The 144,179-nt window shown below is 34.6% G+C and overlaps 1 protein-coding gene across 1 annotated transcript; it reads left to right on the top strand.

The window, feature by feature from the left end:
• Positions 1–27,062: 27,062 nt before the first annotated feature.
• On the top strand, positions 27,063–116,011 carry LOC150096742 (uncharacterized). Its single transcript, XM_090408698.1, has 3 exons — positions 27,063–27,205; positions 112,174–112,303; positions 115,799–116,011. Exons 1-3 carry the CDS (start codon positions 27,063–27,065, stop codon positions 116,009–116,011), a joined length of 486 nt encoding a protein of 161 aa, XP_090264824.1.
• The last annotated feature ends 28,168 nt before the right edge of the window (positions 116,012–144,179 follow it).

Here is a 144,179-nt window from a genome sequence, read left to right on the forward strand (position 1 = left end):
TTGATTCTCTCCATCATTTTGAGCAGGCTTTGTGTCATGGACTTTGCCTGCAGCTCTTTAATTTGTCACCTTCAGGATGATAGCTAGACTGGGGCTACGCGTCAGTGGAAATTAACAGGAGAGTTCGTGGGGTCTTGACAGAGTGGAAGATTAAATGGAAGAAATTTATTTGGACGCTTATTTCTTGAGAAGAAAGAAGAACCACTGCACAATAGATGGGATTTTCCTTGTAGGAGATCGATCAGAAAACTATATGTTATGCAAATTAGTCGGAGTCGTCCAGTTACCGATTGAGTTTAATTATTATAGTCGGGACTGGATTCTCTACGAGATCATCTCAAAGAAATAAATGCTTATTTATAAATGGTATTTAAATGTTTGATTTCATAATAATAATAAAAACTCGGGGGTTTCGGAGATACTAATGTTTTCTATGTTAGAATCAAAAGGCTTAGTTACTTCTTCACTCTGCTGATGAAGAAGCAACGAGGTGTGCTAAGTGAGTATGCTAATCGAGAGAGTTTTATCCAACCAGTTTGTCTTTTTCTGTAAGATGAATATAATATTTTAGTTACTGAGAGAAAAAACTCTGATACTCTCCGTATGAGATCCACTAACTCACCTTCAGAAGCATTCGTATTAGTTTATCACGTCCTATACGGATCTAATTCAGATCTTTGCAATCAACTGCAAATGTTACGTTGCTTTCTTTTGATGGAACTACAGAGGCGTTGATATAATGACATGAAAATGCTATTTTTTCATTGTTCATTTATGGATATTTCCGTTACAATGAAGATCCTCTAATGCTATTTATTTTCATAGGAAATACTCAGATCTTCTTTAGCCCTGACCAACTTTTTGAAGACAGGGAGGCAGCCATTCTCCATCCTCTAAGCGCTTGTGCTGACAGTGAGCTCAAGCAATCAACGAATCAAGACATTTGAGAGAGGGGGGGAGAGCACAACTGCTGTCATGTCATAGTCCTAAATCTTAACACTTCATTTGTAATAGTGTAAGTTCTACGGTCGATTTTTGAGATGTGTGGCTATTACTAAGTTTCCAGGAAAACCCGTACTTGGTTTTTCTAAATATTGACTAATTCGGGAATCGGCTTAGAAAAAGTGCATCGTCTTTCTTCGATGGCAAAGCCTAAATGGATTATGGATTCAAATGGCATTTCCACACTACTACATAGGTACCGTACTCAACAAGGCAGTCTCAAATTTTTTATTTATCACAGAAATGTGATTATTCATACCTGCTATTTACATTATATGTATATACTATATACATATGTACATATCTGCATGCAATAACATAAAGTATGAGCTACATGCACCTACACTGTAATTTTGCGTATGTGAACAATAACATTTAAGGTAAAATTCATTTTACTAATTTAATAGAGATAGATAGATAGATTGATCGATAGATAGAGAAGGAGAAAATGTCTCCAAAATTTCAATGTTTTCTTGCTCAAAGACAACACACACACACACACACACACACACACACACACACACACACACACACACACACACACACACACACACACACACACACACACACACACACACACACACACACACACACACACACACAATTGTTACATTATTCAGAGATAATGAAGAGACATAACATACTGACATCTGAATCTGGATTAAGTTCGTTGTCCTGTACTAGTATTGTGCGATCATTGTAATCTGTAAGCGCTCTCTCTTTCTCTCTCTCTCTCTGCAACCATCCATCTAAGTTTCATAGTTCGGGATACTCTGGTTCAGCTGTCTGATAAGAAATGCATTGTACGGATTATTTCTTCCTCCAGTAGGGGTCAACGAGTCTGAGTAATTTGCTGTCATGACAGAGCATCTTGGAGATGTTGCTTTTCTTTAGCGTGGGCAGGTGTTGCCTCCCCAATGCGAACATCGGAGGAGGCTAATGGATCTGCCATTATCGGTGCTGACGTCTGAAACCAGCATTGATGCCAAATACAAACACCACCTCTGACATCCATCCACTACCAGTTATGTGTGTTCATTAATTTTTCGCAGACGACAGTAATTACGACAGCTCGCCAGAACACACTTGTTCCGTAGAGCAAGTCATTCAGCCTATTGTGATCAGTCATACCTTGCTGACACTCGAAGCTCGCTGTAACCTCCCATTTACAGAATTAATAGTGCTTCGATGCGACCACAGAGTTTGCCTGTTCACTGGAAATCCCACAGAGGGCCCTTGTACGATCAAAGCACACACACACACACAGAGAGAGAGAGAGAGAGAGAGAGAGAGAGAGAGAGAGAGAGAGAGAGAGATGGGGGGGAAGAGAGATGATCTCTCTCTGTATGTGTGTCACTCTCTCTCGTTCGATTTGTCATTTATTTTGTTTCTCTCGTTCATCTAAACCTTAGAACAAATTTTGTTAATAAAAAACTAAACACTGCAATTATTTGTATTCATACTTAGATTGTAATTTAAGTGCTGTATAATTAATTATTATTATCATTATAATTAACTGTAATTGATTATAACAATTGATCGTACTTCTCAAATTTCAATGCTCCTTGTTCAGGAAAAAACGAAACTATGCCCACTGTCATTATGTTGTTCTTAAAATTTATAATCTACTTGAGTAGTAGTTCTAAGAATATCTACAGTTTCTTTTCTACACTATTCGTCTTCTTTGGAGATTTCTGCTTGAATCGGAACTTTACTTGAAATCATAGAAGAAAGTGTGCTGATCTGTAAGAAGCAGAGGTTCTCCTAATAGTTTCTCTGCTCAGTATGTTTAAATGTTTCTTGAAACACATTGGATCCAAGAAGTAAGTGCAATTACAAATTTGAAGTCTTTACGATCAGCAAATAGAAGATCAGTTTTTTCCTGCAACTTCTAGAATATTTAAGATGCAGGAAAAAACGAATAAAAATCATTAAAAATTTTCAAGGTAACATGTTTAGTACTCAGTTTATATTTAGAGAAAAGAACCACGTTTCTGATTGTGGTTTGTGTTTTGAGTAATTCTTGCGAATTGATATTGTTACACATCCTGTTGCAAACATTGTTACTTGTAAAAGTCATTCAACTCCTGTGGATTGTTACACTTTATTATTATAAATATTTGTACTTGTTGCACTGTCTTGTTATAAATATTATTACTCCTTACACTGTTTTATTATAAATATTGTTACTTGTTACTTATATGTTGTTACAGATCTTATTACTTGCTACTCATCGATATTTTCGCTGCAAAAGAAATTTTCCGGTCCTTAAGTAGAACATTTCTTAAGGGTTTTATTTATCAAAAATGGAAGTATCATAATATTGAAGTATCATATAAAATTGAAGTATTTTTCAAGGAAACGATGCTAAATTAATGCTGAAATTTGTTTGGAACCATCACAAACTGTTGATTTAATCTTTTTTTTTTCTTTATTTTTTGCATGATTCTGATATCGCGTCATTATTTATTCTTTCAGTATATCTTTTCGCCTTCCTCTATTCCATTATTTTTCATGCTATATTGTACTGAAACATTAAGGTCAGTATTACAAACCAAACAAAGAAGCTCGTGCTTGCTATGTATACAAGTCACGGAACTTTACAAAAACTAGCAGTGTTTTGATAATCATACCTCCAAATATATACGAAGATATATAAATAAAACGGTGGAGTTTAAAATATCTCTGCTTGTGGATCGCCATAGGAGTACCCAATTATCTTTCAGAATATTGAATAGAAGCTAAAGAATCAAACGTAGTAGACTCTTTCTGTATTTTTCGTGGTTTTGTAGGCTACAATTCAAATATCCGTAAGCAATTTTATGCATCGAAAAAAAAATTTTTTTTTTTTTAATTTTAATATTCAGCTGCGGGTGGCTACATGAATAGGAAGGACCCGATTTTATAATAGCTCAACACCATTTCATAGTCTTTAAAAATTATAAAACAAATATTGAAATGGGTGCGCCACTACTGATAATACTCCTTTCTTTATGGTCATGTTTGTCCGACGCTTTTATTATAAGATATTTCTTTTACGTGGCTCCCATCTTCGAACGCTTTCTTGGAAACCCATATTACATGCGTACAATGAATGGACTAAGAGTTTCGTTTCTATTTTTTTTTTATGAAACATATAATTGTAATTTTCTACGTTATTTTTTACATAGTCCTCTCTGGAGACCACACATAGAACTTTATCAAGCCACTTCACGCCTCCAGTAAGCAGGGTGGTGGTCTCCCACCGGACAATGATATTCATCTCCCAAAGACAATCCCAAACATCCATATCCACAGCGGGATTCGAACCCGCCACCACTTAGTTGAAGAACTTCCTGTCGGAGTAAACCTTATCTCTCTTTATGCATAATTTTTTCCTATTTTCTGTTTATTCCTCTTTTCATTCTCTTATCTTAATTTGCTTATTTTAGCTTCTGTAATTTTCCTTCATAACCGCGTTTTTGTTTTTTCCCTATGTGTATATTTATTTATCTTTCTTTACGACTAACTTTGTTTTTCTTCCCTTATTTCTATTTTCACTGTGTTTTTTTCTCCATAATTAAAGAAAGTTTTGATAAGTACAAAATGTCTTTTGCTACTGTCTGCCTCCTGTTTGCAGACATAAAAATACACTCCAAATCTTTCTCTCTGTATGTCCGATTTCCTACTAGTTTGTGTACCTACGAAGAATTTTTTTTCCTCCACAACTTTCCTGAAATAACAAACGTATTTCACCATGCGCAGGAACAAATAAAGAAACCTGAAAGTTGCAGTCAAATATTTACAAAATAAAAAAAAAGTGTAAGAAATGTCTTCAATGTCGAGAATCCTTTTCCTTTGCCTGCATCGCTAAAAATAAGTAAAAGTTATTTGCTCCTGGTGTTCACTAGAGGATTGAATGTCTAATCTTCTGCAGAGATGGTCAAAATTTTCCGAGAGGCAAAACTACCGAAAGAGAAATCCTTACAAAGTCGAAGTAAAGAATGCTCTTAGGTAAAAAAAAAAAAAAAAATTTCGACTTATCTAGAAAAAACGTAATAAAAATGACAAAATGGCCTGTTTCCTATATACCAAGTTCTACTTATAAATAGAGATTATATAAAGACAACCACAAAATTGTCATCAAAAAAAAGATATCAAAGTTTGTACGTCGGTGAAATTACAGAAAAAAGTTGTGAAGTTGTTTAAATAAATTTTTGTTGACAATAAAAGTCTTTGTCAGTTGTTAAAAGCAGTAGAAGGAGAAGCTGTTGTTATTTCATAAAATATGCTATTTAAAAATACAACATTATAATTTCCTATAATGATTTACATAGAGATAAAATAATTGCATAGAAGATATATACACTAGGTTGAGGAATAGCTGCATAAATAGAAAAACTCGTCACTTTTTACTTTTGATATATTCACTAGTTAAGTCTAAAAACTAATATTGATCATTCGGTGTAATAAGCCAAGTTATACTTTTTACAGTAATTTATCTCAAATTATATCTTTTCTAGCAATTAATATATCAGTACTTTATTTTTCACGAATGTGTTTCATAAAAATCATTCTTAAGTGTTATTAAAAGTAAGCAATTTATTGCTAATAAACTCGTTCCAAAATCATGTTTATTTCTCAAATTGTCACAAATTCTCGTTTATTTCATGAATTCTCGTAACATCTCGTTTGTTTCGTGAATTCTCGTAACATCTCTTTTATTTCGTGAATTCTCGTAATATCTCGTTTATTTCGTGAATTCTCGTAACATCTCGTTTATTTCGTGAGTTCTCGTAACATCTCGTTTATTTCGTAACTTATAGTGAAAGTTTGCTCCGTTTATGATTTAGCATTGTTTTGCTAATGCTAAGAACGGATAAATATTAATTCTCATTATACTAAGCAGAAATGAGTTTTCTTTATTTTCTGTATCGCACTTTTATATGAAATACGTATAAAAGAAAACAATATTCCATTTTTTTTAAATAAACATCAAAGCTATATATTTTTTGTATCCTGAAAATGCATAAATGTCACTTATTTTTAAATCTAGTTATACTGATCATTTCAATGAATATTTTATATTACAATTTTTTTTTTAAACCTCAATAATTTCGGGGGAAAAAAGGTGAATAAAACCGGATATGTACATCAAAATACTTTAATATAGGAATTCTAAAATTCTTATTTAATTAAGGAATTATATATAAGAATATTTTCTATTATGTACCGTATATATAAGAACAAAAATATTCAAGTATTAACGAAAACAAGTGTGACAATAACCTTCTGAAAACAGAGAAGTCATTTAAACTCCCATGAAAAATCAGAATTTTCAAACGAGTATTGTGACGTCATCAAGCAGGAAATAACCAGCAAACATACACGTGCTAAAGCTATTATTTGCGTGCATCGTTTGCATTAACAGTCAAATGGCAGCTGAAAACGACTGATCTTTCACAGATTTCGTACAGTAAATAGTTCTTCTCTATCGCTGCCTTTCTACTGCCTACAGACCTTTCTCTTGAGCTGCCCAGGCAAATTACGTCTTGCAGATATTATTAGCGAGAAATTAATCTCATTTATAACACCTAATACCCTGTCCGGAGTGCCATTACCGCTGTCATTAGCGGGCACTGCTTAATGAATGGACCAGAACTTTATATGTCACTCACTTCACTACATACAGAAAAGGAGGGTGGGTGAAGGGGGGGGAAAGGGAGGGTTTCTGTCTAACTTCCTATTCCTTTCACTATTAATTGATGGCGTTTCTGCGTTCTCTGTATGTTCTTGTCAAACGAAATGCGTTCGTCTATAATTAAGTTCTTAATAAAAGCGAGTAACACGTCAGAGCAATATGGCAGAGTCTTGCGGATTTTTAATACGTAAGCAGTTGCATTATCGGAAGATCTTAGGAATTGTCTCCTTTTTTTTATTGCAAGGGAAGGTGGTTGCGAAGAAAAGATAATGAAACAGGAGAGGGAGAAGAGAGAGAGAGAATAAAAAAAAGTAGGAGGAAGAGGATGAGAGAATCAAAATAGGAGGAGAAGATAGAGACAGCAGAAATGAGAGGAGGAAGAGGAGAAAGAATCAAAATAATCATTGCTATAACAGTCTTACGTTATTAATAGATGGCCATTGTTGAAGACATGCAGCTGTAAGTCGGATACATTATTTTTACAAACTTCACTTATATTTTTGGAAAAAGCTTAATAATAATTTACAATCACTGCAAAATTTGTAGAAATAATTTATTCGTTTACTTTATAAGAGTGTTCTTGCGTAAGCATTTGCAATTCATAATCTCGTAGAAAATAAAAACAACTTAAATATTAAATTGATGAATTTCTAAATAAGAACTTATTTTAGGAACATATTCTTTTATTTTTCAGATAAATTAACAAGGGGAATGGACAAAACACCGGATTATTTTGTTCAGGAAGATTACAGAATCATACATAAAGGTTAGCCTATTTTACTATTTATTACTATTATTTAGTATTTATTAACCTACATTCTTTTCTAACACAAACTTTTATTTTACTTTTATTCATGAAACAAATCTCATAAGTTATAATTTCGCATTACTTGTATCTAATTATATGATAAATTTGATGTATTTAAATAAATACTTTATTATCAATTCGTTGTTTTCGACAATCGTCCTTTCACGCATCTAAGATTGTGGAAAAATCCCGTTAAAAATCAGTCTTCAGTAAATTAGAACCGGAAAAATTAAATGCATCATGTGATTATACATCGTGTGCAGGTTTAATTAGACTTTTCCCCAACAGATAGCATGCATCTATATGCAGATTTATAGAAATAAATATGTTTGGTTTATAAATGATGTTTTGACTTATTCTGTAAGAACATCAAAATACGGATGAAGGGCTAACCACTTGTTACAATATAATTACTAACGAAGCTCACGTCTTAATAAAGTATGTTTTGTTCCTAATGTGTTTAAGTTTCTAGTGTTTTTAGTGTTATTGACTTCGCCTCTAGCGAAGTCAATAACCTCGGAGTCCTTTGGTTTGAAGGACGTATTATTAAGTCTGTGAATTGCGTGTGTTCTAATGGTCGGTTTGCCTCCTACTTTGTGGGATGAACAACCCGAGTTTCTGGAGGAAAATCCTTGTCACCTCCTTATGAGACCGGTCCATAAAGGAACCATCAATTTCGAGCGATAGATACATAGTCATACGATGTTCACTATATTAATTATTGTAATGATAATTAAAAACAATGGTTGCAATGTTTATGTTGTTTCTGTTTCTGGAAAAAGAATGGTTAAAACTACGGCGAAAATGTCTGTTGGATAACAATAAAATTGGAGCCACACACACGCACAGAAGGAAAAAAAAAATTTTTTTTTTCTAATTAATAAATACTTACGTAGAAGTAACTTCTAATTCCCATTGTTGGTCATTCATGCAACGATAAATATTGTTAGTGGGTACGAGGCATGCTAAAATTTATGCGAATCAGATTTATATTTTGATATCAGCTGCTCTCTTCTTATTTTTACAGTGACGAACCTGTCTGTGTAAGTTTACGGAAGATGATCCTTTGGTCAGTTATCGTTGCACAGTGACCCTTCTTATTGAGTCAATAAAAGCGAAATCCGTTTTGTTTTAAAAGTGGAAAAACATCCAAACATAAGTTATTGAAAATATCGTATGAAGATGATACTATGAGATAAACACAAGTAAATGAGTAGTTCTAGCTATTTAAAATGTGCTGTGTAAGGGAATTGGGGAAATCAGTCGTAAATAATGATTCATCCTGAATGAACATCAAAAAATGTCAAAAATTATTTAAAGTGTCATTTATTTTGAAATAATCAAAATCACGTTACTTAGTGTAGGCTTGAGGTGATTGAAAAAAAACGTTCCACGTTTAATCATCAACTGACACGCAGTCAAAACCATAAGCTGGAATATATAAAATTATTTTCCATGCGAGTTTTATCCTTGTGTTTGAAAATGATACTCTTGAAGACCGTTTGATGTTTGCTGGGCTACAGTTCCAATACGACAAAGCACTCCAGTGACAAAGATATCCCGCTTGTATTGTTGTGAAGCGTAAGTGAACAATCCCTATCTCAGTTACGTAGTAAAGCAAAGAAAAAGAGCCTGTAGGGGTTTGCCCTTTAGAATGTTAGTATGCTTCACAAATGCCCAGAAACACGGACTATTCTTTTGAAGTAATCCTACCTCCTAGTTTTTGGTTCAAACTGCCTTCCCCCCACCTTCTTTACTTGACTAAAGTGAAGGTTATCGATTCAGGTTGCGAGTCTTAACTGGAGGCCAGTTGCTTGTCATCTGAAGTGGGTTTTATTGAATCTTTTGATCATTGCGGAGACTATGTGGTAGCTTTGTAAAAAAATTTCAACTATCACATGGCCCATTATGAACCAATCTCAAAACAGAGAATGTTGCTAGAACAAGATCTACACAACAGAGGAAAACAGCAGAAGAAACGGCTGTTAGTACCGAAGAGTTTGATGTTTGAATCATAAATAAAAGTTCATTACCAACCAGTCAGTATCACTAAAATAAAGGAGCAGTAACATACATAGTCTTAGTCTGAAGAGTGGAAAGCTCTGAGATTTAGTTTACAATTTTAATACTTACCAACATACTGTTCCATCATTTTAGTCACACGTTAGTCTTTTAGTGTTTTTCCTACTTTTTATTTGTTGTAATACGAATTAGAAGGTTGCAGTCAGGTATTGCGAATTAGAATCTGACTGCTTTTCTATATTATTAGTGTCATTATTATCTGTATTTCTGTAACTCTCATAAAACGCTTCATATATCCCTCCCTACTACGTATTAGGCCTACCGGTCTGTTACAGAGTTATTTTTTAGCCCTTCTAAGTCGTACCCGTCTCGAGGATAACGTGGTTAGCTCTATGGCTCCCGGTGTGTCCTATGTCTGTATGTGTTGCTGCGTGTGTTCACGGGGCTGGTTTTGCCTGTTTGCGGGAGGAAAACCCCCAGATAAACTGGGCAGAAAACTTTTGTTCAGACATGCCAATCGATTTTAATATCGGGGATGAAGGACACATGTGCGAAATCTTGAAAAATAAAATATTTTAATTTTTACTGTTTATTTTAAGATTGATTATTATTTTATTTTAAACACAAACTTGGACTTCATAACTTCTGATAAAATATTTTGAAAATGTGAAAAAGATTTGAATAAAAATCCAAATTCTGAAGGCATATTTAAGCAACGCGAAACCCAACTTATTTGTCTAATAACATTTCTAGTCAATTCAAATGTTTATTATTCAAACAGCTTTCCCTTTCACTTCGAAAATAGGATGATCATCACTTAAAATTTCTGATGAGGAGTTGGAGATAATTTCGGGGGTGAAATGACGAAAAAGTCATCAAAATCATAATGTTAGCACATCTGGGAATTTTGATGATCACTCAAAGATATTTCTTTTCTGTGATAAAAACACATTAACTTCTTGCTTGCCTCATACAAGTCCCACCCATGGAGTCATTTACTTACATGAAGCGCTATAAAAGTAGCGATTATCTGACTCCGTTTTGCTATGATTCCCTAAAATAATATTCTTCGATGACGTCAATACTGTTGGAGTGTGATGATATACTTTTAATGGCCCAAAGCAACGTCCTTTTTATGGAGCGTCAATCTAGCGAATGTTCCGTTTTTCGGATCCCATTGTCCCTACTCAGTTGTTATTTCTACCTCGACAGTTAACGATAATGCCGTTTTCTAAATCAATTGGATGACTCTTCAAACGAGCCTTCCTATGAGTTAGTATGAGTTCTTACATAATAAAGTAGGGTAGACAGATTGCTTCTTTTTCATTGGCCCATCAGGTGATTGTCCATTCTTTTCTTTTTAGTTGTTTCATCCATCACTTTGTTTGACACTTGTTTATTCTCCTTTTCATTTACAGTTTTTTTTTGGTTGCCAAAATGAAAGTTTTTCTTTGATTTTTTACAAGATCTGTTATATTTGTGCATTATTAAAAATTGGTATGAAATCTGTATATGAAAATGTTACTTGAACACACACATTGTAAAAGCATCTTTATATATAATGTAATGTTATGATTACACATATTGTGAAGAACTGTTCGGTCAGTTGTTACGAAAAGTTACAAAATGGTTTTCAATTGTTAAAAAAATCATTACAAATCATTGGTTTAGTAACATTATGGCGAACCATAAATTGTTACAAATACAGACATTACTGGAAATATTATCACTCAGTTCTTCAAGACGTTATTGTATATTTGAAACATTAAAATACTTACATTGACAATATATGTTTCAAGAAATATTTAGAAATTATTATAAGCGTTACTCATAGATTGTTATAAACTTTATGTTGCGCTGTTACAAACATTATTCCCAATATTATTACAAAGACAGTTACAAACTTCTGACCGATGTTACAAACATTATATTGTTACCAAACAATCTTAAATTGTTACAAAACAATGCAACATCGTTACAAAACAAAGTTACAGTGTTACAAACTTTATGTTACAAACATTGTTACTAATATTATTATGAATACTGTTATAAACTTCGAACTAACGTTACAAACATTATATTGTTATTATTACGCAATATTATAAACCTTGTTAAAATCCTCACAGTGTTACAAAACAATGTTACAAACATTGTTACAAATATTATTACGAATACCGTACAAACTTCGAACCGACGTTACAAACATTACATTGTTATTATTAAGCAATATTATAAACCTTGTTAAAATCTTTACAGTGTTACCAAACAATCGTAAATTGTTATAAAACTGCGACATTGTTATAAAATAAAGTTACAGTGTTGCAAACTTTATGTTACATTGTTACCAATATTATTACGAATACCGTTACAAGCATTATATTATTATCTAAGTAACATTAGAAACTTTGTTAAAATCCTTACTTGAATGATATATTTTATAAAGAATATCACAAATTATTATAAACATTATTCCAATGTTACATATATTATTCAAGTTATTGCAATTGCTGTTATAAAAACTTCACGAGATTGAGTATAAAACTATTGAATTCTTTCCGACTGTGTTGCACAGAATATTACGAAATCAAATCTAGAAATAAACTGCTATTGTCATGCGACCTTAGCTACAAACATTTCGGAGTTTAGAACGTTGCAAACAAGATAAACAAGTGGCTACAAGCAATGTAACAAATATTATCACAGACATTTTGGGAAACGTTATCATAACCACTAATACAAACATTACGACGAAAGTATTAAACCATGTGTAAAAAATTATAAGCGTTATGGAAACGTTATTAAAAACATTCTTTTTATTTGTTCCAAGCATTTAGTTTTAAGAACGTATATTGTACAAGACAGCTGTCACTTTTCGTTTAGGATTACTCATGGAAGTGACTTTTTAATGTTTCGATTAAATTCATCGTTTCAAAGGGTTCGGCGTGATTGCGATCAATTCGTACACGACTTTAACTCTTAGATTTGATTATACGAAATATTTTCAATTAAGTTAACCACGAAGATTTGCCCAAGTATCTCAAGCAATATTCTATTAACCAGGCCCAATTACGCACATGAGATAACAAGTAAGTGGATTATATCTGATCAAGCAGTTAATTACGATCTACTCTTAGTAATACGATTACTCAGATTGGATGTACGGTTGGAGTGAGATGGGAATCCTTCAATATCGCTCTAGTCGACAGAAGGATGGTTTGATAAATGAAAATCGCTTGTACCAGTTCCGTGTTTCTGAGAAATTCTTATCTTCATCAATTTTGTTGGCAGATTTTTATGATGGAGAGTCAGTAACGATTCTGCACAAATGGGAATTCATTTCCTTTATTTTTCCGTAATGACCCACGATATCATGAAGAAGAACGATGATCACAGCGAAGTAGTACCTAGTCCAGAACCGTAATATAAATTCATTAAATCACTGTTTCGTAACCCTGTAATAACAAATGGCTTCGGTCTTAAAATAAATCTGTCTTTTCGAATGTGTTAAAACATTTGTATTGGTATAGAATTCTTTAAACTTTCCTTGCGTATGTGACTCATCGAAACACCCAGAACACGTGCCAACTCACCTGATCAAGTATTTTGCATGTACGCTGCGTCAATGAGATTTACGTCCATCTCATTCATGGGCCGAGCCTTCGTAGCTCATCATTGTTATCTCAAATGACCGTAAGAAATATTAAACGATGGTCGCGAAAATTAACACATGGGCAAGAAATTAATAAAGGAAAGAAGTGCGTGGTGGATATTTGTTTAAAAATTCTTGTAAAATACGATAACGGGTCTGTAAAGGAATCAAAAATACCAATAAGGACGACATTTGGAAACAACAAACAATGGTGTCAGTAAGTTCTTCAACAAATTTAATAAACTTTTGGATTCCTACTCAAACTGTATGAACAAACCACTGCACGAGCATATTGCGCAGCTAATCAAACACCATTTACTCCGTGGATGCTGCCGATGAAAACGCCCTTGGGGGACACAACACACAAAAGTGCTCAAGCGCAGACTGCGAATTAAAAACAGAACGCACGGCGCAACACGGGCACCTTTATGACAGCAGAAAGAGATTTCTATAGGAAAAATAAGACCCTCCCACCTTTCCTTCGCTTTTGGCACGTGCGTTCTCTTATGATCGGCTGTTTTCTTGAAAGGAACATAAAAGTGAGTGTGTGTGAGAGAGAGAGAGAGAGATAGAAAAGACCGGAGCAGTGTTTAAAAGGGCTATACATAGAATGCGGCCTCAACAACTTCTCTTTATTACCAAAGGAAGTTGCCCAAGGCCAGCATTCTCCGGTCGGCGATGGGGGCGTGGCTAACATGCTTCAAGGTACCCTACAAAGGAGCTACCCACCCGCATTATTTCGTCATCTGCTCCAAGTACCGCTTGTCTTTCATAGCTCTCAATTTTCACTAACACCTGCCGGAGGGGATATTGCTTATTGATCTGTGTCCAACATTCTGATCCACACCTTCCATGACCTGCTCGCAGAGAACACAGGATGAGAAGTGGATCCTAAATAGATTCATCACTCGTGTGTGTGTATTTCTCCTTGGCAGAACACTTTTCTTGTTTATTTCAAATTTTTGTTTACCTCTTTTCTGTCTCCTGTCACTTTCAGATCCATTCCATCTGACCAGTCACGATTTTCATCAGTTTCGATCTATTTATCATCCCAACTTTCTCTTTCGCTATGTGGTGCTAATGTATAGCAGTATAAGAAAGGTCTATGATCGCTTCAATGAGCTGGTACTATTAGTACAAGCCTTATTAAAACTTCGTTTATACACGTAGATTGAATAATATATTTATAAACAATGTAAACATATATTGTTAGAAGATAGCAACAATTCATTGTTGAAACATGGACAAATAAGTTTTTACATATGTCATAACAATAATGCACATAACCCAAAATTACTAAGTGTTCTCCGCCAGGTTGGCAGGAAAACGATCCAGAGGAAGACCAACATATAGGTGAATTGATAGGGTACAAAGTGCCTTAGACGACAGAAATATAAGATCTGATAATGTTGGAGTCTGGACAAGTAACAGACTTATTTGGAGGAAAATTGTAGATAGGAAGTTAGTAATGACGAAAAATTTTCATATAGTAATTTTAGAAATAAGATGTCAAAATATAGGTAAACCAGTGGCGGCTCGTGACTTGATATCGTGGCGGGGGGGGGGGGTGCTGCAAATTTCGAAATATACATACACACTGAAAGTACGTAAGCAAATACGTGTTTGGATAAATTATTATTATCATTATTACATAGCACCTCCAGGTAGTCCAAGGACTCATCGAAGGAGGGTACCTACTCCACAACTCTCCGTCACCACCACTCAAATGCGTTCATCATCTAAACCAACGCCATCTACCGCAGACCACCACCACCACTAGTATTTTCCACAAACATTAAAATATAATTGTAATAACATGCTAAAATATGCCCACGGCAGAATGCGAACCCGCAGCCTTTTGACTGGAGATGGGATAAACTAACCACTCAGCCAGCCAGACCGGCAAAATATCAAATATCAAATAAGAAAATTATGGTAAAAATTAAAAAAAAATTAAACATGAAAAAATATTGTTTATTATCGATAAAATTATACAGTTTAGTATAATTCAAAACTCATTAAAAATAAAATTCATTATCATAACCCCAATACTATTCTAAAATAAAAACTATAACCAATGTTATGGCTTTAATTGTAATGTCCAAATATTTAAAGAGACAGAGTAAACACGATAAGCACTATGAACACTCTACTGGCGCAAACTGCATATAAACAACAACAATGGAACTGCACGATGGACAGTGCTGCATTACGCTAATAGCTCGCATCTCATTATGACATGCATATGCTTGCGCGCGTAGCAAATACTAGCAAAATGACACTGTAGTAAACACAGTGCTACTAGCGTCCTTCGCCCTCCTAAATGCTACAAGATGGATTTTTATTATTTTTTATACAAAATAAGAGAATTGTATAGGATTGTTGACGATAAAATTAAATATTACAAGCAAATATAATTAAATTAATAAATATATTTATGTATCGAGAAATATTGGGAGTGCTGCAGTTCCACAGTGCTTATGCACGAGACGCTCCTGGTTATAACATATTTACAAATATGTTATGTAATATGTCAAAATATGGCTAAAATATGTTTTTACAAATATGATGTGTTATGATGTTTTTATAAGCATCATAAATAATACATTATTACAAGCATTCTTACAAATTTATTGTTAACATACAGTAAACTATGATAAAGCTAGATTTTTACCAACATGTCCGTAACATAATATGAACATAAAATCTTTTGACGTTGGGAGGGGGAGGGTATTTTATGTCTGTAGAGTGTGTTCACAGGTCCGCTTTGCCTGTTCTGAGGATGAAAAACCCGAGTTTCCGTGAAAAAACCCTCCACCTCCTTACGAGACTGGCTAACTCACCTTTAGTCGAAAGAGACCAGATAAAGGTTCCTCACATCTATAGATGCCATTCAATAAGGAACGAAGCTATCGTGAATTAAACACAGCAAGTAATTCTTCAACGACTACTGCATCATAAAAGAAATCATTTCAGAAATGAACGCCCCCTAGCGTTGGAAGGATTTCGTCGATATTCTTCATTAATTAAATGTCAAGTCCAAAAAGTGATTTGTAAAATTCAGAGGTGAAATCGGAAATGACGCCATCTGTTACGTTGTGCTCTGACGTCATCAAACAAGTTTTGTGTTGGTTGATTTCTCTTTTACTCTGACTTATGAAGACATTTTGTTTTGTGATTTTTCTCGCAAGCAAAGTCAACTTCACGAACTCTACTGAAAGGACATTTTCGTAGAATTCTTGCGGAAAATACAACCGGTTCCCGATTTCCATTGAACTCTAGCGGATTCGTCCCACGGCCTTCGTTCCTTTCCTCACCGATAAATAAAAATGCGAATTTAATTCTCCAGATGCGTCCAATCGCCTGAATTTTTCACGAGAACATTACTCTTTCCCTCTGGGCTTCGGTGTAGATAGCCAATCGGCGTTCGCTGAGATGCAATTTACAAGGTAATAGAAAATCGACTCGACACGCAGTTAAAATTCTCCCGCTTGCGATGCTTGAAAGGTCGGAGTCGAGATTTAATTTCGAACAGGTGAGATGCTTATTAGCATTAAACACTTAAAGAAAGTCAATTTTCCAAAAATATTCTGATACCTAATTTTATTTCTTCATGCACCAGTAGATGGCGCTATTAACAGTATGGATTGCATTTCAAATGAGATAGCTTCTCTTTCACAACTCTGCGTTCTTTCACTCCCCCCCCCCTCTCTCTCCCCCCATTTTCTTTCTCTGTTTTTATCTTTTTATATATAAGATATAAGGATCACTTCAGGGATGAAGGATGTGGGTGGATGTGTCGAATTAGATGACTTATTATTTGTGTATTTTTATGGCAATGGCAAAAACATAGTTGATTATACCCCCCCCCCCGCTCATTTGACTGCTTACTGAAAGTTTTGAAACAGAGAAAGGTCCCAAAGAAGTGAATGAAAGAAACTAAAAATAAATTACGAGCGAGAAAGGGGTTGAAAAGTTCTGATAAACACCTAGAACAAAAATTATATCAAAGCAGCTGATATAATCACAAGAAAGAACATAACTTAAAACCCTTTAACCCCATGTTTGATTAAATTTTAATATGTTCTTTTTTATTTTAGGCTAAATAAGAAGACATGTTTGGAAGAAATTCAAAGACACAGAGGTGCGGACTGTCATCAAATACTTCATGCTGCAAGAAAGTTCCGCAACTGACATTCACCAAATTTTGTGTGAGACTTTAGGGGACTGTGCCCCAGCATATCTAATAGTTGTCAGATGGATGGCAAAGTTTGAAACTGGGCATCCTGAGACATCAATGCCTGGAGATCAAGAAGACTTTCCACCGCGATCACACCTGCAAACATCGATGTTGTGCATGCCATGATCTTTGATGATGGATGAATACCAACCAAATGCATTGCAAAGACTGGGGATATCCAGGTAACGAGTTGGAGTCATTATCCACCATCTGGACTTGCAGAAGATCCCAATGAAGTGAATCCATAAAAGTTTAAATGTCGATGAAAAGCGAGACTGTTTGGGTCATTTCGAGAAATCAGGTGCACATGTTTGGCTCGTATTGTCGATGTTGATGAAACATGGTTTCATCACCATCACTCAGAAACCAAAAAACAGTAAGTGAAGTGGAGATAGAAAGATTCTTCACGGCCAAACAAGTTCGGAACCCAAAAGTCAGCAGAGAAGGTTCTTCTCATTGTCTTTTGGGGTATGGATGGTGTAATCCTTGCTAAGTACCTCAAGAAAGGTGAGACTGTTACAGCAGCAGTTTATTCAACAGCTCTGAAGGAACTGAAGCAGGTACTAAAGAAAAAACCGCGGGAAACTGAGCAGAAGTATATTGATGAAGTGATGATGATGATGGTGATGATGCAGGACAACGCAGCAGCTCACACTGCTCATGAAACCTAACAGATAATACACAACTTGGGTTTTCAATGTCTGCTTCACCCATTTTATTCGCCTCATAATAATATTTCATTTGGATCGACAAGAAATATTCATTTTATATCTTGATGCAAAGTTCGTTCAAGAAGACTTAAACAGAAGTTCAGCTTGGCAGATTCGCTAGATTAATAAGATCCAATGATTGCATTTTGGGAGCTGGGTTTGGTTGACAGAGACTTGCAGATTACAAAGAAGGCCACTTTGCGCATTTTTGCAATGATAAGATTTGGTTACCTATTTGCATTGTGATAAGGAAACTTGGAGTGTATCCAGAGATGAATACAATTGCAGAAAATAGTCAAGATGTCTAAAAGAAGTATAAGAGAGATTGAATGGAGTGAAGAAATTTTGTAGGATTAAGCCTTTTAAGATTAAGATTAAGGATTATATAAACGAAGAAGAACAGAAGTGAAACAAGAGGGATCATCCCTGGAAGGTGCGTAAATGTGTAGTGAAGAAACGAAAGTGTGATGGAGTTTTCAGATCGAAAATAGTGGATGATTGGGATGCGTTTCTCAAAGGCATTGTGGATGTTAGAAGAGTTAATGAATTTAAGATGAAGTACTGGAAGACATCTCCTTTCATTGTTAACTTCATGGAGATTCGTTGTAAATAATAATAACAACCACGCCTGCCTTTTGAGATGCACATATCACAGTAGGAAGGTCCGGAAACGAAAACAACACAAGAAACCCAATAAACAGCAAGACTATCATCTACTCCCGCTTTTCTTTTGAATATTCTCTACTAGATTTTTTCATCATCATCATCATCATCATTTTGTTTTTCGTATTAGACCCAGTGAGCTGTTATGGCTAAGTAACTTGGTTACTAATGAAGCTGAAGTTGCTTATAATAAAACAAATACTACTATTTGCATTGCTTGTTATCAACTGGGGGGGGGGGCTTCTAGCAGGTTTACCTGGTATACAAGATGAAAACCTCTGTTTCCAGGAAGAAAACTTTTGCCACTGTATGAAACTAGCTAAAGCATCTTCAATTCAAAATCTCTAATAAAAGTCATTTGCGTTCTAGTCCTAGACAGGATTTCAACCTGTGTTTCCAAATAAGGGCATTGAGCTACGGAGGCTGTACTATACTATTCTTTACTTTAATTAATAATTTTTTAAAAAAATTAATCCAGTCATATTGCCGTTAAGATCTTCAGTCTTACAGCACTTCATTCACTGTTTCTAAGATTTATTAATAACCTTTAAATTAATTTGTCATTTTCATGATATTTATTTTCTATATCAGCAGTGCTTAACCTTTTGAATTCTGCGGAATCAGTACTTGAAGAAGCCGAGGATCTCTAATCATTTCTGGGATGTGGACATACACTGTCTGTTCAAAAATATACGGATACCTCTTCGTAGTAGGGGATATGACCATTTGTAATCTGCATAGAGAAAGAGTTAAATTGACCTTACTGAAGAACTCAGTGATTTTGACGTAGCATGTCATAGTATGCCATCTTTGCAACAACTCATTCGGAAAATGTCTGACCTACTGCAGCTTTCCTGATCAACTGTAAGTGATGTCATTGTGAAGTGGAAACGCCTAATAGAAACAATCGCGACGACCTAGTAGGCAACATAATACAGAGCGATCATCGAGTTCTGAAGTCATTACGCTCAATATTCTCCTGTGCTCTGTTGAAATATTGAGTTCCGAAATTCCTCTGCAAGTAATGCCAACATAATTGCTCTCCGGGAACTGAAGAACACGCGTTTCCATTGCCACTCAGGCCCACAGAAGCCTAACACCAGCAAGGGTAACGTCAAGCATTGGATGGAGTGATGTTTAGCTTTCCGGCAGGGGAATTTGGGAAAATAGAAACGCGCTGGAGTAATGAATCACGTTTCACCATTTGGAAAACGAATGGAGGAGTCTGGGTTTGTTGGATGCCAAATGAACGCTACCTGCCCGAGTATGTTGTACCAAAGTTAAAGCTTGGTGGGTAAAGCATCACAGTTGGGGGCTGTTTTTCATGGTTCCAGCTAGGGGTCCATAGTTTCAGTGAAGAGGATTCTTAATACTGCCGGTTATGGAGAATTTTCTGATACCAACGTTATGGTGACAGTTCGACGAACGCCTTTTGTATATCAACACGACAATCTTCCGTTCACAAGGCAAACTCTGTGCAGAAATGGTTTGAGATAGGCATTGAAGAACTTTATGGCCTGCACAGAGACCTGATCTCAGTCCTATGGAATACCGATGAGATGGAACGCTGATTGCGATCCAAGCCTAATCCCCAACATCAGTGTCCGAACTCACTAATGCTTTTCTGGAAGAATGGAGAGAATTCCCGTAGCAACTCAAACTTATCAAAATCTAGTGGGAAACATTCTCAGCAGGTCTGTTATGGCAGGAAAGAGTTGGAACTAACTCCATATTAACGCCTTTCATAGAGAGTTAGGATGAGCAGGCATCCAGATATTTTTGAAATTCGTTTAACAAATTTGGGATACAATTCAGCCATCCGACATTCTTATCACTATTCTTTATGACATTTAACCAGTGTATACTTCAGTCATCACATATGATTGTGAAACTTGATCGCTAACAAAAGCACTGGCAAATAAACTAACAACAACTCAAAGAAAAATGGAGAGGTTGATGCTAGGCATCACATTAAAAGATGAGAAGCGAAACACCTGGATAAGAAACCAGACTCACATCACTGATATCATTCTTCACCATAAGCGACTAAAATGGAAATGGGCCGGACATCTATCCAGGAGAGAAGATGCGCGATGGACCACCATAGTAACCAACTGGATTCCAAAAGAAGGGAAACGAGGTTGAGGACGTCTTAAAAGAAGGTGGAGTGATGAAGTGTCAAATTTTGTTGGGGAAAATTGGTCAACCATTGCCAAAAACAGAGAAAGGTGGAAAGAACTGGAGGGGGCCTTCGTCCAGCAGTGGGGAGAAAATGGCTGAAAAGAAGAAGTTTCTTAATGAACCATGCTGACATATTAACAGGAAAGTTCATATGTGATTGCTTCTTTTCATTGACTGCTCTATTAATGTTTTGTGTACATCAGTGGCGAATTCTCCACGCTTGCTGCGCAAGCTCATTAATTGAGAAAGAAGTAATATTAGCATTCCATTTAGACTTTTATTTTTGTAAAGAGAAGACGTCTTAAGCTTGCGCGGCAATAATTGAGCTTTGTGTTGTGTATCGAAGGCGGACGCTAGTCAAAGTAACTCTAGCCAGTGAGCTTCTGGAAGCCTTTACAAGTGTGCGTATTGCTTGGGAAAATTAAGTTACAACCAACTTTTTATGACGACGTTATTGACCAGTTCATAAAGAAGAACCGTAGGGTAGAATTTGTATTCAAGTAGCTAAATTGAAAAAGATAGAATATCATTTGTAAAATAAATGTTGTATTTGTATGATTAAATATACATGAATTTCTAAATATATAGTTTTAAATGGTTAGTAATTCATTATTCCGCTAATCAGACTTCAATCCCACTCTCACTCCCCGAATGATAACAAGAGCAAGCGTGAATTTCAAGACCAGCATTCGCCCCTGGTGTACATCATGGTTTTCTTCATTTCGCCCAAAGTCTTCACTACCGGCTTAAATGAAGGCCCAATTTGTCAACAATTTTCCCAAAAGAGACGCCTGCAACATGGCATCCTATCGCAACTCCTCTATCAAATTGCGTCTGTTCCCTTCTCACAGCCACTTCAGCTGGACACAGTTGACTTGGGAGCATCATATTCCTCCAATTCGTTACAATGTACGATGCACCTTGCCCATTGGGATGTCCATTGACTTCTTTCCAAGCAGTGTAGTATTAGTAATGTCTAGTTCATGTAAGCAGAAATCCAGGAGGTACTTGCCATTGCTATTATCTCTGTCCTTTTCTCCGGTTTTCCCCAAAACATTTCCATATGTCTATTATTTATTTTTTAACATTTTATATTAAATGCTTTGATATGCTGTTCGAACAATGTCTGCAAGTCTTCTGACATGAAGCGTGCCCTGCAAGAAGAGTTCCGATCAATCAGGCCACAATGTTACCATTATATTTGGACAATTATGGGAACAAACCCCCATACCAGGATATTGCCATCACTAGCCTGTTTCCAGAATGATTGCCTCTCTCTCTCTCTCTCTCTCTCTCTCTCTCTCTCTCTCTCACACACACACACACACACACACACACACACACACACACACACACACACACACACACACACACACACACACACACACACACACACACACACACACACACACACACACACACACACACACACAATCGGCTGTAATTCATAACGACTTTCGCTTTCAGTTGATCGGATAAAGTTTCTGTTTGCAAATAAGCATATCATGACGTCGACAATCTCGCAGATGTCAGTTTCCCTTCTGTACACAACTATCAAGGAGAAAAGCACTGAGCGCATTGTTTCATAGATATTTTTTCAGAACAAGTCTATAACTGAAAATCCCACCATCAGATATCTGACTTGACCAATGAGCAAGACTTCTGACACCTCCACTTACCCCAATCTACAACACAAAAATCAACGTGAATCAGAGAAGACAACACAGACAATATACACCCTCTGTCCAAAAAGAAACCGAACTTTTGGAAAATAGAAGAAACTAGTGGCGCCGCCTGTTGTATATTTTTGTTGTCGAAAGCGGCAACCTTCATTAGTGTTGTGTCAACTGCTTATGACATTTGTTTCATTAGAAGCCGAGTTATAGTGCCAAAAGTGCAGTGTATTTTGATGAAAACGGTCGGTCGTCACGATATTCATGAAGTACGCGGCAAATTCTCGCTATCAATCACTTCAAAACTTCGAGATAAAACTCAGCATTGACCGTTTGGCCAGCGCAACGAATTCATTGTGGATAATACCCTTGGAATCCTAGAAACAAATCAGCATTGTCTTTACTTTTGATTTCTCCAAGCGACTTTTTTTCGGATGCCCCTCTTCTGGTGGTCTCCGCTCAGCACTGGCGCTTTGTTTCGGGCTCGTACTTAAAACACACCACGTTTCGTCACCAGTAACGATCGTTTCAAGGAAGTTTGAGTCCTTACGAGAGGTTTTAATGAGGTCCTTGCAGTGTTCAATTCGATCCATTTTTTGGTCGTCGGTCAACATGCGGGAAACAAATCGCGAATTCAATTTACGAAAGGCCAAACGCTCGGTCGAAATGTTATGATCAGTTGATTTTGGAATCCCCAATTCATCTTCAATCAATCTCGCGGACGATTTCGGGTTTTCTTTGATGAAATCAGGCACTTTTTGGATGTTAACTTCTCTCAGTCCAGTTTTTGGACGGCCCGGCTTTTCGTCGTCCTCAAGCGTCTCACGTTCACTTTGAAATCGCTTAAACCACTCGTAAACTTGAGTACGGGATAAGCATTCATCATCGTATGCTTTTTGAAGCATTTGATGCGTTTCGGTAAAACCTTTACCAACTTTAACACAAAAGTCGATCGCAGCACTCTGTTTGAAACTCATTTTCCGACCGTTCGTCAAAACACACCGTCACTCTTGGCACTATAACTTATAACTTGGCACTATAACAACCACTAATGAAGGTTGCCGCTTTCGACAACAAAAAGATACAACAGGTGGCGCCACTAGTTTCTTCTATTTTCGAAAAGTTCGATTTCTTTTTGAACAGAGGGTGTATACTGTTTATCCTTCTTCAGTAAGGCCTAGATCATCATTTAAAAACATCCGAAATATCTACTTGACACAAAATACCAGCGATTATTCATTAAACCTTTCACGTCCAAAAATACGTTATAAGTTTGCATAGAATCCAACAAATTTACTTATTCCACTGTAATGTAAATACACTTATTTCTCTCTCTCTTTCGCTCGCTCGCGCACGCACACACACACACACACACACACACACACACACACACACACACACACACACACACACACACACACACACACACACACACACACACACACACACACACCTGTCTCATATTCTGCTCTTAGCGCATCTATTATATTGCAAATCTCCGTACTGAAAGCATGAATTTCATTTACATCTCAGAATTCATATTTCTATGATAATTTCCCTTTGACAATGCATTCACTGGTAATAGAGCTTCAACAAGTGAATAGCAAAAAATACGGTGTTCAGACTCCAATCAAACCGTTATTAGAAATTTCAACAATGAACGGTTACCATGGCAACCAAAGTGATTACGCATTTGCCGGTGAAATTGAAAATATCTAAACGAAATACTTTTACGAAATTAATTTTATTGCATGGAAGGGTTCGTATAAATCCAACCGACGCGGACACATTAGCGAACAGATTATCGTAAGTACGACATTTTCCCTACGATCGAGCGACCTTGAGACGTAACGGAATCGTCGAACATCATTTACGACCAAATAATTAACGTCACGCGGGTCAGCATGCAAGCCGCTAGATGTCTTGCGATGGAAGCACTATGTTCCTTTTTTAATATTTGTAGGTGGCGCTCGCTGCGTGTGTCACGTGTCGTTAATACACGAGGCTTCCTTGAGACCAGCCCATCACCATCACTTCATCGACCCAAAGAGTGAGAGAAAGAGAGAGAGAGAGAGAGTGGTAGCGCGGGAAGTACACCACTGGCCCGTTTTCTCCTTCGACCTTAACGTTATCGGACACTCGAGTGTACGAAACCGAACCCGACCGTCGTCATGTAAGAATTACCAACTTCTTTGCTCTACAGGTCGCTATGCCCTATCTGCATATCCGTACCCTGCGGGAAAGAATATGTCGCAGCACAAGGTGAGTAAGCAGTCTTTCTACTTGTATGACAAGGTCAAGGTCACTTCGGGAAGGATGCAGTGGAGTCTGCTTTTGCAGGGAGGGGAGGAAACGGCTGACGTTTGCATAACCGCAGCTCAAAATCAGAAAGTGAGTGTCGCTGTTTGGGATTAGATTAATGTATTTGGGGAGTTAGTTAACCCCCTCAATAAGAAGAAGTTGATTTTGGAAGTTCCTATTGTAAGGTTTCAACGCCAATTGGATCGTCTTCTTCAAGTAAATTAAAATAACCTATTTAGTATATTATTTATTTGTCGGTTAGTATCTTGCGAGTGTGTTTTCCACGAGATAGTTTTCAATTTCTTGTGTGATTGATTCTAAATAAACAGTTCGCAGTTGAAATCCCCACGAGATTTCTATTTAAAAAAAACAATATTTTATGTATTTTAGAATGATAAAACCTATGTTTAAAAATACTGAGCTACATGTTTTAGCGCATCCAAATTTATTCTTTAATAATGCTCGATTTCCAATCAACTTGAATAATCTGACAAGACTCTTTCGTTTTTATCTATTGGATGAAAGATCAATCAGTCCAAGACCAGTATTTTTATCACGTTTCACCAAAATGACTTTGGCGACAATGTTTAATCAAAGAGATTGTGATTCAGTATAATGGTAGATGAATGAGAGTTCTGAGCAGTCCGATGACTGCTCAGGAAGTTTGTTATATAGATAGCAAGATCATTTTGTGATATGGTGTATCTTACACAGAGTAGGTAGATCATTCATGCATTGATCAGCTCGATTATTTCTTGATCTGGTGTTTCTAATATAAATCCGCAAGCTCGTTTCGTGAGCTTATATTTCTTACGTTGTTCAGTAAGATCATTCCATGATTTGATATCTCTTACGTAGATCAGCAAGATCACTACATAAACTGGTGATTATTCCATGACAACATCATCAGATCATGGAATGATCTGATGATTATCCTATCACTGTGATTATTCTATCTTGTTGATAGCCTTACATAGCCCAGAAATATTATCCCATGAGCTGATCCTTGCATAAATCAACACGATCACTTACTGACTTGATGTTTCTTAACATAGATCAGCAAGATCATTTCATACATGATGCATACTATATATGATGGCATGCTTATACATCATGGTGACATAACATCATGGGATGATCTGTATTATTTTTCGGCATCATTTACGGCCTTATTCATTGTTATTAATTATGTTAGTCGTATTCTTTTGCGATGTGGAATGAATTCCACATATAGTACTATATAATATTGTACACTGCTTGGAAATAAGTCAGAAGACACTCCCGTAGCCAAGATGCATTGTGCCATGTAACGAATAACTTGTTTCTATTCGGTATAAATTGGAGGAATGTGATGCTCCCAAGTCAATGCAACTGTGTTCAGGAGAAATGGCTGCCAGAAGGGAACTGACCGAGTTTGAAAGAGGTACGTTGTGATAGGATGCCATGTTGCAGGCCTATCTGTTGGGCAAATGGGTGACAAATTGGACCATCCCAGGTCAACGATCAGTGACACCATACGGAAATGGAAGCGCAGGGAATCAACTGCAAGTGCTACCCCTCAGTGGACGACCTATCACATTCACTGAACGTGATCGTAGGGTGCTACGAAGGGATATATAAAACCACCATTCGTGGCACACACGTTGAATGCGGAGTTCCCGGAATCGACTTGAACAAGAATCTGCACAAACACGTTCTGAACTGAGGTTCACAACATGGGTATCCATGGTATGACCTCAATAATTATCCGAACCAACATGCAGTGTCGTCTTCAGTCGTGCAAAGAGCGTGTACAATGGAACGTGGAAGTTGGAAAGCTGGGTTATGGAGCGACGAATTACGCTACACCCTCTGCCAAGCAGATGGATAGGTATGGTATAGCGGATACTCCGTGAACGGCTCTTACTTAACCCCAATTATGAAATTCGGAGGTGGCGGTGTGATGGTATGGTCCTGCTTTTCCTGGTTGGGTCTCGGACCTCTGTGGTGCCACGAGCATTGAACCCTAAGAAGTATCCGAACATTTTGGACAAAGCAATGCTTCCTATTTTGTGGAGTTTCTACCGAACTGACCATCGTCTCTTTCAGCAAGACAATGCACGTAAGGCTGCTGTAACTGCGTGATTTGTGGACATGAACGTCACCGTAATTGACTGTCCCCCACAGATCCCTGATCTCAACTCTACTAGACATCTGTGGGATGAACGGGAATTTCGTGAGAGGTCAAGCGACGTCCGCTCCACAACAGTCCGGGACCTTAGAGCAGGGTTTTCGAAGTATGCACGGTATTAATGTGCTATAGATTCGCATACTTTCGTGGATTGGATTCACATATTAAATCTAACGTTATTCATCGCTCCTGTTGAGGGACTTGAAGGATGAAGCCCCCGTAAGGAAGAGAATCTCATGGGATGAGGCATTGCTGATGAGTTCCTCATAATGCCACATCACGTGCACATTCGCAATTAACGACTTCTCATCACCCTCTCCGTTTTACTTCAAATAAACTGCGAACATCTCTTCATAACGATGAACAAGCAACCAGTATGTGCTTCTAGTTATTGACTCTTCACTAACAACCACCTTTGCTTCTTAATGATGTCTGTTGACATTAATTTTCACTTTTCCTCCAGCTGTTGCATTCTTTACAAAATTATCTAATGATAAGCATACGAATTAAAGCCCAAAGTGGAGAACCACAATGACAGTTTTACGGTATATATTGTCTACATCTCTTTCTATCACCAATTTTGGGCTTTAATTCGGAAGATTATCATTAGATAATTTTGTAAAGAATGCAACAGTTGCAAGCCTGCAGCCTATAATTATTTTCTATTTATTTTAAACCCTGACTTTAAAACAAATGCATTTAGCCTTCCTTGGAACAATACTAATCCATACCTACACCCGAAAGAGCTAATCCTTCATCTTCTATATTCGATACGTTCGATAAGTGTTCTTGTTTATCTTTTCTGTCCATCAATTTCTTCCATTATCAGCCCTCGATAGCAGGTGCGCCTATCCCATACTACTGTGGAAAACACCTCATGTTAGTATACTAATATTTTTTTTTCTGTTTTCTTTGGACCATCACAAACTCCAGATGTCTAATTTCTTTCAGGAAGCTTTAACAAAACAGTAATCAGTGGCAAGAAATTAGAGAATATTTTTCTCTGCTGGAAGCAATTTTCGATGGTTACAAAACTACATAACACGTCGTTGTTCCCATTATACCTATTGGAATCTGTGTGGTACTTGAGTTTGCATTATGATTTTCAAATAAAGCTAATCCCTTTCAAAATTTTGAATTTCTTTACGTAATTAGATTTACTAACTTATCTGTGATATTATTTTCATTTGCATCGGTCAGATTTTTATTAGTATTTCCAGATGTCGTTGTGTGCTAGCTATCATAGAATACAACACATTTAGCTTGTCATGGTTAAAGAAACCTAGGAAAACATGCTGATCAACAGGCAAACTTTTCCCGGTAGGCAAGTCTAAATCTTTCCGGCAATGAATAGTACTAGTTTGGCTTGTCTCTTGATCACTGATAAGCCTCTTGGTTAACGTTCGGGTAAAAAGATAATGCCATTGGGAATCTCTCTTCTGTTTCTCTCTCTCTCTCTCTCTCTCTCTGTGTGTGTGTGTGTGTGTGTGTGTGTGTGTGTGTGTGTGTGTGTGTGTGTGTGTGTGTGTGTGTGTGTGTGTGTGAGAGAGAGAGAGAGAGAGAGAGAAAGATACGGGATTATTTCAGATCAAGCGGAAGATAATTCTTTGTAATGGTACTCGGTTTAACCCAAGCGGAAAACGCAAGAAATGTTTACGAACTCATCGAGTTGTGAGAACAATCTCATGAGATGTTCGTCCATTTTTACATCCGAAGAGTCCGTAATGAAGAAATGAGCTGCCTAAAGAAATTAATTATGTAAAGATTCTATCTGTATGTAACATGGACTGCACGCATCTTCGGAACTTTGTGTGTGTGTGTGTGTGTGTGAATGGTACAGGTGGATCTCGCCGGTCTCGGCTAATTTCTTATTAATCACTCGTGTGTAAAAATTGCGGAGGCTTTTAATAAAGCGCATTTAATCTTATCTCATAATGAAATTGCTACTGGCATTGTAACGATTTGCTATCCTCTCAAGGGGATTTTTTTTTTTAATTCCCAGAACATTTTTATTTGTATTTAGGAAAGTATTTATCCGCTTCTGTTTGTTCGGTTTTTATTTCACGTTATGTGTTGTATGTATTGTCTTTTTCAAGAAAATAAAATTGACCAAAACAGTATTCCCCGCTTCGGGACTGACTAACTCAGTACGTAGCACGAAAGAAACTCGAAATATCGTGTTGGAGTAAGACGTCAACAAATCTTCATCTGGGTCGGATGACCCATTATACACTTGACAAGAATGCCTAGTCTTGTTTCATCCATATTTTATTGTAGTGTATGAATTCCATCACTAACTACTTCTGTGAGAGAAGGCCACCTTGTCTATTATTCCCATTTAAAACGGGCATGAAAAACGTGCTACAAACAACTCATAGCCAGAATTTAACATGCATAAGGTTATTTTTCAGATTGCTGTATGAGAAATGGGATTTTTTTTCTATCAATTTAACTCCTACATCCGTGAAGCTAGCTTCCCGTGATGAGACTTCAGTAAAAAGACTAAAACGTTACCTTTATTATAATGTAGAGAAATATACACTTCCTAAGACGCATGCTCAGAATTATTGGATATGATATCGAATACAGCTTGTAGTAAATTTAACTGCGGTATTTGATGCATTGTTACTTGTGATTGATCGCAAATCTTACTGCAACTGTAGCGAAGTTAGCTGCTGTTATCGTGTACACAGTAATGTTGTAGTTGATCGTAAGCCTTATTGGTAGCATATGTAAATATGGAAGAAAACCTAAAAAATATAAATTTCATTTTCAGAATAATAGACCAATATGATATTAAAGTTCATTAATGTCAATCGTTAAGGAAATGCTTAGTCGATTTTGGTAAGGAAACAAATAATACTGTTAAGTCAGTAGTTTTGTTTGTTAGTTGTATGTATTCGCTGATTGGTTTCTCTACTTTCGGGGGTGAAACTAAGGAATTTCTAATAAAAATAGTAAGTACTCAACCTGATCAGGATACGGTTTCAAGAAATATCAAAGCGGGTGTGGAAATAAGGTGATGGGTCTACAAATGCACTCGTGTCCAGATATTTGATAAGAAGTTGTCCTCGCTCCACCAAGTACCATTAAGACAGGATTTTGGTTATAACAGCAAAACGTAATCGATGCACCACAGCAGATCAGCTTGCAAGTTGGTTCCATTCAAGCAGAGGTACGCGGATATGTCGACAAACTGTGGCATGATGTCTGCGACAAGTAGGCCTATATCCTCGTAGGTTTGTAGTCTGCGTCCGTTTATCCACGGTTCATTGTAGAGCACGTTTTCAGTGGTGCTGTATAGATAAAATTGGACGAAACACCAATGCGCTAATGTACTCTTTACAGATGAGAGTTGTTTTTGTGTTTCCTCAGATTATCGACGGCACTTGATCTGGCGTGAAAGTGGTACTGCTGCTTACCAACACGAGAATGCTCTTGAAAGAAATAGGTACGGAGGAGCTGGGGTCATGGTGCGGGGAGGCATTGTGCTTAATGGACGCACTGAACAACAAGTGCTGGAAAAAGGGGACTATGACTGTTGAACGATATTGCGACGAAGTTCTTCAACGTCATGTTCGATTGTTCCCTGGTTCTGTAGGCGAAGAATTCATTTTTATGACAATTCACACCACATCATATGTGAGCAATGGATACACGTCTAGAGACTGAGGATATTAATCGAATGGAGTGACCAGTAGGTTCCCCAAATGTCAAACCTATAGATCACATTTGGGACGCAATAGGGGGAGACGCATTGCTGCTCGAAATACCCCTGCAGAAAATAAACAAGGCCTAATGCTTGCTCTGAAGGAGAAGTGGGTATAGTTTTCTTTAGGCACTTGACATTAGTTCCTTAACTACTATGTCTTTAGGAAATTTGTAATTTTTGCCAAAACCGTAGGCAATTTTAGTATGCTGGCAATAAACTTATGTCCACAATTGACTGTAGTCATGAAACTTTTTTCATATACAGGTAAAAATGTAGTTCATCCTCAGCTTTTAGACACCAATGCATATAACACCTGAGAAAAAAAAATATGGTCCTTAATTCCCAACAATTTTAGATTACACACCTTTAGGTAAAGAGTGTTATAAATAGTGGTCTTAAATATGGCCTTGAAATTAGAATAAAATATCCCAAAAAGAGGAATGTGTTTGTATCACATTATTCAAGGCATTTCAATTCTTGTTATACGAAATGGACTAGAAAAGTTAACGCCATGATTGACATATTCACGAATTTCCGTAACGGGATAAAAAACAAGACAAAGGTGTGACATTTCTCTAGAATTATCAATATTAGTTTGTGCTTTTGGATATTTTAATTAAATCGAAAAAATCTCTGTGATTCTGGCGTTTGTAGAATGAAACAGAAGGCCTCTTAATAAACTTAGTTTAATCCTTTATTCAAGTGTAAGCAAACAAAGTTTGCGCTTGAAGTATCTTCAGGACTGAGGCAACTCGTACTAAAGGTGGACCAAGCACTCATCACTCCTTGTCTTAGTATTTCCCATAATGCAAAGCACATCTCCTTGCGGACATATATAATGCTATGCATTAAGGGAAGCATTTTGTGCTTTCATAATGTCCTTCACGTTTGTTTTCCTATAGACAAAAGACAACCATAACGAAGTCTGAAGCATAAGTTTAGGCAGCCCAGTAGTAATTTTTTTTCCAAAAAAGAAAGTTCATTAACCTTTATAAGAAGAATCGCTATCCTCACATTTAATTTTTGTATGTTTTATTACATCTTAATCGAAATTTGTGTTTAAGATCTCGCATAAACTATACGTATGGAGGCGCATCTATAGGAATCTACCGTAGTGTTATACCCTGGGTCAAAACCATTTCACATATCATTCCAGTTTGTTAAGTAGACGCACTAATAAACTTAGATGAATTACAGCCAATGCAATCGAGACTATGAGGTCAGTATATTCTGTCTGTGTATTATGAGAATAAATATATTGTCAGTGGATATAAACCGGCCTAGGAATGAACTGATAACAGTTCTTCCACAATGGATTGACTGGACCTGTGGTTCTTTATACCTTTCTCGGATGTGCAGAAAAATGTGAATTAAGGATGATTAGCTTGTCACGAGATATTTTTATCTTCTAGTTTATCACTGCAATTTATGCAGACCACAACGTAGCTTCTGACAGTGAATTTAAAACACTTACATGTTCAGTTTGGTTTTGGGACTTTGTGTTTTGCAGGACCATGCTCATCGTAGTTTATCTCGTGTGGATGGCAGCATTTGCAAAAACTTTTGCAGGTTTTTCGTGTTAGGAAAGTTTTGGTCACAGGAATATCGGCTTCTCGGTGAAGCTGTACGTTTTTACGAACCATGGTGGTTGAATATTATTCATAAACATTTGTTTTAGATTATTTGTAGTTTTTTTAATGTTTGAATCTACCGTGTGACTACAGTCGAGTGAGCTATACTTCAGAACTAGCCTGATTAGCATCTTGTATAGAAGTTTAAATATACCGTGCTAAGCGGGCTACGTAGGTTGAGTTATGGATATAATCCTATTGCCCTATTTGCGTTTGAAAAAACATGATCGACATGTATTTTGAAGCACAAAAGTAGTTGCCTCTAATTGCTGGCTGCCATGGAATGACAGTGACTAAGCATGAATCTCCTGCAAGCACTTCTAATAGTTCTTAAGGATACATTCCTAAAAAATGTGTTATAATGTAATTAATCTTAAATTTTGTTTCCGAAGTGTTCTATATTAAAATAAGTGATCTTTAAACTAATATAAAATTTACGTTATTGCTGATTTAAATAATCATGATAAACTAAAGTAACAATCCAAAAAAGATGAAATAAGCACTTAAAATGTTTTATGTGTGGTAATAAATCTCCACGGTACGTATGTACGTATGCATCCTCACAGAAAATCACAAATTAAGCATTGTTAACATTTCATAAATATCGGACGGCTTCACCTTTTATCTCCCATTCGAAACACAGACAGTATCAGTGATAATATAAAAATAATATAAAATATCTATATAAAATATCTTTAACTAATATAAAACTTGAAATAATTAAGGACTAAATAATATTTTGAGTTTAAAAATCAGTAAGAAAAAAGATTTACATTTACACCATTTTAGAAATAAGATGGTAGTTATATATAAATGACTCCCGATAATAAAAATTAAGATCCTAAAACAACTTACTGTATGAATAAATACGGTGAAATGAAGAGAAGAATTTAGGTCTTAACTACATTCGTTATTTTGAAATTACTTCATTTTATAATACCATCTCAGCTCTTTTCATTTCACCAGTTTCTGCTCAGCTGCAGAAAAGCAAAAACAAACAAACAAACAAAAACATATCGAGTTATTGCAAAGGTGGCATCTTACGATAATGCTAACAAAATCATTGAGCTCTTCAGTACGATCCATTTTATTGTTATAATTTTACAGTCCCTTTTACTGATTGTTTATGATGAATGCAAGAGGCCGTATGCTCTTTTATACCTCTATCTGGCAATCTGATAAAAATATATAAAATTGAAAGGAATGTTTTAATTCCTGAGTGAGTATTTAAAACTATAATAAAATCATTGCGTAAATGAAAATTTAAATCATAGGAACTCATCAAAATGTTTATCATCATCTCATCCACTTGATAATGGATTGAGTCCACTAAGAAGAATGGTTCTCCACTTATTGCGATCTTTAGCCATCTCACTCATGACTCTATAGCTGAGTAGATGAGAATGTTCTTTCAGCCACTTTATCCAAGTATTATTGGTCTGCCTCTAGGTCTTTTTCTTCCTATATATCCATTCAGAGCTAAATATGGCAGTCTATGAGGGGCCATTCTCTGAATATGACCAAACCATCTCAGTTGATGCTTAATGATTGTGTCTATTATATTATCTGGGAAGTCTAAATCTGTTCTGACTTGATCATTAGTCTTGTGTTCCATCCAGTGGGTGTTATTAATTTTTCTGAGGCATTTCATTTCAAATGCTTGAAGTTTCTTGATTGGTTGTTGAGTTAATCTCCAAGCTTCTGAAGCATAAGTAGCCGTTGGGATAATAATTGTTTTATATAATTTTAATTTTAGACTCGTTGGGATTTTTTTATTTTTACATATTTTGTTTAGTTTATTCATGTTGGTCCAACCTAGGTTTAGCCTGTGTTTTATTGTTTCCATATTGTTGAGGTTACTGGATATAAGCTTGCCAAGATAAACATATTTATTAACTTGTTCCAGCAGATGATTTTCTAGATTTATAGAAATATTTTCTTCTTCTCTACCTATCTTCATTATTTTTGTTTTATGGTGATTTATTTTCATACGATAAGTTTTACAAGAGTCATTTAAAATATTAATAGTTTTTTTCTATCTGTGGTTTAGAATCTGCTAAAATAATGATATTATCCGCGTATTTTGTGCGATTAATGTTGTTGCCATTGATTTTTACACCTGGCTCATCGGCTATATTTTTTACAGACTTCTTCTAGGAAGATGATAAAGAGTTGAGGTGAGAGAGAGGGCATCCCTGCATTACACCTTTCTCGACTCTGAAATCCTCGGTTTTAATGTTGTTCATTTTAACAAAAGCTTGGGTGTCTCCATAATCATTTGTAATAAATGTTAAAATATCTGAATCCATTGTTATGTTTTTTAGGATAGTGATCAATTTGTTTCTATTAACTGAATCAAAGGCTTGCTTAAAATCTATGAAACAACAGTATACGAGCAGGTTATATTCCCAATATTTTCCCGCTATATTATTAATGGTGAAGATATGGCTATGGTGAATCTATGTGGCCTGAATCCTGCTTGGTTTTCCTCTATGATTTTTTCTGTAAGCACCTGTTTTCTCTTTTGTATAATTCGAATGAATAGTTTATAACTGACTTAAGAGTGTTATGGGTTTATAATTTTCACATAATTTTGTCTCCTTTTTTGTGAATTGGTATAATAATTCCTGTTTTCCAGTCGGTTGGAATTACTCTAGTATAAAGAATTTGATTAAATAAATTCATTAAGAAATTAATAATAGCTTCCTTGCCACCATATTTCGAGTTCTATAGATATTTCATCTTTACCCATAGATTTTGAAAGTTTCATTTGGTTTAATTGCATTTATAATTTCTGCTGGAGTTATGGGTGGTTCCTTTTCATATATCATCTTTTCTGTTATACTTTTCTCCTCCTGTTCTTTTTGAAATAATGTTTGATAGTAGTCCTTCCAAATTATTTTAATATTTTGTATTGACCCAGTTTCTAGATTGTTTTTATCTTTCATTGTTAATGGTTTATCTTTATAGATCTTAGTTAATTCTTTGATAATTTTGTATACCGTTTTATTATCATTTCTTTTATTAGCTTCTCACAGTTTTGCTTTTTCCTCCAACCAGTTATTTTTGGCAGATGTGCACATTTTATCAATTTTGTTTTTAAGATTCTTATAATGTTGTTTATTTTCTTCTGTATTTTTTATATTTAATATATGCTTGGCTGTTCTTTTTTCTTCTAAAGTATTTAGAATTTCAGGGGTTATCCAGTCATGATTTGGTCTTGATGTTGTACCAAGTATGTTTCTTGCAGTACTTGTAACAATTTTTTTTTACCTTGATTCCATGTGTTTTCTATATTGTCATAGGAAAATTTTCTAAACTCATTTCCTATTAGTCTGATAATTATCTTGAATAGATTTCTCTTTCAGTTTTGACAGGTCCACTTTGTTGATAGGAGCTCGTGATTTGCGATACTTGAATTTTAGTTTAATTTTTGCTGCAAGCAGTTCATGGTCAGTGTCGAAGTCTGGAGTTTTTAAAGTTCTAACATTCTGCACTGATAATTTCCAATTGCGTTTGATTAGAATGTAATCAATACAGTTCTTTATTGTACCATCTGGTGAGGTCCATGTATATTTGTGGGAAGGTCTATGCAAAAAAAAGGGTATTACAGATAAATAGATTGTCTGCTTTACAAAATTCTAATATTCTTTCTCCTCTTTCATTTCTGTTATCAACTCCGATCCTGCCCATCACATCCTCCATGCCTGGAGTAAAGTTCCCAATTTTGGCATTAAAATCACCCATCACTATTAATATATCTTTCTTATTGGTCTTGTGTATTAGATCTTGCAACTTATCATAGAAAGTATCGATTTCTTCATCTTCATGTGACTGGTCAGGGGCGTAGATTTGAATTATTGTAAAGTGAACATTTTTTTATTTACCTTTTAATCTGATAGCGATCATTCTTGGGCCATGTGGTTCTATGGCCGTGACTGCATTTTGTAGCTTATTGGTCACTAAAATGGCGACTCCTTCTCTGTGTATATTGTTCTCTCTGCCCGAGTAGAATAGTTTTCCTGAATTTAGGTTTATAACTCCTTCTCCTGTCCAATGGGTTTCAGCCAAAACTGCAATGTTCCATTCAATCCTAGCAAGATCTTTTTCCATCAGATTTATTTTTCCAGGTTTGAACAGTGCCCTTATATTTAAGGTTAAGAGATGCGGAACTCTATTGGCTGACCACATACTAAACTTCACGGATGCTCCCCGTGATCTAGGATCAGTCGCGTCGGTTTCCTCGGACGCAGTAATATTCTCTTGACACAGTGGAGACTCCTGATTCATAGGGTTGAATGGCAGAATAATGCAGCCGGCTTGCCACTCCCCTGCTGCATCCTTTGGTCCACGACTCCTTATTCTTTATTCGGAGCAACCCGTTGGGGTTTCCCTCATCCGCCACCCGAGGGACGCGCCTGGTAGGAGTCAAGTCTCCCCCCAGGTGATGTTTATAAAAAACTAAAATTTTAAAGATTTTGCCCATCAAAATCAAACAAACCATTAAAATAAAATAATAAATATAATTGAAATATAAAACGAAGTGCAAAGCTTGGTTTATGGATATATGGATATATCTTTAAATATTTGGATAGATATATTATATTATTTGTAAACAATTTGAGAACAGGTGTCTTTCTCCACTGATCGCAGTAGAGTCTGTTTTTTTAATGGCTTTAAATCCATATCCATAGGTTTGAATTTATGTTTTAGTTGCCTACTTATTCTTTATTCCATGTGATACCTGGCATAGGAATGTATTAAAAAAATGCTTTGCGCATGACAGATAAAACCTTTCTAAGAGGTAATTCTTCGTCTGTTGTATTTAGCTTGGAAAGACATTAAACAAACATTCTCTCAACTTGTGAAAGTTGCCAAATTTCTTTTGTTTACGCTTGGTTGCTTTATTGCCGCTACTATAAAAGCGTTTGCCTGAACGATTTACTATTGGGGAAATCACTTTGTATACGCAAGAACAAACAATGGCTCACAATAAGAATTAAACGAGCCTCGAAAGAAAGAAAAATAAACTAAAATGAATGAATAAATCAAATTAAAATGCTGTAAATAATAACAGTGTTCGAGAGTTAATGTTTCGTTTTGAAACTAATGTGATTATAAAATCAGATTTTTTTTTTTAGCTTTGTTACTCAAGTCAAAACCGATATAATAATCAAGTTAAAAGCTCATCCGCTGTAACAACATAAAAATTTAATAGAAATTCTAAAAGTTGCTGTTAGATGGCGCAGTGGTTGTGTCTTTTAGAATGTGTATTTTCCAGGTAGATTTCCATTTCGCATATTACGCATTTTTTTATGTTTGTGAGATATAAATGAGTTTATTGATCGCTGCTTAGCTCATCAAATAGTCTGGCCAACGATCTACCAGTAAACGGCTAATGGTTCTTACATTCTACCATTAAAGTAGACACCTCCTTAACCGTGCAGGAGTAAAATTTTATGCTACGTTTTTATAATGAAATATGTAAATACCGATTTAAGAATTTTAATATCTATAAACATCGCAGAAAATTTTTTAAGAAACTTTGGACTAAGTATGTTTTTTTATTATTATTATTTTCTAAGTTTTATTTTTTAAAATTCAGAAACAAAATCTGGGTTTTAATAAACCCTCTCATCTTTCATTCAGTAATTCTTACAACTACATTAACTAGTACTGTTTTAACCTACACTGCCAAGACAGAAAATTAGCACCCCTTACTAAGGTCGTAAAATCTGCACATATCTTGAATACAGATTGAATTCTTATCCATATAATCATGCATATGCTTCACAGTTACTAGTATCTTCTTTAGTAGTGCTGCATTTAAGTCATGCAGTCATGAAAATACACATCCACGTTTATACGCTATATACGAAGGCAGCTTGTAGCTCTCGACGTTTGCAGTGTAAGAAATGGGGCCAAGAATGGCTAATTTTCCCTTCCTCTTCTTCCAATTCTCACAACAAAATCAGAAATAACAGCGGCTTTCTCTATAATTCCATGTTTTCATTAAGATCAAGTCACAGAGTTGTCGATTACGTCTATAAAACGATCTAATTACACTAATTATTTTACAGTTATTTTTCCATACCACAAAGGATGGATTAATATAAGAGTATTGTGGTATTACGAAACATCCAGGTTACGAGAATAGGTAAATTTTAGGTATGCAACAGTATCCTAATTAATACCCAATCCTCCAGAGAATCCATTAGTAGCTGCGTATCAACTTTCTGCCATTCTGAGACAATTGGAATGCATATTGGGATCATTAATATAAATCACAATCGATAAGGGACCCATTGCCAACTGGGGAGATGCCTTTTAAGTACGCTGCGTCGATCATAGAAATTACCCAAATGGGAGTGATGCTATTCATCATGTAGCATCTTCCGTAGACAACTTATCCGTTATCGGGTCTTGTCTAAAGTCTCCGACTTCTCTAGTCGTATTAATTGCCTTCAACACCTCTAGAAATCTAGATCTACGGTTGCCTTCTCATCAGTCAAACTATTACTTCCTCCAGTGTGACTGGCTAAATCGGTGTGTGGAAGAATTGATCGTAATGCTTAGCTTAACTGACTCTGCTATAGAATATTCCCATGGAGTTTGTTTGCTTACTGCAATAAACCATTCGACTGGAAACAGCGCTAAATATTGGCAATAGAAGACTTCTCTTGTTTGATGCGAAAGGTCATATACGAAACAAAGTCGTGAAGAGATTCTTTGCTTATATAAGTATTTGTACTTGTGCACAAGTAATATTACATTTATAATATGCATGTTTATTGTGATCGAAATCTATATTTGCAAACTATGGGGATGATTTCTATGCTATATGGTTAATCGTTTTGTAACGCTGAAGATTTCTTGCAATTTACTGTTCTTTAAGGTTTTAAAATGTTACTAATTTTTTAATTATCTCTTTTCTTTTTCACTTAAATGTAAGCTCATTTGCAAAATAAAAGAGAATGTTTTCAAAATATCAGTACTTTCGATCTTTTAAGTAAATTCTTGTTCCCTGTAGCGTCTTTGTTGATACACTATTTTTGCGATATTTTGTCTCATTATATGGATAATTCATGGATAAATGAAAGTGTCCATTTCCTCAAGATGTATAATAAAGATGCTAAAATCTAGGGCACAATTTTTTCAAAAACTTTTCCAAAACGTCTTATATCCATACATTGTATTGTCTTAGCATAAACTATGAATGTTTTATTTTGCGATTCTATAAAAATGATGCCATATTATCGTAATTAGCTAAATATTAACGCAGCTAAAAGAGTAGGAAAAAATTAACAAAAAAAAAACAGCAGGAGTAATAATTTAAATTTAAGGTAGGAAAAAACATCAGAATTTTTCCATAGTTATCGTAAATAAAATTTTTATGAGCATTTCATTGAGCAGGAAGAAAAGGTTTGGGGCTGTCAGTTCACATTCATATCAATCAATCAATCAATCAAAATCAGGAAGATGAAATAGCTTACGTTTTGTTATGACATGTCTTATCATGACAATTCAAAACATCTCGTTCGCACAAATGTTTAAGATATGTTATAAGGTGTTCTCAAAAAGGTGTTGTTATTAAAAATCTTTTTATAATTTATACATTTTTAAAAATTATACAAAATTTTATTTATATTTTATTATACTTATCAATTAATTTTGTATTCTATATGAAATATCTTATTTAATTCCATAAATAAAACTATAGTTCGGCTCTTATACCCTTTCTTGTAATCATCCCAAATTCTATCTTGGCGCCATCTTACGACAAGATTCGTAAAGACAGGTATAAATGTATTTTCAAATTGATTAACTGATTAAGTTTATTTATAATTTTGATATTTTAAATAATATCATACATAAACTATACGAGTATTTAACATATATTCTTTAATATTATATATGAGTTGTACTTTTAACTAAGAAATTTCGTATTCTGAAATGTTATTTTCTTTCTGGCGACAACAAATTCTAAATACGGGAGGAATTTTTATCTGGTCGATTTCAATCGAAGGTGAGTTAGCCGATTTCATACGGAGGTAGCAGGGTTTTTTCTCCCGGAAACTCGGGTTTTTCATCCCGCATACATACAAATCGGCCCTTCAGAACACACGCAATTTACAGACAAAAATTACTAGTTGTGGTGGTGTTGGAGGTGGGCGGTAGATGGCGTTGATGGAGATGATTCGTAGTAGAGGTTAAGTGTAGAGACAGTTGTAGGTGTCCTCCCGCGATGAGTCTTCGGACTCCTTGGAGGTATCAGGAATAATAATAATAATAATAATAATAATAATAATAATAATAATAATAATAATAATACTCTCCCTACAATTTGGTGATAGGAATTACATCACGTGACTTAAGAAATTATTACGAGAAATGACATTTTTAAAACATATAATATACATCAATATATAAAACGGTATTTTTTTTATAAAAATAATCCGATTTTCGTTAAAATTCATTAGTTACAAACAAAATCAGCGTTAGAAGAATAATAAAAACATTGAAACTTTACAAGAAAAAAAACGGGATAGTTCTGTGACGTCATTATGACATCACTGGGATTTCACAGCCTCACGAAAGTGGTTTGCACGGTAATCTACTTACCTAAGCGCGCACAGCTGTTACAAGGAAATAAATTAGGGCTAACAAGATCTAATACGATAGATCTGTAACAGTGAAATCTAAGTTCGGCGAACAGTAACTAAACCGTTACTAGAATAATGAGATGCTGCTAGAACACTAGATGGAATTAGGGGCGCCGGTGGTATGACGATGAATAATGAGGGAGTCTTTGTTCGATGTTCCTCATAATACCAACATCGTTAATCCCGCAGGAGTGAACTAATTCCTGCTTTAGCGTAATACCCTAAACAATGAGAATGAAAATAATCTTTGAAAAGTACGGAAAGCATCTTGAGACTTGGGAACAATCGCATGGTGAATGAATACGATGCTTGAAGTGGATCTCCACGTGTGATAAAGATTCGAATATGGATTACTGTATTTGGATTACGTTGTGTTATGTACTTTTAGTAAAGGATTGCAAATGGAATCAGTGATATATAAGATTGTCGTTAATTCAGAAGGTGTTAACGGAACTTCTGAAGTGTGTGCAAATAAATTTTTAAAAATTTTTAAAAATTGCCTACCCACAGTACTAATGTTAGCATAGCTCACAACCTTTCAATGGCTTGAATAAGATAAAAATTTAACACACAACCATACTTTTAATTCTTATTACAATAGAAACATTAGCTATTTGATTTAGGAAATGCATCTTCCTATAAATGTATTATTTTCCTCTTCATCAGGTATCTAAGCCTGTGTAATTTTACTCTGAAATCCAGCGTTTTCCATCTACAATTCACATAATCAAGACATTTCTCATTATTACCGTCTATCACTGCCTCTCACATTATGTGCTTTAGTAGAGGCGTAACGAAGTTTGAAACTAATCACCTTTGGATATACCTTTGGAGCTCTGTAGTTGTAATCAGGCAAAATAACGAGACTTAACCTGATCTCCAAATACAGAACAAATTAATCAAATAAATTAATTCTGTTTTTCGAGATTTACATACTTAGATTTACTGATAGCAACAATACTGTAGCTCGGCACGAAAATACAGCTGTTTTTTTTTTTTAATTAGCAGATACTATTTCTGATGCAAACATTAGAACATCTCTATTATTATTGTTACGTGACACCTCCAGGGAGTCCAAAGACTCATCGAGGGAGGGCAGCTACTCTACAGCTCTGTGTCCACCAATACCATCTACCGCCCCCCGCCACCACTAGTATTTCCACAGACGATCGCAAACATCCATGCCCAAGGCGGGATTCGAACCAGCAGCCTTTTGACTGGAGAGCGGATACACTAACCACTCGGCAAACCAGACTGGAAGATACTATTTCTGATGCAAACATTAGAACATCTCTACTTACATTATTTTTAATTTTTATTATACCAAGAAGTTCTTCGACAGGTCTGACATCAAATTTCATTAAAGAACTGGGTTCGAACTCGGACAAAGAACCGTTACAAAGATGCAGCTCTCTTCTACAATCCCCTTGCGAGCTGTTTGCAACTACTGATATTATGTTCTCAATCCATTTTTTTTTTTTTTTTTTTTTTTTTGTGGGTGAAAAGTCTGCTGAATCGGGGGTGGTAGAGTTCTACAAGGGGACCTCTACTACCTCTGATTGAGCCAACTAACTACCTTTCATTTGAAAGGGGGGGGGGGGCGTTTTATTTTATTTCACAAAATTATTCCTTACTCTAGATGCGAGAGTTGTTGTTCCAGCTGTGCATCTGAAGCGAACGTTGTTTAAAAAATTAACAAAAAAGATCCTGTAAACACAGTTAAATTGATGGTTATTGACTTTGATTCAGGATTTTCGCGTATGGATATTAAAAATGTAACTAAGTTTCTCAGCTCTAGTAAAAGAATATTACCTTTGGAACGAATGTAAGTTCATTCTCTCTCTCTCTCTCTCTCTCTCTCTCTCTCATTCTCCTCCATGCCTCTCTTTCCCGCAGTTCTACGAGATAAACTGCAGCAATATTTTACTAATATGCAATCCCAACACGACAGAGTTGTAACTAACCCCTCTATGGTGTAATTTAATAAAATTGAATTTTAGAGCACATGAGGACCGAGTCTAATATTACATCTTTTTTTATTGAAAATATCACTGTGTAAGAACGCAAGTGTGAAATGTTTTTTTTTTTTTTTTCGGAGGAAATTAAATACATACAGCATCACTAAGAAATGAATATTTGATGTGCTGTTTGGCATCCACCAATCTCTGACTCAGTCAAAGGCAGGCATTACTCTATAATTACTGAGATGCTGCTACTTGGTGCCAACAGAGAGCGCTTTTCAGAAGCCAGATAAAATTGGAGTCGTCTAGATGAATTCTAGATAGCTAATTACAAATATTTTATGAGACGAATTTAGAAAATGGAGTATGCTGATATATTGTTTGGTTTTAATATGCATGGACGATAGAGGGCGCTTACTATAATGATGGTTACACAAGAGAATTAGAATTATGATTAATTATAGCAAATAAGAATGTTTATGTAATTTAAACATAAGTTATTTAATAAGATACTAGAATACGAAGTTCAATGAAATATATTAAGATTGTAACCTAATTGAGGGAAAAAAAAATACAAAAGCAGTTGAAGACTGTTTTGCAAAACAATTTTCATGTTTTCCTACTATAAGATATGAAAGAGGATGTGAAGGTTGCTTTTAATATTCAGACATCCAATAGATGGCGCTTACAACCTTAACCATAAATGTTAAGTTATTTATTTATTATTATTATTTAAAAAAACCGATTTATTTCAAGTGAATCGTAGAGGATTGTCATGAAGAGAAGAAACAAGATTGAAGAATGTGTATCGACGTGTGACAGATTCGTTGAGGATCTATTGCATGCGTGTTCCCCAACATGGAATTGTTATCAACTACATTCGCCCAGATTTCTGTACTTCTTCCACGTGTCTCCACGATTCCTTTTCTTTTTTTTATATTTGTCTTAGATATGTCAATTCTTAAATCTCTTTTTCTATGACAACGCTCACAAAGACTATCTGAACTGGTAAGCCGATTATCGAAGCCCTGGCTGTAGTGTGATATCTGTAGCTACCACATAAATTCCTACAAGCCAGACACGACTCCATGCACCAAGAGAGATGGCTTTTTTTTATTTTCTGTCTTTCAGTTCATAGAATATGTTTCCGATCTATAGATACACTATTACGTGAATGCAAAATGCACTGAAAATAAACATCTCCTTCTGTTTTTTTCTATTTTATGCTATCATAATTGCTCCCCATCCGAGCAACACTGGATCTTCCTCAGGCATCAGGCATCATCTATTCCTTCATCTATACCGCTATAGGTGAAGGAATAGAGTAATGTCTCGATTATAATTCAAATATACATCTCCTTTCTACATAGATAACAGAATATTTAAAAATTCCATAGAGTATTGTATATGTTATCTGCCGTTTTTTTTAGTTTATTTCTCACAGTTGTTTATATTATTATTTTCTAGGATACTGCCTGATGCGCTCTGTAATGACGACAGCACTGCATCTCCCAATATGTTCAGAAGCTTTCGTGATAAAGGGGAAATTAGGGCCGTGCATATTATAATTCCTGATCAATCCACAGAGGCTATTGTATACGTGTCAGTAAGTAATTGAATCCTTATAAGTTAACTTTACGACGTCTTCCATACGAATAATAACTGAAATTCTAAATTGGTTTTGTGTTTTTGCTTCGGTCAAGTGGAGGCTCGTGGCTCGAAATCGTGGGGGTGCTGCAACTTTCCAAATACTGTAAGTACAGTACATATGTGTTTGGATAAAATAGCAAAATTATGGTAAAAATGAAAAGAAAAAAAGTAAACATGAAAAAATATTGTTTATTATTATTAATAAAATTATACAGTTTGGTATAATTCAAAATTACTTAAAAATAAAATCCATTATAATGTTCTAAAATAAAAACTATAACAAATTCTATGTCTTTAATTGTAATGTCCAAATATTTAAAGAGACGGGATAAACACGACGGGGTAAAGCACTACGAACACTCACTGGCGCAAACTACATACAAACAACAGTGGAACTGCGCGACGAACAGTGCCGCATTACGCTAATAGCTCGCATTTCACTATGACGTGTATATGCTTGCGCGCGTAGCAATATGACACTGTGGTAAACACAGTGCTGCTAGCGTCCTTCGCCCTCCTAAGTGCTACCAGATGGATTTTTATTATTTTTTTTACAAAATGAGAGAATTGTATAGGATTGTCGATGATAAAATTAAATATTACAAGCAAATATAAATAAATTAATAAATACATTTATATATCGAGAAAAATTGGGGGTGCTGCAGTTCCGCAGTGCCTATGCATGAGCCTCGCCTGCTTCGGTCACTGTTATATAATCAATAATTCATTTATTAAATTAACAGGCCAACAACATAGCCTCTAATTCATTTTCTATTAGTAGGATACAAATTGTTCTTCAACTGCATTTTAAAGCAAGACTCACAGTTCGCCATCAATCAGACCAAACAGATAACACAAAATCATGCAATTGATAATGCAATTCTATGATTACATAAAAGATGATGAAATTATTTAATGTCAGTGATTTCCCTATACAATCAATGTTAGAAAATATTGCTCGAAGGAAGAAAAAGTATTTATTTGAATAATCAAGTCTTGCGATATGTACAGAGTTAACAATAAAGATTCGAGTTAGCCAAATTCCCAGACGAATCATTTGTTATGTTCTTCTCATAATAATTACAACTTATGAATAATTAATTACCATAATTCAGTTCTTGAAGACATCGAATGAATGATGAAAATAATCTGTGTTAATATTCTTATGTGAAAATGTCAGTGGCGTGCGTTTTCTCCATGCGAAATCAATCTATTGTTCTTAAGTTTCCATCACTAGTGGATGTCATATAATCTGCTCCCGGACAGATGATTGATCATTTAATTAAGGGTCCGATGTACAGGAGAATTTCTTTAATTACAGAACAAATGAGTCATCTTTTGCTACCAGTAACCAACACATGACTTCGAACTACGTGCGAAATGAGATTTTGACAAGAATTCATTTAAAAACATATTTGATTAACTACTTTTAGGAGCTTCAAGCCCAACACAGAATCAAATTAATGCTTTTAGCTTTTTAAAGTGAATAAAATTGTTTAATATGTTATGGACTGCCAATACAGATGGGGCGTTTCGTAAAGCCTTGAACTTAGGAATGCGAAATCGATGAAACGAGGGTGCATAGTTTAGTTTGAAATGACAGTACGACCAGGCGTGATGTCCCCAGAAGTAGGAATTCCTTTTAGTACGTATTAAACTGTTTTAAGTCAAGATTTCAAGAAGACGTAGGTTTATGAAGTTTATTTAGAATTGACAGAAGAAACAAACATAAATTGACAATCTCATTTATTTCCGTGTGACGACTGAATGCGGTTTGTACCTTTTCATCGTCATTTTAAAGTTCAAAAAGAACTTTAAAATACACAAACATCTCGTAATGCCAGCGATTTAACATATCTGAAAGGTACGTTCGGCGGAATCAGAAAACCTCGAAAGTCTGGTATTACGAGAGTGGTCTGAAAAGTTCTCGACCTCCACCATAGATGACAACACTATCGGGACGCTTTTTTTTAAGTTGGAACATCTGTCATAAGTATCCATGTGAAATTACAAGTCATTCTATCAAGAAGTTTGTTTTATACAGCTGTCTGAAGCAAACGTGTTGTTTGTATCCCTTGAAATGGATAAAACTGAGTATCGTGCGGTTATAAAATCCCTTGTAAAAGAAGGTTTAACGCCAAACAAAATTCATAAAAGTTTATGGGCACACTTCTCCTTCGTTTTCGACAATTAAGAAATGGGCTGCCGAGTTTAAACGTGGCCGTACCGGCCTTGAAGATGATCCACGTGAAGGACGTCCAAAACGTTTAACAGCCCCAGAAATCATTGATCAAGTGCACAATATCGTATTGGATGACCGGCGAGTCAAAGTGCGTGAAATTGCTGAGACGATAGGCATTTCAAAAGAACGTGTAGGATATATTTCGCATGAAGAATTTCATATGAAAAAGCTTTGCGCAAGATGGGTGCCGCGCTTGCTCACAGCAGATCAAAAACGCATTCGCATGAAAATCTCTGAACAGTGATTGGAGCGTTTTAACAAGAATAAAACTGATTTTTTGCGTTGATTTATTACTATGGATGAGACTTCCATTCACCATTACACACCAGAATCCAAACAGCAGTCAAAACAGTGGACAGAAGCCAGTTGTTCAGCGCCAAAGAAGGCAAAGTCGGTTCCATCAGTAGGAAAGGTCATGGCATCGATGTTTTGGGATGCTAAAGGCATTTTATTAATTAATTATCTTGAAAAGGGTAAAACAAATAACCGGGAATATTATTCCGATGTTTTAAACAGACCAGACGAAAACATTCGTGAGAAAACACCCGGTTTGCAGAAGAAAAAATCATCCTTCACCAGGACAATGCCCCTGCCCACAAAGGTGTTTTGGCAATGGGAAAATTAAGGGATCTGCACTATGAATTGTTGGAACATCCACCCTATTCCCCAGATTTGGCTCCCTCTGACTTCTGTTTCTTCTCAAAACTAAAACTCTTCCTCGCTGATCAGCGTTTTTCTTCGAATCAAGAGATGATTGCAGCTGTACAGGGGTATTTTGCAGATCTTACTGAGAACCACTACAGGGACGGGATAATGGCGCTGGAGCATCGCTGGAATAAATGTATTAGTCGTAAAGGAGATTTAAAAAAAATAAAAAAAATCAGCTAACGCCTTAAGGGATATTATGTTGAAATATAAAAATAATTTTGAAATTATAAATTCGTTTTTTCATTGTTACGCCGAGAACAATGAAAAATTTAAAACTTCTCAGACCACACGCGTATGCAAGAGAAACTGAATATAATCTAAACGTCACGGGCATGGGATGATCATAAAAGTGGGCTCAAGTGTTTTCAACGTATGTTTGAACTATCTACGTGATGTTTTTATGTGGTTTGGGTAGAATGGCTGTGAAAGCAATCTAATCCGAATGGAAATATTTCCGATGTTTAACTAACCAAACTATCCAAACATTTTGGCTCAAAGAGAAGATTTGAAAGATAAGGCATTTTTAAACTATCAACTATCTGCGATACTAGAAAACCAGAATATGCGAAATGTCTGAAGTTTCCAATGAAGGTGTTTGTATTTCTTGGAATTGTTACAATACGAATACTTCAGACGAGAAATAACGAGTGCTGAATCTACCAAATATATTGAATCAGAACTTTCTACAATGGCAACAATGCACATGCAAATAAACGAGATTATTACAACCACAGTTTGAAATTAACCATAAAATGACTCAGCCAACAGCTTCAAAGTGAAAAATGTCTCTTGTCGGAGCTGAATTAAACACATGCACCCCCAAACAAGGTTTCAGTGTATGTAAAGAATTTTTTTTTGCAATAGAAAGGAAGGATTGTGTGTGGTGTCAGAGTATATCTGTAAAATAATCCGTCTATAATTATATAATCGTGTTATCATTTATTTTTAAATCTATAGATAGACTAAATGTCATTTTGTAATTATGTCAACCGATTTAATGACAAGCATGGACATAACACATTTGATTTCAGAAGGACTGATATTTTCTTCTTTTAGAAATGCACATGGAAGTGTTATGTTGATAATTAATAGTGTATGTATTGTGATTCAATTTGTTTCAAAGCAACAATTACGATTTGCTAATCGTACTTTTATATTCAATCAAAACCTGGGAATCGAACCCAGGTCTTTCCAACCAGTGGGCTTCGTCTATACCGACTGAGCTAAGGGATCTCAATTATGAATAAATACACGAGTTAGCTCACAATCGACAAGAAAAATGATCATACAGAAAACGAAAAATGGCTGTACAGTTTATTTTGTAACAAAACCCAGTTTGCCTCTACGTAATTAGGGATAAATAATAAATTTAGTTTAATCCTTTATCCAAGTGTAAGCAAACAAAGTTTGCGCCTGAATTATCTTCAGGACTAAGGCAACTTGTGGTAAAGGTGGACCAAGCTCTCATCACTCCTTGTCTTAGTATCTCACAATAATGCAAAGTACATCTCCTTGCGGACATGTATAATGCTATGCATTAAGGAAAGGGCCACTACCCAGACCGATTTCGACCTTTATTGAGATCTGATCAGTGGGAGCCAGACCCAGAGGTGGTGATACCAAGATAGAAGCAATGGAGAAGTCATATTTACCTATACGAGTTGCCAAAAGGTGTCTCACCTTATTATTAAATTACTCTGGATTTAGAGAAAGATGTTTGAAGATTTATTCCACTTGATTAGGCTATAATAAATTTAGTTTAATCCTTTATCCAACTGTAAGCAAATAAAGGTTGCGCCTGAAGTAACTCCCTGTGGAATTGTAAAACTTCAATCCAATATTGATAGAAACTAGCACCTGAACTTTAGTTAATGATAGAAGAGAATTTGATTAATAGCCAGGAGCTGTCTGTTTTTTTTATAGGGGGGATCGTTTGAGTAACTATATCAAACTTACGAAGTGGACCATCTCTTCAAATCCTATGCATCTTTTTTCGTATGAAAAATGAACATTTAACCCTGCTAAGATATGAACGAATAGAGGAGCATTAAGCTACCTACCTTTTACTGAAAAATAGACAAAATATACTCAAATCACTCTAATCTGTGACGTCCATGGCCAGCGTATATTTATAATAAGAAAATTCGTACAGGTCTTCGTTAACAATAAGATCAGATCTTTTAACTTGAAATGGAAAACATGGCTGCGAGGTATAAAGGGAAAACAGAACTACAAAAATACGAAACTCCTCTCTCTCTCTCTCTCTCTTTCATAAAAAGAACCATTCCACCGATTCCTAATATGGAAATCCTTTTTACATCTCCGTCCCACAACGAGAAGGAGGAGCAACCATCGATCTCGTGCCCAACGTGTCTTCTTTCAAACCTGAGTACAGATGTTATAGTTGAAGAGAGTACGAAACGCACTATGTAACGATAACTTTGAAAAATAAAGATTTATGCGATACCATCAAAAGAGAACTAAAAGTCTCTTTGGTCCTCTAGCGAGCAAGCCAAGCTCATTAAGTAAAGAGTAGGCGAAGGGTTTGAAGAGTTGCATGGCCATCAACAAAACAAAATATAAACAGCTGCGAAATCATGCCGAGCATGAAACAATTTTTCTCCTTGCGTTTTTCGCTTGCATCTTGGCGCAATTGATGAATGGCCGTATTATTAGGGTATGCCAAGAGATCAAAGGAAGTAAGAAAGAGGAGTTTTCTTTCCTCACATGAACACTCTGAAGAGATATATTGGCTACATTAAACACTGAATGCAACCGGTACAACGAAGCGAGCAGGCGAGCTCCGCACTTGTATTTATCTGCCAACAAAACATCCTGAAATTATGGTTACCTTTCTGCTTGTCAAAGAAAAGAATAGGCGTTTGGATGACAAAATACTTCGCGCTATTATGGGGCACGAGATGGACGGGGATGCTAACGCATCTCGCTTTTCAATTGGTAATAAGTAGACCCTTTGGTTTTTAATTAAAAAAAAATACTGATAAAGAACGCTTTTGGGGTTAATTTATTGAGCAGTTTACAATCGACCTTAACCCTTACTTTCCCTAAAAGTTTTTATGATATATTTTCGAGAAATTTAACAAATTTAAAGAAATGTTTGTCGACAATTTTTAGAAGTTTTAAAATATTAGGATTTTATAAATATATTTGTATACTTCTTAAATTTCAAGCTATTCTACAATTTTTCAGGGCTTTAAACTTTAAGATATTTAAAATATTTGTATTTATAATGCTCATTTTAAATCTTTGATATTTTAAACATTTTTAGGATTTAAAAGGCACTTTAAGATTTCTCAAAATTTTTACATTTTGACCTTTTATAATTTTGTCTTTGAAATTTTAAAATGCTTTTAAAATTTCATTTAAAATTTTTAAAACCCACATTTTTGGCATTCTAATTTCAAAGGTATTTTAAAACTTCCTTAAAAATTTAAATTTATTATTTCTGTTTTTATGCTTTCGTGACATTTTAAAATTCTGAGAGGTTTTTAAAATATTTGAGAAGTTTTTAAAGATGTGAAGCATGTTTAGATTTCTTAGAAATTTTAACATTTAAAATTTGTAAACAAATTTTTAAAATACTTTTAAAACTTAAATTGACATTTCTGTAAATTTAAGTTTTAAAGGCATTTTCAAATTTCGGATGTTTTCAGGTTTAAGATATTTTAAAATTTTGAGGTTTATGATTACCGTTTATAAGCATTGGTGTTATTTTGAGAAGTCTTAAAATATCTGAGAATATTTTAAAGATCTGGGATATTTCTAGATTTGTACGAAATTTAAAATTCAATAATTAATGTTTTTAGAGATTTTTTTTTTAAAACAAGCCATTTAAGGCATTTTTATAAATTTATAACTCCCTTTAGTTTACTCAATAGTACAATGTACTACAGGCTTACAACCTTGGTAAGAGATAAAAATTTCAATGGCATGTCCATTTTGCGTGCATATGCTGTCATACGTTTAAAATCAACTTCCCGAGAGATTTTGCGTGCATATGCTTGTCATACATTTAAAATCAACTTCCTGAGATAAATAGAAACAAGAGATCAACTATGGAAGAGCCTAACGTTTCATACTTGAAACTTGAATATATCGGAATATAAATATTAACTGGTGTGAAAGTAACTATCAAGAAAATACAAAATAAAACTTAACATATTTTAAATATGTTATTAATTTTAAAATTAAAATAAATTTACATTCTTATTTTATATAAATAGTTAAAAGTTTCTTTTACTGAATGTTCATATATATATTTTTTATTTCCTAGGTCGTTCTTGCGTTCTATGCTGCCATCATCTTGATCCTTGTAGGAACCAATCTTCATAGATTTCGTCAATGCAAAAATCGAAAGTACAACAGAAAACGAAGATATCACCGTAAGCGCCATCTGGTGGTTAGAGTTGACGGGCAACACCAACTCTATCCATCTAACGATAATTATGAAGACATATCAAAGGAATCAACAAATATAGTGGCTGTGTGATTTAAACATATAATTAACACATTTCGAAACAGTCCAAGAAGTGTAGTTGCTACTTAAAGATTAATGATGCCAAAATATGCATATACAGGCATCACACTGAAAACTGCTAAGCATCGAAGACTAAAGAATGTTACTCAAATTCATATCCTTGTAAATATATTAAAGAAATTGTAACGAACCCATTAATATATATTATATATAATATATTTTCCTAATGTTGTTATAAATCTACCCGTATTCATGTATTGTCAAAGTAATAAAAATATGGAAACTAAAAAATTAAAAGAAATATTGTTGTTAGTAATTGTGAAAGTATATACAGTATATAATATATATATTGCTCGTAAATTATAAATATTATCTGAAATAAATATTAATACTTTCAATATTTGTTCGCATATATTTATTTGAATCATTTACTTTTGCATATATAGTGTACATAAATTTCTACTCGTTCACGCTTTATCTGCTACTCCATTCCCATTTCTATACAGAACAATGAAAATATTCCAGTTGACTTGCAGTCTTTTGCGAATAAAATGCTGAATTTACAAAACTATCGTCACTTTGCTGATGTGGCATAGTGTGGTATTAAGGCTGCCAGAAAAACAAACTTCTGTTGGCTTTTGTGTGCACAGAAACGAGAATTTATTATACGTTTGGATAACCATAAAATTCGGATGAGTGAAGTAGTTCATTGAGTTTATGCCAGGAACACCGCACCCCTTTCTATACTGTTAGGTACACCAAACGGTTTTTTTTTTATTATTAATTTCACGCTTTGTAAGAATAAATATCCCATTGTTCACATATAATGACACTCCGAACATGTGTATCCCTTGGAAGAATCCAATAAAACTTTTTTTATCATCACTAGGAAGCACAAAGGATCTTATAAAATTGCTCAGTGATGCATATTTGAAGAAACTGTGTTGGTGTGTAACACGCTAGGCATGTTTATTTTGTTTATACTAACGTTCAGCCAGTAAACAGGCTACAATGTCACATATCAACATCTTCCGGTAGAAGGTTGAGCATATTTTAGCCAGTCTACGAGATACCAATGCATAATATTATTTATAGATAGTATATTTAACAAAGAATTTATTCCAGACATCTTCAGGTCATCTTCTATGACCCAAGCAACAGATACAAACAGCAAACTATCACATAATCAATATAAACTTGGTTAATAGACCAACTTATAGTTGAAAAACGAATAGAAAATTGTTTAGATTTCTATATTTATTTTATTTTTTAGAAATTTTATCACAGACAGAATTAACTTTGGAATCATAATTAAAACGAACGTTATCGCAATTTTCTATTATTGTTTTATCTTTTGATTACCTTTTTATTTAAAATTTTTATTCCTTTATTAATTTACATTATATTATTTTATAAGGGAGGACCGGAAATTAATCAATTATTTTTAATAGGTCATTTTTAGCCGATAGTTTTTTCTTAAATAACACATAAATTATTAAATTTGATTTTTTATTTAAATATTAGCATTACTTTTCTATTTTAAAAATCTGTTTTTTTTTTAATATTAGATTTTTTTTAATATGGCGGACTTTATAAAGTTGAAGAGCACCATTTACGTTATTGTATGCTGTTTTTGTTTCACCAAGGAAAGAATGCTACCGAGGCTACCAAAATCATTCGCCCAACTTATGGAGACGTATTGAAGGTTAACAAATGTCAGCGATGGTTTAGGAGATTTGCAGAAAAAAATTTTGATCTCTCTGATCGTCCTCGATCTGGAAGACCTCTCACTCTAGATGACGATGCTCTTAAGACTTCTCGTTGAATCAGATCCAAAACAAACCATACAAGAATTAGCAGAGAAACTTAATTCATCATGGTCAACTGTCCAAGAGCACTTACATAAGAGTGGCAAGGTTCTTAAACAGGGTGTATGGGTACCGCATGAACTGTCAGAAAACAATAAAGCACAGAGACGGGCGATTTGCAATTCATTGTTGACCAGACAACAAAATGACCCCTTTTTGGGGTCATTTTGTTGGGACCCCCTTTTTGGAACGAGTTGTAACTGGTGACGAAAAATGGATGTTGTATAAGAATAATAAACGCAAAAAACAGTGGCTTTCTCCAAATCAAACTCCAATTCCAATACCTAAAGATGGACTTCATCCACAAAAGGTTCTGTTGTGCGTTTGGTGGGATATTCATGGAATTATTCATTACGAGCTGATGGAACAAGGTAAGACTATCACAGCAGCCATCTACTGTGAACAATTAGAGCGACTACATCAAGCATTGTTAATCAAACGTTCTGCGCTTGTCAATCGAAAAGGGGTAATTTTGCAGCAAGATAATGCAAAACCACATTTTGCAAGAATGACTCAAGAAAAAATTAGGCAGTTAGGATGGGAACTTCTACCACATCCTCCATATTCGCTGGATATTGCCCCTAGTGACTATCACTTATTCAGGTCCTTAGAACACAGCATAAGAAATAAAACTTTCCGTTCACAAGATGATGTCCAAAGGAGTTTGATATCATTTTTTGCCTCCAAAGAAAAAACGTTTTTTTAAAAAAGGAATTCTAAACTTAGTAGATCGTTGGAATAAGGTTATAATTAACGATGGCGACTATATAATTGAATAATGTTAATTTGTTCTTTCATAAAATTTATATAAAAAATGTAGTTCAAAAAATTGATTACTTTCCAGTCCCCCTTATATTATTATATATCACTTAGATTTATTCATCATCAATTTTACTATTTTATTTTGCTTATAAGTAACAACGTAAAGTTTTGAAGCAAGTCATTGGTTAATTATTTTCATAAAGGTATCCTGGAAGCGAGAGTATTGTCGAATATGAAGCGAAAATAGTGAAATAAATATTTATTCTTGTGGCTGAAGGAGTTCTTTTATCACACTTTTATCATAAATGTGCATTTATTTTATTAATTAATTCTATATTTCTATAAAAAGTTTAATAATATTTCTATAAATCAAATATTATTTTAAAAAATATTTTTTAATTATTTGAGAAGATCATAAATTTCTTTAGAGCAAAAAAGACACCTTAAATTTAAAATGATATCTTCTTTTTAAGTATTCGTCTGCTCATTTTGCATTTGGTTTCCAGTGTTTTGCTAATTTAACTGTTCCTCTTAAACACGTCTATTCTGATGTTTTTTTTATCCATGTATATTTGTAGGATGAATTTTCAAAGGTGATTTATGAAAATTGTACAAATATTTCTCTATTATTGTGATTATTTTATCTAACTTCATTTATCAATGCAACATATAAATAGTCAACCGATATTACAAATTCCATTATACATCCATAAAAGTGAATTCTTGAAGGAAAGTTAAAACAGAACATAGTTTTATCTTCAGAAGAATTCCAAGAAGTTAGAATTCTTCTTTAGTTAAACAACGTCAAAGAAATCTATGAAATATGTAGTAAATACATCTCAGTTTCTTTAGGTTGTCATCAAGTACTTTCTGATTGCAAACAGATATTCAAATATGCCCACAGTAGAACACACTTCTATCAAAACATTAAGTAACCACAATAATCAAACAACTCAATACTTCTTGGAGTTTCTACAATACTATATCTTATCTAGTCTTTATTTCGGTGCACTGCCATACGTCCTTTTAATCCTTTATCAGATTCTTCGCTCAATCCTTTCCACCATTGATTTATTATTGGGATTTGTCTTCATCGGTAGTAATGGAATACATTCTATCTTGTTACCTTAAGTTCCTTTTCTTGTCTACTCTAATATAATAGAGAAATCCCATCCATAAATCTAATTTCTGTGCTTTACTAAGTCTATATGGAGAAGCATGGTTAAAATATACTCTTGAATGGTTTGACGTTTCGTTACTATTATATTTCCAAATCTAAAATGAAATTATATAAAAAAATAGAGGAACATATTAATATATTTGTATATAATCACCGTTACTCTTGTTAGTTTTGTTCTTATTTGTATTTAACTATGTAAAAGCGTTACTTTGGAACAAGTCCAAGTTTTGTATCCGAAGTTTGTTAAATATTGGTTGCAGAATATTTATGTGAGCTTATACGCGAACAATAGATGGCGCTTTCTTTAAAAGTAATTGGTTATAGGATACTAAAAGGAAACCAGAAGGTTGGGGGGGGATGCTTTTAATGTTTATAAATTTGCCTGCGTTGAAGCATCTGGAGCTTATTGATTAGTGTTTTGAGTACGGCTTCGTAACAAAAGAGAAAAAGGGGTTCGTTTTCGTCTGTATTGATATCTTTCTAACGAAATACTTCAGATGTATTTGACAATGAAGGAACTTGCATAGGAAAATAAACGTAAGGACTCTGCTGTATCTAATAGCATTACATCAATAGAACAGAATTTTGTATATGAATTAGCCAAGATATTAGGAATGTTTTACAAACATCTTTGTTTTTAGAAAAGTTTTCAGAAAATGATTTAAATTGTCGGTGAATTTTAATGTGAAAGTCCACTAAATAACCTTACCAAGTAATAACCTTCCCATACGTCTATTGCATGAACTTTATGTTTCTTTTAGGCACATTCTTCCGTCAATAAAGATGATCTGTTATTCATTGGGTTTTTATGGAAGGCTTAACCGATAAGAGAGAAGCTAATGCCTTTCTACAAGTCCTAATAATTTTTTGTGACTCTGAAAGACCAGGTCTTTTTTGTTTCGATGTTGTTTTGTCATCTAGATAGAATAAATTCAAACAAATCTCTTATCCGTTTTCTAACAAACACTAAACTAAGACAGAATTGTTTCTTAGTTTCAATGTAAAGCAATGCAGAACTATTTGTGAATCAATCTAAAATCTGAAGAAAAAAATGGTTATAATCGAACCTGACCTGCAGTCTGAAGACATTGCTTCTTATGATGAAACGTTAAAATGAAGTTCTGAGTGTTCTTTCGTCGTAACATGAGAGAATGAACTCCGTCCTGATTATTAAAACAGTGAATTCAAAGTATTTTTGTCATGTAGTATACTTCCTCCAGTGATGTATTATAGAATTCAAAATGTCACAATTCCTCTAAGGACAGGAAATAAATGAAATATATATTTTTTCTACACAAAGGTGCATCTTGACTGCAAAAGGTTGGTAGTATTAAATTCATTATTCTCAGGATATTGAATAGAATACAAATCATCTGCTAATTGTGTTGTATCTTTTTCTTCTTCTTGTGTGATGGAATATTTAGTGGTACGGGAGGTATGTAAATTGTCAGTAGGAACTGATCTAGTGAGATCATGCAAGTAATGTTTAGTGACATATGACGATGAGGCAACTTCGTATCCTAGTCTCAATGACTACACGACATGTTCTCTTCGAATACCCCCACTTTTATAAAGACCGTTCAACTAAATGTGAGTTAGTTTTGTAGAGGAACAGAGAGCTTTCCTCACAAAGAAGATTTCAATCCGATAAACTAGTCGACGATCAGCCATAATTCCAACCCAATAACAATAAAAACTACTATGGTTTAACAAAAAAGTCTGTCTGATATTTGTAACAAAATCTAGAACTTAGGTGAGTGTAGAGCGCTGAAATCTCGTATCAAATCAACCAACCAATTTATTCTTAGATTCACATTGTAGATTTTTTTTTCGAAAAAATCACATTGGCTTTTCAAATCACATGAGCTGATCTTAGGTTACACATGCGTAACCTAAACCAGATCCCGGAACAATTACTACGATTATTATAATTAATTCTACAATCTATTGGAGCTGTTAGCCAAACTAACTAGTTTGGCTAATTAATTTTAATGAACAATAATATTATTTATTAACGATATGCATAATATACTGAGCAACGTAATATATACAAGTAAAACCTCTTGTTGGCATGGAAACGGATTATCCTGCCACTTGTTATACTCATGCAGAACTTACTGTTACCCTGAAAATATAAAAGCATAACTCGCCTACAAATATCAGATAATAAAACCTTTGTGATGTAATCAGATTAACTCTGGTGGATATAGAAGCAATGGATGCTGGTTTTCACTATAAAATGGCATCAATCTTATCAGTTCTGATCCCATTCATTGATGAAGATCGTGTAATGAGTACTCATTTCATAGCAAATTTCTATTATTGAGATTTTTTGGAAGCAAAATGACTTTCATCTAATTCCTATTTGTAATAGGTCTTCTTCTTCAAGGTGATCTTTTTAATTTGGAAACTTTTTGCAACTGGGATTAAAGCGTATTAACAAATACGCTTATATTAACAAATCCTCGAATGCCATCGGGATATTTGTGTATCCAAAGACAAGCGAATAACAATGTACACAAACCAGAGTCATGCGTGTAATAGTTTGACATTCAGCGAACACTGGAAAGATAGAAACACACATGTATAGCCTAAAGGAATCTGTGTTTACATTGACAACTTGTTTATTCTGAACAAATATGTGAGGAGCAAGTCCCTCGAGCATACAGAATATATTAAACTGGCACAAACTGTTGTGAGTAGCACCACACACATAAGACCCGCTAAATACGTGAAAGTAATAACGTTTTATAATACATCTGCACACAATCAAGCGATGCAGGTGTCGGACCACGGAAATGAAGGCGGATATTTGCATCGATCTCTTTCTCTTTTTTTCCTCCGGCAGTTGTTAACAATCCAACCTCATTCTCCATGTAGCCTCGAACTCAAATCGAACAAATATAAACTTTATACTATTAAAGAAACCTTTTAAGAGGTTTGGGTGTTGGACATTATGTGTATCCTGTTCGAACTGTTCGTTGAATTGAAGTGCCGATTCTTCGCAGAAACGCGAGGAAAAAAAACGGAACGAACACGAAGTTTTCTCTCTCTCTCTTGTCTATTTGCATTTTAATGAAGCGAGGACCAAAGCTTTTCCATGTTACAACAAGCGACTTGCTTCTCCTCTCCAGTATCACAGCAGAAATATTTACATTCACTGGCAGTCGCACAAAGCTTCCCGAAGATAACATTACACTCCTACATTTATTTGCTATTGACAAACCACTTTGAAGCTTTAATGTTAGAGTGTCTTATCTCTACAACGACTAATGGGAGGTACGGTTGGGGGAGTTTTCATTTCTACTAACGTAGGAGTTTAACACCGCTTCTAGCGAAACGTATCTCATTAAGCATTAAACATCTTCAAAAGGATTTATGTTGCACTTGAGACTAGTTTTCTAGACGTTCATTAATTCATAGAAAGTCATGCAAAAGTAGCATTCAATGACTTCGTATATTAATAAGAAACCATAGCTCGTAGTAATCTTTCAACATTTGAGAATCAATAAAAAAAGAGACAGTGATAGAGTAAACATGATAATTATACGAGGAGACTTTTAATAAACCAACTACGTACGCAATTTCATCTATTGGGATAAAAGGAATAAAATATAAAATAATTAAATAAAAAGCTAGACTTTAGATAGACATTATATGCATAAACGTTGAATTATACAAACATTCTGTGAATAATGCACGTATGGTCAGTTTCAGCATAAGTAATACATTACTTCTTAATCTGGACTGGCGAGAGCTATGGGTGGAATGCTTAGAGTGTCACGGATATGACTTTTCAAACTTGTGCCTGCTCAGCATCTATTGACGAAGCCCTTTAAATGGAAAGATCTGCATTTGAATCCCATCTAGGACGCCCTTATAAATAAAGAACCTATATAAGAGATTTTGAAGTAAAGTTTTGTTGACTGGTCTCATATCTCGCACACTAACTTTTCAATCATAAACAATGTAAGGACAATATTTTTGTGACATTCCCACCAGGAAAGATTAAATTTTTTTTAGTGCAATGGATTAATTAAGGATAAATAATTCCGAAACTCTGCTCCTAAAAGCAAACAAGACATTTAAACCATGTCTAAAACAAAAGAAATATATTGGTGTCACATTGGGAGATAAAAATAATCTATCTTCTTACAAACCTAGACATTAACACTATGATACAATAATAGAAAGTGTCTAATGTCTTCTTTATCAAAAACTCTATTTTCCTCATTCTATCAAATCCTTTCGTGCTTTCTGTCATTCACTTAACTCCACCAACCATTCTGAAATTTTCTTTGTGTATCCTTTCTTTAAATGTTGGTTTTCTCCAATCCTACTTTCCTAATAGTTATCTTCTTTGGAGAGTTACACCTTCCAATCTTCAAATGGATTTTTCTTTATTCAACTGCACTGATCCGTGTAGCGATATCAAGACGTTTGCTATTACCAGCGATCTCACACAACTTATTCTCATGCTTAACAGAACATCAAATCCCAGCTCTCAGAACACGTCTTGATCCCTTCCTCGCCAATCATCTTTCCACGTTTACGGTGAATGTTGTTTGTCCTCAAGGGAATGCAGATCACGACCAAGTGTTGATTTCCTCTCCCGTGGAGCAGTACTCACACAGCCATTCTCGTTTGTGTGTCGTCTGGCATTAAAAATACCAAGTGGGTTGTTCTTCTCGATGTCTCTTTGGTCAGAGTAATGTTCGGAGTCTTCTGACTTAAAGTTTTGAATTGAAAGCATCGAAACAAATCTCGTAGTTATACAAGCATTCATTCCTCATTATAATTTCAGTTTTTCTCTCTTAAGTTTTATTTTACCCAATAATTTGCTAAGGTTGTACAAGAGCGAAATCGAGAATATTTGAACTTCCAGAAGTCCACAGAAAATAATTTTCATTTGAACTATTACGTTGGGAATTACAGTTTTATCTTTAGTATTAATTTATAGGATTTTTTTCATCATCATCTATCGATCTTCTTCATATCATGAACATTATACGATTCATTATCATCATCTATAGATAAGCGATAGCATCGATTGTTGTAAACTTACACGGAATACTTGAAAAAAGAAAATTCTAAAGTTATTTTAAAAACTATGCAAGGTGAGTAGCGTTATTACAATGTTTTTGAACTCGGAATATATATATATTTTTTTTGGAAAACAAAATTCTACGAGTGCATTAATTTATTCATCAGTGAATAAATCATGATCGTTACTTAACATAATAGTAAAAAAGGAAAGGAAACAAATTAGAATCAAATGTAGGTAGGAGTTCAACTCCTATTGCATTGCATTGACCAATTAAACCACCCTGCCTATCAGAAGCCTGAAGTGCTTCAAAAAATGTAACGTTCGATCTCTCTCTCTCTCTCGTACACTGCGGATTCTCTAATCCTTCGTTCACCGTGGATGAACGAAGAGAGAGAAATCTGCAACACCCTGTCCTTAGCTCATGGATGAACTAAGAACGTATTTATCATGTGCTTTGCTCACTGCTTTCGTGGTTGATATTAATATTAAAAATTGTTAAATTACGTACCGAGAGAGAGAGAGAGAGAGAGAGAGAGAGAGTAGAAAAACAGGTGTTTGATTCAATTTAGAAGTACCTTAGAATAGATCAGTGATTCTTAACCTTTTCGAAGTCACGGAACACTTTTGATTATAAGAAAAATTTGGGGAACACCAAAAGCATTAGGGTCATAAAACTAACAATAAAAATATGCACGGACTTCCTTTTATAAAAACGGAATTTATTTTAATGAGATACTTGAGCTTGTCGGCTTTTGCAAATTTCAGCAATATCAGGTCTAATATGTGATATATGGCTATCCTCATCTCTTTGTCAATATTGAGAAACGAGTTCACACAAATATAATGTTGAAAACTGTAACAAAATTTTCGGTGCCCTTGTGGAGAGAACTGAGTATTCAGCTTGGACAAAAATCCAAAATTCCTCAAGGGTTATTTCAGAGAATTTCGTTTTTAGAGTACTATCCGTTGACAAGGTAACGAATTGTTCTTCTTCTTGTGACGAAAATTCACAACTCGATGTATTAACTGCGCCAAATGGATTTCGTATCCAGTTATAATTGTGTGCATTTAAGGATGGAATCTTTTCTTCAAATATTGTTAAATGTTCTGTTATAACGGAAATAATCCCCTCCATATTTTATTATGGAGCGAAGGAAACATAATCTACTTATTTTTTCTGATATGCGATTTTTCCAAAGAGATATTTTTTTTTCTGAAAAGCTGACAATTTGTCAGTGGATGTCAAAATGTTTTCATTTTTCTCTTGGATACTTGTATTAATGCGATTTAAGTAATTAAAAATAGCGATCCATTTTAGCAACACCAGATATCATTTGGATGACATTTTACAAAAGCATCTGTACCTACATTTTGAAAACAGGCCAGTAATTCATTCTTAAATTCTAAAATTCGGAATAACACTTTCCCCTGAATAACCATCTTATTTCAGTGTGCAAAAGCAAAGATTGGTACTTGGCTTCCATAGATATGCAAAGGTTTTTAAAAAGGCGTGCTTTTAAAGGTATTGACTTGATGTAATTTTACCATATTTACAACTTGATCTAATACACGTTTTAATATTACCGGTGATGTTTTTGAAAGATGTCATGTGACATCTTTCATCCGCGGAACACTTGCAACCAGTTCGTGGAACACTGGTTAATAACCACTGGAATAGATAGAGAAATATTAGACGTGATCATATTGCAGAACTGAAAAATAACATCATTTGGGAAAAAAAAGAGGCAGTTATTAATAATGAAAATTCAATCATATAACACTATCACGTATACATAGTATCCTGTGTCCCTCTTCTTTCAGTGTACATATGAGGAATTTCATGACGATGATGTTTTATATTTTGTAAAATACATCCATGTAACTATACGACATATAGCCATAAATCTACGCATTCTTTTCCATTCATGGACTACTAATAAACAATCCTTGTACAATTTTAGACACAGTTATAACGATAAATGGTCGTTTGTAATTTCATTCTATATTTCAGATTCAACTTATTTCATTGACTTTTGTCTAGTGTTTTCCTTCGGATAAGTACCTGGTAGAGTTTCAGATGATCCACTAGGTTAATTTTTACAGTATAGATATATGTTTGGATATTTTATTTGTATAAGTCGTGTATGTTCAAGTTCAACATATTGTTAGATGCCGTCAGATGGTAAATGGGTTTACGACAGTTTCTGCCTAAACCAAAATAATAATCTGTTGCTCGTTTATGATTATGTTTAATAAGAGACGATACAAATGCATTTAATTATTTGTGCTCATAAATAAATAAATAAATAATAAATCCTTTGACGTCTTTTTCATAAGGGAGTAAGTTAGACTCTTTTATCTTTAACTATTTTTGGAAGATGGGTGCGTAGACGACATTCACAAGTCAAATAGCTAAGCCTAGTGTTGTCGATGATTTCATAGGTATCAAGGGAGAGAAACGCCTCCCATCATCTCATTGTCCTAAACCCTAACAGGTATATGATATTACCTGAAATAGTAAGAGTTCTAAGGTCGAACATCTGGATTTAAAACCCAAGTTTCCTGCAGAACAAAACCCTTACTTGCCTTTGCCAAAGATTGACGCTAACTCAGGAATTAGCTGGGGAAAAAAAAAACCTAGAAAACTGAAAGTCATACATTCCTATTAAAGAAAATTTTACTTCCCTTAACTTAAAATGATCACAAAAATTAAATATTTTATGTCTGGTACGAGAATTATTCTGAAGTGATTAAGATACTACAAGCAAGGTCCCAAAACTATTGAAGAAATTCGCCATAGGTGACTTTGTACTACATTCAAACAATCAACACAGAGGTTAATATGTTTCCACGACCAGCTACTCAATTTTAATTCCCTTTAGAATTATATACAGCGGTAACCTTCTACTTAACTAACATAAAACGTTTTTCACATATAGTCATTTATTTATCATCAAAAACTACTTAGGGAAATATTTTACCTTAAAAAGAGTTTGAAAAAAAAATTGTCCGTTCCTCTACAGCCAAATGGGAATTTTTTAAAATATCAGCAATTTATGAAGTATACAAATATCCATTTATATAGGTTGCTCTGGAAAAAAACATTACATTATTTTTTATTGTTGAGATTATTTATGTAGGTTTACTGAATTTTATTTATAAATATTTATGTCGAGTAGGATGGACTTCTAAATTGATTTTTTTCACGCAACCTAGCAGTACATTTGTTCAGTATGATGAACTAGCAAATACACGTATGAGGTAATAAAACAAATTGACTATCCTGGTGAAAAAAACGATCGTGATTTGTGATATTTAAAATACAAATTGACAAAATAATGTAAATACTGGAATGGTTTGTATTTATAGATCATATTATGTTAGTGAAATGCGAAGTAGTTTGAAAATAAATTATTTAAATAGTCTATGAATTTGAAATGGATGATTTAAATGTTCAAAGAAACAAATGAAAAAGGGACTGTTTGTTTATGATAATACTTTCGAGAGAATCACTACGTAAAGCTCTTCATGCTTGGAAAACTTTGGGAAGAGCATTTTTGAATTATAATATGGAATATATGGAATAATATGAATCTATATTTTCATAGGGTACAAGCGCTTTATTTCCGTATTAAAATGGTCATAATAATATCAATATCACTGAAGGAATAATCAAATTTTATGGTTATGCCGGCCTGGTTGGCCAAGTGGTTAGCGTATCTGCTCTTCAGCCAAAAGGCTGCGGGTTCGAGTCCCGCCGTGGACATGCATGATTGTGATTGTCTGTGAAAATAATGGTGGTGGGCGGTAGATGGCGCTGGTGTGAGATAGAGGGTTGTAGAGTAGATGATCTCCCTCAATGAGTCTCATTGGAGGTGTCACGTAATAATAATAATAGTTAATGACAGAACGTGAGAAATACCAGCTATACGGAAGTCATTGTAGGTTGTCGTCTACAAATCTATTTAAATTAGAAAAATGCAATAACCTTACGAATATTTGTATGTCTACTAAAAAAAATACACACTAACGTCCTATTTAATAATTAAGGGGGAAATATCTTCAAGATTTTATCAGAAAAGTTAAGCAGTTATATTTATATGCCAAGATGTTTTGCGATGAAAAGTTATTCAACAGCATCTACCACTGTGTTGTGAATATTAGTACCCCAAGGCATGCAATTTCAATAAGTTCCCACAGCGGGTGTCAGAGATTTTTTTTTATTGCACGCTATTTTAAATTAAAAGAGTAAATTCTCAAAAAAAATTCCCCTTGAGTTATTTCATTCATTTATAATATCTACTAGCCATAAGGCAATCCCTGATTTGCTCTTCACGTGTGTGGTATGCTTAGAAACATCTACACTTTGAAGAAAAAAACAAAAGACAAGAATCCAAACATCTTCAATACGTTGATTCAAATACCATTAAAACAATTATTTACTGATATTTACTGCTTTTCTTAAAACGGCCAGGACTGTTTTAAGAAACATCAGTTTCTTAAAACAATATATTTTGGTGAGTCGACTGTTTTTCAGTAGATGAGGAGACATAAAATTTGCCATACGGCAATGTATCACCTAACTAAAACAAACAAAAAATGTTTTAATAAAATCTACGAGTGATATCAATCCCTTTTCTGTTGTTTCATCAATAATATTCACTCTTTCTTGCTCCGTTTGCCATACGGCAAAGTATCTTTCACCATATCCTCCTTCATTGACTGATAATAAAGTTATTTATAATGTACTTATAACAGAGTGACAAATAATAATCGATTGTTTTGATTGCGTAGTTTCTAGCTATTTATGGAAGTCTAATAATGGTTCGTGAGTAGCCAGAAGGCCCAGCTGTTTTCATTATAAAACATTTTGTTGCGATACAAAGTTTTCAACATTAAAGATAAGCATCTTTTACTCCCTTCAAGGCGTATTTAGTCCATTACAGAGAAAGGGATGTAGCCACCTCTCTAGGATTCTCTAATGGCTCTTGGATTGTTCTCCAGGGACGAGCAGGGTCGAAGTTATCACATCGTTCTGACAGCCGCCTGCCTACATCAATGACCTGTGACTGGCAACAACAGCCCGATCATTATTAAGCTATCTACAGTAAAACCCGGGGTTACCTGCAAGGGATAAGGAAGCGACCTTTTCTCACGACAAAAAACAACTCATGAGGAGACAGATGGATCACAGTAAGGTGATAGCTTTTTATGGATTATCGATTACAAGCCTAATCAATAGTGTCACCGCACTGTTAGGAACATCTTTCTTATTCCTTACCTGAAATTCAAAACAAATTAATGATGAATCGTTTATTTTTATAAACAAATAATATATTAAAAACGATTTATATATTTCTAATTTGTTCATTAAAATTTTAAATTTAAATTTATATTTAATATTTTTATTAAATATAAAAGAAAGAAAATTTACTTAACGAATGTATTTTAAAATAAATAAACGAAATTAGTTAATAGAAAATCTAAAATAAATAATTTAAAAAATTAAAATTAGTTATTTGTGATTGAACTACTCCCTCCTCAGTCTCCAACAGTTAGACTAAAAGGATCTCACTTTCTCCATTTAGGGAATCAAAAGGCTTAGTGATTTTTTTTAAAAAAATTTATCCTTAGTTCTAATAATAATAAATTGTCCTCGCGGTTAGCCAAGTGGCGCTTCGCAACCATATGCCTGGGGAAGGAGTGTCCTAGGTTCAATTCCCGTCAGAGATGTGAGGAGCTTAATCTTCAGCCATAGCCAAGTTAGCGGGTCTTGGGCGTGGAGAGCAGCTTTTCCCTCAGTTTATCTAGGGTTTTTCATCTCGAAAAAAAAGGCAAACCGGTCTCAGTGAACACACACGGATACAGTCAGGAATACTTAAGACAATCCCTCCAGCGATAAGTCTGAATTGTCAGCTATACCGGTCCCAAGTCCGGCTAAAAATAGGGGAGAATTGAAGTGGTGCAGTACCTACTCGTAAAAGGGCCATTGAATCACCATACGAAATGAATGAATAATAAATTTAAATAATATTTAATAACTGAGTGCATTAATTATTTTGCTAATTACTGCATTACATTTTTAAAAATTAATTATTAAAAATATTCTAAATAACTTCATCTCCTGTTGATAATGAAGTTATTACATTTAGAGGGACCAATACATGTGGTAGGTTTTTTTTCACTCCAATAGAAGCGTATGTTATTGTAATTCCAAGAGCAGGTATTGTTATGGGGTTGTAATTACAATGGAGGCGACTAAGGTTTCTTCGGTTCTTTAGATGGCACTTAAGAGACATAAGCAAAAGAGATTACCCATGGAACAGTCACGACAAAATTCACACTGATTATCGTTAATTACGGATGTCTTTGGGATAATATTGAAATTCTAATCGGATGTAACTAAACAACACAGCGAGAATCAGGAGAGAAGGGAGACAATTGGATGATTGGATGTGGATCGATATTTATAGGCTATAATGCAATAAAAATTAATGAAGTCTGAGTGAAAATGATAACAGACCTCCTGTGCGATGTTGCAAGAGAACTGTCTATCTTTTGGAGATGCAATAGAAATGATAGATAGAACTTAGAGAGAAGTCAACGGAAGCCATAATGTGAGAACCAAATGGTCATGGTGTCCACCGTAATAAGATGTAGGGCCTCCTTTCACTGCGATGGTTGCAGCAATTCTACCGAGCATACATTTCACAAGCGTACCATAGCGATCAATGGGAACTTTGGACTTCGCCTTGTAGGCATGTAATGTAATGCGGTCTTAGACTTGTGAGGCGGACGTCCTTGGACCTCACCAGTTCATCTTACAGATACTTAATTGAGTTGACATCAGGGCTCTATGAAGGCCATTCAAGTATGGTGACATTCATATCCACCAACCTCGCAGTCACAACAGCCTTATGAGACGGTGTATTGTATTGCTAATGGAGACAGTGGTCAGTTCCTTAGAAATGCCATAAAGTAGGATGCATTGCATTGTTCAGAACACTTTTAGTCAGCTCAACCTGACTAAAATGAAGGGGAAGAGGGATCGCTTCATCCACCAGACACCTCTATGAGCTTCTTTAATCACATAATAATGACTGAGAATTGGCGAGTTAACGAGCTGAAAGGTAGTATTGTATGGGGATGGTCTGAAACGTTTTCGGCCTCAATCATAGAAGGAAAATTAGGCACGATGTCTTTTTCTAAGTTCGTACATCTGTCATAAGCAAACAACTGGCTTCTGTCCAAAAGAGTGGACAGAAGCCAGTTGTTCAGCGGCAAAGAAGACAAAGTCGGTTCCATCAGCAGGAAAGGTCATGACATCGGTGTTTTGGGATGCTAAAGGCATTTCATTTATTAATTATCTTGAAAAGGGTAAAACAAATAACCGGGAATATTCCGATGTTTTAACCAGACTAGACGAAAAAATTCGTGAGAAAAGACCCGGTTTGCAGAAGAAAAAATTGATCTTTCATCAGGACAATGCACCTGCCCACAAAGGTGTTTCGGCAAAGGGAAAATTAAGGGATCTGCACTATGAATGGTTGGAACATCCACCCTGTTCCCCAGATTCGGCTCTCTCTGACTTCTGTCTCTTTCCAAAACTAAAACTCTTCCTCGCTGGTCAGCGTTTTCCTTCGAATCAAGAGGTGATTGCAGCTGTAGACGGGTATTTTGCAGATCTTACTGAGAACTACTACAGGGACGGAATAATGTCGCTGGAGCATCTCTGGAATAAATGTATTACTCTTAAGGGAGATTATGTTGAAAAATAAAAATAATTTTGAAATCATAAATTCGTTTTTTCATTGGTAGACCGAGAACGTTTCAGACCATCCTCCTTTGTACTTCTCAAAAATGTTGGTTAACATCAATCAACAAACTCACCTACAAAAATATCAACGTTAGTTATTTGTGGCTAAACCAGAAAATGATTAGCAAACATTTTAAACAAATTATAAATTAGTTAAACAGAAAATGATTTCATAAGCTTTTTTGCATATCAGATATCAGAAGGAGGGGGGGGGGGAATAAATCTCCACTAAATGCAACACATTTTAGGAAGAAGCGACAGATCCAGTTATTCAATACCAAACATTTTGATGTCTGCATTATATTTTGATATAATTTGATGTATTTTGATTTTTTATATAATTAGATTTTGTATATGTTTGATTTGTATGTAACTCTCACCCACACAAGACTGTAGATCTATTGTACATTAGTACCACAGATTAGCTCAGGATTTTCCTCCCTGTTTGTTTATTCATTTATAATTATATGTATGTTTGTATTTTTGTTTTTACCTAATTCAGAAATTCTGCTCGTTTTCCAGCAAAATTTTCGTTCAATAAAAATTAATGAAACAGAACAAATTCTCAGCCATCTCCTGTTACTAATGAAGTATCAGGTCTATAACCTTTCGTGGGTGGGAGTGACATAAAAAATCAAAATGTATAAAAATCATATTAAAATCACAACATTTAAAAAATCATATTAAATCAAAAGATATCAAAAAATCATATTAAATCAAAAGATATCAAAAAATCATATTAAATCAAAAGATATCAAAAAATCATATCCAGAAATCAAAACATGTGAAAAATTATCAAAAAAAAATAAATAAATAAACAAGTGGTTTCAGTCTTCATGTGTTATTTTTAGATGTTTATTTATTATAATTTTTGATACTGTTCGATATGTTTAAATATTTATTTATTTATTTTAATCTTTTTTGATACGTTTTACTATTTGAATATTTTTATACTACTATGGTTATAAAATATATCATATCAGTCACTATAATTTGAGCTGTTTGAAGTATAAATAATATTATTATTTAGCAAGCGCTAAAGTGCAACCATCAATTTTAAACGAATACAAAACATAAACCAAACCCTTCAATAAACTAACTATCATTTACTTTCATTTTTCCTCTCGCCAAATCTCTCTTCTGGCTTTAAATAAATTTAATCTTGTGGAATAACTAGACACTCTCGGATGTATCATAAAACTGAGAGGACGGCAAACTTCTCAAGTACCTAATTAGAAATAAAGATTCTTCTTGTTATTATGTCGATAATTAATTATGAGAATTTGACGGTAAGTGGACTTTTTTAAAGCTTATTACATATGTTAATGGCTTCCAAACTAAGCAGTGGAGATGAGTCTCAAATATCCATATTCATGGACTTACGCAACCAAATAATGAGATCTGAAGAAAGGGTTCTCTTTCTTTCTTTTTTTCTTTTCCTTCTCTCTTTCTTTGATGTTTTTTAGAATAATATTTCACAGATACTGGATTCGGAGATTGTTACACAAGACTAACATCAAAGTCCCCCGCGTGATTTTCTTTTTACAATAATCTGATGAAACAGAATTGATAATAAAGAAATTAACATTCAACAGCAATTATAAATTAATAATATTCTATTTTCGAAGCTTAATCTAATCTGAATTAATGAGGTCTTGGACTTACGCAGTTACAGCAGCAGTCCTGTGACATCGTACGTTGTCTTGCTGAAAGGGGAAATGGTCATTTGCTAAGAAACACCATAAAGCAGGAAGCACTGCATTGTCCACAATGTTCAGATACCGCTCAGAGTTCAGTGTTCGTGGAACCACAAACAGAGGTCCTAGGTCGAAACAGGAACAACAGCACCATACCATCACACCGCCACCTCCGAATTTCATAGTTGGGGTTACTCACTCTGGTAAGAGGCGTTCACCGGTCATCCACCATCCATACCAGTCCATCTTCTCGGCAGAGGGTGTAGCGTGATTCATAGTAGCTCCATGACACAGCTTTCCAAGCTTCCACGTCCTACTATACACGTTCTTTTCACCGAAGACGACGCTACTTGTCGATTCTGGTGATGTGGGCCTACATATTTCTCACCACATGGGTTTCCATGGTAGAAAACCAATCCAGGTCGTGAGCCTCGGTTCAGAATGATTTAGAGAAAATTCGTGTTCCAGTTCCTGGAACTCCACATTCAATATGTCGGTCGACGAATGGGTGTTTTTACATATTATCCTTCGTAGCACCCTACGGTCACGTTCGAGGATTGTGGTGGGTCTTCTCCTCCAAGTAACACTTGAAGATGACTCCCCTCTGCTTCCATCTCATTATGACATCACTGATTATTGATCTGTGATGGCCCAATTTGTCAACAATTTGTCGAACAGGCATGCAACATGGCATCCCATCACAACGCCTCTTTCAAACTCCGCCAGTTCCCATCTAGCAGCCATTGTACCAGGACACAGTTGCACTGACTTGGGAGAGCATATTCCTCCAGTTTATATACCATCGCTACAAACATGTGACTCGTTACATGGTACGATGCACCTTGCCTATGGAGTGTCCGTTGACTTTTTCCAAGCAGTGCGTTTATCTCCCACTCATGAAAAGGAATTTGTAATAACGAAATGAACATTTTAATTTCTTCAGTTTTTTTCTCGATGATATTAAAAAAAATTAATGATTCATTCTAGTTATTGTCCCTCGTTAATTCAATAGCAATTATAAATTAATAATGTTCTACTTTCGAAGCTTAATTTAATGTGAATTATTAATTATCAGTGATAATCTTATTTTTATTATTCAGTTAATTCCTAAATACCATAAGCAAATAATTAATAATAATATGAATAATTAATAATATATTAATATGAATATATAATATTCATGTAATATAATATGAAGGATTGAAATATCGAAAACTTTATTTAATAAAGTTTTATTAAATAAAACTTTATTTAATTAAAGTTTTATTTATTTAAAAAATTTAGAAAATTTTTTTAATAAAATTAAAAAAAAAAGAATATTTATTTAATAGAATTTAATTTACATTCGTAAATAGTATAAAAGGGTCCTTATTGGCTGTTAGGTATGTCAAATAAGGCCACTAAATTATGTTTACTACCTAGGACATTATAAAGTCAGGATCTTTTGGCATAAACACACACCAAGAACATCCCTACGAATATAGGAAGTCACTGAGCATGTTATTCTTCTTGAAAGTTAGTCTCGCCATGCGACACATTTGTGTGAGTTTATCATATGATCTAACAGCGGAAGATTAATATCACGTGACTTATTATAAGCGAAAATTGTCAAAAAGGCAATTCTAATTTATTATTATCTTCTGAGTGCAATATTTATTGGCAAGAAACATACAATGAAATTATTTTATTAATGCGATGAATTACCAACACCCATTAATATATTTAATGAGATTAAAGCCGTTTTTCAGTTAGCTGCATTCAGATGGTGGCATTTTTTTTGTTGGATTTTTACTGTTAAAAATCAATAAAATCAAAAATGATTATTTCTATCTTTTATATATCCAGCAAACTATTACTTTTCAAAATTATTTCTAACAGTAAAAATCCAACAAATCTTAGTGCAAAGTAATGCCTGCTGACTTCACTGATTTACTCTTCAAACTGCAACTTCCGTAGTACAGTCGGTAACGACAATGCCCTTTGATCGAAAAGACCTTTCCTAATATGTCCAGGGATAGGAAGAATTTTCACACACACACACACACACACACACACACACACACACACACACACACACACACACACACACACACACACACACACACACACACACACACACACACACACACACACACACACACACACACACTGTTGGGGTTTGTTATTTCAGCTCCTATCGATTTCTGCAGTCTTTCAAGTAAAATATATATTACTCTTTCTCTCTCTCTCTCTCTCTCTCTCTCTCTACATATATTCATTTTGCTTTCTTTTTATTCCCTATCATCAATTTTGTAATTGCATCTAAGTGTATATGCAGAATAAACAAACAAAACAGAGGTTCTACACACTAGAGAGCTTATTGACCGCCATGAGTCTATCAGTAATATTAGTTCTATTAAACGATCAATCCTTTCGATATCTTGGATTACTGTGTCACAGGTTATTCGTATTCTAATTGAACAGTCGGTCATATAAAGAAATTATAGCTGAGGGACAAATATTGAGCACACATATCGAACATTATTCATAAACATCATCTTGAGTATACAAAAATAACGGATAATTTAATTAATAATTTTTCTTAATTTTAATTTTAATTTCAATTTTAATTCTTAATTTTAATTTTAATTCTTAATTTTAATTTTAATTTTAATTTTAATTTTAATTCTTAATTTTAATTTCAATTAATAATTTTATATATATATATATATATATATAACTTATTGAATTAATAAAAACAATTATTTGCATTTAACAAGATAATAAAGGTAATAAATTATAATTATATAAAAATAGAATGGATTTCTAGTTTTTCTTACAGCAGAATAAAAATTATATTTCAAAAATCCTGTTTTTATTTATTAAATTACCCCGATCGATATTTTTTTTTACCAAGAATAACATGGAATATTCATACGTTCTAACATTTTCGACAGCAGATGTCGCTCTTTTCCATTACACACTCACATGCAACTCACTTCTTACTGGCCACTTTGTAACCTGTGTATTTGGCAAGCGGGTAAAACCGCCACGGGGATTAGGCTAGCTATGTAGCATCCTCGAAATTTCAATGGAGTGTCAATCTATTTCATTCAAAATTAAGTTGGTTTGTTGGTAATTAACGCGTAGTCTTGTTGCAGAATTTTGTTGTTGTCAATGTAAACGATTGGGAAGCGTTTTAATCCTTTTTTTTTTGCCGAAGTGCAACTCCTCCAAGTATGCCGTATCTTTATATGGAAACAGCTCGAGAGCGCCTGTGTAGAGGAAACAGGTGAGATAGTCTAATATACCTGGAAATATAATAGCGTAGCTGTAATTGGTTAATGATTGTTGCGTGTATGATGGTTCGTATGTGTTGCTGGTAATCGTGAATGTCAGTTTCGTTTACGTGTTATAATAATGGTAAAATATCAAGTACTGTACGTTCCTAAACAAATCAACATTTCTGTTATATTAAGCTTGTTTTACGAAGGCTTATTTATCTATATTACTATAAAGGTAAACGAAAATATTCCTAGGATATTTCGATTCTAATATTTTATGGTTTATTAATGTTTCCTTTACATGTAAGCATTTTAACGAATAGATTCACGTATCTTTTTTACCAATATGAATGCACTATATAATATTGTAAATACTATTTAGATAATCAAGCATTGTAAAAAATTTACCAGTTTTTAGAGTCCCGATCTCAAAGCAGTAGCATACGTTTTGATCCAACTGTGCAATGCGTGATAATAATTCATACAACATGAAAGGAAATTCTTCCGTATTCCTACAAGCATCATCACATTTGCTGATATTAAAGCATTTCTAAATTGTCCTGTACTAAGAGCATCTTTCTCTCTATTTCTGTATGAATTTTCCCTTCTGTTCGTCGATATAATCTACACGTATTCCAATTACTACGGTATTCATCTTTACCAATGTTGCTTTTATAATGTTTTCTTTAATCTTGAATTTTTCCGTATCGTTATTACTTTATTCTTTTGTTTTGTAATTTATTCTTCTGTTTACCTTTTTTATGAGAGAGCCCCTGTAACTCAGTCGGCATAGACGAAGTCCATTGTTCAGAAAGATCTGGGTTCGATTTCCGTCTACGATGCGAGGTCCTTATCTGGTCTCTTTCGACGAAAGGTGAGTTAGCCGGTCTCATATGGAAATAATGGTTCGTTTTCCTCCTAGAAACTCTGGTTTTTCGTTCTCAGACAAACACACACGGATCTACAGTCACAAATACATACTTAGAAGTCTCTCATTGGAGGGCACAATCTCAACCAGTCCTAAGGGGGGACGGATGGGAGAAATGTGGGGAACCCCACACGACAAACGTACAAAACATATTTATGCTTTTAAATTTATTTGGCTCTTTTATTATTTTTATTTTTTATAGATTTATTTTTTAATTTTATATATGTCACTTTTTTTAAAAACAAATAAGCATTTTAAGAACGGTTTTCATAGCTCTCTCTCTCTCTCTCTCTCTCTTTCTTTCTCTCGTCATTTCCCTCCTTTCGTTCCTCCTAAGTAGTATGCCTACGTTTTGTTTCTTGCGCCCCGGTTTATATTTGCGAAGGAGTCTTACCTTGTTTTTATATCCTCCCCAGTAATAAATAAGAGAAAGGACTGAATTAATGATGAAGTGCGCCAGGCACTGATGTTCAGTTAACTAACTGTTGTTTCTCTAATTTAATCCTCTTTGTCAGATGCGTAATTCTTTTTTTTTTTCGTACATTTTATTGCACCACAAAAGATAAGGTAGTATTTATAGGCTATTTTTTTAGAAATAGTGCAAAAATACAAGTATTATAGTAAAGAATACTTGTATTTTGGCACTATTTCTTTTCACCTGACATTTATACATTTTTAGTGTGGCGATTCTGCAAGTTTCGCTAAAGGTCAAAGAGATAATGAAATAAAGAATTTCACACAACGTCAGAAACATCAGAAAACTTGAAATCCATAATTTATCTCATTAGTCAGATCTGGAAAAGAAGAATCTTTGGAACTTTTAAGGTATTGACTAGAGAATGTCACGTGGAAATATAAAATGCACAAAAAGAGTGAAAAAAAAACACGAGACCTGAAAGTGAAATAAAAATAGAAAGAGCGACTGTGATAATATATTTATATGGAGAGATTAATATAATTAAAAGAAATGGAAACAAGGGAGAGAGAGAGAAAGAGAGAGAGAGAGAATAAAAATGGTACTAATTAGAAGGATAGCAAGAGACATAAAGAGGAGAGAAGAAAATGAAAGAGTAAAAGGAGAAGATATAGAATAGAAAACAAAGATAGATCAGAAGACAAAAATAAAAACAGGAAGAAATATTTTAAGAACGAAAGATAGGAAGAAAAAGGGAAGAGTGGAATATAGAATAAGAGTTGAAGATAAAGAACAGGACACAGAAAAGTGAAAAAGTAAGGAGATAAAGATGAAAAGATAGAGGGAGGAAGAGAAAAAAGAAACAACAAAAGAAAGAAAGAAAGAAACAAAAGAGCAATGATAGAAAGAGAGAAAGAAACAAAAGAGCAATGATAGAAAGAGAGAAAGAAAGAAAGAAAGAGAAAAAAATGAAACCGAAAGATAAAATGAGATAAAGATAGCAATACCCAGGGAAAGCGAGAGAGAGAGAGAGAGAGAGAAAAAGAGAGAATTATTGGACTATACAGAAATGAGATTCTGTATAGTCCGATAATTGACAATAATATGGAATATTTTCGCCGTTAGAAAACGCTTTCATTTTAATAGCATGGAAAAAAACGTAGACAGAAAAACGCAATCTAAAAATAAGAATATTTAGTGCCGTGGGTGAATTCAATACTAGCCAAACGCAGATACGGGTTTGTTATGCGCCTTGTTTGTTTATTTCAAATCAACTTTTGTTGAAGCGAATATCGGTAATTGGCATCATCAATTGCATGTTTGAACAGGAGCAATCCGGGAAAAAAAATAGAATAAAAAAAATCCTTGTAGAGCAGACTCTTTATTGATTTCTCTTGCTGCTGCTCCTAATAGTTTGTTTCGGTTGTTTGAGAGAGTTTGTTTTTTTTTTCTGTAGAAGTTTTTATCGAGGCATTAAGAATGCTAATCACCACAACATGGCACCTGTTTTTTCAATCAATTTATGCTTTGGTATTAATGTTTTCTCACTGGAATGAATTTGCAGACAAAAAGGAAAAAAAAATCTGTAATGGAAATTCGAAGCGGTTCTTATTCAATATGTCGTATTACTAGGAAAAACCAAAACAAAAGGATTATGACGAGTGTTATTCACAAAGCGTAATTTCCGAGCAAGTACAGCATACGATGTATGAATACTTTCTTATATTTAGGTTACTTTTCATACAATTGTTTGATATTTTAATAAAACTAAACACTCTTTTCAGCAAGGTTTAGTTTTCTCTTTCCTAATCCTCATCTCTTCATCTTAAAGGATCATATGGTTTGTACTGCTCTTTTCGCTTTTTCTCTATTTTCAAGATCTTCTATCTTCTCCATAACTATCTATCTATCTCTCCTTCCCCACCATATTTTCTTTTCTTATTCTTTATATATTCTCTTTGCATTTTAGTATATTATTTTATGCTCTTAGGATTTTTTCACCGTCAAATCTTTTATTTATCCGGATGCGCTATTTCTTCAATTTCCTTTAGACTCCTCTCAGAATTTCATCCTCCACGAGCTTCCTCTCAGATCGTAACCCATCTTTAGCTTCCTTTCAAATCTTTATCCTCCAGTAACTTCTCTAAGATCTTCATTCTACACTAACTTCCTGCCACATTATTTTCATTTTTTTGTTTCTTTTCAGTTTATCTTTCCTTTAGTTATACGTCGGATTAATTTATACTTTCCTCTAAATTTTAATCTTCTATTCTTTTTCTTGCTAATCACATTTTCATTTCTCCTTACTTCCCTTTTTATTTTCCTTCTTATTTTGATCTTCTCTCTCTCTCTATCTCTCTCTCTCTCTCACTTTAATTTTTCCCGTTTCGTTTATTTTCTTTACTATTTTTCTCTGTTCATGGTTCTCATCCATTCTCTCTCTCCTCCTCTTCTTTCTTATTTCTTTTAAAATATCTGACATTGCAGACTTACATAATGTTGTGGGAGGATCTACTTCCTACTGTCATTTGTCTTCCATGAGAAAACATCTGACAGATGGTTTATCACTTCTTCTCCCATTAATGTGACATCCATTTTCGGAAAGTGAAGGTGAACTACATGTTTCTTATTACTATAATCTACAATACGGATCAGTCTCTCCGATATTCAATACTTCAATAATATTTGAGCATAACCAAAATTACAGGAATAAGCTTTTACGTTTTCAGGCTATAACATCTTTCTGATCGATTTATCGATTGATAAGTGAACAAAATCAATACTTCAACGATACTCTACTGAGTATGGTAGGAGTTTTTGTCAAACTCTCTTTAAGTAAGATACTTATCCGATCTTAAACTCAATAAGAATAACTTGAGGCACCTCTATCGCTTTTTCCCAGCATAACACGAGTGTTACACAGGAAAGAGGCATTTACAGGGGCAATTAGACTGAATAGTGTTACGGTACTACCATTCAGGGAGGGGGGGAAATGTTCCTAGTCATCTTTGACCTTCAAAGAAAACAGATTATTTATCAAATAACACGGAAGATTTGATATATTTCGATTTAGATGACATGACATGAATATTTAATGTTATCATTAATCTTAACTCCCTAAGTGGGAATCTAATTTAGATCCTGATGACATCATCTTTGTAATGTCTCGACCATTTGTTACCAAGAAATGGACATTCTGTCACGCGATATTTCCCGAAGAGCATTCCTTTATTCTTGGATGAGTAACCATGCAGAAAATCCCCTTCAAATATATGTTCTGTTCTATTACTGTAAACCAAGTAATTAATAATCGATCGGTTCTGACTCAAATTGCCTATAATATACACTAGTACGAAATTCTCTTCGGTATAAAGGTCAAAAGCCATTAGACGAGATAAAGCGAGAGAACTTAGCGCAAGAACTAGAAGTAATTGCAGCTAAATGTTGACCAGAAGGTGTGCGCGCGCGCACACACACACACACACTTACCACCCATTCATCCTATGAAAGAAAATATAATCTTTTTAACCAACACTCCTAACAGAAACCTTCTGAGTAATTGCACTCTGTGAATTAAACAGCAGTTTTCATCCATTTATTTGGTTGTGTCCTCTCTTCAATTGATCTGGCTTATCTTCACAGTAAGGAATAGATAGTTAAGGGATGGATGGATGTGTGGGTGTATTTCCGGTGTCATTGGTGACATGTCAGGCGAATTAGCAATACAGTAGAGTACTTTGAGGTCGTCAAGAGTACAAGGTTCTCCGGCTTTGGATACACCTACAAAAGCTTTGGTGTGACGAGTAATCAATGCTACCTATTCAGTTGTTAAGCAGTTTGGAATAAAAGACAAGGCAACTTAATTAGAATTATTCTGGATGCGAACGAAGTTTACAGATGGAGCCTAGTGCACAGTGAGAACACTTTAAATATTAACGATCACATTATCGACATTTTAAGTTGCATAGAGGAGTAAAGGATGAACAGTTTCGATCAGTGGAAATTTTTCGGAAATATTTTTCTTACATAATTCATCTTCACGCAGACAATATCTTTGTCTATTGTCAATAACCCTCATCTATTGTAGTTGAGATAATTACAATACACATTTCTAATAAAAACAATTATAGTGTTGATGATTTGTTTTCAACTGACATCACGTGTTACTGTAAACCTGTAAAATACTATAACATGACTTGGTTATTTGGATGAATACGCTAGTTACATTTTATTTCTCGAAAACAACTGATGTTTGGGTCTGAGATTATTCTGAAAATCAACCCTTCGTACTCGAGATTAGACTGAAATAACTTGTTGCGAAATTATTTGGCTTTCCTCAAATGTATTTTTTATTACCATAGCTTTCCTAATCTCTTGGTTAACCTTGACCACAGAAGGACAATATCAGATCTAATGTGTTCAAGATCCTGCCATCCATTAGGGTCATCTCAACTGATATGAACATCGAAACTCTCTTTAAAATGCGATTCAGAAGAGGATAATCCTAGTTGATTATTGATTTCCGTCTCACACATCCATTTCAATCTCTCTCCCTCTCTGGTTCGAGACGTTCACTTTACGCCTTATTCTTCATCTTCAGATGCTTTCATGCCTTCATGAACAATGATAGAACTGGCCACTATCATTCCTCTAAAACTATAAGAGCAAGAGCTACTGCTGCTGCTCCTAATCAATGCTTATTTAAAATCCAGCTCCAAACTCGCCAAACCAACTTCTTTGCCTCCTCTTCCATTCCATCTACCTCTGTTCTTCAAACAGATTCCCTCACTCTGCCTTTCACTAAAGAATATAACCTTCATCTTCAAAAATCTGAATAGATTCCTCCTTTAATCTTACCTTCTTGCCCACACACATACACACGCAACTGATCTGTTATAGGTCTTACGACCTTTCGTGTGTTACTTGGTTATACGTGCTTATATACATACTTGTATATATATTTTTAATAAAATAGAGATTATTGTTTTTAAAAATGCTAACAAAATTTTAACCATCTGTTCTCATAAATTTAGAAACTTTTCCAAATATTTGCATAAGTTTTCAAACTTTTTCCCTGTAATTATTAAAAACTAAGCTTAAACTATTTAATATGAAAACTTGTTTGATTAAATGTACATTTATTCACATTATATAAACATATTGATGGCTTCTATATGTAATGTTTCAACCACATAATTTTCAAATTAAATGGCATTCTGCTTATTAATGAGATGCAGTAGGTCGAAACAGCGCAGTCATTTTGACTATTGGATAGTGTTTTATTTCAGCATTACATTCAACCGGTTGTGACTTCATATTTCACTCTTCCATGATGTATGTGAACGCTTTTAGATGGTAGATGATTTTCCTTGCTCTGTATGAGATCTCCGTTCTCTATTTATTGGAGGCTTGAAGGGATTAAAAACATATTTGGCCGCCCTGATTGGCCGAGTGATTAGCGTATCCGCTCTCAAGCTAAAAGGCTGCGGGTTCGAATCCCGCCGTGGGCATGGATGTTTGCGATTATCTGTGAAAATACTAGTGGTGGTGGTCGACGGTAGATGGCGTTGGTGCAGATGATGAAGGTAGTTGCGGTTGGTGGAGACGGAGAGTTGTAGAGTAGGTGCCCTCCCTCGATGAGTCTTTGGACTCCCTGGAGGCGTTATATGATAATATTTGATCCGTAAAAAAGCGTTCCCCAGATAATTTAATCCTTAAGCATCTTATGATAAGTTTTATAATTTGTTTTACAATTTTTTATTGGTGAGCATGTCTTTATTAAAAGGTAAACTTTTAAATAAATAAATAGCCAAATACGAACTCTTAAGAGTTCGTGTCTTTTAAGTAGTTCGACGTTAAGCAAGTCATGCCAAAGGCTACTGATTTATATTGTTAGCTTTATTGCCTTATTTCCCCATTCTCTCTCTCTCTCTCTCTCTCTAGCACATTTGTGTTTGTATTTTTTCTTCTTCACGTTGCTTTCAGTGCACAACTCAACACTGTGCTCATTTTCTTTTTTCTTTTTTTTTTACCTTTGGTTCATTTAACCCATCATTTTTCGTCCTTCCTTCACCTTCTTTTGGCATAAACTAAGAGATATGTGCTTTTATTGGAATACATTCGAAACACGATTTGAAGAAATTTTGCCTTCGAAGCAATTTTAAAAAGAACTTTCAGTGTCAACAGCGATTTTGAAAGGCAGTGAAAAGATTCTCAAAAAAAAAAAACTTTTCTGAAAGATACGTGCACAGATTTAACTAAAGAAATACAAGCTTTGTATAAGTTTAGCGAAAACCGTTTCCCGTAGTAAAGTAAAAGCGAATAAGTATTATAAAAGAAAGAAAGAATAAGAGAAAAAAAGTCTGAGAATCAAGTTGAAAAGCAGTTCGCTTGTCACATTTTTTTTTCATAACCGAATCTACGATTTTTGTTTTAAATTCTGCAGACGATTGCTCACCCATCCTCTTCTCATCTGATAATATACGGATGACTTACTTTAATGGCTTTCATAACCTAAGATTGGTTACCATGACTACAATGTCTCGCTACATTAGGGAAATTGCCACAGACAGTTTGACACTTTAGCAGCTGCATATCAAAGTGTGGTCTACACGCAGACATTAATAAGAATGACAACTGAAATTTGTACGCACGCAAACTATGTTTTAATTCTTTATCATTTTTAAATATTTTTTTCCGAAGTGTTCACAGGTCTTTTCGCTTTCAGCAGTCTTTTTATCCAAAAAAAAATGATAATTACTTTCAGTTTTTTTTTCTCGAAGAGATTAACGAACTAATTAAGTCCATAATTTTCATCATCATATTTATTGCCGAATGTTCGCTGCTAAGATACTTTCCGATGGTTTTTAGTGGCAAATAAACTTCCATAAAACACAGAATAGGAGAGTGAGTCAAAAAATAATTCCGCAGTTAAAAATGTAATTGGCCAACAGAGAATCTAATTGAGAAATCTAAAGTGACAAATTGCATTCAGTGGTTGATGTAGCATGACTTGCAATCCTGAGCCCTCAGAGGTAGGAATCACGAGTAGTTGATTAAATGTTGAAGTATTGGCTTTTATGGTAAGCGATACAAACTTCTAGTTTTAATTTTTTTGTTTCCATTGATCTTCATCTTCCTTTTCTAATTCCATTGATCTTCATCTCCTTTTTTGTTTCCTTAATCTTAATCTTCCTTTTCTGTTTCCATTGATCTTCATCTCCCTTTTTTGTTTCCATTGATCCTCATCTTCATGTCCTGTTTCCATTGATCTCCATCTTCCTTTCTTGTTTATATTACTCTCATTTTTTCTCTTGTTCATCATTTCCCCTACTAGATTCTCTTAGATGAGTGAATTATTTATTTTTCTTTCTTTCTTATCAAGACTTTTTTATTTCATCCATATTATCAAATTCTGTTATTTATTCTATTTTATTAATATTACTTTTTCTTTCTTTTTTCTATTGTGTTCTTTACTGTTTTGTTTTTTAATTTATCAACGTTCTTTTATTTTGTTTATCACCTCATTTTTTTCTTTTGTTCACCAGCTTCTGTTTACTCTTTTGTGTCTTTTATTAATTTATGTTGTTCTTTAATTTCTTCTGTTTATTAATTTTTATTATTTTTATTATTTTGTTTATTAGCACAGTTTTCCTTTTGTCTCTTTGCTTTATTAGTTCGAGTTTTATTTTATATGTTTTATTTATTAGCTTCAGTTTTATTCTTTTCAGTTTTTTTATCAATCTCCTTTCGATATTTTTATAGAAACCACTTTCTGTGGCTTATTTGAGGATCGTTTTACACACACACACACACACACACACACACACACACACACACACACACACACACACACACACACACACACACACACACACACACACACACACACACACACACACACACACACACACACACACATGTGTTTGTGTGTGTGTGTGACAGAGCCAGCGCAACTAAAATTGGCGAGCAGTAATTAAGTTTCAAAAACATCAAGTTATTTTCGCGAAGGAGCATAATCATTATTAGTCAAATTGAAATTGTTTGGTTTAAAATTAATAATTTTGGTATATAAATCCCAAACCACATGAGTTATCGTGCTATTTTTTGAAAGAAATGAATCTCTTTTAAGTAACGTATCTAAATTTTATGTATTATTCTTTCAGCTTTCTATTATTTTTATTGATTTCAGTTTTCAATTCTTTTCCTTCTAATTTTATCCATCTTTTTTTTGCGTTATATTTTGTGTTCCCTTATCCAACTTAGAATCCTTTCAGAGAAAATTTCATTTAAGAACTAAAATGACATTTTAGTTCTTACATGAACTTTCAGACCACGAGGGTGGTCTGAAAAGTTCTCGGCACTGACCACAGATGGCAACACTATCGGTAAGATTTATTTTTCTAAGTTGCTACACCTGTCATAAGCATATTTGATTTATTGTTTGTTGCAGTTTGTGAAACTGCAAGTCATTCTATCAAGTATTCTTGTTGAGAGGCTTATACGCTGGTTAAACATGATAACTAATATTTAAGGAATTGACAGCGTATACTAGAAATATAGATTAAATAAACTTTAATATATACTTTCCGATATTTCGGCGAACCTCACGTTGCCATCTTCTTGGGAACTTACTACAAAGACACGTGCACACAAGAACTAATAACAGCAAATGAGACTGAATCTATGAAGCTAGCGTTTTCCTAAAGTCCTGATGGTGCCCCTGTCGGGCTATATTGGTAGTTCTTGGCCTTTGGGCTGAAGTTCTTCTGATAAAAGTTTCCCAAATTTGGGGTAGTCTCATGCATCCAAATTTGTTGAGGTTTGGCATGTTCCTAAGGGCTGAGGCTGATTCCATGAATAGTCTTTCATACTTGAACTTGCTGCGGTGTATTATTGTGGCTTTCTTCCATCTTATTCTATGGCGAGTATCCAGAGCGTGGTCTGCAAGCCCAGAGTGGCTGTACTGGTGAAATCGGATGTAATCCTTGTGTTCTGAGATTCTGATATTTTCTGTCCTGCCTGTTTGGCCAAAGTAGGACAGTTTACAGCTGCAAGGGACCTGGTATACACCAGGTAGGTCTAGGGGAAGTGGTTGGTCTTTGGTGGAGCGGATAAGGGATGCCAGTTTTCTATGTGGTCTGTAACAAGTGGTCAAGTCATGTTTTTTTAAGATTTTATTGATTTTTTCCGAGGTGCCTCGGATGTAGGGAATGGTGATGGATTTAGAGTAATCTTTTTTGTGAAGGGGAGGGGGTGGTGGGTTGTGGATAACTGGGTTAAGTATTTTTTGGATTTTTTGGAGGGGGTAGCCGTTAGCTGAGAAAGTGTCACGGATGTGATTTAGTTCAATGGTTAGGGCTTGATCATTAGAACAGATTATTTTTTCCCTGTTTAATAATGTCTTAATAACTCCATATTGTTGTGAGGGGGGGTGATGGGATTGTTGGTGAATGTATCTGCCTGTATGGGTGGGTTTTCTATAAACTGAGAAACCAAGGTTCCATCAGGTTGGCGGGTGACTAGTGTGTCTAGGAAGGGAAGGTTATTGTTTTCTTTTGGTTGTTTAAGTGTGTTAGGAAGGAGAGGAGTGAATCCGGGCCATGTGGCCAAATAGCGAAAACATCATCAACGTAGCGAAGCCATATGGTAGGTTTTTGTGGGGCTGAGTTTAAGGCTTTCTCTTCAAACGTCTCCATGAAGAAGTTGGCCAAGGGTGGGGAAAGTGATGAACCCATGGCTGTCCCCTCTATCTGTTTGTAGAATTTTTCCTGCCAAACGAAATAGCCTGAGTTCATTGTAAACTGAAATAGGGCTGAGATATCGGGAGGAAATTTAGCTTGGATTAGCTCTAAGGTTTCTTTGAGGGGGACATTCGTGAATAGGGAGGAGACATCAAAACTGACCATTATGTCATTATGTTGGAGTGTAAGGTTTTCTATACTGGCTTTGAAGTGGGCTGAGTTTTTTATGTGTGATGGTGTGTTGACAGTATAGTGTGAGAGCGCTTTGACTAAATGCTTGGCTAGTTTGTAAGTGTGGGAATCAATGCCATCCACTATGGGATGTAATAGCACATTTTCTTTATGTATTTTTGGGAGTCCATAAATACGGGGGGGGGGTATAGAGTTATAGGGTTTTAGTCTGTTGGTAATCTCCACAGGCCAAGAAGTGACCTTCTTAAGGAGCCTATGGAGTTTTCTAATTTGTGAGTTGGTGGGATTGTAATCAATGGGGAGGTAAGTGGAACGATCTAATAATAAAGCCTTGAGCTTACCTGTGTAGTCTTTAAGATTGAGTACAACAGTGGCGTTCCCCTTATCCGCTTTGGTGATCACTATTTTTTTGTTTCTCTTCAATTCTTGTAGTGCCTTGTATTCACTAATGGATATGTTGGATTTTGGAGGTTTTGCTTTATTGAGAACACAGGCTATATCCAATCTAATATCGTTGGCGATGTGGTTTGGAAGTTGGCGAATCCCGCGTTCAATTTGGATCATTAATTCCTCGGCCGGTAATTTCCTAGGAGCAATGGCGAAGTAGTGACCACGTGGCAGAGCGTGGAGTGCTTCAGGCTTTAAGGTAGCTGAAGAAAGGTTAACAACAGTGTTGGTTTGTAGTTTAGGTTTGGACGCCGAGTTCTTTATTAATTTATCAAACTTGTTGATATGTCGGCTCCGTACTCGTTCATATTCTTTTCTAGCTGCCGTACACGCGACGTCATGTAGGACTGACCAAAGCTCGTGATTCAGCGTAATTCAGCGAACTAAATCACATCCGTGACACTTTCTCAGCCAACGGCTACCCCCTCCAAAAAATCCAAAAAATACTTAACCCAGTTATCCACAACCCACCACCCCCTCCCCTTCACAAAAAAAATTACTCTAAATCCATCACCATTCCCTACATCCGAGGCACCTCGGAAAAAATCAATAAAATCTTAAAAAAATATGACTTGACCACTTGTTACAGACCACATAGAAAACTGGCATCCCTTATCCGCTCCACCAAAGACCAACCACTTCCCCTAGACCTACCTGGTGTATACCAGGTCCCTTGCAGCTGTAAACTGCCCTACTTTGGCCAAACAGGCAGGACAGCAAATATCAGAATCTCAGAACACAAGGATTACATCCGATTTCACCAGTACAGCCACTCTGGGCTTGCAGACCACGCTCTGGATACTCGCCACAGAATAAGATGGAAGAAAGCCACAGTAATACACCGCAGCAAGTTCAAGTATGAAAGACTATTCATGGAATCAGCCTCGGCCCTTAGGAACATGCCAAACCTCAACAAATTTGGATGCATGAGACTACCCCAAATTTGGGAAACTTTTATCAGAAGAACTTCAGCCCAAAGGCCAACAACTACCAATATAGCCCGCCAGGGGGCACCATCAGGACTTTAGGAAAACGCTAGCTTCCTAGATTCAGTCTCATTTGCTGTTATTAGTACTTGTGTGCACGTGTCTTTGTAGTAAGTTCCCAAGAAGATGGCAACGTGACGTTCGCCGAAATATCGGAAAGTATATATTAAAGTTTATTTAATTTATATTTCTAATATACGCTGTCAATTCCTTAAATATTAGTTATCATTCTATCAAGTAGTTTGTTTTATACAGCTCTCTGAAGCAAAACTGTTGTTTGTATCCCTTGAAATGGATAAAATTGAGTATCGTGCGGTTATAAAATCCCTTGTAAAAGAAGGGTTAACGCAAAACGAAATTCATTCGAAGTTCATAAAAGTTTATGGGCACTCTTCTTCTACATTTTCGACAATTAAGAAATGGGCTGCCGAGTTTAAACGTGGCCGTACCAGCTTTGAAGATGATCCACGTGAAGGACGTCCAAAAAGAGTAACAACACCAGAAATCATTGATCGAGTGCACGATATGGTATTAGATGACCGGCGAGTCAAAGTGCGTGAAATTTCTCAGACTATACACATTTCAAAAGAATGTGAAGGATATATTTTGCATGAAGAATTGCAAACGAAAAAGCTTTGCGCAAGATGGTTGCCGCGCAGATAAAAAACGCAAGCGCATGAAAATCTCTGAACAATGCTTGGAGCGTTTTAACAAGAATAAAGCTGATTTTGTGCGTTGATTTATTACTATGGAAGAGACTTGGATGCACCATTACACACCAGAATCCAAACAGCAGTCAAAACAGTGGACAGAAGCCGGTTGTTCAGCACCAAAGGACAAACTCGATTCCATCAGCAGGAAAGGTCAAGGCATCGGTGTTTTGGGATGCTAAATGTCTATTAATTATCTTGAAAAGGTAAAGCAATAACCGGGGAATATTATTCGGATCTTTAAACCTGTCTAGACAAAAACATTAGTGAGAAAAGACCCAGTTTGCAGAAGAATAAAAATCATCGTTCATCAGGACAATGCACCTGTCCACGAAGGTGTTTTGGCAACGGGAAAATTAAGGGATCTGCACTGAGCCTAATTAGAATCTGTTAGCATCTTTACCAATCGCACGTGATGCACTAGAATAGAATGGTTTTATTCACCTGACGGTTCCCATTAAGAAATAAATGGCAATAAACTCCCACCCTCTTATGATGATAAAATGCAATTTGGTCATCCCAGAAAACTAGGATTCCAAATCCAACACAAACAGATATCACTTAATAACGCCATTCAACAGTTCATTTCTGAAACCACGCGCGCACGCACGCGCAATAAAGGACTATTTTGTTAACTGTTCCTAACTGACCAGATTGGAGCGTACTAATCCCCTGCTTTTCTCGGGTTGCCTCTAGAGATTTTGCGTCTAATTGTTCCGTCCTGTTCTTTCACGTAATCCTCTTCGAACCTCTTCATCACCACATTTAGTTCTTCGTCTGCTCTTTCGGTAGGTTGATTGGTTGGTATAATACTACTGCCTAGAGACGTTTAATGTAGAATAGACGCTTTCTCTGAGCCAGTCTAGTAAACATTAGCATTGTAATGAAAAGAACTATTTTTGGACCCCGACCTGTGTGGCCGGAAACTGTTTATTCTTTAGCGTTTCTTTTTCATTACATTTCCTTATAAATATTACGACTCTGAAAACACGGTTGGATCTCACCATTTATTCTTTGTTGAAAAATGCATTTATTTATTTATTTTTTAAAAAGAATTATTTTAAATTAATTTTCCTGGCGTCCGTAGTGTTGAGTTCAGCAGGCCGGTTTGGCTGCTTTGCGGGATGAAAAACCGCAAGATAAACTCGGAAAAACCCTGCTGTCTACGCCCAAGACCGGCTAACTTGGCTATGGCAGATCCTTAAGCTCCTCACGCCGTCGACGGGAATCGAACCTAGGACACTCCTTCCCCAGGTATATGGAAGCGCACAGCCACTAGGCTAACGTGCGGACGTCAGGAAATTTTATTCTATATAATGCTAATATTAAATACGGGATGATCAAAATTAAAGTATCTCTGGTTAAGGCCCTGTGGAGCGCTATCCAGTGATATCCAAACGATGCGAAACTTTCCAAGAATACATACATTGTGCATCACGCGGAAGCGATATCTGAGAAAAAAAAAAGTAGTTCCAAAATTCACCTTAGGGAGTTGAGATCAAATGCATGGAATTTACATATCACGTAACTCGGCTAGTGCCAAGTTTAAAAAGATGGACACAGAATTTCTCCTTTATTCTGGTGCGGTTCATATTGATGGTAACCTTGCCCCAACGTGGTTTGCTCGTGAAGCTTTACTACCTAAACAATTGCAATGCTGTTGCTACACTCCGCGAATTTCGTCTCCTTAACAAATGTCGACGAGGTCGACTATCTCCATGTGCTCTTTGAAAGATGATTAGTCGTTTTGATGAAAGAGAGTCGTTGGGAGTTAGACCTGGCAGAAGTTGCAAACCAATCAGTTCACAACAAGTGAATGAAGTTGATACTGCCATTGTGGAGCAGGCCATGAATAACAGCATTGGTTTCTGCAGTGCGCATGCTGTATCAACGCATCGATGTGCTTCAAACAACTGTCTTGAAAACCCTACTGAAGATTATGCATTTCTACCCATTCGAGATAACCCTGACACAGAATTGTACCCTCAGGACTTTGAAAGTCGACTGACATTCGCTTTAACATTCCTTGCTCGAGTGTAGTTAGACGCTGCATGGCCGTGGATGATTTCGTGGGGAGATGAGGCTCACTTTAACCTGAACGGAGCTGTGAATATCCACAATTGCCGGCTAACGGGCTACGCAAATCCAGCATACAATCCAACAAATTCCTTTGCATTCACCGAAAGTTACTGTCTGGTGCGGATTTACAGCTTCGTTTATCATTGGACCATTCTTCTTTGAGGACATTCGCCAGTCGGGGAGGGGGGGGGGGGTCCTGTGAGCTGCTCAGTTAATGCCGAGAAGTATTGCGATATGATAAACAATCTTGTTGTACCACAGCTACAGCAGCGCATGGACACGAATTCACTCATTTCCATGAAGGATGGAGCCCCTTCGATAGCGCTCATCGATAGCGCTCCACAAGGCCTTAATCAGGGATCACCGATCACACTGTATATTAATATTTCATTTACTAGCGATTTAAGTTTTTTCATCTCTGTATATACAGTGTTGACATAAGTATTAGGATATTTGTTGTTTGTTCGAGACTCTTTCGAGATTCAGTGCTAACTCTACTAGTGTAAATCTGGAGCGATGAATCAGGCTATCACCGTTCGGATTGCTGTGGCAAGTTTGGATGTGGCAGATAGCTCTGGGAGGCATTGGGTGTATCATTCAAACTGGACAGTTTGATTGCAGAGATGAAAGAGTCTGGAACTGTTTCTCTTGGTATGGACTCAGATTGCTGATTATAGTGTTTGGAAGGCTGATTGGCGACATATGTACTTCTGAATAACGCTATGCTTCCTATATTGTGACAGCTTTTATAGAATATACTCATGTCTCGTTCAGTAATACCTTGTATTGCACCTTGTCATATAGCAGGTGCTAAATCACGATGTGAAGAAAATTACATGCGAAACTTGACTGACTGCAGAGAGTTTCAGTTTAAGTTCAACACAAGTTCTTATTATTATTATTCTGAAAAAAATAGTAACATGCCCTGAATTATATTGTCACAAACTTGTGGTTTATACACTTAGAAGGAATATATAATCAGGAGAATGAGTTCCACTTTATCTAGGAATGTGGACAGTTTACGTTTCTCAAAAATATATTCTTGCTCTAACATTTCAGGATGTTCTTAAATTCGTTTTTCTCTCAACGAACAATTGCGTCTCAGAATTATCTTCTTCCATTAACGTTTTATATTTTTACTAACTGATTTTCTGATTTATATGCTCAAACATTCGTTATAACATAACTAGTTTAGAACTATTGTTACGAATTACAAACTTTCGGAGATATCTTAGATTAAAAAAAAAACAGTTCTATAGAATTTACATTCCTCGCTTTTTAACACAACAACAAAACAACACGTGTTATCATAGGATGCTATTTTAAGTATCGATTAGTTCTTGTAAGTAAACAATTATAGCATCCGCGATCAGCTTTAGCTGATGTCGTTAAAAATAGAAACCTGATGGTAAAAATAAACCAAACAGATTACTCACATAAGCTACAAAAGCGGGGTTATGAGTTCCTTCTCTTTCACACCAAGAATTCTTTAACCATGAATTCAGGACGTCCATCTAGTTGTCTAGTTGTTTGTGTCAAATCACACACACACACACACACACATGCATATCCAAGTTTTATACACGGGCAGAAAGGTTCCTGTATACAACAATGCACACGTTCCACAGCACTTCATAATTTGCTATTGATTGAATAGTAAGTCAATGGAGAGCTTTGGAATTGAAATGATGAGAATTCCAATTCCAAACTGTGGGGGTGAATAGAAGTAAGACCCCCGGGAATTCACTGTCGTTTCTCTTTGTCGTCTAGAGATGGTTATCATCCAGTTCAAGATGAGGAAATATTATACGACATACTCATCAAACAACTCTCCAAACATTTTCATATTAACAAACATTTAGCGAGAATTGCCCTTTTGGCTGACCAATACAATGTTAAAAGTAGTTTAGCACTGAAGCCACTGTTTTGTGATGAATTTAGTTGCCATCCAGCGATATTTTATTTTATATTATAGAAATATACAGTTTTTATTACTATATTAATATATAGTATGCTATATTTTATAGTATAGTAGCGTAACACGGTATTTTAATCCATCAAGCGAGATGGGAGATGACTAAAGATAGAGGAATTTAAAGTATTAAAGATATATTTAAAAGTAATTTATTCCAAGTACGTATTAGTACTTCATATATATAAATCTTGTGTCCCAGTTTTGAAACTTTCAGTATGGTTTGTTCAACATCCAGATACTGAAGGAAAAATACTAAAATTAATTTTTTGGTTTGTTAATAAATAATTTAGACAGTTTAGTTGAAATGCTTTAATATTGTAGTTCTGAAAAGCATTGGCACTAGAACTAAGCGAGTACTTTGTTCTAAATTACTTTCCAGCACGTAAAGTACCTTGCATTTAAAAGTATTTTCCTGCTCTGTGGATTGGTTACTAATCGCACGGCGTGTTTGGCCTGAAGTATTTTATGTTTCCTTCCCATAATTATTGACCATTCTATTATGAAATCGAAATTCCATTAAATCTTAGTACTACCTGCCATGGAAATACAGTATTCTTCCAAATGATGCAGAATACAAACACAAAGATATTATTACTGAATTTTAATCAATGGAGAGAAGGAGCATGGAATGCATGAAGACATAGTTCCCAACTAGAAATTAAATTTAAAAAAATTTTCACTTCTAACTAAACCCTTCATAGTTACTTAAATAGCCAACCATAGTATGACAACATTATTTCAATTTCGGTAAGAACTGTAACATCTATCGGATTAAACTCCACGATAGAAGTCATCAGTTTGAACTTTCGAACCACACTAGATGACTCAGAACACTCTCTGAAATGGATGTTTGATTTTCTCAAGATATGATTCTAACAGAACAAATTATCAGTTTGAAGCCACGAAGAAAATCTCTTCTGAAGAACTAATGGGCAATTATCTAGTACAGAAGGCAATCTTAGAAACGAAATCTCCACTGAGGAACCACACTTAAAGACTGGTAGCAAATATTCTTAATTAACGCATTACTTTGTAATTTCTAAGTAACCGAAACGGGATGACCCCCCCACACACCCCACCCACGTTACTGGGCGTGATCGATCGCAAACGCACTTTCGTTGTGAGATCAATACATGACAAGCAACACCTAATTAGAGATCGCTCACCACACATGAACAGAAAAATTGAGGACAGATTAATCTCGAGAACACACACACACACACACACACACACACACACACACACACACACACACACACACACACACACACACACACACACACACACACACACACACACACACACACACACACACACACACACACACACACACACACACACACACACTTAATAATCTTTTAGGAAAAAACTTGCCCATAACATTTTGCATTACATACACAGTATCCTCGTCAGAAATATATGCACATGCATTTAATTTTAAGTAGGCACGTGACATATGCCTTTTCCGAGTGTGTAACCTTGAAGCAATGTTTAAAACGTGTGGATTTGTGATAGGCAGTAGAACGTAATTCCTAACACTGTCTTTTTTTCTCTGAAAATACGTGATGAGGTCTTCCCATAAAAGAGTTGAATCTACAGGTCAGTGTACGATTCAGTCAGTTAGTCACCAGCTGACTGATTGGAGCTGAATTTCTGCGGCATAAACTGTAGGCACTGTTAAAGAATTTCTTCCTCAAACATGATCGTAGACGTACTACCAGAATGATTGAAAACCTTCACATATACCAGGAACGTCATGTACAGTATTTGAACGATCGATTTCCCGACATACTATTGGTTCTTAGTAAGCAAGATTCCATATGTAGGATTATATGAAATTCATGAGCAGTATCAATGTGATGTTGACACAAGAGGTGAACTAAATAGCGAATTCTGAACGTCGAAAGTGCGTTTATGAAATTTTAGCTTTCCTGTAAAGATAAAATTTGGAAAAAACTCGCTCTGAATCAGGTAGATAAACCGAGGGACTTTAAGTGCATTTCAAAATTTAAGGGGAGTTAAAGGGTTTCGTATAGAAGTAAAAGATTTTCTTGTCTCTTTCTTCTCCACCAAAACGTACGGTTAGGTTAGGTTAGGTACGGTTTTTTCACAAATCAAACAGTCTTACTTAGAACACACATTTAATGCGATATCCTAACCTCATCAGTCAAACTTGCTTTTATCGTAATCAAATAAAACTTCTTAACTATCTTCTGGAAATTGAGCTCTCTTCGCACCCACAGAGAATACCGAACAACTTATAGTAGACGTTACCAACAGGGAAAAAGTGCAACAGATGAAAGCATACACACATGATCAAAATCAACAGCTCTTTGACTGGAAAGGACCCGAGTTTGAATCCCATTATTGACTCTAAAAGAACCTTAACTGAAGGTGAGTTAGCCACTTATTTGGAGAAGTAAAAGATATTTCTTCCAGAAACTCGGGTTTTCCTTCTCATAAAACTGAAACTCATTCAGAACAACAGACACAAATTACAGACATAACACACTGGCTCACATATCTTAGTTGGAACAGCGCGCGCAATTTAATCACTTCGACTATCATAAAGGTAATGCAATACTAGCCCACTTTACTGATGAGTTCGGCATCTTTTCCAATGACGACCCTTCAATATTGAAAACATCATGTTAAATTCAGTACATAACAAAAACAATACGACTGCTATTAAGCAGTGTACTGCAGGGTTTAATTTTTTCTCTTTCATGCTATTCCATTCTAGGAACCAGGTTTGTTATACTAATACAAATGTATATCGATCAAAGAAAAAACTATCTTTGTATTTCTAGTTGTTTTCATTTTTCTATCTGTTCTTCCACCATCTATGTATTCCCCAGTTCTTTCATTTTCTGTATTATTTCTTTTCATCCATCTTTACATTCCTTCTCTTCGTTTATCGTCTATATTTACATTTCTCTTGTAGATTTGTTATTTAAATCCTGCCGAAATCAGCGATGTTGAAAAAGGAATAAAAATCAAACAATCCTTTCGGATTTTGCTTTTCCTATTGTGACGTGTTAGTCCTTTTCGAATCAAAAAAAAAAAAGAGAGCAAGATTTCTTCAGACACGATCACATGCTAAGATGTTTCTTGCCGATATTACACACGCCCAGACATTTTCTGTCTTTCCCTTTCTCTTTCACTCAGTCGGTTATTTACCGTTCGTTTCCATCCGAGTGTTCCTTATTTTCTTTTCTGTGCACCCCCCCCCTCCAACCTTTCGTTTCTTCCGACAGAAAAATTAGTTCCGTAGCGAATGCATCGGAATTTTGTTAATGACGAACATGTTACGGTGCTCCTCATAATTCCGGGAGTAAATACAGAGGGAGCGGAATGTCAATGTAATGAAATCCGGGAGTTTCTAAACGTGTGGGCTCAACATGTTAGCTTCCGCAGCTGCAGAATTGCCTTACGTTGTACGTGCCCTTGCAACCGTTGTCAAAACAAAGGGCACCCGAGCACTCGCCTAAGAAATTATGTTAATTCGTTCGAAGGAAACAGCGTGTTTTGCAGATGTAGCGAGAAAATTATCCTCTTGTCAAAAGGGTGCGCGTGCAGCACAAGTGCGATGCTTCTCGCCGCATTTGTTTCTTCTTCTTCGCAAGTGTGAAGAAAGTTGCTGAACCTTCACGATATACTCTTCTTTTTCTCCTAGTTTTTCAACTCCAGTGTTAGTCGAGCGAACAGCGTACCCACCCCCCCTCCTACCAACACGTCTATGAATTCCAATCCTACTGTTGACAAGGACGTTTATAAATGTCTTCGAATTGGATTTTAATTTCTTTTTTTTTTCAATGAATGCCAACGCATTTAATGCTCTGATGCCAGTGTATTATGTCCATTAATTGTGGCTTGTGTTCTGTCTTGTTTGCCTGTTTTGCCAGATGAAAAATCGCAGTTTCTTGGAGCAAATTCTTGTTACCTCTGTAGAAGACCGGCTAATTCAACTGCGTATGAAAAAACATCAAACTTTTATAAAGGTTTGGATCCTAGAAGAGATCGAGACTCAAGTCTTTCCAACAGAAAAGCTTCGTCGATGCCGAATGGTCTACTGCGGCTCTCAAGGACAAACCCAATGAAATGATATAACATAGAAGCCTCATTGCTTTGCTTGGGCCATAATTCACAACTCGAACCAAAGCACTTTACTGTAAAATCCTGCATCATTTGATCAAACACTATTTCAATGGGACCTACCATATCGCACAAGAGCCATCAAACCTGACGCAGATATTCAGTGGAGAATGTGGCATAATATATTACCCACTCCTACTATATTACGAAAATTTAACTCAAACGTCTCAGATAACTGCCTGCTCTGCTACCAATAAGGAACAGTCCGGCATATCTACTTGGAATGCCCAGTCAACACCCAATTAATCAGTTTGTCTCGGGAAACGGCAGCTCTCACCTGTGGTAGTCTTCATACAGGAGGAATATTTCAATCTCTTCCATGCGGAGTCAAATAACCATTCATTCTGCAATTACCTTTTCATCACCGCAAAAGCGGTAATATACAACTTCTACCTCAGACATACAAGACCAGACAGCACAGCAACTTCACAGAGAGAGGCAGCTGACCAACTCCTTGCATCCTTCAAACAAAAGGTGAGAAGTCGGATCCTACACGAGCATCACCACCATAGGCAAAACAACACCTTAGATCTTTTCCACCAAGAATGGAATCTACGGAATCAACTCCTGGCTGAGCAGGGCGACTGCATCATAGTCCACTTTCCAGCATAGAAGTGACATCATTCCCCCACCCCAAAAAAAAAGAAATGGAGAAGAAGGATTGTTGTGCTTAACAGTACGAAAAATAATCAGCTGGCACTCTCATGTAAATAGATAATATTGTGCTATAGTAACTCTATATGTTCTTCCACATTTATGTTCTTATACAGTATCATGTCAAAATAACTCTTAATGGCTTTAATCTAAAAATAAAATGTAATTCGCCTTATAAATGACTTCGATGTAACATACCTCAACAAGAGTATGAGTGTAACCTCTCTGCCTCATTGCAGAGAACCCAAAACTGGTTAATCCTGTATATAAGATTGTTATGTTCACAATAAAAAAAATTTAAAAATATCTATCTCTCACTCACTCCATTTCTTTCTTCAGTTTTTTTCCTCTCAATTACAGTTTTATTTACTTTGCTTTTATTCTGTTCTCTTGCTTCGTTTTCTTTCTTTTTTTCTAGTTCTTCTTCTCTCTTTTTATCTGTCGTTTTATCCTCTCTCTCTTTCTCTCTCTCCCTTTTATTTTTATATATCCATGTTTCTTTTTTCTTTTTCTATATCTGTCATGCTAATATCACCCATTCGTATCCACACTTTATGTTTACGTTTAATGATAATTAAGTTGAATTTAGTTATATATAATTATCTATGAGGGAAATTTATATTTGCGGTTCAAATTATGTTTACATAAATTATGCATCCACACGTTTGCCTTGTCTTCTATCTCCTAATGTTACCAAGTGTTCATCTATCTTTTGCGATGGCCATTTTCTTTCCATCTATGAGCAACTGATTTTCTGTTTATCGATCCTTAATCCTAATTTCAACTCCTCTTCCAAACCGTCGGTTGTTTCTGAGTGTGCCCATTACGCCCGTGCTCGTAAGTATTCTAATTACATGTTTCCTGCTATTGACACAAAAGCACATGAAAGTTACGAAAGTTTTGCGAAGGTTTATCTGCGGAATTGGAGGAATGTCGTTTTCGCAAAGAAAGAGATGTCATCTGCGGTGGACTGAGTTGTGTCGTTTGCCGATTAACGAAATATCGAGATGTCGAAACAACACGCGACCTCACCTGCGGTAACAACGTCTCTATCGGAGGTTAACAGCGATACCTCTTCCATGGGGAATGTTGATGACGTCAAGCTATTTAATTTTGGAAAATAGGTTTGGTCCTCGCTCAGTCTTGTCATGCATGCTATCGTACAGCAGTCTCGTGAGATGATCATGGCCAAAGCTGATTGCTTATCTGCCATTCCCACATGCTTCGTTCGAATTAATCAGAGCCACAGAATAAAAACACATGGTTTGGAACCATCTGATATAGACTATCAAAGTTTTCTAAATTACTAAGTTAGAACCGAAGAAATTTAGACTCTAATAATCCCGATTTGTATTGGACTATCATTGAGTATATTTTGTTCTTTTAAAATAAATCTTCCAAGTTTCAGTAAAATATTTGCTTATGTTAATACACTGAAGTTGTCGGAGATTTTTTTTATTCAATGAATTTTATAACTATTTATCTTCCACTTATATATTTATATGATGATACAACTGCCGAGATACTGACACAGGCATTCGGCATCGTCGTAGATGATTGTAATGTATTTTTACTTCTAAACGATGTGTTTTACTGGCTGGTTTCCGAACAAAAAACCCCAGTTTTTGGGTACAAAAATCCTTTTCACCACCGCATGAGACTGGTTAACTCACCTTCAGCTAAAAAAAGCCCTGATGAAGAGTTCTTCAGTTCCAACCACAATGCTTTTTCTTTATCGATTGAGCTACAAAGATTCTTTTATTTTCTATGACAACCATTGACGAGTCTAACAAATTAAAAATCTTTCGAGATTTTGACACTGATCTGTTGAATACCAATAACAAGTGTTCTGTAAAATGTGTTCTTGTATTGTAAGGGAATTTGCTAACAGTTTTCTTAAATAATTAGTTCAATAGAAATCGACTATACTATTACTAACGTTACACAATTAGAATTATCCATCAGTGAGTCAGAAATATCTTCCTACAAATCCGTGACTACCATTTTTTTATAATGCACTCACTCCATTTTATATAATAAATCGAGCGTTAGCCTCTTCTGACTCTCCTATACATTTTTAGATGCCATTAATGCTATTAGCTGTCAAAATCGCATATTTCGTGGAATCATCTTTACAACACAAATGAGTCAGCAGTGAGACTTCGGATCTTGTGGAGATTCCCGTATAATGATAATGATAATATTTCCTTATGAAAACAAATCCGTTATGGTTGACAAGACTTGAGGGATAGAATCAAGACAAATGATGCCTTATTTAGGTTAGCGAAAATTACTATTAAACATCTAAAAACATAATGACATGTAAATAAGGCAAAACGTAATCACTGAATTAATGTGTTTCGAAAACTAGACACCAGAGGTCGTTCAATTGGAAACCCATAAACAACGTGTGTATCCATAAACATGATATCAGAAAGAGAAAAATAATACTCGCATATGGGAATTGGTTTAATCAGGGTTCAATGGATCTTTATTCTATATTTGTTTAATCTATCTGACTATCGAGGCATCTACTAAAAACCTTAAAGCAGAATTATTGTTCTGATTCATAATAAAGAAAAGTATGCTACCAGCTACAGGCCAGTTATTAATATTTCCGTTTTTTATATAAAACGTTTGATGAGTTAATCTGTAACAGAATAAACAGCTTTACTCAATAAGATACCCAGTAAAACACCAGTTCCCTTTCATGGTAAAAAAATATACATACAGGCTATTAATAAACCATGACGACAGCATTATTTCAAGCTAAGTATAAAATTCATATGTTCATACGTAAAACGAAATACAAGTAAAAGATAGTAATGCCCTTTTAACTGTAAAAATGCAGCTTGTTTAAGAACAACAAACATGGCATATCGGCTTTCCAAATTTGGCTACACGCATCCAAAAACAAGGATGTTCGTTTTAATTCCAAGAATATGAATATCTAGAGCTCTCAAACTTCTATCGGCGAGCTTTGGCAAGTTTATAGAGAAACCAAAGAAGCTAAGCAAATATAAACCTCTTCCTTTCCACTCTTGTCGATGTATTTCATTTACTGTACCTTATCAACGTTACATACTTAAAAAGTTATTTTATTATCGAAGTGTTTTAGAACGAATTATTCAACTTTAGAAAACTGTTCTACTTCTGGTTTCGATGCCATTTGATACTTTCACGGACAGACAGGTTTTAAATATCGGCGTCTTATACTCTGTTGGTTTTATGGCGTCGTTAAATAAGTTGGTCTTTTATCCCACTGCAGGGCCCTGGAGGGTATTTTTTGTTAGGATGTTTTTAGCAATAAAAATGCTACTTTAACGACCACTGGTAGGATTTTGTGTGTTACAAGAAACTAGTGGGAAGGATAGCTTTGAATTAGGTTTCAGCTTGTCTGTGGGATCAAATCGTTCTTCTCTCTCTGAAAATCTACTTCGGTTTTATGTGTGCGCGTGTATAGAGGGTTCTTCCTCACATAAAAGTAGAGCAAATGATGTTCGCATTTCTCCTCCTCCTCTTCTTGTGTATCCAAACATGTTTTTCTGACCATTTTTCTCTCTATATTTCTCAAGCCATTTAGCATTAATGCCCATTTTTTCTTGTTTTTCTATTTTCTTATTTTCAGTATTTCTTTGTTCGTATTTTTTCTAATCTTTTCTAAGGTACAGCTATATTCTAGATCATTCTTTAGTTTTAGATATTCACAGAAAGTTATTTTTCAATATTTTCTTTTCTATTCCTTCATATGTTTGATTTCATTGTCTTTCTCAGTAAACATTAGTTAAAATAAAAACACATAACGAAAATTATCTTGCAGAATTTAATCAATGTGCAGATTTTTACGTTACGCTAAGCTATACGGTGCTGAAATTTTCCGAACCATTACTTGGTAACTCATGCTGAAATTTTAATGTCTTAATCTTGTTTAGGAATATTTTTCTTTGCTGGCATGATGAGAGACCAGTGTTTTGTTTTTTGTACGTATTAGAATTTTCATTGAAAATTACAATTTTCTAAGAGAAAATCTTAGAAAATCTTTCATTAAGGATCATGATCGTTTACACAAACATTTTTCTAGAAAAAATGCATTTTGCTGAGCATTAAATATCCCATAAATATCGCATGTTTTTTTACTTCTTTGTAACGAAATGTTTAATTTTTCCAAAACATGAAATGCTATTAGATATACTGGAAAACAGTCATCCCTAAAATGTACTAATTATATAATAACACATTTCAAATACAAATGGATTAGTACTAGAAGCAAATTAACGTTTTTTACAGTTCTGTTCCAGTGAGGTAAAGGTATGTACAGTGTTTTTCATAACAAGAAGTAAACAGCGATAAACATTTAATTTACAATTCAAATTTCGTTATTAATATTCAAACACCGACATTAAAATATTAAAAATGTTTATTTTTATTTGTCATACAATTTACATTAGATTCTATTCAAATTCTAATACCCAAAGTTGAAACTAAAGTAATTCTTTCAATTTCTTTTAAAACTAAAATCAGTAAAATAACAGTAGAAATCAGTAAAATAACGGTAGAAAGATATAAGAATCACTTAAATGTCCTAGTTTACGTATCATACCGACACTGGTCGAGATGTGCTCTGGTTACAAAGCGCCAGTGTTATGTTCATTAGTCTTCTTTATTGTTTTACATAGAATATCACGCCTTAATATTGTAGACAGAGTTTTATGCATATGACAGAAGTATATCATGCAAAATAACATGTATTTACGAAGTTTCTTCACATTTCCTCTGTGCTATGAGATTTTTTTAAATACAAAAACAACGATTCTATGGATCATCTAAAGCTTTATATGAGCAGGAAATTTATGCAACGATATAGATTTCATTAGTTGACTAGTCGTACATATAACTTCGAGTATTTCTAAGTATCTTGTTGGTCATAAATGTGAAATTGTAAAAATGAACGATTTCATTAATAAATTGCAATATATTTACTACATAATAAGGGTATTCCTTGATAGAAAAATATTAAGTACAACTTTCTTTTACAAAAATACAATTGCAAGAATATGTTTTTGAAGAAACGGACCTTCAATAAAAACACATCTTTCATAATTGATCCACATTATTTTGATATGAATCGTAGAAATCGTTATTCACGATTTCTACGATTCATGGATATTCAAATAAGCTGTAATAAACAGTAAATATTCCACAAAGAGATTACTAGATGGATTGTAGAGCAATAGAATAATCATAATATTCTAATGAGGTCTCCTCTTTGTTTTTTTCTAGAGCGCGTGTAGGTTCATTTCAAATTAGATTATACGAAAAATTTTGTTTACCAAATAGTAATATATTTCAAAATCATCACGGTCGCTGCACAGACAAATTTCACTGAGAAGTATCGAAGCGGAGTGGGAAAGAAAACAAAAAATAGGACCTTCCTAAATTGCATCAGAGGGGTTGCAGCTCACGTTAATCTTTCGTTGAAGAGTTCTGAAACTGTTTCTTTGCGACGCAGCAAAGAAAATTATTCTTTGGATCATTGTAAGCATCTTTGTAACACTCGGTAACGACTGCCTCTGGATTAAAATACGTTGGTTTCTGAGCCACTAAAGACGCGAAATATTTATTAGAACATAATAACAGAAACTGCATTTCTCTCACTTCTGCATTAGCGGACCGAATGCAGAGGTGAGAGATTTTTATTCTGGAAACGTGGTATTTCTTTCATGCAAAACAAATAAAAAAAGGTCAGTTTGTTTTCTATGAAATCTTACTCATGTAATCCACAGGGATAGTAGACTATGAAGATAGATGCTGTTGTTACCGGAATTCTTACTTGGAATTACCGGAGCCACTTAGGCTATGAAGAGGTATTATGTCGGTTAACTGCATGTTTGCTTTGGATCAATTTGCATAAATCGATTTGGATATTTTGCATAAAACCCTAGTTTCCGAAAGGGAAAAAAAACTATCTTCGAATGAAAAAAAACTCATGGTTTTTCAGGTAAGGGATTCGAGCCAAGATAATTAGAACGAGAATTAATATCTTTATCGATTAGCAATTAGGTTTTGGATTTAATATCTGAAAGAAGGTAGAATGGAATGAGAGACTTAACAGTTTAATCAATTTTCAGAATGTATAGTTGCTCTTGAGATATTTCAAAAATAATTCTATAATTCTGTCGCGGAAAATTTGCTAACAGTTCTTCTAAAATTGCTAATAATAATTTTCTAATAATGCTTCTAACATTTATTAATAATACTTCGGAATTTGTTTAAGTACGAAACATATTCCAGCCAGTTTTTAAATCTGTTCGGCTGTTGCATTTTCACATCCCTAGCAACTTTCAATTTTTGACATGTTTTGCTACATTTCAAATAACTATTGTGTGGTATGGTAGGCATATCGTACAAACAAACCGCTTTGTCAGCGATCCTAATCATCCGAGGTCTTTATTAGGTAAGTTACTTAGGTCCCTCGGTTCATTGGCAAAGATGCTAAGAAAATAGCGTGTTGAACCATCATTAGATTACCTGTCCGGTGGATGGGTGTGAGTGGTAGAGTAGCTGCCAGTGCTAATCATCCAAAGTTTCTTCCAAACAAGATTATCTCGGATGTGGATACCTGTCGTGACTATATAATATACAAACCACGCTCTGCTACAATTATCTTTCGCCGTATTAATGACATTCAACAGAGTCAACACTATCTCATTAAAGAAGGCTTGTACCGAAAGTATTTAGCACGCCTTGACTGATTAAAAGTTGTACAAGCTGTTACAATTGTTAATAATAAAACCAAGTTAGCTTCAAAGAAATTCTACGAACACTTCCAGTTCAGAGAAAATTCTTAGAAACTAGAATTATAGAGAAAAAGTCTAATATTATATTAAATACAAATTGTATGCCGTTAATTAAATGGTTTATTTTATTTATGATAAAAATAACACATATAGTTATTTAAAAAATAAAGAAGATAAATAATTTTATATAAAACATAACTGGAAATTAAAATATAAATATTCACTGGAAGTTTGAAAATATATACTTTAGAATGTTTAATTTTAAATTCTAATTTACGATCTGCAACATTTGATGACTGCAATTCGCATAAATAAATAAATAAACCATATATTTTTAAAAAATACATATATATATACTGATCATAGCATTACTGTGTACGACTAACGTATCTAAATAATCATTAATGATCGTATCAAATTATTTTATCTAGTGATACAATAGTTATTTTATGAAATCAAAGTTAAAATTTACTTTTTTCTAATGCAACTTTAATTTTTTATAATTCATGTATTACTTTTTATTGAGAGCCTATCCATGAGAAGTCGGGTCAGCCTATATAGCAGTACAAGCTGGCCATCTTGTAGTACGCTAGTACTATAAGCTGAAACGAAATATTCGTATTTGAATTGAACAGCTGCGGAGATTCCTTAGGAAACATAAGATGGACGGACGGGGAATATTTTCTATGGGTTTGGAGTTGAACTGTAAAGGAGTGTTGATTAGTTGCCCCGCGTTTGAACGGATTTGTCAGCGATTGGGAGAAATATTGATGGCAATTTTAAGGATAAGTGACCATAGAAGTATTTATGATCTATTGACATTGTTTTCTAAGAGCCAAACAGTTATTTGTATCAAAAGGACCATCTCTTATACACTGTCTGGAAAGATATCAACGGACACCATAGTGTGAGGAATAAACAGCCAAGGCATCCATTTTCATGAGATGTAAGACCTCCTTTTTCTGCGATTATTGCATCATTCCTACGGGACATGCTTTCATAAGCGTAAGACAACGATCAATGGGAATTTTGGACCATTCTGTAGGTATGTAATGAGGTCTTGGACATACGCAGTTACTGCAGCAGTCCTGTGACATCGTACGTTGTCTTGCTGAAAGGGGAAATGGTCATTTGCGTAGAAACACCACAAAGCAGGAAGCACTGCATTGTCCACAATGTTCAGAACCGCTCAGAGTTCAGTGTTCGTGTTACCACAAACAGAGGTCCTAGGTCGAAACAGGAACAACAGCACCATACCATCACACCGCCACCTCCGAATTTCATAGTTGGGGTTACGCACTCTGGTAAGAGACGTTCACCGGTCATCCACCATCCATACCAGTCCATCTTCTCGGCAGATCGTGTAGCGTGATTCGTAGTAGCTCCATGACACAGCTTTCCAAGCTTCCACGTCCTACTATACACGTTCTTTTCACCGAAGACGACGCTACTTGTCGATTCGGGCTTACATATTGCTCATAACATGGGTTTCCATGGTAGAAAACCAACCCACATTGTGAGCCTCGGCTCTGAATGATTTGGGGAAAATTCGTGTTCCAGTCGACGAATGAGGGGGTTACATTATCCTTCGTAGCACCCTACGGCAACGTTCGATGATTGTGGCTGGGCTTCTACTCCGAGTAGCACTTGAAGTTGATTCCTGCGCTTCCATCTCATTATGACATCACTGATTATTGATCTGGGATGGCCCAATTTGTCAACAATTTGTCGAACAGGCATGCAACATGGCATCCCATCACAACGCCTCTTTCAAACTTCGCTAGTTCTCATTGTACCCGGACACAGTTGCACTGACTTGGGAGCATCATATTCCTCCAGTTTATATACCAGCTACAAACACGTGACTCGTTACTTGCCCCGATGCGGCTTGGTCGTGGAGTGTCCGTTAACTTTTTTCAAGCAGTGCGTATATAACTCCCACACATTCCCCGCCTAATTACTGCAAACATATATATATATATATACTGATTTACGTAATCATTATCAGGTAGCGTGAAGGGAAGCCTGAGAAACCGATTTGCGCAATAAAAAAAATAAAAAAAAAGGCTTAAAGGGGCGAAACAAGAATGCTTTTCATCTTCCCCGTTATCTGTACAGGACAGTGTAGGGATAAGATGTTATTGAGCTATTAAAGCTCTGATCATGGCAGGAGGGTAACAGCAATCAGTTAGAACTTCATTAGCTACAGCATTGCCATCCATTACACACCAAGGGTATTGGATTGAATGAATCAATCACTGCATCTCACGGTCGATTTATATTCCTTTTCCCATCCCATACCCGATTTGCGCAATGCTAAGACATTGCAAAGACATTTATTTTATCTACTAATCGTATACAATTACTTAATTACTGGATGTGATTATTATGTGATTTTAATTTATTTCTTTCATTAAACCACAAATAAATGTATCAGAATCATTTACTTTATAAATTTGTAATATTTGTTATAAAATATTTATAGAATCATAACTATAATATGCTAATACGATTCTATAGTTGCTTAATATTAGTGATGGGATAAACAGAGAATATATGTATAATATACTTTTATAATGTATGTCTCTAATTCTATAATGATTGTATAAACTCAATTTCTTTCCATTTGTAGAAAAATATGATGGCTAAAATATTAAAAAAAATTAATATATAAACTCAGGATATTATTTCTAGTGGGAACAAAGTTTGTTTCATACAACGTCAAACTTGTAGTGAATTAATGAAGCGGCCTTTTCTCCGATAAAAAAAAAATGTAATTAAATGCGGCAGGAAATCCACCCAGCTGCATCCAGACTGAGTTCATATTTATGAGTTGGTGTGTGTTCAGCTGAGTAACATTTGTTTGTATATGTTAATGGAGAAAACCCATTTAATGCGTGATTCAAGTGAGGGAAAATGGTCGCTACTGAAAAATACACAACATAATTCCATCGCTGTTCGCTTTCTGTGTATTTTTCATTAACTACACGATATAAAGTACAACGTTGCATAATTAAACTTTGTAATTACTCTCTTCTTTCTCGCCTTCCGCATCTGCTGTCAGTTTTGTAACTATTATTCATTCTCGTTTTTAAATTTTTTAAAAAAAAATTCTATTTATTTATTATGGTTCACTTTTTTCTTTCCTCTCTATTCTTTTTGTTCTTCATTCTTTCTTTGCGTTATACTGTTTCAAATCGCCTTTCTTTATTTCCTTCTCCTTCGCATTAGCATGGCGTTAACGTAATGCAGTATTAGGTAGGATGATGCCCATTGTTGTACACTTGACGTGCTTTATGTCACGTCTTTAGCTGGTCATAGTTAGAAAGCATTCACAGTAGATGAATGCTAGGGCTATATTCAGTTATACAAGACCTAATAACATCTCCAAAGATTCCCGTATTTTACTCTCGGTCTTATAACCACCGTGTAAGATTTTGGACTCATTCCATAGTTTCGCTGTCGAGGTATTATGCGGATTAGATGAAGATAACACATGTAATCAAAGAGCTGCGTGCTCATTTCTTCGTTCTATCTCTAGTGTGCTCTTAGAGGCACTGTTCAGTAGAGTTTTCTATTTGTCCGTGTTATGGGATTCTCCCGGATATTTAAAAAGAACGAGTCTAGATGTAACCGTTTTAATTTTATACTTCTTAAGGATTTTGACAAGTTTTAACGAAATAGAATTAATATAGGTAAAATAAATAAAATCTTTGGCTTCTTTATCAATGGAGGTACGTTGAGTTTATTGGATTCCAAGGTGTCTGGAAATGGTATGTTTTTACAAGTATTTTATACGAAGGTGTCTACTAGAAACTGGATTTCGTTTTCTAACTTTTCCTGATTAAGTATGACAGTGAGCTTTCCCCTCCCAGTGTTAAAATAATATCTGATTTTTATGTTTAATGATCAGATGTGTAATTCAGTAATCTGTTAGTAGGGGTTGAGTTTTTGAAGACAGACGTTTTTCTTTTTTTTTCCAGGCCCGTTAGTGTTAAATCCTAGAAAGGGAGAATATCATTACGTCATAGGTGAAACTTACATTAGCAGATGTTGGTTGTTGAGATGGCATAGAAAATATGGAGGTGAGAAGTGACTGTTGTCCTTAGCTTCAAATTAAGAAAACATCATCGATGTACTCTTCCATATATCAGCTTTAAGACAGCATTTTTCTAAGGATTTTTTGTGAAATGTTTTCTTGTAAAATTTGCTAACACTGGAAAAAAACGGACCGTCCATGAGTAGTTCTGTTTGTATATAGAAGATATTTATGTCTTCGTTTCATTTTTTATTCTACATTTGATTTCCTTTACACAATTTGCCATTGAAGTCTCGTCGAATTGCTGTCCACGCCACATCCTCCAGTCAGTTCGATACAACTGATAATGGGACTCTAGCCCACTCTGCAGAGGTCCAGTTTTGATGGTCCCAACACCAGGCGAGGCGCACTGGCCGATGACGAGATGTCAACAGTGCTACACGATTCGGGTGTCGACTTTCGTAGTCCATGGTATGCATGGTACGCAGTACCATTTTCGCTCGTTGACGCTGCTTGGACCTCTGACATCAAAACTGGATGTGATTTGTGCTGCCCTTGCCACACGGTTGGTCTGTACGAGCCTGGACAGTCTACGTCGACACCGGTCATCAATGACGTATGGTCAGCCACCACTCGCTTGCTGAGCGCTGATACGTCCATTGATGGTATACTTACAGTAGACCCCTTGGTACAATAACCCTCGAAAACCCTAGGGTTCTTACCATTTTGGGAGATAGAATGACCTATCTGTCTTTCGGATAATACGTCCACGATCAAAGTTGCTAAGATCGCCACATTTACCCATGTTCGTCGATTACGATACACTGTTGGGAAGCCCCGATGTCTGGCTATTTAGCGTCTGCGTTCGGTTTGGGTATGTTTTACTCTGAGGATGCCAGTGTCAATTTCTCATCACCTCTGTCTCCAATGTTTTGTTCATTGAGTGTAGATAGCAGCATACAACGACGACACCCTATTCTTCTTTCTTGCATGGAACTGGCGAAGCGTGAGAATCTTGGGTAATATTCTTTCCAAATGACTTCTCACCAACTTAGAATTCTGGAATCAGGGGGGGGAACAGATTGACATCGGGAAATTCAATTTCGGACAGTTATATCTGTCTGAATTTGGGATTTCACGAGATTTATCAGACCTCTCGTGGCAGAAGATCCGCTGCCTATCTTCTCGTTAAAAATGGCAATGAATGGGCGAGGCTTTCTCTACAATGTGAAAAAGATTTAAAGCACCTTGATATAATAATCCCCAGCACAATACTTCATCAGATAATGCCTTATCAACCCCAAAACATAATTGCACTGGTGCTTACCGTATCGTAGGTGTTACTAAACCTGATGCCGACGTTTAGCAGGGAATGCAACACGATCCCGTTACTCCAATAATGCTCAAATTCAAACCAGTGATATCAGGAAAAAAATCCCTCATTTGTAACCAAATTTGTACACTTGACCTTTTAACACACACTACGGAATGAAAGAGAGCAGGGAAACAATATCTCCATCCACTTGAGGAATTAACAGCAACACTAACAAAGTTGGGTTTTCAAGCAAAATGCATTTTTTCGTATGTACGTTATAAATATAGCTTAGAATCGTTGATCTGTGTCTTGATTTTGTTCATTTCCCCCCGCTTTATGTAATCTAACCACGAAATATAATTAAGTAACTCACTTCATAGAAATTAAAGAAATATGTGATTAACGACTGGTGATATTCTGTACATAAGATGACTATTTTAATAAAAAAATATCTCTCCATCTGCGAAGCTATTAATATTTTTATTTGTGTAACAAAAAGACGCTTTCAAATGAGATTTTTTTCACGATAAACATCTACTTAAATACATGTTTTTGTTATTTATGAAAGACTTTCTCTAAATGAACCAAAGCAACTAATATAATTGCAGAACACTTAAGTAGTTTTTTAAAAGCAAAAGTGAATGCTGAATTTTTCATTTCGAGTACAGGCGCGGGCATTACGGTTGAATATTTTTCTTCTTCAGGATTTTCTATTCTAATGATCCAGAGTGAACAGATATGTAGATGTCCTTGTAATACGGCAGTTAAAGATAATGAATAAGCTTAACCATTGGAATGCAGTATTGATCACATACCAAGCTTTGTCAAGTACTAAACTATGCACTTTAATTAATGAATATGGTAAGGTAGATTGCGAATGTCTGAAACATGTCCACATGCTTAGACTCACTTTTGGGGAAATTAATTAATGAAATATTGCTATAACGTACCTAAATTGATATATAAGCTCCTCTTGTGGTATGTATGAGTAAAGCGAATAATATGAAAACAAATTCTTCATACAATATGGATAACGAGTGCAAAACAAAGCAGTTGGAGAATGTTTCATTACAAGAGAGTCAATTTAAAATAATTGAAGCTTGTGGAAAAAAGAAACTCTGAAGCCTATTCATACATGTGTCCGTTACACAACACACACACACACACACACACACACACACACACACACACACACACACACACACACACACACACACACACACACACACACACACACACACACACACACACACACACACACACACACACACACACACACACGAGCCAGCGTATATGGTCTCATTTTTGAGGCTGAGGACAGCATTATTTCTGTAGATAATGCCCAGAAATGCTCAATCCTCAGTCTGAATATTACTTCTGAGCATTACTTCAGAAATAATGCTAAGTCCTCAGCCTAGCATTATTTCTGAAGATTCTAATATACATCCATGAGCCAAAATATTATGACCATCTATCTAGTAGCGTGTTGCTTCTCCTTTGGCCGTGGTCTACTGGGATCAATGCCAAGACCGGGCGCAAGCAGACTTGGCATTGATCCCATTAGACTATGGGTGGTATCCTAAGCTGTTCTGACTAGACATAACGTTCCGGAGGTCAGCAAAAAAGTGCTGCTTTGACATCGACCTGTGGATGCTGTTTCAGGAATGTTCTTTGGAATTTAAATCAGGAGAATGAGGCTGTGACAAGGATGCACACGGACTGTTTGGATAAAATGTTCGAATCATACTAGCGCACTGCAAGGCTTGTGACACGGAATGTTATCTTGCTGGAAGAGTTCAATACCATCCATCAGGCCACACTGTCGCCATGTAGAGTCCGATACAAGGAAAAAATTAGTGATCAAGGTATGTTCAGTGAACATGAGAGGACTCAGTGATGTCCATGAGAACAATCCCTATACCAGGATACTGCCAACACCGGCCCATTTTAGTCTTGTTGGCCAGAGAAGGACTGGACGGTAATAATATTTTGTCGCATGAGTGTATTTCTTTCAGTTTCGTCATAACCTCCGTATGTCTGAATTGTATCACTTAATTTCGTGTTATATAAGCATCTAATAGTTTCATTCTGCAGAAGATAGCGCATATCGAGAGTTGAAACATCCGTTTCAACTCTCGATATGCGCTATCGATCTGTTGCATGAAGTCTGTGACTACCAGAGACCAAGTAAATCTTTCATCCATAAGTAGGCCACAAAAGTGATAAATTGGGAAATAAAATATCTTACTATTATCTAAATCTACATCGGCATTAATAAGACATGGACTCCAGTTGTTGACATTGACATGACCTCAACTTTTGTAAAGTCTATTTTATTGGCATTGAGTGAGTCATATTTGTTGATGTCGGTTGATTTCCTATATACAGTAATTCTGGATCATCGAATGACCAACACCGTCTATTTGTTATTGGACAATCGTTAAAGGTGGCTTGTAAAGTCCTGAAGGATGTCTTGACTATAAATCTATGTCAAGAAAACATTATCAATGTATCTCTTCCCGTCTAGATTGTAATAGGTTAGTGTTTATGGTTTTCTTTCTAATGTTTCTTATGGACACTGAGGAGCATTGGAGAAAGAGATATCCCAAATGCCAGGCTCGAGTAGCTTGTATTATATGGAGTAAATAACTTGCATTTTTGTACATGAATGACTTAATTTCCCTGGAGTCATATCATTTCCCTGAAGAATTTAACTTCCAACAGTGCTATCACTTCCTCTATGGAGATAGCATCTAACTTGATATGATCTAATCTCTTGCGAGACAAAAATCCCTGACCATGCATTTAAAACAGTCTATATCTTTGAAGAATTGAGCATATGATTCTTTTTGAAAATTCATCTAAGTGTTTAGACAACCTGTCTAAAGTAGGCAAATAAATATTTGATATATAGTCTCATAGAGTGTTTTCGGTTTGAATTTTGGGCACTACATAAGCAGTTGAAGAGATATGAGAGCTAATCTTATTACTCTCATGAGTTCCGGTGTCGGCTTCAGTAAATTATTGATACTGTTTCTGACCTGTTTTATAACATCTCTTTCGAATATTGAATAAATGTTATTCTGAGAAGTCGCTTCATTTTATAATCATAGATTTCCTTTTCATGATTTTCTTATGGATTTGAAAGGACTATTCTTCAAGGGATAAAATTATCATTAACTGGTCTTTCAGTGTTTATTATAAAGGCAGATTTAAGTCTTACTAGATTAATGTCCTGTAGAAATAGAGAGATAATGCTATTCTATTTTAATAATTAAGCTGTTCTATTTTGCAAAGTATTCTATTCAACTTTTGCAAATTAAGCTAGTTTAATTAAAACATGAGACGGCTCAAGATGCATGATTCTATTACCGCCTTGTTCGTACTTTACTAACAAAAGCACATAAATTTAACGAACAATAATGAGAATGTTCTTTTTATAAGGAAAATTACACGAAATTCTCTTTGATTATGTTAAACTGACACGAAGTTGTTGAATGTGGATCAAAATGAATCCAGAAATGTATATTAAGTTATCTACTGTGGATCAGCATGCATATAGAAATTTTAATTAGTAAGGATCACCTGGAACAAGAGAAATTAATGTAAAAATATTTAATTTCAGTAACATTAAAATGATTCGTTTAGGTTCATTTTAAGGACAGTGTTTTGATTTTCTTTGTAACTCATCTATTGTGTTAGTATAGAATTCAACAAAATATAACATTTTAATATAATAACTGAGATAAATATTAAATATGCATATGTACATCTATAAAGAAATAACTACCAATTGAAATACCCATTTGTAGATAAACGAAATATACGTTTATGTGACTTCCTTATTTTTATGAAGGAATTTTTTTTCCTCTTTTTATATCTATTCTGTAAGACGCACTTTCGTCTTTATGAAGCACTAAAAAGAACGACTTGCTTTGCAGATTACTCCTCGGAGGGCTGTGTAACGATACCCTCATTGCCAGTGCTCTACGAGGTGACAAAGAAGATCCTAGTAAGAAAGTAAGAGTGATTTTTCCGGAAGAATCTACCGATGCTGTAATTTATGTAACTGTAAGTATATATGTATATGGTAAGTGAGTAAATATCTGGTTTAGTTAATTTTCTTTTATGGCAATTAATTAAAGCTAACCATAAAATATAAAAATTTATTAAGTATTAATAATAAACAGGGTCTCTCTCTCTCTCTCTCTCTCTCTCTCTCTCTCTCTCTCTCTCTCTCTCTCCGTAATACATTTAGATGCTCTCTCTAACAGCATTTAGCTGCTACTCCGCGTTATTCGCTTGGACTTATTTCCCCTCCTGCGTGTTGATATAGCTAGCCTGGCATTCGTGACACGGTTTAAAACGTTTTTGAAGTTTATATGTCGTGAAATAGATAAGTATAGGGGCGATTGTTTCGATCATAACAATATTATCAATATATTCTTTCCTTCTGCATCACATGGACTTTTTAAATTTTCAGGATCTGGGGAATAGTGTGGTAATGCACTTATCAGCCCGATATTTTTACATATACGAATCATAATGAGTGCGGGAGAATGGTCATGATGAGGAATTTTTGCTTCCGTACACAATTTCCGCTGTGATTTAGGTGTACATATTTTCGTAAAGTCTCAAAACAGCTGAATATTAACTGGTTTACAGTTCAACCAGTAAGGGATAAATTCTTGTGTTGTCTTAAGCTTTTTCACGAACCATTGAAGTTCCGTGGACTTCACAATCGCGACCGTTTCGAGGATAAGGTGGTTAGCCCCATGCCTCCCGGTGTGTCCCATGTCTGTAGATGCATGTGTTCACGGAACCGATATGCCTGCTTGCTGGAGGACAAAAAACCAGAGTTTCCGGATGAAAACAAAACCCTAACCCGGTATGAGACCGGCTAACTCACCATTAGTCGAAAGAGACCACATAAAGGTTCCTCACACGTCACTGAGGGGAATCAAACCCAGGTCTTTCCGACCAAAGGGCTTCGTCTATACCGACTGAGCTGCAGAAGTTCAATTGATGAATTCACAATATAATAATAATGTACATTACTATGACAACACTGTCAGTTCGCTTTTGAACTTGAAAGCACCAGTATTCTTTTTCCATAAGAGCAGTCGAATGGATGACGTAAAAGAGGCTTCACATCTAGGCTACGAGAAATGTCCTTATAAAGGCTTGTCAAAAGGTGGATGCTACCCGTCTGTGTGAAGAGCACAACACTCCAGAAAAACGATTTTTTATTTCCAAGAGAGATGCCACCTTCTGCTCTATAAGAATATTCGCTCATTCTTTGATGGACTAGAAATTGAAGAAGAAGAACCCACTATCATACTTTCAGCATTGTCTCTTCTTAACGCACGATTGTGGTGGAGAGTGCATCTTAGCTTTCAAAATGTAGTTCCCTTCGATGGTATATCCTTTCCCCCTTGTATTGAGTGACGTTATTAAAAGTGGTTGTAATTCAGAGGCTTCAAATAACTACTTTAATTAAAGAATAAATGAATTCGTATGTTATGTTTCTTTATATTTTTATTATGGTACCAAGAAAGAAAACTCTAGAAAGAGTAAATATTATTTTAATAGCTTAGATTTATTTTAATAGCTAAGTGATTATAATAATCACTTAGCCCAGCGGTGCCCCACCGGTAGTCTACGAATCCAGGGTCGTAACATCTGAGGGGAGTCCGTAAGAGATTCATTTTTGAGAACAAATAGTTTATGAATAGCCTTGATGTACTATCATCGACTGCACAGAACGGTAGACGCATTCTGGCACCTCGATGTACTCGTACGTTCAGTGTGCATGCTACATATATCTTTAACCGTTTACTCGAGTGCATTTTCTACCTTTTGGTTCCACGGACGAGAGCATATTGAACGCCCGTGGCGAGGTACCACAGTGCGTTGTCAGTCTGTAGACGGGAGCAGATCCGACTAATGCTGAGTGAAAAGAAACATCGCAGTCACATTCAAACAATAAACTTCGTATTTTCCTCTCTTGGTTTTACATGCACCAGCTCCGTTGATAATCTAAACCCAAAATGTGTTGTCAAACACAGTCAGTCTAAGAATTCAAGGAATAGCAGAAAGTTGAAAGAACAACTAATTATCAGAGTTTGGGATAATCAATATTAGATGAAATGATGAAAGTGTAGGAGTTGCGTTGAGAATTGCATTATCTGCATAAATGCACCATTTAAGATAAAATTCGTCAACTCCAATTCCCTTCACAGGAGACCGCCGTATTTTTCAAATTAAATCGGGATCCTACGCGTTCAAAAGGTTAAGAACCTCTGCTTTAGTCCATTTAGAAAATTGAAGACTAAAGAATTAATTGAATAATATAAAATATATTTAAATCTTTGCATTTTCATTATTTTTATAATAGCAGAAATATAAGAACTAATAAGATATAATGAAAATGTCGATCAGATCAAAGTGTTTCAATAAAATTCAATGAAATAATTTGATATCACCAAAAAGGTGTTATAAACAGATATAAAACGTGTATTAATAAAGATATAATTAATTTTTAACGTTATGGTCAGTTTCAGCCAATCTGCTGCGAGGTAACTATAGATAAACGTAAGATGATATACTATTTAAAAATGAGGGAAAGCTAAAGCATGAAGGAAATTAAATCAACAATTGCCACGTGATCTCAATACTTGTGTGCAATTCGGGCGTCTGATATATGAAAATAATTTTTTAATTCTGAACCAAAAAAAATCCTCTACATATTTTATTCCCATAGGGAGTAGACGGCAATTTCTATCCCTAATTCGTTTGGTAAGAAACAGTCAGTAGGCGATCTCTAACCCGAGTTTATAGATGAAAGCGTATGCTAACAAGACCGATAACTGTATCCATCTCGTGTTCCTAATTCTAATTGGTATTACGGTGCGAAATTGTATGCTTTCTATTTTTTTCTCTCGGATTTGATGGATTTAACATGTTCATTGTCAAACACGCGATATCGCGCGATGCGAGTTCTCACCTAACGGCCTATCACGCGTTATCGCGTGGACGTCGTTAACTAAATAAAATACAATAGAAGCAACTAAGTCTAAGGGGGAGACAGTGCATTATATCATTTCATTGTGTAGGTGTATTCTATCCAGCTTGTTTGTTTTGAGGGATGAAAACACAGGTTTTTGAAAAAAAAAAATATTGTCATTTCCATATTGGTCCTTTTATTGCAGATCTAGTTACCAAATGATAAACAAATGTATTTGTTTATCATTTTGATTATGCTATTATGAAATATAAGATTAAAATGAAATTAATATATTAATATAATCGAGTCAAAGATCGAGTGTAAATGTTGCTTTGCTGTATAGCACCAGAGTTCTCCAGGTGAGCACACTTGCATATCTCGCTTTAGCTGAAGCAATTTCTCCAAAAAAAAAAAAAAAAAAAATTAAAACACTATTTTATATTAAAAAAATTAGAACTCTTATTTTGATTCTGTATTACATTCTTTCGTGAATACTATATGTCAAACTTATTTGTTCCTCCCTACTTTTTACATGCAGTGACATATTCTTGTTTTTTTAGGTGGTAATCGTATTCTATGCAGCCATTATTCTAATACTACTGGGATCAAACATTCAGCGGTTTCGAAGGAGCAGAACGTCAATTCCTGGTTCGGAAAGGACAAGTGGCTTACAGTTGATGGTTCATATTGATGATAAAGAAAGAGTGGTCCAGACATCTTCTTTGGACAAGACGCATCATTCTTCACTTTTAAAAGATGTCACTTCAGTGTAGAAAATTTTTCCCTCAAATTATATGAACTGCTTAAAGCTATCGTTCAGCGATCTATCACGAAGGCCGACTTTTCCTACATCGTTTTGTACCCCTGGAGATTTCAAAATGAAGAAGAAATCTGTGTAAATAGATGTCAATACTTGTTATGTTTCTTCTTTACAACTATTACTACTAGCAAATAATAATAAGGGTGTGATATTACAAACATAATAAATTAAAAACGAAAATAGTCGATTTAATAGTCGTTCGCAATGTTATCCAAGCTTAACTAAAGAAAATGTTTGCAGAATTAGCTAAACGATTATCCCTTATCATGATACTGAACTGTTACAATATCTGTATCATAATTATATTTAATCCCATACAAGAATTCTTTCGATCATCTAGTGTCACTGCAAAGCTAATTAAATAACAATTCCAGTAATTAACAAAATAATAACGTTCTAATTCCGCTATCTGTTAAAATATTGCTGCGATATAAACTGTTAAAGTAGGTAACATTCTACATGAAATACTCCTAACAAAACAACACTAATGTAGTTTTAATAATTGGCTTTATAAAAGCACTGATTTGTTTGAAAAACGGTTCCAATAAGAGTGAACTATTTCATCACAATTCCCAATTAACACCGATGAATTACTTTGATGGAATATTTCTTTTCTCATTTATCCATGATGGATAATAAATTTGACTAATTCTATTAAGGAATAAGAAACGCAGGCATGAAATTATGAAGCATTTCAATAAGGGATTCCGTGGTAATGTGTTTCTATAATAATAGTTCAGTTCAAGTAAATTAGTTATTTAATAGAAATATTCCGGTTTGTGACCACATGTTTATTAGAGAAGCTAAACAAGTACTTAAAATAACCCGACAAGTTTCGTTAGTCGTAAGACTAACATCTTCAGGGGTAAAGAGAACAAAGTTTAAAGTACAAACTATAAGCAATTACGGAAATTAGTTCATTTGTTGGTATTATGAACATCAAAAAAGTTCGTTAAAAAACTGAATAACAGATCTATACAACCGCGTTAATGCGTGTTAGTTGGAGACAATGCTATTTGTTGTCGCGTTCTGTGGTTCACGCTCACTCTGTCCGAGGTCTGAAGTGGGTACATTTTTAATAAACGCTGACCAAACTTGATTTAAAATCAAACTTTAGTTTTTGTTGCATTGCGTAGGAATTTTAATCATATTTGCTGCCTCTTTGAATTTTCTTGGGAAACGATTCTTATCTCTATAGGACGTGTTTGTTCTATCCCAGAGTACATGATGACCAGTAGAAGCTGTGTGATATGCTAAGCCGATGTTCTCTCTTCTTTTGTATGTCCTTTTGATTTTCGCTCATGCGGATTTTCCCCGATCTCTCTGTCTGACTCACGTAGCAGATGCCACAGGAACAATGAATATTATAAACCCCTGGTTTTTTCATTGGATGATGTGGAGGTTTCGGAGGATGAAGAGATCTTGATATGTTGATCTCGATAGGTGCTTGACAGCACCTACAAGTTTGTTGTAGGTGCTGCATTGAGAATTTTCTTAATTATCTCAGTTGTGTAACCATTCAGTTGTAGGATCTGTGTTAAATATTGTATTTCTTCTTTCCGCTTTTCTTCTGTACTAAGGATGCTGTATGCTTTATCCGTTAAAGTTTTTATTAGTATCCGAAACCCCCACATCACCCAATAAAAAAACCAGGGGTTTATAATATTTATTGTTTCCTGTGGCATCTGCTACATGGGTCAGACAGGGAGATCGGAGGAAATCCACATGAGCGAACATCAAACGGACGTACAAAAGAAGAGAGAACATAAATCGGGATTGGCATTTCACACAACCTATACCGATCATGATGTACTCTGGGATAGAACAAACATGTCGTATGTAGATAAGAATTGTTTCCCAAAAAAATTCAAAGAGGCAGCAAATATGATTAAAATTCCTACGCAATGCAACAAAACCAAGGTTTGATTTTAAATCAAGTTTGGTCAGCGTTTATTAAAAATTTACCCATTTCAGACCTCGGACAGAGTGAGCGTGAACCACAGAAGGCGACAACAAGTAGTACTGCCTCCAACTAACACGCATTAACGGTTGTATAGATCTGTTATTCGGTGTTTTTAATGAACATTTCTGATGTTCATAATACCAACAAATCCACTTTTTCGTAATTTCTTATGGTTTGTGCTTTAAACTGTTAGTTCTCTTTTTACCCCCTGAAGATGTTAGTCTTACGAGTAACGAAACTTGTCCGGTTATTTTTAGTACTTGTTTAGTTTTAAAAAAACAGTTCTGTAATAAACATTTGGTCACAAAACCGGAATATTTATATTGAACTTCTTGACCAAAGAAACCCACGCATGAATTAGTTAGTGTTATGATTACTTATATCAGCTTTGTTTCATGGCAATATTTACTTTTATGCTTTTTATATTTTCTAATAATAATGATTGCGTTGTTCATTATGATTATGTTTTGTTAATTACAGATATTAAGTATATGTAGTTCAAAAAACTAAATTGAATTAATTACCAATTTTTTTCTGCTTAATTTTTATGCAAACTAAGATTAATATGATTGAATTATTTAAAAAACGATTGCAAAACACATTTTTTAAAAGTTTTAAAATCTGTTATCAAACGTTACATTTTATAATAGACTTTTTGGCAACAAAGCAGGGGAAAATAAAATATTTATGAAAAATCATACAGAAAAGGCATAATAATGATAAAAATTAAAATAATTGAAAAAAGTTGTTATAAATAAAAAAGAAAGATAAATATAAAGGAAATATGAAAAATTATAAAGATATTTTACTTTTAAGTTCATTTTTTGAAAATACATAAAAATTAGAATCAATAATAAAAATTATATTAGACACCGAAAAATAAAAATCATAAGTAAAATATGAGAATTGATAAAGAAATTGTAATACCCTTGGAGGGTAATGGATGGCAATGCTGTAGCCAATGAAGTTCTAACTGAGGCTCGGCTATTGCTGTTACCCTCCTGCCATGAACCGAGCTTTAATAGCTCAATAACAAGTTATCCCCACACTGTCCTCTACAGATAACGGGGAAGATGAAAAGCATTCTTGCTTCGCCCCTTTAAGCCAGTCCTTATAAGGTAATCGCATCGATTTTCTTATAATAAATGCTGAAAAACTAAATACTTAAAAATAAATTATATTAAAATTAAAAACGAATGGTTTAATAACCCAGTTTATTATAAATCTATCTGTATCTGTCTTTATTACATTTATATTTAATCATGAGAATGTGGTTGTATTGATATTTATTGCAATAACACAAAATAACTTACATTTTTTCTACGATAGTTCGGTAATCTGTATAATCATAAAATTATTATCAGTGACTGTTGTTCCTTTATGAGCTGTATTCAGATGATACTTCTATGAACGTGAAAAATTCATTTTTCTGTGCAGTATAACATGTGTTTAATCAAAATTGTTGTTTTTTTTTAAGTCATATCAGAATCATCCCAGAAAGAATGTCTGTGTTTTCCAATGTTTATTTTATTTCCTTGTGGACATATCTAGGAGTGTACTTATATTTTACTTAGACATGATGAAATTCAAATATTTTCTCCAATTGATTTTGTATTGCAAATGTATTAGAATTTCCAGCCACGATATATATTCACTGTGCAGTGTGAACATTTTATTGTGACTTCAGTTTTCTTGTTACGTTGCCATAGTAATAATAATATGGAGAAGTAAAGTTGATGTCTAAATCCACGGTTCTGTCAAAAGTTTCATCACATACAAAACAGTGTTGCATGTTTCTAAGTGATGCACAACTTAGAAACATGCAACCTAATGCGCTTGAGACTTCATACGTGGGCTTCAAAGCAACTATCGCATAATTAAATGAAGCATATTATAAATAATAAAATTCATCTAACATTTTAATGCTAAATTTTTATCAAAAAATTATATATATTTTTAAAAATTATATATATTTTTAAAAATTATATATTTCAAAGACATTCATAAATTTTTTAATATGTGAAGTCAAAAATTAATTTACAATTTTTTAAAATAATTTATTTCAAATATTTAAAATTTTAAAATAATTAAATTTAAAAATAATCATTCAAATTTGATTATACATTATTTTTGCAATAACCAACCTTAGATAAATATAAAAATTAAATAAAATTAACTGACAATGATAATTCGGTATGATTTTTTTTTCCTTTTGGAAGCGAGATTATTTTTTTAACTACGTGAATACGAAAAATCAACTGTGCCGTTAAGACAATATCATATACAGCATCAGTAGTTAAAAATAAACATACGAGACTTTAGCAGTCGTTCTCTTTACCTTATAATCCAATTGGCTGATAGAAAACAATTCAACTTCCAAAAATATATAGGAGAAATTTTAATTATAATACAAGCTATTAATAAAATATCTCCCAAGAATAATGAACAATCAAATAATAATTAATTTCAAAATTTTGCAATTTAATAATTATTAAGAAATCATTATTTTGTTATATTGTAAACGTTGCAAGGTTATTTTTAGTTTTGTAATAGTGATCTTTAATACTGATTTTGTTTGTAAGCAGATCATTATTTATTTCAAAACATATGAGTCTAGACAAGTCTAATTAGGCCTACTTAATACTAATTGTTTATCATTTTAGATATTTTTGGACATCTTTTGAAATATCTGGAATTTTGTTGGAGTTGTTTATCATTATATTAATCTGGGAAATCTAATATAATAAAATAAACAGAACACCAGACGCTGGTCTAAATGTATGAACCGTGGGTTCTTCAACTACAGACAGATACGACAGTGTGAATATTGGCATACACATATCATGTGATTTTTTTTTTTTTTAAATTTAAGATGATTGTAATTGAACAAAAAAGTTTACGAGTTGTTGAACATAATATTTGTAAAATATATTTTTGAAATAAAAAAGTAACTTTTTTTGAAAAATTCAATGTTATAAACTGGAGTGGAAATACTATTACGTGATACTACCGCAATCAGAGATTATTTTTTATTTATCTTTTATATATGTAAGTCCCGAAGAAGATTAATTCGGGTATTTGTTATCTAAAACACGTTTTCAATTTTCTTTCCTAAAATTAATTAAATTCCTTGCAAATATTTGTTTTAATCAATGTTTTAGCTACGTTCGGAATAGCCACATTAACAAAGATCTGTTTAGGAGTTAAGACTATAATACTCTCTCTCTCTCTCTCTCTCTCTCTCTCTCTCTCTCTCTCTCTCTTTCTTTTCTATATGCAGACTGCTATAGCGAAATTGAGTGTGTTTCTGTATAACAATGATGCAGATCTTCAAATATCAATTAAAAGTGATTTGTGTGTTGTTATTCATTGTTTGTCCACATATCACAAAAATCGTTGGACAACTGAATCTAACATATCACCTCTTTCCCCCTTCATGGTAAACTTTAAATAAAGTTTCCCAACTACATATGTAGAAATTGTTATGTAATAAAACTATCTTCTGTTTTTGTGTACTTTCTATTTTTTATCACCAACACATCACCATATCCAACTGCCAACAATATCTCATAACGTTACAACTCCTAAACATAGAATAAACAAGATTTGTTTGAAGTTTCCAACTTCTGTTTAGTTTCAGAATTTAGAAAATTATTTATATCTTGCGAACGATTTTAATTTTCCATACGGTTGATTGCATCTATTAACGCCTGGCAAAATTTCACTTAGATTCACTAATCTAAATGAAGTAATTAGGCTTAGCTAAACCTAATTAGGCTTAGCTAGGACTAATTATGTTTAATTAGGCTTAACTAATCAGATAATTAAGTGTCGTACACCAAAAAGCAGTTCATAAACGTAGAATATTAAACGTGACAACAGAAAATGAAATTTCAAGCATCAGTGATTATTGTTCTTTAATTTTCTTTTAGAAAAGTTCTGGATTTATAGTACGCAAAGTGTATGATGTGCATCACTGATTTTCTCAGGCAAAGTTCTTGACATTACATAAAAGGTAAATAATATTCAAACCTCCTTACCTCTTAAGCTTATTTTCCATAACCTCCATCTGTTTGCAGTTGTGCATCGACCATGATTAATCGCACTTTTCTAAGAATGCGACATTACTTGAAATTTCACTTGCTATAACGCCTGAAACTGACAACTATGATTAAGTAGTTCGTCGGAGTACGCGTCTTCCGTCGTTGTTTTAAAGACAATCCCGATATCAACAATAAGAAAGTTAGCAAACTAGTTTTGTCTTCTCGCTACATCATGAGATGATACTTTTCTAAGGCGATGTATTTATTTAAAGGAAAGATGCTTTGTTCTTTTGTTTATTTTCACATCGAACTTGAAAGCTAATTCAATAATAAAAATACATAAAAATATAATTTGTTTTTTTAATTTGTAAGCGGCAGTTTTTAAATTATTTGCCATCTAAGGAAAGCAAGATTCCATCTTTTCTCTATTGGACAATTGTAGGTAATTTGATGATTTTATAAACTCCAAAATATAATCTAAATACTTTTTATGAAATAATAATAAATGCCTATAGAAACTATTTTAACTTTAAATAAAAATGCATCAATTTTTTACACAAACACTTTAACAGTAAAGCCATTAACTACGAGTTTAATTGATCTGTTTAACACTACGAGTGCGCCCTCTGTACATCAGTGAAGCCACTAGTTGCTTCTTGAATCTGATAGAGATAATGTCAGTCTACTAGTGGTTCACAGACTTGACAGTGGCTGTCACATTAGTAAAGCCTCTAATGGCTTCACTGATCTCACAATCGTTCGTTCAATTGCTACTGAAGCCATAAAACACTCAACACAAAGATTTTTTACCCGACTATATCTAGCCATATTAAGACATTCTAAACCTAGTTAAAAGATTATTGTCCGTTTTTAAATTTTTTTTTCATCAAGAAATAAAAAATTATAAACCATAGATGAACTTCGAGTTATGATCGAGTTTTTTGACCCTTGAAAAAATTAAATGGAAAAAAAAATCGTACTGAGAGTGGGATAGTATCATGTCTTCTACAAATTCTAATAATTTGATATTTTTTCTGATTTTTTTAAAAAAAGAAAATTTTCTAAGTTTCCAGGTTATTAGAATTTTTGAAAGATATATCACTATCCTCTTGTAAAAATAGTTTTTTAAAAAACCGTTTTTTTTTACAGGAGGATAGTGATATATCTTTCAAAAATTGTAATAACCTGGAAACTTAGAAAAGTATTTCTATATTTTTGAAAGTATTCTAAATCACTCGAAAGCTATTACGAAAATAAGAAAAAAAAAGTTATACACCTTTCATGGTAAAAATGAAATGTATCCAGATTTCGATATCGAACTACAGTTTTCTCTCTTTTTTTTTTTTTTTTTTCATATCAATTCTTAACTTAGAATTCACATATTCTTTTTACAACAGGTCTTCGGACAACTTCGTATGAAAACTTGGGCCATAACTTGGTAGCGAAGTCATAAACGGCGAATCGATTTGGGAAGAGAACGAACGGTGCACATCTTATGGAATAAATCAATTCCGTACAACTGCGTTCTTATGAGAGCGAGTCTGCAACTAAATGATAACCTCTGAGGGAGGGGGGAGGAAGGTCAGAAATATAACACAATAACTCTAAAACGATCAGAAAGATAATTGAAAATGGCGATCTCATAAAACATAAAGTAAAAACCAATATTTGATTATAAATAGACAGAAGAGGGAAATGGACCGTAGAAGACTTATTTTTCGATGTGTGTGTGTGTGTGTGTGTGTGTGTGTGCGTGCGCGCGCGCGCGCGTCATGTTCACTGTCATTGCCAATCGTACTCCGGAATGTCTTAGATCAATAATTTTGTGCTGTGTACATGTAGGAGGGAAGCATCCGTTTCATGGCATGCCATGACAGGTAGTAGGCAGTTAGCGGCCACAGCTGCAGACTATTACGGCCATCTTCTATAGTCCTCATCCGGCACACGTCATCTCAAAGTAATGTAGCAACGCAACCTTCCTGTCTTGGGAGTGATTACTGTTATCCAGGCAAACATAATGCCACAACTGTGAAGGCTACGTACTGGATTTTTGCTCTCTCTCTCTCTCTCTCTCTCTCTCTTTTCTATATGATATACTCTCTTGTGTGTTTCTGTATGAATATTTTTCTCTATATTTCCTTTTCTCTTTTACGTTTTAAGTATTTCTGTTATCTCTTTCTATTTTATATAGACATTATTTTTTTCCGCACTTCGTTTTCCCATTTTGCCTGATATTTCGCTCATAAATTTCTAAACTAGGCTTCTCAATATTCTAGTGTTCTGCTGTCTCTCATTGAAAATTCTGTTTATTCGATATTCTTTCATTGTTAGTTTATGCATATAACATGACGTTGGAAACAATGAAAGTTAACGAAGCAATCTTATCGTTCTTCAAATCAGAATCAAACACAATTAAAAATTTATGCTGATGTACCCTATTTTCGTCGGTGATATCAAGTTAACGCGATACACGTTCGAAATAATGTTTATGGAAATAAATTCGGATTTGATTTAATTTAAAATGTTATTGAGGAAAACAACATAAAAAGTAGATCAGCAAAAACTCGACTGAGAACGATTGATTGGAGTGGTGTTGAAATCATTCGCATTGAATCATTAAGAGCATTGATATCGGGACTCTCAGGAGGTATTTAGCACATGTGGGCGGCAAGAATTAAAAAATGACGATGTGAAAATGATGACGATGATAATGACAATAATAATAATAATAATTATAATAATAATAAGAAGAAGAAGAAGAAGTGGAAGAAGAAAGGTGCAATAGTATCTATTTTGAAAAGAAAAGCAAGAATTAAAAGATGATGATGTGAAAATGATGATGATGATGATGATGATAAGAAGAAGTAGAAAAAGAAAGGTGCAACAGAGGAGTATCTATTTTGAAAAGAAAATATTCAAACTACATAATTTATTATTATTTTAATGGCTAATATAGATTTCTTTCGTTTAGGAGTGCCCTTTTTTACAATGTCATTGGCTCTTTACTTAAATCTTAGGGCATTACTGAAGTGTTATAAAACTAATATGTGAAGAATAAAAATGGGAGAAAATTTGAACTTGCCCGTTTGGATGTTGTTTCTTGTCTCCTTATCCCGGCGATTTGTCTTCATCTGCTGTTAAGCTATTAAAGGAAGGTTTTTTTTTGGGGGGGGGGTAAAGTAATGTGGGAGAATTATTTGAAAAACCCAGGGTTTTTTTTAATATATTTATAAATATTATTATTATTCAGGATGGGTAGAGAGCCTTTGGGAGGAGGGGTGTGTGAGAGAAGGATCTGAAAATAGAAATTTTTTTTGGGGGGAAGAGGGGGGATTTAAGGGAAAAAGTCAGGGGTTGAAGTAACGGGATGTGAGTCGTGTCGACAACCGTTGTCTTCGGAACTCGTGAGGAAGCGGATGCTGATGATATGCTATGTCATGTCGTTTAGGTGTTTCTGTCTTTGGTGTGCTTGTATTGTCTCCTACTGGTCGGAGTCATGATCTAATTTTTATGTTATGGAGCTTCCAACTCTCGGAGATTATGTCGCCGGAATTTACATTACATTACATCGCCAGAATAAGGAGACAGAAAACAACTTCCAAAATGGTATGTCCAAATTTTCTCCTATTTTTATTATTCATATATTAGTTTTATATCACTTCAGTAATGCCCTAAGATTTGAGTAAAGAGCCAATGACATTGTAAAATAAGGGCACTCCTAAACGAAAGTAGGCTATATTAACTATTAGTTTAATGGCTATATTAGCCATTAAAATAAGAGTTTATTTGTAGAGGAGTAACATGGGAATTTTCCTAGAAATAATACCTACATAATATATAAATTTTATTATAAAAGATGCCTGTTTACAAAATTTACGAAATGGAGTTCATAGTAATGATACTCTTATGGGCAATTTTTTTTTTCATTTACCATTGATAAACCTGCGATAATCCCAGGTTTATCAATGGAATTTGATAAACCAGGTTTATCTTTCCTCTGTGCAATGAGTTACCATGACGAAATCATTGTATGTCTATGTAATAAGGCAAATACCGACATCCTCCTTATTGACCGGATCTAGTGCGTCATACTTAGGTTAATTCCTCCAACATATGAACAAGGCACTTAAACTACATTTCTAGCACTAATTCAACAACAGGTGTTCCATTTCGGCATAAGGCACTGCATCAGTTCAATATTGAATGTTCAGTTTCAGCATCTATTGCTCCACTTTAGCTATTAGATAAATTCTCCATCACAATGACAGATCATATGCATCGCATTGATCTGACATATGCATGCGAAGAGTTAATTGGTGACTGAATCCAGTATATGTGCATTCATCGGATAATGCACTGCTTGAAATTCGCAATATATTCCCAGCCTTTATACGAAACGTTTTTGAACCTGTAATCCCAGAAAATCAGATGGGATTCTGGAAAATAATGCGCAGACTTCAGTGCTGTATTCTGAAAGTTCTTATTGGCTTACTGAGTAGCATACATGAGAAGGAAGACATCGCTTTGTCTTTGTTCTCTCTATTTCTGTCTTCATTTCTTTTATATTTATTCTTTCTGAAACTTCAGCATAAGTAAAAAAGTCAAAACTTTATGAGTTAGACCAACCTTTGATCAAGATTTTCATTCATAGTCGCCGAGGACAAAAACTAATAATAATAATAATAATAATAATAATAATAATAATAATAATAATAATTGTAGATCCTTACAGATAGGCATTCAAAGGTCCCTGCCTTTTGTTATCATATTTTGTAAGGAAAAGATTGTGAGGCATATGCCTAAAAATATATTTTTTTGCGTATGTAAATTGTCTGTGTTGGATGTTGCCTATTATGATGGACTAAAAATTCTAGAGTCCGAAAAAAAATCTGGCAGATTATTACGATGAACGAAAATAGTAAAAAAAAAAAAAACTATTGTTTTAAAGGGTACAACCTGTTCCCAAACATAACAGATATATCAGACAGTTTTTACCAGGATAAAAAATACCGCTGACGAAGACACTGACCCAATAATAAATAAAACAAATGCATCGATTCACTGGATACCGTTGTAGCAGTAAGCTGTATACCTTCAAATCAAACCCGTTCATTTTTACAGAGGGCAATGGAAATTTTATTCCATGCACAAGTCATTATATTTCCCTTTTTTTTTGTTAAATAATATTCTACTTTTCAGAATTCTTTTCTTATAAATATAATTTTGCGATTTCGTATTTAAATGGATAAGATAAGATTATTAGAATTTAAAAAAAAGATTAAATATTCTACTTTAAGCCACGGGATTAACTTAATCGTTTTTTTTAAAAAGATTAATGATTGTTTGTTATTCTCCTCATAAGCATAAGAAATTCTACACTTCGTCATTTACATCTTGTGGATTTGCAGTGTTTATACTATCGTACTCTCATAGCAACTATTAACAGCATCTCAAAGAATGTGAAGACATTATTTGTTATCCCATATCGATGATAAATGACTACCGTAAAGATATAGGAATATGTGTGCCCACAAACACGAAAATTCTTCATAATTTATGAAGTAATAAATATCCAGTCACATGACCAAGTTAATGGGTTTGCAGCACGCAAGTAAAGTTGGCAGTCAATAATCCACCGAAGTACATGAAGTCTAAGGTTGTCATGATCCATTACAGAGGAAATACCGTAGAAAATATATTAACTATGGAAACAGACTTTATAAAAAACACGCAGTTGTTTCCGATAAATGAAATATTTTCTGATGGCTTGTCAATAACTGTGGTGATTGTCTGTCTGAGTGTAGGCATGTTGATGGTTATTTACCGGATGATTCCTGTGCAGAGATAGTTCCGCGAACCAACAAATCCTATACCTGAAACATGTTACTTCTACATAAGTAAGAATTAACATAACATTATATCGGAGGATATTTTTAGTTTATTCTTGATAAATTAATAAATTACAACTTGATAGTTGCTAATTTTTAAAAGTTACCTCAAAAATTATGTTAAAGACGGGATATCATGTTGTAGTTATTTCTATTTGATAAAAGTATAATATTTTAAACTCTAATGATTAAAATTTACAGCTTTTAAAAATAGAAGCCTTTCTCACGGAACATCCGTAGCTTAGTCTGTTTCAATGATGCTCTTTGGTTATAAACGTTTAGGTTCAAATCCTGTTTAAGACGCGCAAAACCTCGATCTTCGATTGACTTTTCGATTGAAAGTGAGTTACCCGAACCCATACGATGGTAGAAGGATTTGATCTCCTAGAAACGAGTTTTTATCCTGCAAAACACGCATATCGGCCAGAGGAACACATTCGAAATCAACAGCCATAATACCCTTTTCAGATGAGATTAATATAATCTGGTATCAGGGTACTAATTAGGTTTCAAAATTGCCAAATTACTCGGATGTGACAGGTCTTTGAGCCGAACAGTTATGGGGGGTGATGAGATGGGAAAGGGATGTATAATTTACAACTATAATTGCAACTGCTGCAATCACAACTATAAAATTATAACCACTAAATATAGAACGATCGTCACAATTTTTGAAATTACAACTGCTTGAAAAAAACTGTTGAAAATACAGCTAAAAGATCAACTGCTGAAACTGCACGTATAAAATTACAACTGGAACGAAATAAGCATAAAATTTCAATTACTGAAATTAAAACTATTAAATTCAAATCCTTGGAGGTCCAATCACAACTGCAAAATGGTAACCAATAAATATAGAACAATAGTTACAATTTTTGAAAAATTACTGTTAAAAATACAGCAGCAGAAAGGGCAACTAAAATTGCAATTTCTGCCGTACACTAAACAGTATAACTGCTAAAATCATAACAATAAATTCGCAACTACAAAATCACAACTGCTGAAATGACTAATATAAAACTGAAACTTCTAAGAAAACAAATATAAAATTTCAGTTGCTGAAATTATAACTATAAAATTAAGATATCGTTCGTTGCAACTCCTAAATTGAAACTCTTGTATTACATCTTTCGCTTACGGTCTTTTTCCTGAAAAGAAATATTGACGCCATTGTAACTCACTTATAAGAGATCAAATATCTCAAATTACATTTAATTCTAAAGTCTTTAAACTATCTGAGAATGCTACATTAATCTTTTACTTATTTCGATTGATCATTTGATGTCACAGTACCAAATAGAGATGAACCTAACAATGTTTCTTAGCGCGCTACGGTGCACCTCTATAAGCCATCCCTTCGCGAGACTTTTTCTTCCAGCTGTGCAATATTCGATCTGAAAATTCCAGTAGTGTCTTCTCGGTTAACACTGGTGAACTGACGGATTTCGGCGCGTCGAAAACTGATTCGGTTTCCACTAAACTTGGCAGTTAAATATTGCATTTTCTTGTGCACGTGATATGCGAGTGTCGGAAAAACTTTCACCTAAACTATCTTCCACTCTAAACATCTATGGCAAACTAAAGTTTGAGAAGATCCACGTTAAACTCGTATTTCATTGTGCGCAAACTTTTATTTCCCTTAGTTTAGCTTACTTAGAAATAAAGAATCTATCACGTTTTGTAGAAATAACAAAGATGGAGAAATATTGAGTTATACTCCTTGGGATGATCAACGTTGCTACAGAGATGCTACAGTCATTCTGCAGCAAAATCCAAAGATTAAACGGATATTTCATTGGTTATATGAATATGTCATCGTAATTTCTTCACTTCTGGATCCTACAGTATGAAGAGCGTTGAATCAGTCACATTAAAAGGAGATGGGAATAATTTTGTAAGTTAAATTGTTACACATCTGTCATACAGACTTCCGATAAGGAGTCTTTACATTCTAAAATTTATTACATTCTAAAATTTAGAATGTAAATTATACATTCTAAAACTGAGTATTGTTCGAAATGAATTTAATTGTTGCCAATTAACTTCCAGATTTCACTTGTGTTGTTTAACTTGACTGCAATATTTAATTGTTGTCAATCAACTTGTACATTTCACTTGTATTGTTTAACTTGACTGCAATATTTAATTGTTACTAATCAACTTGTATGTGTCAGTTGCATTGTTTATCTTTCCAACAATAACAGAAATAATCTCTTGTCATTTCACGTCACCTTTCTGTCATTGAAAGATACCATTTTTCACTTTCTAAGAAAAACTCCGAGCCTCCATAGTTCAATTGATTTAGGTAAGCCCTTGGTTGGAAATACCTGGGATCGAATTCCATCTATGACGTGAAAAACCTTTATCTGATGTTTTTAATGAAAGGGTAAGGTAGCCGGTCTCATACGGAGGTGAAGTGTTTTCTACCGGAAAATTCGGCTTTTTCTTCAAAACAGGCAAACCGGTCAGAAAAAAACAGGCAACATATAGACATACGACACCATGGGATTAATGAATAATCACCGTATTCTTTTGGATTTAGTTTCAAATGTTTGCAAGATAAAGTGTGGTTCTATCAGGAAGGATCAGGAAAGAGAAAAATTCAATTCCCCTGTTACTAAAGTAGTAGTGAGGAAATGGCGATGATCTTTACAGATATTTGTAATGAGAAATGGATGACATGGATAATTCCAATTCAGATCCAAACTGCAGAAATCCAACATTGTTGTTATCTTGTTATCACGTTGTTATCTTGCCGGCCTAGTTGGCCGAGTGGTTAGCGTATCCGCTCTTCAGCCAAAAGGCTGCGGGTTCGAATCCCGCCGTGGGAATGGATGTTCGTGATTGTCTGTGAAAATACTAGTGGTCATGGTGGGCAGTAGATGGTGCGGTTGGTGCATTGAATAGTGGAGACGGAGAGCTCTAGAGTAGATGCCCTCCCTCGATGAGTCTTTGGACTCTTTGGAGGTGCCACGTAATAATAATAATAATAACAACATATAATCCTAAACTTAATCATGATTAAGTTCAGGATTGTATTAAGAATCGTGATTGAATGCAGTTCTGAACTCGGTCATGATTGAGTTCGGGATTGTATGCTGGATCAAAGAATGAAGCTGGAATCTTTGTCATCTTTACAATAAATGATGCATGCTTTAATTCCTGTGATTCTAAACATGAATCAGCCATGCTTGGATCAGCATCCCCGACACATTGATATCTTTCTGAAAATCAGACACGAACCCTACTAAAAAGGAACACGTTGCATCAAAACAAGTTTTCATATCTTTTATTAATCGCATAACAGAAAAACAAATGACCCCCTTGTTGAATTTTTCGCAATATTTGATTTGAGCCATCATCTCCTTGGTTTTGTTTTATTATCTTGAGAATTAAAACTCTAAATAGATTTATGTTATTAAAAATATTATTTTTGCATCAGGGCTTTATCCCAATAAAATCCCAAGGAAATTGTACAACGAAGTACGCATTTTTCTGTAAAACAAAACAACTTCTTTTTATTCAAATCAAATAAGGCGACAGAGAAATGAGCTGCCAAGACAATCACCTTTCGGACCTAAACTGTCACGAACATGTGTTGTCCCTAAGAAATCACATCAGGCTTTTCACAATGGGTTCAAAAAGAAGAAGAATTTTCGATATGACTGAGCTAAGATTTAATTTTAGTGTCACTGTCTCAAGACGTGTCTCCCCTAGGACTAAAGAAAAACACCTGAACAATATTCTCTAAGACAATATTCTTTAATCCAATAGAAGACCCGAACCAATTTCTTTAGATTTATTGTATTAGTGTCAGAAGTTAACCTTGAGTATTATCATTCCCACACATATGAGCAACTTCCATTTAAAGGTTAGAGAAGTTCGTGTGCTGTGTGTGAAATATCACTCAAAATTCTCCTCAGTTTCCTCAAACTGTAATGACCAACAGAAATCTGTATTCCCAGCACGCAAAACCACATAATTTATTGGATAATAAATATCTACTAACACAATAGAATTAATGGATCCATTGCACGCTTTACCCCTGAGGCTTGTAAATTTTACTCTATAAGGAAGTTTCTAACATTTCTAAAGTGTTCTATATTGTAATAAAGAAAGATTCAAAAAGATCTGCAAGCAGACGAAAAAGAGAGTTCTTTCATGTACGTTGCTAGGCAACAGTTGCAATAAACAATCAGTAATTAAAGTCATTAACGATTTTATAGGTAATGAAATGAATTTAATTGTTGCCAATCAACTTGTATATTTCACTTGTATTGTTTAATTTGACAGTATTATTTAATTGTTGCTAAGCAACTTATATGTGTCAGTTGCATTGTTTATCTTTCTAACACTAACAGAAACAATCTCTTGTCATTTCAGATCACCTTTCTGTCATTGCAAACAACTATTTTTTAAACTTTGACAACATTATTGCTAGTTAAATTGATCAGACGTGATTTTTCTTTTCCCGAGATTTAAAATCCACCTTGGGGAATAACTGCGTTCCATTTACTTGAAACCAATTCGCCTGTAAAACATTCGGCTAAAAGAGCTTTCTGAAAAAGACTTAATGCAGATTTTTCTCACGTATAATGGAAGAAATGTTACAGACTTCAAGCAACCAGGATTACTGCGAAATAGCGCCTATGGCCATTACCATATATTTTCGGAAATATTACTGCGAGAGGAATGGGAGGTCCTCAGAGATAAACCTGCGAAGACAAAAAAAAAAGAAAAAAGAAAGAAAGGAAAAGAAAAGAAAAAGAAATTACGCAAATCTTACTTCATGTGCGCAAGTGAGTGAACTGGAGAAAGTATGAGAGAGAGAGAGAGAGAGAGAGAGAGAGAATCAACCTAATGGGTTTTCGTTTTTTACACAATTAGACAGAAGGAAAATGCCATTAAACACCTTCTATTTAAAATAAATAAATATGTCTGAGAAATTATTTGTTCATATAAATAAACGAAAATCAACGTTGTTTGTCTTAGCACAAACAGAACTTAAGAAAACCTTGTATTAATTAATAACCTTGTAAAAATGTTAATTTCACTCTGACAATACCAAAATGGTTTATCGTGTTCTAACAATAATTGTACAAAAATGATAATTTCATGCTAACAATGTATGGAAATGTTAATTTCACGCTAACAATACTAAAAAGATATATGTTCTAACAATGATGTGTACAAAAACTTTCACTTTAATAATACTAAAAATATTTATCCTCTAATAATGATTGTAAAAAAATGTTAATTTCGCGCTAACAATGTATGGAAATGTTAATTTAAAGCCAACAATGTATATAAATGTTAATTTAAGCTAACAATGTATGGAAGTGTTAATTTCACGCTAACAATGTATGGAAATGTTAATTTCACTCTGACAATACTAAAAAGATATATATTCTAACAATGATATGTACAAAAATGTTACTTTCACTTTAATAATACTAAAAATATTTATCCTCTAACAATGATTGCACAAAAATGTTAATTTCACGCTAACAATGTATGGAAATGTTAATTTAAAGCCAACAATGTATGTAAATGTTAATTTCACGCTAAGAATGTATGGAAATGTTAATTTCACTTTGACAATACTAAAAAGATATATGTTCTAACAATGATGTGTACAAAAATGTTACTTACTAATAATACCAGAAAGATTTATCCTCTAATAATGATTGTATAAAAATGTTAATTTCACTCTAACAGTATACAAAAATGTTAATTTCACGCTAACAATGAGAGAAATAATAATTTCACCCAACAATTCCTAAAACGTTTTATCATGTTCTAACAGTGCTTGCCCACTTCCGAATCAAGAATTAGAATAATCAAAGAAAATGTGTTGAATGATTTGTAATTTTAATTTATTGCATAGAAAATAATTATTACTAAATATGAATTAACATAATCTAAACCTTGTAGATTATATAACCATGTAAACACATAAAATGTAATATAAATTATAAGAAAACTGTTATTTCGAAACATTCACAAAATTAGAATCATTTTTAACGTGGTTCAAAATGTTAGAATAATGAGGAAAATAATTGCACAAAAATTATACTCAAGGGGAAACAACATAATAATTAGTACTTTGTTGCATCCTCCTTAGCTTTCATGATCGTTCGTAAACGGTTGGATATATTATTTACTAGCAGTTAAGTCTTTATTTTTATTATTATTATTAACAAAACATGCCCATATGATCTGCAGACTAGAAACAAGTTCATGTTTGTCTCTTGGGGCAACGTCTTGAAGATGTTTCTTCGTAATTCCCCACAAATTTTCAATGGGGTTTAAATACGGGCGAGTTTGTCGGCCAAGGAATTATGATTTTCCTTTCTTTGAGCCATCTAGTAGTGGTCTTGGAACTGTGGCAAGAAGCTGAATCTTGCTGAAAAAGGAAATCACCATCACATAAATCTTCCGATGCTGGTAACATAAAGTGCTCAAGAATTTCTTGGTAGACTTTGGAATTGACTCTTTCGTACACAATACACAGCCTGCCTGGACCCTCTGCGGTCATACAAGCGCATACCATGACAGAAGTTGCAACTTTCACCGAACGTTTCATGCATTCTTCATCAAATGCTTCTTGCTTAAGACGGCAAACACATTCCTTGATGACCATGGGACACACAAAGCATACTTTCATCGCTAAAACGTACCTTTTTTCCAGTTCTCTTGATCAGACAGCAGTCTTTTCTTACACCATCTCACTCTAACTGCCTTTTGCTTGGTAGTCATAAGCAGGGTCATGTTAGGCACACGTGATTTAAAACCCAATTTGTGAAGTCATCTCAACGTCGTAGATTTAGACACATTCACAACTAATTCTTTCCATCTCCTGTGAAAATGTCTTGCACTTCAGAAGCGGTTTTTATTCAGGATATTTTACAATCTCCTCTCATCTCTTGATGTATTTATTACCTTTCGACCGCTATTGCAGCGATTATTTTGAAAACTTCGGTTATTAGAATACTGTCTCAATACTCTACTCACGCTTACTTGAGAACATTTCAATTCTTGAGCTATAAACTGTTGGGTTTGGCCTTCTTTGTGTAGAGATACCATGCAAAACTTCTTAGCTTCCGATATGTCACTGGTTCGACCATGTTTAGCAAATGATTAATTGAAATCCACGCGCAAACGATTCCTCACATACGAGTCATATCGCAGGTACTGAAATATACTATTTCGATGCTCTCCAATCAGAAAAATTTGGAATATTGTAATATTTTGAACAACGTTAAAATTATTCTAATTTTGTGAATGTTTTCAAATATGTTTTCTTATAATTTATATTAATTTTTTGTGTTTACATGGTTATGTTATCTACAACGTACGTAGATTTCGATTATGCTAATTCATATTTGGTAATAATTATTTTCTATGCAACAAATTAGAATTGCAAATCATTCAATACATTTTCCTTGATTATTCGGAGGTGTACAAAATGTTAATTTCATGCTAACAATGAACAAAAATGTTAATTTCACTCTGGAAATAAATACTAAAAAAACAGGCAGGCTGAAGCAGGCAAAATAGCCGTAATTATAATACTAAAAAAACATTTACCATGTTTCTAACAATAACTGAGTCTATGAAAATGTGTTTTTGTAACGAAGAAAAATGAACTTTTGTAACATTTACCGTGTATAAAAAATATTTTACCTTATTTAATAATAATTGTTTATTCCCGAAAATAATTTTGCGAATCCGAAATGTATGGAAATTTCAAACAAGAGAGAGGAGGAGGAGAACGAACATTTGATTGAGGATGATTTGAATAAAATGCAGAATTTAGGAGGTTACAAAGTATAGAAAACAGAAAGTCGATCCGAAATGTTATGTTGATTGATATAAAGATTAAATTAGTAGTTAAAAAGGAAACTGTCTAAATACTTTTCACTTTAGATTTTCGAATGAGATCAAATTTCCAATTAATTGTGTGTGTTATGGTAAGTGATATTAATACGAAAAGTTTCTTTGGCCAAGCTGTTTCTTTGCTCATTATTGAAAAACGTCCCCCCCCCCGATATCGTTGCTAAAGGGTAATTTATTGCATCTGTTTTCATCGGGATGCATGTGTCAAAATAGCCTTTCTAAACCTGACCCTTAAGCTAATTGAACAATAAATCATTACAAAAAAACTAAACGATAATTTATTTGATAAAGTCACCAGAATAAAGACATTGACAAAAGATAAATGGAAGGTAAAAAAAAAGAACAATTCAGAAATTAACTGCATAAATTATTCGTAAACTGGGGTTCATGTAGAAAGGAATATTGCTGTCTTAAAAAACCAAAGATTTGTTTTCTAAGACTAGTCTATAACAATTCTGATTGTTATTAAAATTCAATAACTTTAATTTCTCATGCAATAATAACAGAATAGCATTTTAGAATAGCATATCACTATTCTGACTCAACCAGTACTTATACTCATCTCGCAATTTCTAACAATTAAATTAACCATTGTTAAAAAAAACCGGTAATATTTTCTTTCCAACAATGCATGTTTTTTATCGTCTGCTAATAAGGATAAGTAACAATTAACTTGATTCTTTTAACAATTGAGTACAGATTTTTTTTTCTCGATACAAAAGCTATTTTGCACAGTTATATACACCATCATATAAAATTTTTGTCACGTTTTTATCCAATCCTTCTATAAAATATTGCAATATATTTTAGTTTGCAGTTGTGTTCGTAGGCGTAAAGAATATTCTATTTTTATGATTTTTGATCCGTTCAAAATGGAAAATTGGTTATATTTTATTATCAAGTTTTGGAGTGCTCTCGCCTGGTAAAATATCTGGAGTGTTACCGCTGGTTCAATACCCGTAAATGTTGTGCTCATTCGTTTAGTAGTAAACGACACGACCGTACTGGGACGTGCTTTTACTGTTATTTATGTAAGGCCATTAAAAGCCTTACAACACAGTCGTAAATCTGAGTACCCAGCAAGATGCGGAACTACCTAACTACGCATGCTTGTAAAAGGATCTCCAAGAATAGTAGAAAATTGAGAAAGAGGGAATTAAAATGTAGAGATAAAAACCATGAGCTAAATTAGGATGGAAAGATGTCTGGGATGCTTTACTTATCTTAATGCAATAGTTCGATATTTTCCACATATGTGGCCCTTAATTTTTTTTTTATTATTCTGGATGTTGCAGTGCTTTTATTAGAAGACGGTGGCCACGAAGCAGGATGATGTTGCGAATGTGTTCGGTAATTACCACTCGCTGTCTAGCGGAAGAGAAAGAGTACGTAGTGAGCGCGAAAGGTCAACAAGTGTTGATGCGATGTGATGTAGATGACACGATGGAAGAAAACAGCTGCGATTATGAGTTTCCAGAGAGGAAATGCATCAGAAGAGCTTCAAGTGAACATCACTAACGTGCTCAGTGGGAGATGCTCCATGTCGTTAAGAGAAAGAACCTCTCTCTCTCTCTCTCTCTCTCTCTCTCTCTCTCTCTCTCTCTCTCTCTCTCTATCTATCTATCTATCTATCTATCTGGGTGAATCTCTCCATCCATTAATATTCTTTCCTTCTTTCTTCACCCCTTTTATTATCTGATTTCTTCTGTTGTACTCTATTTACTCCCTCTCTCTCCTTCTCTCTATCATCCATCCAATCTATCGTTTTATTCTCTTCTTATTCCATTTCCTTTCTATTTGACTTTTTTTTATTATCGGCCTTTTTTAAATTTGGTATCTTTCCTTATCTTATCATTCTTCTCTTCTTTTTTCTATCTTTTATACTCTATCCTGTCCTGCTCTATCTCGTTTTATCTTTCTCTGTCTCTCTTTGATTTCGAACTCCTGCACGGTAAAGCGTGGGCTATTGCGTTAACTTAAATTAGGCGAATAAACACACACAAGCACGCACTTAACATTCCTGTGAAAATATTATCATTGCCTCCTGTTATTTCACAATCAGCTATTCTATTCTGCAAAGTGGTATTCGTATTGCGGTGAAAGCAAGTCTACATGATACTGGAAGTGTATGTGCGTGTGTGTGTTATTATCATTATGATAATTATTATTTGACACGTCCAGGGAGTCCAAGGACTCATCGAGGGAGGGCACCTACTCTACAACTCCGTCTCCACTATTTAATCGCCAACTGACCCCAACGCCATCTACCGCCGACCACCACCACTAGTATTTCCACAGACAATCACAAACATCCATGCCCACAGCGGGATTCGAACCCGCAGCCTTTTGGCTGGAGAGCGGATATGCTGTTATTTTTAGCCAGCTAAAAATAACCTTTCGCAGCTGACAGGATCCGAACCTGTGCGGGGAAATCCTAACGGATTTCTAGTTCGTCAAATCTGCGGCTCTCAGTATGAACCCATGCGCAGATCAACACTCTTCCATGAAGTTGAAGCTGGAGGTTTAGTATTGCTAAACATCCATCTGAAAACTCTCATCGGCAGGTCAATAACAGCAGCCCGAGCACACACAAAAACCTATCATGCCTATGCGGCAACATTCTTACAAAAGTGTTTCCCGCATAGGTTTATAAGCTCACTTCCAGATATAAAAAAACCCGAGAATGTTCAAAGAAATAGCCGAAGGGTACACATATATAATGAAACACTCAGATACCGAAACCTTACTGACAATCAAACCAAGAAAACTATATAAAACATTAAGTCAAGTGACATTCCCATCTCCCCAACACAGGGAAATAAGAAAAGGAAAAATTAGGCTAAGTCCGGTGCTTAGCAAAGTTTTCCGACTTCCAATATCACCAAAATACAAAACATTCTTCTATAAAGTACATCATGCCTGTCTCCCCACAAAAATGTAGTGTGTAGCAAAAAAAATCCCATTACAAGGCCCAGCGAAGTGTCATTTCTGTCCCGACCCAGAAACAATATATCATATTATGATGTTCTGTAGCAAAACGTCCACAGTATGGAACACCATACAGAAACTCCTACATAAGACACAACCATTCTCTGAAAACACATTATTTTGGTTGGAAGACCAAAAAATGAAAAAAAAAAAACAGAAATAATAATCATAATAATAACAATGTATGCAATATGGTCCCACAGATGTGACAAAATACACGGAGGAGACACCAGACCAGACATACTAGCAAAAATTAACAATTATTTAAAGGAAATTATCATAAACACTACACAAACCAAAAGCATAACAACACAGCAATGGAGGAAACTCGGCCTAATTGAAGAAGGAGAAGAAGAAGGAAAAATAAAACTTATACCGATAATGGAACCCCCGTAGTTAGTGGTAAACAAAAATGATAACCCACTATCTGAACAAAAAGCATAATCCCAGACAAAGGTGCTGTTAACGTAGGCCCATTCGCCACAATGAGAGGAATAATGACAACAAGATATCAAATCTAATAAAAAAAATAAAATAAAAATAAATAAATTGAAAAAAAAATATATATATATAATAATTAAAATAAATAAATAAATAAAAGTTTAAAAAAATAATAAAAATATTAATAATAATATATAGGTACGCCTATATATAAGGGATAAGAATGTTATATATATGTATATCTAATTGTGTAAGGGGAAAAAATGTAAATGTAAATAGCAATTACTCCTTAAGATAAGTCAATACTACTCTAGTAATAAATATGTAGATTAAGATATACTACCAAACATATGTATATGTTCTTGTATATACAGACACAAGGACGGTAGAAATGTCGATTGTAAGAAATGCAGATAACATAAGTTCATAACATGATAATAACCCAAAATGTTAATAGGATATATTATCCATTTATAGACCTGTAACTAATTCTGCAATTCAGAAAACTTTTGTATATAAGAAATTACAGATTTACCTCTTAAGTTAAGCAAACAATATAATGTTAAAGCAATATCGAATTCATTTTGTAAAAAATAAGAGTGCCTACAAAAAAAATATGCATGAGGTATAGAGATACTACCAAAATATATGCATATATAAATGTAAATAAAAACATAAGCAATGTATGTATTTTAAGAATAAGATGCGCATTTAAATTAAATTAATAAAATAATCATCCAAAATATGTGAACAAAGATATAGAATGAAGATATATGTAAAACGAATTGTACATATGGAAAATGTCAATGCTAACATATATACTGTATGTATGTATATATATGTAGGTATATATATGTATATGTATGTGGATGTATATGTATATATATGTATATATAAACGTGAATAGACTGATCTGATAATTGAACTTATAAATAGACTGAAATCACTATGTAACATATACCAACAAAAATAACAGCTCAAGCAATTCAATAGGACAATAAAGAAAATAGAAATTGAGCATGTGACATGTTAGTAGTAGGGGTGGCACTTCTGACCAGATCAAGATCAAGATAAGATAAGGAAAGTGGGCGTGTCTTCCTGACGTCATTGTGAGTGACGTCATGATTTTGGAATTTCCATGTGGGCAAGTGTGTGAATGGATTCAGTTCTTGTGTTTTGGTTCGCGTATGGGATTATGGGTGATTTTTTTGGTTCGCCTATGGAATTATGGGTGATGATAGAGATAAGGATTCGTGTTGTGATTGGTGGGACAGTTTAAACCAAATAAAAAAATAAAATAAAAAAAATAAAAAAACGCGTTTTTTTATTTTTTTTCCAAAAAAGTGTTCATAAAAAACGCGCTTTTTTTCCTAAAAAGTTATCATAAAAAACCAGTTTTTTAATTTTTTTTTTTTTTCCAAAAAAAGTTATCAGTATCAATTGGAGGTGACATCACTAAAAGATATCCGCAAACGATGAGCTCACTCATCTCCACTAGGCTGAGCAGACATCTTCTGGAGGAGAGGGGATGGTGTGAAACTAGGGTGATGGGGTTAGGTTGGGGGAGCTTTGCAGGGAAGACATCTGTCACCCTCTGTGATATCACAATATGAGAGACATATGTTCCCCAGAAATATCCAAACACATAACGACATTGTTGTCATGTTTTGTTTGGCTATGGAATTGTGGGTGATGTTTTTGAGATAAGATATCTTGGAATTTTCCCAGGGTGACACACATCCGTCATTGTCGTCATGGTTTATCCAACACCATGTAGAAACATGTCCGTGAATCATCTGCGCAAAAGTTTCATTTTGGAAGGAACGGTCAGGGTTAAGGGTCAGGTAAACAGTACTATAAGGAAAAATAAACGAGTGAAGTGTCTTTGCAGTTACGACAATTCGTTCATCCTGTGAAGTTATCGTATTGTGTTGTGGTGATTGGTATCCAGGAAAGTAAAGTAAAGTAAAATAATGGGTGAGCCACAAAAGTCATTGAAATTTTCTTTCTTCAGGAAAATAGCACGAGACAAAACTCTTCACCTAGCTCTAAAAGGATGGAAACCGATTATTATTTTAGAAGACACGTACATTGTGATGTATTTATCCCGGACCACTTGGGAAAAATTACGCAGGAAGTGGTCTGATATCCTCGGCTACTTGCAAAGAAGAGTTGACTACGAAATGGACCTCGGTGATTGTTATATTCTGAAATGCCAAGATGGGGAACTAATACTTGATGATACAGGAGCTGCTGGAAGTAAGGTTTTTTTCTATTAGTTGTGAAGAAGCTGAGAGATTTTCAACAAAAATGTACGACATTGATAATCATTTACTATTTTTGGAAACTGAATTACCATCTGTCAGATTAATGGGAAAAATTATCGCTCAACATTTAAATTCATCAATGGTAAAATTAGATTTTCAAGATTTTATCCAATTCGATAAAGATTCTTTATTTTGGGACATTTACGAACATTTTACAAAAACTGTTTGTGTATATTTGCTGACAAAAGAATACACAGAATGTTTAGCGAGGCATGGTGTCATTTCCAGACTGACACAATATCAAACGTATGGAAGTGTGGTTACCATGGTATCTGATTTAAAAATTCTTTTGCGTGACCAGCTATTTTGATGTAATGTAACCAAGAAACAGTGAGTAACAAAAATTTTATTCATTGAACTCTTTGGAAAATGTTAAGAGTCTAACTAAATATTGTGAAATATTTTAGGTAATTACATGTTTCGAATTTTTCTCAGTGAATATACTTGTAAATAGTATTTCAGCAAAATAAAATGTGCATTTGTAAACTTAAATGAACAAAGATGTGTTTTTGTTGTTGTGTTTTTCCACAGTGAATTTTTACTCAGTTATTCTGATTAGATCTTGATATTTAAATCCACAACTTTATATCTTAATGCAATTCTGTTTAATTATTTTAAAAAATCACAACTGTGAAATTAATGCCAGGACAGGAAAAAAAAAAAAAAAAAGTGTTGAAAACGAAAATCCATGTATTGATTATTTTAGAAATTGTCTAATGCTATCTATTGACATTATTTGAGTTATCTGAAAACAAATCGTTCACATAATCGAAAATCCGAACTGTTAGAATTTGGTTATTTTACAGAGAGAGAAAGAGAGAAGCATCTAATTAAACCAACAAAACGTGACTTTAACACTTCTTTAAAGTTTGGCATAGAGAAAATGTTAGTACTCTACAGATAACACATATACAAAATTTTATCTTTCCCTACACAAAGTAAGATAAAAACACACCAACAGTATATCCAGCAGCATGTGAAAACATGTCGTTGAGTCATCTGCGCAAAGGTTCATTTTTGAAGGAACGGTCAGGGTAGGGGATGGTAAGTGTAAACAGTACTATAAGGAAATACCAGAAAGTCGAGTGAGTTTGGACTTAAGGTAATCGTTCATCCACTGCAGCTGCTGTTTTGTGATTTGTGTTTGGTAATGCAAAAATAATGGGTGAGCCACAAATTCATTGAAAGTTTCTTTGTGAAAAGTTCTAATTGTTTAGAATTTTGTAAACGAAAGTTACCATAAAGTATACGATCAGAGCTAATAATCAGTGAAATAATAATAAATAACTATTTATTTGTGGTGCCATGTGAAGTAATCGAAGAAGAAGAATGAAGGAAAACGATTATGAAAAATCGACAGTGGGTGAAAAATACGAATTTTCACTTATCATTGGGATAATTGATGTACAATTTTTGTTGAATAGCAGTTCAAATTTATTTCCTAAAGAAATTTGTATTTCTGATGGTTTTAGTGTAAGATATGCAGTGACAAAATCACCTTGTAGTTGGAAAGAATTACCTGAAAGAGTTAAAAAACAGAATTCTTGGTTAATAAAATATAACCATCAGCTGAAGTGGGAAATTGGTTCACTAGCTTTGGACAAACTAAGAGATTGGATGATAGAATCAACATGCAAATATCATATATTACTTGCCAAAGGAAGAGAAAAATCAAAAACATTAACGAAGTTAATAGGGAGGCCTGTTCTTGATTTAAATGAAATTGGATGCCCAAAACGTGAAAACATAATGTGTACTTTTAAATGCTTTTGGAAACATAACGAAACATTCTGTGCTTTTAATAATTCTCTGAAGTATACGTATTGGATTCGAAAATATAAATATGCAACCCTTAATTTTACTACTACAGTAATAAATTCCCAACAAACAACCACCAAATGAAAATTAACTTTCAGATGAGAATCACATTGTCAAAACCATACGATGGTAATTCCACAACCATGGAAGAACCTTTGATGTATTTTTCAATTTATTTATTTTCTGTATTGTTAGATTCAGTAAATACAATTGTAAATAATATTTCATTCAATAAATTGTGTAAATTAAATGAACAAATTGGGTGTCGTAGATGTGTTATACAAATTTAAGAAAGAAGATAACATTTTTTTTTTTCCTTGTGAAATTTCATGCCACAAAGTAACCAGAGAATTTTTTTTTTTTTGATTCATTGAAGTAAAAGTCTTATTTGTTCGTTATCTAGAAACAAAGTTAATGAATGAAAACTAACAGTGTGGGAAAAAATCAGAACCAATGGAAAACCAATAATCACAACATGTGACAATGAATAATTTAGTTCTCATAGATCAGACAAGGTCAAATTACGAACCTTTGCTACCCATCAGTAGAGTAACACCTCGAAAACTCTTAGTCACAACATTAAGCTTGAGTGCAATATGTGTAGGATAGGAAGGGATGCGAACAAGTTGGGTCTCAAAGATCACATGAGGTCATTTACAAATCTTTGCTACCTAACACTATTGTAAACATTACTCACATGAAAGCTTGACTAATACACTACACTGGAAATATTTTACCTTTGAAGTAAGCGCTA

Source organism: Typopeltis vanoorti, chromosome 18 (assembly GCF_054136105.1).
Source record: "Typopeltis vanoorti isolate ZY-2024b chromosome 18, IOZ_Tvanoo_1.0, whole genome shotgun sequence".
NCBI classification, from domain to species: domain Eukaryota; kingdom Metazoa; phylum Arthropoda; class Arachnida; order Uropygi; family Thelyphonidae; genus Typopeltis; species Typopeltis vanoorti.

Excerpts from the sequence above, each read along its gene's own strand:
- LOC150096742 (XM_090408698.1), top strand. The coding sequence starts at position 27,063 with ATGAACGTCACCGTAATTGACTGTCCCCCACAGATCCCTGATCTCAAC. Across the intron at positions 27,206-112,173 it reads CTTAGAGCAGGGTTTTCGAA|ATTACTCCTCGGAGGGCTGT; the intron begins GTATGCACGGTA and ends CTTGCTTTGCAG. Across the intron at positions 112,304-115,798 it reads ATGCTGTAATTTATGTAACT|GTGGTAATCGTATTCTATGC; the intron begins GTAAGTATATAT and ends TTGTTTTTTTAG.